Genomic DNA, 144,179 nt, shown 5'->3' on the forward strand with positions numbered 1-144,179 from the left:
TTTGTGGTTTGCATTATGTCTGGTTACAGTTCACATACCAGCAACATTTTTGGTTAAAGTAAAACACCGACAAGTATTGTTAAGTTTAGTTATTGTTTATTGGGTTAAGATAATTCAATCCTATTCTTTCTGTGTTACTTACCATACTCACCATGTGCTCCACAGACAAAAGGAGGAGGCACCCAACAATGGCCTGTATTTATACACTGGGTGACATCATTGGTGATGTCACTGGGTTGGATAATGTGGCGGGGGTGGTAGTTAATTATGTTAAGTGAGTTATTTACTGTGACTTTGATCAGTGTATGTATGGTTGGAAGTGTGTTGTGTGGTGAGCTATGATGTTTCACCATGGAGGTTGGTAAGAGTGAATAACTTTATCTCTGACCTGTTTTAGCAGAGACATGGGATGCACCTGCAGCAATGGTACAGCCCAGATTGACTCTGATGGACTGCTGATGGAAGGGTCTATTTAAGCAGTTGCTTTTTGGCTGTCGGGGGGTTAGTACATCAGTGTGTAGCTGTGTGCACATGATGATAAGTTAATATAAGTTCAGTTGATATGAGTTGAGTTTTGATCAGTTAGGCCAAGTTAACTATTTAGTTGTTTTTTTGTTTTGTACATAATTTTTTTGTTTTTTGTTGTTTTGTTACATGTGTAGCATGGTGCCACTTTTTCTTGTAAATAAACCACCTTGTGATACCTGGATAAGGTTTCCTGTGTCTGCCTCCTACCAAGTGACCAGCCACTCCGGTCAGGCTACACCACATTTGGTGGCAGTGGTGGGATCCAGGCCAGTAGGAGGCAGCGAAGAAAATGTCAACCAGACAAAAGAAACCTCAAGCAACTGAGTGTCTTCCAGAAGTGTCTCAAGATGTCTGTGACCAGCAGGGGGCAGCAGGTGGTCAAGCCCAGGAGAAAGAAAGTATGGCTGAACTGACAAGTCTTCTACGATGTCTGATGCAACAGCAGGCTGACAGCGATGTCAGGATAGATCAGGAGCGCAAGCGACAGGAGGAGAGGTGGAAGCGAATCCAGCACCAGTTTGCCCAGCTCCAACATGAGGTGCAACAGGACCGCCAGGATCGTCAGCAGCTGATGGGAGATTCAGCAACCCCATCCGCCCCCTCTGTAGAGCTTACAGCCGAGCCTCCTCACATCCCAGCAATCCAAGGCAGGCCTGAGGTTGATCTAACACAGTTGGCTAATGGAGGACAGCATTCCGGTCTGGTGAGGCTTCCTGGCTGGAAAAGCCCCAAAATGCAGCCATACAGTGAAGGTGAGGACATTGAACATTACTTAATCACCTTTGAAAGAATTGCTCATGCCTGTCAGTGGCCTCAGGGAGAGTGGGCTCTTCACCTGGCTCCACTGCTAACCGGTCGAGCCCGTTCTGCTTATGTAGCTATGGACATTGATGACACCATGGATTATGCAAAAGTAAAGTGTGCTGTTTTGAAGAAGTTTGAAATCAGTGCAGAGACCTATCGAGTGAGGTTCCGTTCCAGTGTGCCGGCAGAAGAGGAGACACCTAGAGAGCTGCAGGTCCGCCTTAAGGACTTGTATGACAAGTGGATGGCTCCCAAAGAAAAGACAAAGGAACAAATTGGAGATACCATTATCATGGAGCAGTTCCTCAAAGTCCTGAATCCTGAGCTTCGCACCTGGATTAAAGAACGGAACCCAAAGACCTCCAAAGAAGCAGCAGAATTGGCTGAAGCTTTCCTGGCTGCCCGCCGTCCATCAAAAGAGTACCTCCCAGCCAAATCCCGCCCACCCACACCCTTGGGTAAGCCTATTGGTGGGAGTGACCTTAGAGCCAGAAACACAAGACATAGTTCCTTCCCCTCAAATTCAGCTAAATTTGAGCCTAGAAACAAAGCCCTCTTAGTGTGTCACTCTTGTGGTCAGACAGGTCATTTTAAGGCAGAGTGTAATAAGGGCCATGTTAGTAAAAACTACATGTGTTTTGCTCCCAAGTTACTGGTCAGTGAGCCGGGGAGGGAGGAGGTCTCAGAAGGTCAATGTGAGGAGCTTACAATAGGTGTGTTAATTGAAGACAGACCCTGCGTAGCTCTTCTAGATTCAGGAAGTAATCGCACCCTAGTCAGACAGGATAGTCTCCATAGGGATGTTGTTTATTGTGGAGGGACAGTGGATGTTTTCTGTGTTCATGGTGACAAAGTAGGTTACCCCATAGCTAAGGTAGCTATCCAGGTTGAAGGCCAACTCTACTTGCTGTCAGTAGGGGTATTTGAGCAACTGCCCTATCAGGTTGTGTTAGGCTGTGATCCTCCCATCCTTGCTGAATTGATAGCTAAGCAGTCTCGTGAGGCTAGGGCTAGTTGCACCAGTGAAAGTTTGCTAGCGGTCACCAGGTCCAAAAGTAAGCAGGAACAGGCTAGTTCAACAGTGGCATGGGAGGAGTTACCGTTTGCAAAGGAGGAAGTGCCTGGGGTTGAGCACACCAAACAGCTTAAGGAGAGGAAGAGCAGGAGCCAGAGGAGACAGGACAGAGTGAGGGGGACAAAGGTAGCTGAGCATGTGTCTGAGCCTTTACAGTCTGACCTTTTTGCCATTTCTAGTGACATTGCTAAGTTGCAGAGACAAGACCCCACCCTTACAACTTTGTTTTCTAGATGTGTGCCCGAGTCAACCCAGGTGACAGGGAGAGAAAGGGAAGCATTTGTGGTCAAGGGAGACATGTTGTATCGTCGTAGTCAGATTGGTGATCAGCTAGTCATTCCCCAGAGTTTGAGGCCCACAGTCCTTAACCTGAGCCATTCAATCCCTTGGGCAGGACACTTAGGACAGGCAAAAACATTTTCTAGGATGGTTCCTCGTTTCTATCGGCCCCAGCAGTATGCTGACACAGTAAAATATTGTCAGTCTTGTCCACAGTGTCAGTTAACAGCTCCGGGCAGGAAAGGAGATAGGGCTCCCCTGATAAGCATGCCCATCATTGATACGCCCTTTTCCCGTATTGCCATGGACATTGTAGGCCCACTAGAAAGGAGTAGTGCAGGCCACAAGTACATATTGGTAGTCTGCGATTATGCTACAAGATATCCTGAAGCCTTTCCTTTGAAGAAGATTAAGGCCCGCCAGATTGTCAACTGCCTCATTCAGCTGTTCTCCAGAGTTGGAATCCCAAAGGAGATCATCACTGACCAAGGCACCAATTTCACTTCAAGCCTGTTGAAGGAGGTGTACAGGCTGCTGGGGATTCAGGGTGTGAAGACCAGTCCCTACCATCCCCAGACAGATGGCCTCGTTGAGCGCTTTAATAAGACTCTTAAGTCCATGCTGAGGAAATTTGTGAATGATTCAGGGTCAGACTGGAACCAGTGGCTTCCGTTCTTGTTGTTTGCGTATAGAGAAGTCCCACAATCATCAACTGGGTTTTCACCTTTTCAGCTGCTGTATGGACATTCAGTGAGGGGTCCAATGGATGTCTTGAAGGAGGCCTGGGAGGGCCCCATGCCACAACAGCAGTGCAGTGAGCTCTCATACGTCCTGAAGATGAGACAAACTGGACCAATTTCAAGAACTGGCCAATGGTAATCTGGGCCAAGCACAGGAGCGACAGAAGCAGAGGTATGACACGGCTTCTAGATGGAGAGTTTTCCAGGAGGGCCAGAAAGTTCTCCTACTGCTGCCAACGGCTGACAGTGGCCTCCTTGCCAAGTGGCAGGGGGGGGGGGGGGGATCACCTTATATGCTGAAAGACTCAGCTTTAGTTAGTCACCATTTACCTTTGATAAATCAAGTTTTTCTTTTCAAAACTATGAGTAATCAAAATAAAGAAACACATTTAACTTTATTTGACATTTTCAAGCACAGAGTATCATGTCCACCCCCCCCCCCCTCAGGTGTGCATGCTAATGCTAAATGCTAATGCAGGAATGTGGGCGGGACTGTCAGACATATAAGATGAGGCCACCAGATGTCCAGTCACTTTCTTCTGAGTCTCTCCACAGAAGCTCATCGGTCATTAAGAGATCCAGTCTTCTAGAGAAGCGTTCACATCTTCACTGAAGATTTCTCCTGCTTTTGTTCTTTTTACCAGATTTTTTCATTCCTGAAAAATGTCTCCCCAGGGGTAAGATAAGATCAATTTTATAGTTCACAATGTAGTTACTTAAAAAACTAACTTATTATAGAATTTTTTAAATTCAAAAGGTCACTTACCAGCTGAGATTTTAAGCATATTTGCCAATGGTTCCCAGACTAAGGGACCAAATTAAGAGGTTAGTTTGTATGTACAATAATGTTTATTGTTACTACCCTCTGAAAACAGCTCGCCCACAGAAGGCCCAATATGATTAAAAGACAGGATATTCCACAGTAATTAAACCAATTTATTAACAACAACAACCAAATAACAGAAGCTGGTGAGCCGGCCAACAAGAACAAAAAGAAGAGGAGACACCCAGACCAGCCCACAAAGGGCCATAGGATCTGAGCTCCCCCCTCTAACCTAAATCCACATAAGAACTAAACCTAACAGAAATAAAGCCGCAAAAAGAGGACTTCCAGACTCACCGACACAAACCAAGAAATAACAAAGGCAAAGCTAAAACATAGCAGAACCAACACAAGAACCAAACTGCTGCTGCTCAGGCTGGAAAATGGAAAAGAGAGAGTCTAAACCACCTTCCTTCCCTCTTTATAGGTCCTCCCCTCAATCATCCAATCAGGGCCACCTGGGAGAGCACAAACCAATGGTCAATAGAGTATCAGGTTATACATATCCCATCCAGTAGGGGGGAGTATGTAACACTTATGAAGTCCTTTTTTAACAGAATGTAGTAAAACATTATTTTCTTATCAAGTTAAAACAGAGTAAACAAGCCAGAGACAGAATAACAGTTTGTAAAAGTCATGATAATAGTTTCACATATTTTAAACATGGCTGGTCACATCTATTACATAATGACTGACTAATGACTCTATTCAGGTGAAAATGAAATCATTGGGTCATTTACCCAAGCTAAGATTTGAAGCATATCTGCTGAAAGCTCCTGAACTTCTCCCTGAGTAAGCTTTAAATGAAGTGAAGAATGTCTTTTTCTGTTTCCAGTAAACCCAACAGGCACTATCTGCTGTGTCCTGTGTGCATGAAAACCCAGGAAACCCTTTCAGTACATCTGCGCAGGGTCTGCATGAAGAACAGTACAGCAGAGGCCGTTGAAGCAGAGATGTTCATGAACTTCTGGCATCTGGCAGGGTGTTTAGTTACGTGCTCCTTCGCCAAATTATGGACGATGCTGATCCACTCAGCAGGTTGGTGGAAGTCTTTTTTCAAACATCACTTCTTCTTTACTCTCTGAAATGTATTTTAACATTGTCTAAATGATGTTTTCTTTTTTAATTGAAAGGCTGATTGAGGAGCTGCAGCGTCGTCACATGGCGGTGACCGATGTCCCTCCACCGCTGCCTAACGCCAACGTTACGGCGAGACCTTCCACCAGAACAACCACACAGCCACCTGAGAGTGCGGCTCCTGAGACTGGTGAAAGTGTGCAGACTAATGACGCCTCTGTCAGCAGCGGCGACACCTTTCAATGCTGCAGGCACTGATCACTGTTAGCAGCAGGAGTAGACCTAGGCCACCATGTCACATTTTACCACAATTAAGTAAAGTAATTAAAGTAATTACAGTAAGTAAACATTTGATTTCTTAAATAAAACTGTCTTCATTTGTAGAGTATAAAACCCCGAGTACAATGTTATATAATGTTGGTATGGAAATTATTTTAAAAAATTATACTTGTTATTTATGCTGTATGAGATCAGATTATGCAGTGTTTTTATAACCATATTTGTGAGGTTATGAGGTGGACAAAATATCAGAAACACCTTGTAAGGGACCGAGCTGGCAGACAAAGGAGACTCAGGTGGTTTCAAAAAAGAGGGTTTTTATTTTACCCAAAAAATGCAAACAAAAGGTACAAATAACAAACTATGTAAATAAAGTTCAGGGCCCATAAAAGAGGTCAAATAAACAGAAGTCAACTAAAGTGAACTTAACCCTACTAACAGACCTTCCTAAATGAACACAAAGGGGAACATATTTACTGGCCGATCAGACCATAACAGAAGAGGGGTAACTAACAAATGACAACCACTACCAACTAAGCAATAAACAACAGAATTCCCCCTCAACACAGGTTAACTCAACTAAATCAACTAAACCAAAAACATTCAATAAAGAGAAACAAACAATATGACTAAACTTGAAATAAACAGTTCCCCCCCTATGAGGTGGCAGGACTTGGTATGACCCAATTGGCCACTTCCTGTATTTAACCATTCCATGTCCTGGTGCACATCCTTTGCCCAGGCCTGGCCAGATGTCCTCCAGGAGCAGCACCCCAACACTGGTAACTCAAAAAAAAGGAAAATTAAAACTTAAACTAATGACTGTACAAAAGTTAACCAAATGTGTGCGCTACAAATAGAAACTAATGTACTGCCAAACTGTACAATAAAATGAGTATGATGTATGAAACAAAATCCAGTGTGTTGTTATTTATTTGTATGTAATGTGAAATGTAATTAAATTAGCTAACTGAGGAAAGAATTAACTACAAATGTAAAAGAAACCAAAGTGTGAGTGCCAGCCGGGATACAAACTTCAAAATGGCTGTGTGGCTGCAAGTGCGACCATCACACACCTCTTCATATAATACAGTCCACGGTAACACCACCACAAGAAAGTACAATCTGAAAAACTAAGATGTAACTCAGTCAACACATAAACAACTAAAGTTGTATCAACAAGAAACTGAACATTTATTATTAAGTAAAGTAACTTACTGCAGTTCTATTTGCATGGTGTAATATTGTGTTGACAAAGCACCAATAAAATTGATTTTAGTGGCTTATCTTACTTAATTAAAACCCTCTGTAACAAAGTTCTGAGTGAATCATAGAAATATACTTTGACTACTTTGGTTTGTTACCACATTAGAATATTAGAATTAGAGTTCAAATACATCATTGTGTTAACTAAACCTGGATTATATTGTCTTCTGGCTTCTGCTTCAGCTCAACTTTGTCCACTAGGATTTATATTTATACACGACACATAGCATTTTGGTTCATGTTATTGAAATATGATGATTTCTGTTATGTTGATAAACATGTAAGTTAGTAAGTAAAGTTTATTTAGTGTAGCACCTTTCACAGAGCAAGGTCACAAACTTCTTCACAAGAGTAAAACTGTCAAAAAATAAGACCCTAAAACAGTAAAACACAAACAATAAAACATAAACAACAAAAGACCTTAAAAACACAATTTTTCCATCTTCCTGTTTTCTTTCTCTCTTTGTTTTAACTCTTCTTCCACCTCCCTCTTTGCACAAACACACAAAACAAGCTGCTGTTGATCAGGCTGGGAAGATGAGAGAGGCCCTCCCCCCAATTATCCACTTAAGGCCACCTGGGAGAGAGAGCACAAACAAGAGGATCAGTAGCAGGACTATACATATCCCATCCAGCAGGGGGGGGGGGGGGTATGTAACAAACATCAACTCTTGATCATAAAGCCATGTTATGCCTCACTGTTGAGGTGTTTCATTGTGGTAGTGGTGTCATCTTGGCAGGTCCAGCGTTGTTGGTGCAGCATCACCAGCGGTGTTGCAGTGAAAGAGTCCGGATCAGGCTGTGGTCTGTGTGTATGTCTTCATAAGCACAAAGAATCGAGCCGTTTCAGGCCACTCTGAAAGAGTCTTTAGGCCGGCTTATCTTCCAGTTTACAGTATTGCTCTCAGAGGAACCTTGAGGATTCAGGCTGTGCTACCAAATAAAGTTTAGTCTGACTCTGCTCAAATCTTCAGTGGCGTCTACTTAAAAATAAAATACTGTATGTGTTTTCTTCAAAATCAAATTATTATACGTAGCAATACGAGACTTAATATTACTAATAAAACAAAAACAAATAAACTTGTTGCAATGAAAGATTAAATATGGATATATTTAGATGAAAAATTAAATTAAGGAGACGTTTTAAGAGTTTTCTCAAGTTCTTGGAGGCCAGCTCAAAGAGGAATCTGTTTGAGGCTTTATGTAAGTTAGGATAAAACAGGTTTGGGTTTGTACTAAAGGGTTTTGTGCCAAATTATTGATAGCTGTGCCTGATGGTTTGCAGCCTGCGTCTCCTGAATAGAGAAATTTTGGGGAAGTCTAATTCTGAGGTTTTACATACAAAAGCTCACACTTCAAGTCACTCTTGCCTATTATTTCACATTAAAGCTGTAAACATTATGTTCATAATGTTCAAGTCTTTCATGATATTTTCTGATTAATAACAGTCCTGCAGCTTGTATCATATTTGTAAAACCATTGGGAAACTTGATTCAATGAAGGATGTATGCTTAAACATCACAAAGCATTAATATGAAGGTTAATGTTTGTAATTAGAAGAATTGACTTATTATGAACCATACATAAACTTCTTGACTGTTTCTTTAAACTATTTACACATATCAAACCATCTACTGAAATAAAGTTTAATAGGATGAAAAGAAATAAAGTTAGGCAGGATGATTAGATTGATTGCTTTCAGAAACAAATGTAAATATGAGTTAAACATAACCCTTGCTTCATAACATAAATGCATTCAATGTAAATATTGTTTAACAATGAAAGAAACCCTTAAAATCAAATGCTTCAAAAATTATGTCTTTACATTCCCACTACTTCAGAAAATACATTCTTTCAACACAACTGCTTATCAAATGTAACTGTTAAAATATGGCCATGAGGTTAATAGATCACAAGTTCAACACTTGGGTGACTTTAAAATACAAATCCATGGTTACAAAGCATCCATTAACTCACTCTTGTCAATAGATGGCAGCATGGTTCCATATATATATGTGCATCAGCATATGTGCTGCAGCCTTCAGCATATGTGCTGCAAAGTAAGGCTCAACACACGTGTTGTTTTCAATCTTTTAGTGAAACTGAGTCAAAGTTTGTGCTGAATATGATCAGATGTTCAGATTTTGGGTTTAGACTGATCAACAAGGCATTTAAGAAGCTTGAAATGTTTGTTCCATGGTACAATCTCCACAACATTTTCCTCCACGGTTTTTGTAAAATACAGTGAAGTGTGGGGCAACCCGATCCGGAGCGGGTTGTATAACGGGGTACGCCTGCAATACATGCCCTAAAACTTTCTCCCCACAGAGGGGTCTCTCAGCCCATCAGGGGAGGAAGCACCTGGGTGTGTATGTCAACAAGGCGAGGGCGCAGACGGCAAGGGCAGCAAAGGACAGTGGGTGGACACAGGCTGAACTGGCAACCCTGGATCGTATACACGATGACCTCGGAGGGAATTCTGGGTTCCTCGAGGCCGCGGTTTCAGCCCTCTCCCAATATACGAAGGCCCAGATACAACAGAAGTGGAGGAACCTCAGGAGGCTGAGGGGAAAAGCTGTGGTTAAGTCCCCCACAGCCGTCGTCTTGGGTAAGTTGCCGGACCTCCGAAAGGAGCTGCCCCCCAGGGCCCCGGTGGCCCTGATCAAGGAGCATCTTACCAAGACCCTGCAGGCTCACAGTGTTGACGGCGTGTCACCGCTGACCTCCTCCTGCAGGGCAATTAATGGATATCTAAGGATGGTACTCGCGAAGTTGCAGAGGAGGTGCCACACTTGTGTCGTGAGTACGGGTAGGAAAACTTTGTCATATCACCAAAAGCGCCTCAAGACGAACAAGAGACTTCGATAGAAGAACTTGCAGACATTGTATCGGAGCAACGGAAGCTCCGCAGCGAGACTGGTGCTTGATGGCAGGGATCAAACGGTTTGCCGTATTGATCTCAAACTGGTAACTGAGACGTAGCGAGGGATCTGGGAAAGGGATGATTGTTTCGTGGGCCTCGGACAGTTCGCCTCTCTGCTGGAGGCGGACAACACATCCCTATTCCCTCCTATCTCACCTGCTGAGGCACTGCAGGCATTAAAGAAGATGGACCAGGTGAGTGCGCCTGCTCCTGATGGCGTTGGACGTAATGTCCTACTCATGTGGGACAAGAAGGGCGAGAAGCTGGCCAATCTGTTCAACGCCATAATGTACAGCGGGCGTTTGCTGAGGTGCCTCAAGCAGAGTCGTACGACCCTGATCCCTAAGTCTAGTGACCAGAGTAAAGCCGGTGATATCAACAACTGGCTCCTGATCGGCTCGGTAGTCTTGAGAGCGTTCTCAAGAGTCTTAACCATGAGACTAGCCGAGGCATGTGCCATCCACCCTCATCAGCAGGGCTTCACCGAAACGCCAGGCTGCTCTGAGAACCTGGCCGTTCTTGACAGACTTTTCAGGCTGAGTAAGTCCCAGAGAAAAACGCTAGCCATAGTGTTCATTGATCTGACCAAGGCCTTCGACACTGTCTCCCACAAGCATATTGCTGAGGTGCTTGAGAGATGTGGTGTGGATGAGTTGATCAGAGGTCTCATCAAGGACTCCTACAGGAATTACTACTTGACAGTAAAAACTGCTCAAGGAGACACCAGAAAGATCGGGATCAGGGTGGGTGTGAAACAGGGCGTTCCAATGTCTCCGCTGTGCTTCAACCTGGCAGTGGATCCACTTCTCCACACGTTGGATAGGCTGGGTGTGGGGTTCAGTGTTGAAGGCACTTCCATCACCTCACTGGCTTTCGCCGACGATCTGGTGCTTCTGAGTGACTTGTGGGATGGCATGTCCAGGAACTTGGAAATCCTGGATAGGTTCTCAGATCTCACAGGCCTGAGGACCAACCCCACCAAGTGTCATGGTTTCCTTATTGGGAGCAATGGCCCAAAACGGTACACGGTCAACGACTGTGATGCTCGGTCACTTGCGGGAATGCTTATCCACATGGTGGGGGAACAGGAATCGGCAAAATATCTGGGCATCCAGATAAATCCCTGGAAAGGGATCCTGGAACCCCCACTAAGAGATACAATAAAAGATATGATGGACAAGATATCCAAGGCCCCCCTGAAACCATCTCAGAAGGTCAAGCTTTTGAGAACGTATGCCTTTCCACGGCTCGGCCTCTCAAACGGCGCTGGACAAATGTGACAGGGACATTCATACACAGGTGAAGAAATTACTCCATCTGGAGCCTTTCACCACCGACGGCCTGCTGTACAGCAGATGTGTTGATGGGAGACTTTTCATCACGAAAATGGCTGCACACATCATCGTCACTCAGTGTGAGGTCTTAAAAGTACTACCACACTTACCGCAGATGAAAAGAATCACCCTTGGCTTGTGTTTTCCTTAGGTGAGTCTTGGTGGCCAACACCGAGCCCAGATTAGCGGCGCAGAACCTGCACGTTTGGACTAGCCATGGTACCCAGACACCCACCATGACTGTGGATGGAAGACCCTTGCTAGCCCACTTGGGCTTCCATCCCCTCTCCGTGCTGAGGAAGATCATTCCTGCTCACTTCCCAGTCAGGAAAAGAGCCCTTCTCGCTTCAGATGGTACCTTCTTTCTCTTTGGAGTCCCAGCCGGGCTCTCCTCCTTCCTCCGTCTGAGTAGTAGTCTGCTCCGGACTACTACTCCGCTCGCCATATCCGCACTGCCAGGAGCCGCCCCTACTCCAGCGTCACGTGCCGTCGGCCGACGGACACGTTCACGCCTCGGGGTTGACCACATCTTTCTTCCTATGACAGCAGGCGACCTGTCCTATCACAGTCAGTCAGAAGGGTCAGTTGGCTTATTGCTTGTCATAGCTCAGATCGCAGTCAAGAGTGGCGGGTCTTGCACCCTGGCCCACTCAGAACGCTTTCAGAAGCAAACGGACAGCAGCCAAAGTTATCAGAGCGAGCAAGATTAACTTAACTCGTTCATCCATTCATGCTTGGGCGGAGTCAGAACGACCCCACCTGGTACCCCTGCCATTACCAAAAATTCTTTTCCCTCATCACGTGCCAGCCCTCCTTCACTCTCCTTCTGGAGGAACACGCACACCTTGTTGTGGCTGGCCATGCGGTTCCTCTTGAGCTCCGCACAGTTCCCGATAATATGCTGCACGGTCTCCTTCTCTTGTTGACAAAGTCTGCACTGTTGCGACTCCTTGGGCCCCCTTCCTCTCAACAGCAGCGAAAGGGTAGGGAGTGTGTTAGTACGGAGTTGCAGTGCCATGATCAATTCCGATTGTGTAAGCCGGTGCTTTTTGGGATCCCAGGTCCAGCCGTTGGAGATCTTGTCGCTCTTGAACACGACCGTTCCCACGCACTGCTTGATCAACTTACACCACGCAGCTAATCTTATGATACCAAGTCCTCCATCCACACATCTGCTGTACAGCAACCCGTCGGTGGTGAACGGCTCCAGGTGGAGCCATTTCTTCACCTGTGTCCGAATGTCCCTGTCACACTCGTCCAACGCTGTCTGGGAGGCCGAGCCGTGGTCCGCGACGTACACCGTCCGTGGGATAGCGTACGTTCTCAAAAGCTCGACCTTCTGAGATGGTTTCAGGGGGGCCTTGGATATCTTGTCCGTCATGTCTTTTATTGTATCTCTAAGTGGGGGTTTCAGGATCCCTTTCCAGGGATTTATCTGGACGCCCAGACACTTCGCCGATTCCTGCTCCCCCACCATGTGGATGGGCATTCCCGAGAGTGACCAAGCGTCGCAGTCGTTGACTGTGTATCGCCTTGGGTCGTTGCTCCCAATAAGGAATCCATGACACTTGGTGGGATTGGTCCTCAGGCGCGTAAGGTCCGAGAACCTGTCCAGGATTTCCAAGTTCCTGGACATACCCTCCCACGAGTCACTCAGAATCACCAGGTCGTCCGCGAACGGTGATGGCGGTGCCCTCAACACTAAACCCCACCCCCAGCTTCTCCAACATGTGGAGAAGTGGGTCGAGGGCCAGGTTGAAGAGCAGAGGAGACATTGGATTGCCTTGTTTTACACCCACCTTGATCCCGATCTTCCTGGTGTCACCTTGAGCAGTTTTTATTGTCGAGAAACAATTCCTGTAGGAGTCTTAGATGAGACCTCTAATCAACTCATCCACTCCACGTCTCTCAAACACCTCGGCAATATGCTTGTGGGAGACAGTGTGGAATGCCTTGGTCAGATCCATGAACACGACAGCCAATGTTTTCCTCTGGGACTTACTCACCAGGATAAGTCCGTCGAGGATGGCCAGGTTCTCGGAGCAGCCTGGCGCTTCTGTGAAGCCCCGCTGACGAGGGTGGATGGCGCAGGCCTCGGTCAGTCTCATGGTCAAGACTCTTGAGAACGCTCTCAAGACTACCGGGCCGATCGTAATCGGGCGCCAGTTGTTAATGTCGCCGGCTCTACTCTGATCGCTAGACTTGGGGATCAGGGTGGTTCGGCTCTGTTTCAGGCACCTCGGCGACCGCCTGCTGTACAGTATGGCGTTGAACAGGTCCGCCAGCTTCTCGCCCTTTTTGTCCCACATAAGTAGGACGTTGTGTCCAACGCCATCAGGACCAAGCGCACTCGCCTGGTCCATCTTCCGAAGTGCCTGTAGCGCCTCAGCCGGTGAGATGGGAGGGCATAGGGACAAGTTGTCCGCCTCTGGCAAGGAGGCGAACTGACCAAGACTAACGAAGCTGTCGTCCCTCTCCCATATCCCCTTGTATGTCTCAGTGACCAGTCTGGGATCAATACGGCAGACCGTTTGTTCCCTGCCATCGAGCACCAACCTCGCAGCAGAGCTTCTGTTGCTCCGATACAGCGTCTGCAAGTTCTTGTATCGGAGCCTCTTGTTCATTTTGAGGCGTTTTTGACGATCCGACCAGGTCTTCCTTCCCGTACTCACGATTCGAGCGTGGCCCCGAATCCGCAGTCTCGCGAGTACTTTCCTCAGATAACGGTTGGTTGCCTTGCAGGAGGAGGTCAGTGGTGACACGCCATCAGCACTGTTCACCTGCAAGGTCTTTGCGAGGTGCTCCTTGACCAGGGCCACCGGGGCTGTGGGAGGCAGCTCCTCAGTGAGGTCCGGCAACTTCCCTAAGGCAACCGCTGTGGGGGACTTATCCACAGTTTTTCTCCTCAGCCTCCTGAGGCTCCTCCATTTTCGCTGTATCTGGGCCTTGGTGTAGTGGGGGAGGGCCGAAACCGCTGCCTCGAGGAACCCAGATTTTCCGCCGAGGTCGTTGTGTACGCGCTCTAGGGTTGCCAGTTCGGCCTGGGTCCACCCACTATCGGTTGCCTTAGCCTTCCGCGCGCTCGCCTTGCTGGCATACAATCCCAGGTGTTTCCTCCTCTGATGGGCCGAGAGGCTCCTCTGTGAGGAGAAAGATTTAGGGCATGTATTGCAGGCTAAACCCCGTGATGGTAGCCGCTCCGGATTGGGTTGCCCCACACTTCGCTGCGTGGCACGTCGCTCGGTGTGGGGTCTTGTGAGTACCGGCACACTTGCCGCAGATGAAAAGAATCACCCTTGGTTTGTGTGCTTTCCTCAACTGAGTCTGGGCGGCCCTCACCGAGCCCAGACTGGCAGTGCACAGCCTGCACAGTTGGACTAGCCATGGCACCCGGAGGCCCACCATGACTGTCGATGGAAGACCCTTGCTAGCCCGCTTGGGTTTCCATCCCTTCTCCGTGCTTAGGAAGATCATGCCTGCTCTTTTCCCAGCCGGGAAAAGAGCCCTTCTCGCTCCAGATGGTACCTTCTTTCTTTTAGGAGTCCCAGTCGGGCTGTCCTCCTTCTTCCTCTTGAGTAATTGCCTGCTCCTGGCAACTACTCCACTCGCCCTAGATGTGGACCACATCTTTCCTTCTATGACAGCAGGTGACCTGTCCTATCACAGTCGGTTAGAGGGGTCAGTTGGCTTGATCGCTTCTCGTCGCTTGGATCGCAGTTAAGAGTGGCGGATCCTTCTCCCTAGCCCACTCAGAGCTCTCAAAAGCAAACGGACAGCAGCCAAAGTTATCAGAACGAGCAACATTAACTTAACTGGTTCATCCATTCATACTTGGTGGGGTCAGAACGACCCTGCCTGGTACCCCTGCCATTAACCAAAATTCGAGCATCTTCACTATTTTAAATGTTCCACAAGGATACTCCTCCCTCCTCATCCACCCATCTCCTTAGCGACTTCTCTGGGGAACACCCCCAACTCCGGGAGTGATGTTCAAACAAGGAAATGTGCATCATGTAGCAGGTGGATGTGACTCCCCTCATTGAGACCTGCTGATAGATGTAACAGCGGAGCAGAAGAGAGAGACTGAGATAGTGATGTAACAGACATGCGTGCTGGTATTTGACATGTTTTTTGGGGGGGGGGTTTCTTCCCGAATACAAATGATTTTTAAAATATTTATATGAAACAAATATTAGTTTAAAAAAACACTATTCGTGCTTTGCTGACTAAATTATTTGCATTCGGGCACAACCCTAATCTCTACTCTCTTCTGGGCTCATTTCTTTAGGAGCTACTCCACAATCTTGTTAAGATGCTCCAGATGCTCACTGACACACAAACAGGATTATTCCTCCTGCTGCTTTAACTTCTTTATCACCTGGCTGCTATGAAATCTCTCTAAAGTTTGTTTTTCTTTTTGCATAAAGTTTGTAAGCCCATTTTTTTATCCAAGGCTTTTTATTATAACCACGTTTATGTTAACATGGTGTTGTTGGACAATGTTTATCATACAATGATAAGTCATATATTTATCATATATTTCATATTAATCATATATTGCAAACACAGTTAAATAGTCGCTTAATGTTGCACAAATGGAGGTTTTTCTACTGGGCTTGGTGATCAATAGGTATAGCCCTCTTCTATATAATGCATCCAGAAAATCTGATGTTTTATGTTTAGATACATTTAGGAGGTCAATATTAAATAAATCTCCACAGATTGCAGACGTTTTATTTTCATTAATTCTTTCAAACTATCTTAAAATGTTTCTACATGTGACCCCGATGTTCTGTATACACAAGTATATTCCTCATCCCTCTTGCTTCAGTTTCCATGGTTATCCATTAAATCATCAATTACAGTTGTCATATATTCAACTGGTTTGCATTTCAAGTCACTGTCCACATACTGGGCCACACCCCCTCCCCTGTTGTTGGTTCTATTGATATAAAGAAGCTCAAAACCGTCAATATGGAAATCAATACCTTTCTCTTGATCTAACCATGTCTCAGATAAGGCTATTGAATTGAATTTAAGTTTAAATATATTCAAATTTTCATTGATCTTAGGTAAATGGTAAATGTTGATTTGTTTTATCTTGAGTCACTATCAAGGTGTAGTCCAGGAAAAACTAGCAGATAGTACAAATAGGCAAGCCCCCCATGAGGTCCAGCTCAATCGGCACTAGATATGGTACAGCACGGAAAACTATAGCCTACATATAATATTGCTGATTTTCATGCTTTTATCACAAAGTCAGACCTGCCAACCCTGGACCAGTTTTTTGAGTACCACTTCCGCGACCTAGATGCGTCAGATGCAAATCACTGCTGTTCGAACAATGAATTATTGTACATAATTTGCAAACATACACATAACGTGTGAACATCATGTGCACACATGCAGCAAGGGGTGGGGGGCAATTTTATATGCCAATAAAACAATTTGCTTGAGTGGTGAAAAGGCTGCTTCTTTAAAGACATCTAGCATATACATAATGTCTCTAAACAAAGAAGAGCTTATTTTAGCCATGGAGTGGATCAAATGTGTCATTTTACCAACAAAGTGAAATTCAGATTTATAGTATTGTTCTTTTACGTCAACAGATTTATGTTCTCATCAAAAACAGACAACATATCACATGATTTACACGTGTTTCCTGTGTATTTTCTTAGTGTACAGAAATATATTAAGTAGCACAAAGCTTATAATGTGATACAGGTTCAGATCAGTGCTGAATACTAGAGAGACTGAACACTAAAAACATTCACAGATCTAAAAGTGTAGGTTCACATCAGAAAGTATTAATGCATGTATCAAATACATGACTTACACAATCTTATCTATGTGCACGACATACAAAATATAGTCTACAAAGCTGATATATTAACACTAGAGGTGTTAACATGAACACAAAACTCACGGTTTGGATCGTATCATGGATTTGAGTCTCGGATCAGATCATTATTAGGATCAGCGTTCTCCATTTATTCTGTAACACACTTACAGCCAGAAACAGCAAGGAACTTTTGCCCATGGTCTTAAATGAAAACAACATTTAAGATGTCCAATGTCTAAATAAAATAAAGTAAAATAAATATAAAATATTTAAAGCTTAGTTATTGCAATATGAGGCATGAAACCTTCCTCTTTTAAACAGTGAATGAAACAGCCTCTGTCCACATCATCAAAACTTGATGATAAACATTCACCGCTAACATCAGTTAGCAGCTAGATGCTAATTAGCTGCTCAGCTGCAGCACATTAAACAGCAGGTAAACATAACTCAAATGTCACATCGGACCTGTTACATGCTGGTTTGATTGTTGCTCTTCAAAATCTCTGTTAGCGTTAACGGCACACTGTCTGTCTATGACTTGTACTTACAGCAGTTTGTTTACTTTGTCTCTAAAATGTCTACTTTAACTGAGACATTAAATTTTGCAATTAATCCGCAGTTCAGATGCCTGCTGAACCGTGGGGGGCGATACGTACGGATCATGGATCAACTACGATCAGTTACAGCACTAGTAAACATTTGTTATTCTAGTTACTTTAAGCTTATTACTCAATATACGGCTCAGCTTAAAAACGAACTAAAGAAACTGTTGGAAGCAGCAGCCAGACCTCCTGCACTCATTCACTAATCACATCAACAGGTGACTGAACAACCACTCAATTAAAAACAATGAATGAGTGAGTCCAGACAGCTCACTGTAACATCAACAAGCAAACTAACATTACCCACAACACATTATATGATCTCTGCTGCATTCTTGTTAAGGAGATAAAAAACACAAAAAAAGCCACACAGAGACATTTAACCATCAGAGATGAAATTAGCGACCAAAGAGACAGAGAGAGAGAAGCTGTATCTGACTCACGTTATCTGATGTCTTCTTCTTTCTATCATGGAGATGAAGTATTCATGTCATAACGTCCATTTGTAGCTGTTGGTCATCTTGTTTGTTAGTTAACAGAACTTTGTGGCTGCTGCTTAACCAGTCTGATATCATTAGCAACAATGACAAACAAGCTAACTCTCCTGGTTGTTTCTCCGGTTGCTTTTCTCTCCAGCCTCCCGTCAGCGTCCTGCTGCTGCTGCACTGCACAGTCCAGATGATTTCTCCCGTTAGCTTAACGACAGTCCTTAACAGTCCTTCCATGGATGTATAAAGAGTCCTTCAGGCTGCTACAACAAGCTAACTGTTGTGTTGGCTAACGCAAGGAGCTATCTACTGCTGCTACTCTGCCTTACAGTGGAGAGAATTGAAGATGAATTCTGGAAACTATCATTGGACCAACTCGATGTCAATATTTCATTCTGGTTGTTGATTGGTTAGAGAGGACGTCGTCCCTTGGAGCGAAATTTTACGTGTCATGGCCAAACACAGATTAGCATGAAAAAAAATGAAATACATTAAGTCCAATATAAGAGATGCAGAGGACAGCAGGCACCCGTCCTCCTCTGTCCCCCACTCCACCTCCACCAAAATTCAGTAGTCTTACCCACATCTAAAGCAATCGAAGGGTAAGTTTGTGACCATTGCTGTCCCCGTTATCTGTTTTCAACACCACCAGTATAATATTTAGACTAGGTCCCTAAAATGAATGGAAGTGAATGAGGAGCCTGACACCTGGGAGAAATGGTGGTGTTGAGGGCAGACAACAAGGACAGCAGTGATCACTAGCTTACTTGTAGATGCACTTTGATAGAGGTAAGACTGCTGAATTTTGACAAGTTCTACGAAAGTGAAATATCCATTTAAGGACAATCCAGGTGGAAAGTTGATCAGTTCTTCCTCGGCCCATGTCCAACCTTTCTACAAGGTTTTGTGGTGTTACGTGAAATGCGTTCGGAAGTTACGCCTTTTAGTGATTGGTCAGGGTTACAGCGCCCCCATTTGGTGGATGATTGTGGAAATTTAATCAATTCTCAGTTGACCTACAATGAACCTTCTACAAAGCTTCGTGCAAATCCGGCCACAATGCTAACACACGGACAGACGGCTACACCCATTACTATATACAACAGAGATAAAACAGCGTAGTAGGCTGATCAGTCTCTAGATGAAGACCAACCGTGCAGTTGTATATGTGTTCTGTAGTCACTTTAACCTTGTTTTCCATTTTCATTACAGGCACATTGACTCCAATCATAAACTGATCGCCTGGAGATTTGTTTTCCATGGATGCATTGATGGCTACAGTCGTTTATTTGGAACGTTGCACAAACAAGCGTGCTTCAACTGTTCTCTCTTTTTTCTGCAATGGTGTATCTCAGTTTGGTTTGCCACTCAGAGTCAGAGGGGACAGAGTGGGAGAAAATGTAGATGTGGCAAGGTTTATGATTGAGAACAGGGGTGCGGACCGGGAGAGTTATATAGCTGCTAGAAGTGTTCATAATCAACAGATTGAGAGGCTGTGGGCGGATGGCAATAGAGTTGTCTCTGACTTCTACTGACAACTATTTCAGTACATGGAGAGTGTAGGAATTCTTGATTCAAATAATGAAGTGCAAGTCTGAGCATTACATTATGTTTATCTCGGAAGAATCCAGCAATCTTGCCTTGAGTTTGTCAGACAGTGGAATCACCAACGATTGAGAACTGAGCAACACATTGGCATGAGCAGTGGTGTTTTTAAAAAACTGGTGGGGCAACAACTACTTCAATAGATAGGCTACATACCAGGAAAACTACAGTACTTGCTCTTGCTACTGATGTGTTTTTAACATGTTATGGGTCCATGCATGGCTCCACAAAACACTTTTAACAACAAAGTGGCTTCTAGCAGGTCCTGTACACATAAACAGAGGAAGAGAGAGAGAGTGAATGAGAGAGAGAGAAATTACACAACATCACCACTGTCACAAGCCTAAATTACACAACACGTAGTTCCCACCGAGCAATCTGATTGGTCAACTAGACATTTAGAACAGCAACCCTAGCCGTGTTCAAATGAAAAAAGCCTTATCACTAAAAATATTATGTGTGGCTTTGCTAGTGTCTTTGATTTGTTTTGTTTTGTGGGGGATCTGCGGTGAAAACCCGGAGTGGAGTTTTGAGTTAATGTTTGTGAAAGTGGATTGAACTGAACTGATTAGGGGTTGTGGGGAAAACAAAACGGACCCTTTACTGGGTGGATTGAACTCTGAGACTGAGACGAGTTACACACACACACACACAGAAAAACCTGAACCCTTCTTCACTCTTCATCATTATCTGGCTCCCCCACACACAGCTAAACTTAACCATTTTCCCTTCAGTTGAGAGTTTATCTCAGCTTCCACTCCAGCATCCTCCATCAGCTGTGCCGGTGCTACTAGCTTACAAATATATGTGAAGTTTGCGGACGTAGTAGCTAAATCTGTCCATGGAAAAAATATTTTTCTCAACGAATATCTTAGTTACAACGAGATTGAGCTAGCAAAGCAGTTTTGTGTCTATATGTGTTGTATTTATTCAGTTTGGGAAAAGCCACGATCTCTAGAAAGCATTAGCTGAAGTTGGCTGGTTGACTCACGACAGTGATGCGTTCAGGAACGAGGCGCCTGAACGCATCACTGAAGCACAACCTCTCTGAAATATTGATTCATTAATAATGCGATATTATATCGTCATAAGCCGACACAGCCAAGCTCAGAACAAATCAGCCTACATGGCCATGAACGAACAGCAAAGAGCTCGACACTACAACGAAGTGCAAAGACAACTTTTTAAGGATACTAATCTATTCTGTGACAACAACTTTATGACAACAACCTCAGTAGATAAGCACGGACACACTGACACTCGTCACCATCTACATCAATCGATCCAGCACAACAATATGGCCAATGCACGGACCAGAACCACCAAAATATACTTTCACTTACCAGCTGACGGCTCAGAAAAGGGCAGCATGGCGGTTTTTCCTCCCGCGGTTAATTTAACCAGCAGTTTGAGTGATGACAGTACTCCGTGGCTGCTGGGCTCCGAGGCGCTTTAAATCCAGTTTCTCCTCCAAATAAAGGCTTTGTACCCTGTGCTTGGTTATGAAATCCACTTAATTCATTCAAGTTTGCTAGCGTTGGAGGAAAGTCTCCCCTCTTTTGCCGACTGTAAATTTCAAGCTCGCGCTGTAGCCGCACTGCAGCGTCATTTAAAATATTTCAAATGACGCTGCTGCGGGGTGGCGGGCTGTCTGCCCCACATGTCATCACATCTACATCTACATTGAACACATGAACACTCATATCTTCCCACGTACAACACACATTGCATTGTGAGCATAGATGTATTATAAGAGCTCTTATTATACATCCAGGATTGTGAGAGAGGGGCTAGTCCCACATTCACGCCGGCCACCGTAGGCCCGCTGCGGACGTGAATCAGGAAAACGCAGTCTGAAGCAGCAAGACAGGGAACAACTGAAAATGAACTAAAATCATAACACTAATTATAATGCAATTTAGGAAGATGCTATATTCATACATAATACATTATAGCAGATAAAACATTGAAAATTGATAATAAAATCATTTGTGTTACTTTTTAACCAGCTGTTAATGTTTATATATATTTTTTTCAATATCCCTAATTAGCTTTCCACAGAAACAGCCCAGTCATTTAGTAATGCCAATCTTTTCTCTACAATTGCCTTTTTAAATCCTGTTAAAAGCCACCAAACAAACAAACTATCAGGTTGTACACATCAGCAAAATATCTTCTGCCCAGTACCAAGCAGCTGTTCCCCCAGTAACACCAGCCGAGACACCAGTGACAATGAGTAGCATTGTTATCTATACATGTCTGCACATTATCTATAGTATAATTATATCTATATTATTATTAGTAGTAGTATTAGTATTATCTCTTTGTGTAAAGATATAAGCCTGCCATTTTAATTGTAACATTATATATAGTAATTATATTGTATATTATTAATAATATTAATTATATATTATACTGAGACTCCTCAGTGTTGTTTATGTTAGTATATATTTCTCCTTGTGTCTTCATTTCTTTTTTCACACAGCTTTGTAAATATTTCTATTTCATGTATTTATCTGTTGACGTATTGATGTTAATTGATTGAATTAAGTTATGTATTGTTGTTTGTATTTAATGTATATTGTTACACAGTTCTGCATTCATCTATTATTAGCAGCCATATGTTCTCTAGAGTTAACCTGGTCTTTCAGGTTCACATGATCCCACTCCAACATTGTTCATTTGAGACTTTCTGGTGTCTAGCAGCACGCTGCTGAATGACGTTTACATTTAGCTGTTTTCAAAAGACCCTCAGCCAACCTACATTTATAATTGTACCTATCCTCCTGTATTTCTGTTAAACCTGCTTTAAATCAAACATGTTCAGCATCAAATTAAAGCTTAAATGATCTTCTTTGCAACAAGTATTGACTTTCCAGCCTAGCACAGCCATAGCATCGGTAAACTTCTCCAAGTACAGAAACACACGCTCTGATATGAACACAGCAATAAAAAGTATTATCTCTCTGGAGGACTGAATTTAGATTTTAATTTGTCACAAATGTCACAAATCAAGCAGAAAACACAAATTAAAAAAATCAAGTAGTGAAAATGAATCAGTACTTACTCGTCCTGCTATTTTCCTCAAGAAAGTCTTCTTCACAAAAAGAAAAGAACAACAACCTCTGAACCACCGCTGACGAGACACTGAGACTTTAAAGACTCATTAACATGTCAGTGAGGAGAGCTAACTGGACACTTGGCTTTATAGACAGCCCTGTGCTTCAGTCTCATTCTGACAAACTGACATTCTTGCATAATCATATGTTCATGTTTGCTTGTTTTTTGTTCAGTCTTTTGGACCTTTAAAGTTGAAACAGATCATGTTTTATTGTAAGGAGCCGTGTTTTGAATAAAGGCTTTTAATTGAATCCTAGTGATTTTGTTCCTGCTCCATTCATCAGTGCCTGAAGTTTTTCCTTCCATTGATGATAATATCTCATGAAATAACCCACTAGTGTTCAGTCTGATGGTCAGCTGAGCTGTACGTATCACACACAGGTATCACATGACGTGACCACAAAGTCATGTTGTGGGATCTTTTCTAAGTTGATCTATTAGAGTAGATGGAGTTTACATGCCCTTTTTCTCTTGGTATTGTGTTTGATCTATCACTACGTTTAGTGCAGTAAAGGATCTGATTACTTCAGATCGGCTGTGGTTCAGGAGGTAGAGCGGGTCGTCCACTAATCGGAAGATCGGCGGTTCGATTCCCGGCTCCTCCAGTCCACATGTCGATGTGTCCTTGGGCAAGACACTTAACCCCAAATTGCTCCTGATGGCTGAACCATCAGTGTGTGAATGTGTGTGAATGGTTAGCTTCCTCTGATGGGCAGGTTGGGACCTTGCATGGTAGCCCCTGTACCCATTCAGCGTGTGAATGTGATTCGTAGTGTAAAAAGCACTTTGAGTAGTTGGAAGACTAGAAAGGTGCTATACAAGTACAGTCCATTTACCATTCTTCCACCTATGATTGTAGCTTATACAAACTTGATAAGATGTCAAGAGGCTGTACTTTTCTTTGTCTCTATACAACTCGACAGATGACTGCACCAGGACGATCTCCAGAGCCTCCATCCCAGTGTCCCGGATATGGCAGCTCTGGCGGCAGGTGCTGCGGGATGGGGGCAGGCCGGACAAGACCAGTAGGCCGGACCTGGACCAAATTGACGTCAGCAGGGCGAGCACGTCAGCGTGGAGATCGGTTGCGTTCGATAAGTGGTGTGAGTTGATCAAGCAGGGTTTGGGAACGGTCGTGTTCAAGAGCGACAAGATCTCCAACGGCTGGACCCGGGATCCCGAGAAGCACCGGCTTACCCAATCGGAATTGATCATGGCACTGCAACTCCGTACGAACACACTCCCTACCCTTTCGCTGCTGTCGAGAGGAAGGGGGCCCAAGGAGTCGCAACAGTGCCGATTTTGTCAACAAGAAAAGGAGACCGCGCAGCATATCATTGGGAACTGTGCGGAGCTCAAGAGGAACCGCATGGCCAGCCACAACAAGGTGTGCGTGTTCCTCCCGAAGGAGGGTGAAGACTTAGGCTGGCGTGTGAAGAGGGAAAAGAGACTTCAGTCTGGAGACGGTACACAGGGAGTGCCGGACCTCATCATGATCCGGGACCAGGTTGCCTTGATCCTTGATGTGACTATCTGTTTCGAAAAGTCACCTTGCACACTATCAGACGGGGAGAAACGGAAGGTGGACAAGTACATGAAGTTCAGGGGGGCGGTGACGCGTCTTTACCCAGGGGTAAAGACCGTCGAGGTGGCCGGGTTCCCTCTCGGGGCTAGAGGGAAATGGCACCAGGGTAACTTCAGGTTACTTGAGCTGATGGGCATGCGGAAGTCCTCAGCAAGAGGGCGCTCCTGCAGACGATAGACACGTGCAAGATGTTAAAGATCTTGGCCAGATAGTAGAACAGCCTCTGAATGCTTGAGGTAGTGCAAGGGACTTGGGCCGTTCCTCTTCGCGGGAGTCGTCGTAAACTATGGATGACGCGTGGATGGTTAGCGGGTCCACGTCGACGTAAGACGGTAAACGGTACGAAATAGAGATGGACTGGATAGCCATGTTCTATGGTGACGCCGGTCCCCTCACGGTCTAAGAGAAGTCTCCGGAGGGCCAGCCGTGAGGCGTCCATAGGGTCGGAACAACGGATACCCCAAACTCCTAACGGAGCTTGGGGGTGCAGTCCCGCCCAGCTATCAATGTCAATGTGAAGAAATTCTATAAAGCGTGGGTTAAACGGCGGGGGCCAATTACATCTCTCTTTAGTTAGCCAAATGCCTCGTCATCTAATTAGTGACGCGCATGAATGGATGTACGAGATTCCCACTGTCCCTTCCTACTATCTAGCGAAACCACAGCCAAGGGAACGGGCTTGGCAGAATCAGCGGGGAAAGAAGACCCTGTTTAGCTTCACATTTACACACAGCAACCTGTTTTGGGAGTAGAACAGCATCCAGCAGTTGTGACACAAGAGTGTGGTGTGCAATAGGTTTCCAAATTGTGCCAAAATCATGCACAATGCCAAAAGCATATCTACTGTCTGTATAGATATTCACTTTTTTGTCCTTTGTCAGTTTACATTCTTCGATGACAGATGTTAACTCTGCTGCCTGTGCAGACAGTGAAGCAGGAAGTGGTTTAGCAATGAGTGTCATGTGCAGTTACCACAGAGAAACCAACTTGATTGATTGATTGTGTCAGGATTGCGTGATGCTGATCCATCCATGAACAGTTCAACATCAGGATTTTGCAAAGGTGTTTCTTGCAAATCTGGACTGGGGGAAGACGAAGCAGAAGACGAAAGAAACTTTTGTCTATGGCCCAAGTAAAACAACAAGATGATGATGGAACTAATGCTGTGGCAAGCTCTGTTGTCTTGCACTCTGTTGTGGTTAAACAGGTACAGGACACCGCTCTGATCCCCGACCTCGCGTCATCCTCGCCTCCGACCACACAGCGCACCCCGCCACCGTACCAGGAAGGAGCCGCAGCTTGGGAACAGGTAAGTGGAATCACAGAGGGTATAAAGAGATTGAGCCTGAATAGCCCTGTATCTCAAAAAGCATCATCTCTCTATCCTGATCCGACCAAATTAAGTGGGGAGGAGAGGTCTGTAACAGACCCTCCGATATCAAGCAGAACCAGACAACATTGTGACCTGTCACAGAAAAAACTGTCCGATTTAGTAGCGCCACTGATTGAACTGCCGAATCCCAGACAAGGGGAAGGGCAACCTGATTCGGTTTGGGTCTTCTGTAATTGGACAAAGGAGGACGTGAGAAAGGCAGTAGATGGGATTCCTCATCCACGTAAAGATGTGCAAGCATACATCAATAAAATATATGGGCTGTATAATAGCTATAGGCTAAACGGGGAAGAAATGACTAACTGTCTCATGCAAAGTTTGACTACTGATTGGGCGACTGTAAATGTTGATTGGAGACCTATGGGGGAAAACGGTGAGCCGCTCCTGTGGGACCGAGATAGAACGCTCGGGCTCGGTCCACAGCTGAACCGAATGGCAGAGACTCTTCGGGAAACATTTGGCCGGAGAAATGATTGGGCTGAAATTGATACTGTGGTACAAGAGGAGAAAGAGACAGTAGCACAATATGCTGCCAGGCTCACGGAAGCATTTAATAGACACAGTGGGCTGGAGCCGCGAATCGGAGAGAATGTTAATCCACACTACGAGTCGCAGTTAACATCCTGCCTTCTGAGGGGTTTAAAACCACAGATTGCAAATTGGGTGAAAAAACATCTGGTCGGATGGGAAGGAGAGCAGAGAAGGGTTATTCTCGCACATGCTAAACACGCTGAAAAAGTTCTGGAAAAAAACAAGAAACATAAAAAAGTAGTGATGGTTGCTTTTTCTCTTCTGAGTCCCGCAGGAAGGAAAGTATTTGCTATCGCTGTGGGGAAAAGGGGCCACATCGCCAGAGAATGCAGAAGTCTCATGCCAGCTGCGGACACCAGGCGGGGCGGAGGTCAAGGCGGTGGACGGGGCAGGAGAGGACCTTAAAAGGTTGGGTGCAGAATGAGTCGGGGGGGACGGTGTGTTTTTCCACCAGAGACACGGTCTGTACAAGAAGGCGCTGAATTGGGTAACAGTGGGAGCAGCCACAACTCATTTGCAGCCCTCTTTGTGATCATTGCAGGACAAAGTGTGTTTGCTGACAGAGGAGCAGGAAAAAGAGTTAGAAGAGTTACCTTCTGAACTGTGGAGTACAGGGAAAGGTGGTGATATCGGGTTGTTGCGTACTGCCACACCTGTTACCATTAAACCTAAAAGCTCTTATAGACCGTTGGTCAAACAATATCCTTTGAAGCCGGAAGCTGAGGAAGGTATTTCAGAATTGATAGACAGTTTGATAAAACAAGGGGTTTTAGTTGATTGTCCTGACTCACCCTGCAACACACCAATTCTGCCTGTGAAAAAAGCTACTTCCAGGTGGCGGTTAGTGAATGATTTACAAGCTGTGAACCGAGCTGTGATTCCACGAGCTCCAAACGTGCCAGACCCCTACACTCTTCTGAACAACATAAAACCCACTAATGTCTGGTACTCAGTGATTGATTTGACGAACGCATTTGTTACCATTCCTTTGAGCCCTGAGTCACAGTTTTGGTTTGCGTTTACGTTTAAACACAGACGACTGACGTATTCAAGACTTCCTCAAGGGTTTCAAGATAGCCCTACTATCTTTTCACAAGAAATTAAAAATGTATTGACCTTTTTGAACCTCCTGAACAGGAGTCTCAGATTTTGACTTATGTTGATGATATTCTTGTGACTTCTAGCTCGCAGCAAAAGTGCAAAAACATGACTTTGGCCTTGTTGAGATATCTAGCTGCAGCTGGTGTTAAAGTCTCTAAGTCTAAACTCCAGCTGTGGAGTCAGGAGGTGAAATATTTAGGCTACACGCTAACTCCTGAAGGCCATGTGTTGGATGAGCAGAGAAAAACAACTATTCTGCAGTTACCACAGCCTACAACGAAGCGAGAGATGATGTCTTTTCTTGGTACTTGCAACTTCTGCAGGTTATGGATTGCTAATTATGCCGAAATTGCACAACCATTACAGAATATGATTTATGGTAAAGCAATGGCTGCTTCAGATAAGGTGGTGTGGACTGAGGAGGGCGAGCAGGCTTTCACAAAGTTAAAGCAGTTGATAGCTTCTTCATCTGTACTTGCCTTACCTAACATGAAAAAGGATTTCATACAAACAGTGGATTGCAAAAATGGTTTTATGACATCTGTCCTGTTACAGGAGTTTGGGGATAAATTAAGACCTGTTGCTTTCTACTCCTCCAGACGTGACCCAGTACTCACCCCGGTGAGTGAGTAGTGGGTCCGTACTGCCTTCTCAGCCACTCCTCAGGTGACCTGTAAGTCCGGCTCCACAGGGGGCGCCGTGCAGATAGAGGTGCAGTGTCGTCTCAAACCGGTGAAGATTTCAGTGTTTTTTCAAAGTGGGCCCTGAGGATTTAGGAGTTGAAAGGTTTTCGGGCTGCTGCTGCCACCTGGTGGACTTGAGGAATACTGAGGTCATGGCGTCCCAGAGGAACAGACAACCTCCATCACCAGCACAGGAGACTCCAACAACCATATCCTTCCTACAGTGGTGGTATTATTGGTTACTGTGTAAAAAAGTGATGATTGTTTTGCTCTGTGTGACTGTTTTGATGATACCAATCTGCATATGGTTCTTCCCTACTATTCATCCTTATCTATCATTGCTCAGAGGGGCCCGGTCTATGGAAGATGATGTCATCATCCACGCTCAAGATGTTTGGCTGGGAATGATCTCTGCAAGGAAATCACACTCCACCATGTACACACTTAACTTTTGGTATTCTTATGCCAAGTATGTTGCTGAATCCAAGAACCGCTCTAATTGCTATGTGTGCAGCCATATGCCGATTGCTACAAACAACCCCCATGTTGTCCCCAGACCTGTTAAAGACTTAAAGAGTTTGTTTCCTGATATCTTGGTTTCTAGTGTCGACTCAACGGTTTTAAATCAAACAGTTTTTAGGACAACTGGAAATGTGTTACCACCCCTGCGGCCTTACTCAGGTCCAAAGTTTTCTAGGTTTAAGATTCTCAGTGTCGGGAGTGAACCCTTGTTTGGGCCGGTCCATTTGAGACCCGAAATTAAATTTGATTGTTTTGCTCAAAATGAGTTCTGTCTGAGTCCTCCTCCATCAGAGTAGGAAAGATCCCAAAACTTTTCTGCTCTACTATTTCCAGTCCTTGTACCTCGAACATTGGCAAAGCATCCCTAAATTATTCACAGGTAGTGATGGGCAGTGCGTGTGCACCTTACTCCACCGTGCCAGACGTCCTTGGGACATATCCACAGACTGATGTAATGTTTCTCTGTGGGTACTACATGTATGCTCAACTTCCTCCTGGCTGGGTGGGTCGCTGTGCAGCTGTGGAGCCGACTGATCATTCCTTCATGGTTTCAGCTATGCCCCACCCTGGTGAACTTTCCGGGTGAGCAGCGTATGAGGAGAGATGTAAGTCAGCCGCATGATCCTGTCTGGTGCTCTAATGTTCCAGAAGACCATAAGTTGTGGTCCACTGGTGAAAAAGTCATGCTGTCACTCTTCCCGTCTCTTGGAGTGGGTAAAGTGATGCTGAGGATGGAAACTATGAACTACAGGTTCTCTGGGTTCGTAAACACTACGTTGGTTATGTGGCAGGCTGAACGGGAGGAGTTGAGAGGCCTCAGGGCCGTTGCCCTTCAGAACCGCATTGTGCTAGATCAACTCACTGCAGCCACTGGAGGTGTGTGTGCTCTCGTAGGTGCCTCATGCTGCACATACATCCCTGCTAATGATGATGAGGGAGGAGTCATTCAGCAGGCTATTGCTAATCTGACCTCATTGCGTGATGTTGTTGATCATGACTCAACATTTGACAGGTCCTGGTTCGTAACCGGTCCATGGTACGCTGTTTGTTTGAAATTATTGGCTCCAGTCGCTCCATTTTTGATTCTGATCTTTGTAAGTGTTTGTTGCATCATTCCCATTATCAAGGCACTGGTAAAGAAGTCTGTAGCTGTGGTCATGCACCAGGAAGCAAGATATCAAGAACAACTCCTACTTTTGGATCTGTGATGTAATGTTACAGAAGAAGGATTCTTTATGACGTTAATATTGAAAATCGTGAGAAGTGATATTGACTGATGATTCTGATGGAAACGTTGTAACTTACTGATGTGATGTATTTTGATCATTTTCATCAATTATGGTGGTATAATCGATATTGTCAAAATTATTAATCACTATTAATCATTAGCAATTAATTACTGACTTAGGCATAGTTGATGTTGATTGATTTATGATTGTAATCTTTTTATCATGTATCCATGTAATCATTTTAAAATCCACTTTTATATCTATGTTCATTCATGATGATTTGATGTTGATGTTGATTGTATCCTGTATTATTTTATCCTAATCAATTACACATTTAGTTCTCACTATACATTTTTTCTATGTTTTTGATTTTATTCATTTGTTTCACAAAGTATAAACAGGGAAAATGATCCATGTATTAGTTAAGTAGGTATGGTCATATGTATGTATATATTTGGCGGCAGGGCCTTGAGAGGAACACTATGATAGTTATATGGACATCATGTGGAAGTGAGAGCTCTGTAAAGCTTTGTCTAGGTCTGTTAGAAGGAATCTGTAAACAACTAAAGGTGCCTCCCCAGGGCATCAAGGCCGTCAATATATACCAGTGTCTTTCCTTTGTCTTGTCAGAATTCTCCACGGAGACTCTGGACTCTCCGTGTCTACAACATATGTTTGGTTTGGATTAAAGAGACGCTTGACTTCAACCAACCTCAGTCTATTTGGTCATTTTTACCTATCAATAATCCTTCAAAAACAGGATTATACTGAACATAACGATCAGATTTAACTCAATATTTCTGCATTTTCACATCGTCTCACCCATGGATCCAAATCCTGCCATTTTCCTTCCCTGTATTTGGAAAGTGACATGTGTGGGTATGAGTCAGGAACCTCAAACAGAGAATCCCACCCTGAATCACTGAAAGGGAACTATAGTGAAGATTCATCAATCTGCTTTGGCTTTGTTTGTTCAGGCAAAGTCACTGAAAGAGCACATCTGTGTTTATTCCCAAACATAGAACTTAACGTTAGCTTTTCTCTCAGGCAACCTTCTTTGAACCATCTTTTCTCAAACTCTGCATCTCTCCCTTCATGTATGTGTGCAGTGCAGTGTAGATCTTGTGGTTGCATGTAGTCTGTGTTGAATGTGAGCACGCGTTATCAACAAGAGCGGTGTTTACGGAAGTCACAGCTGATGTGCAGAGCTTCCATTCATACACATAAAGCAGCGTGTCAGGGCTGTATTTCACTAATATGTGAGTGTCACTTGTTCCAATAACAATAACCCCTTTTGATGTGGAAACAAGACAAATACCCAATAAACACATCACAACTCGTCCCATTAGATTGATTGGGCAACAGTTTGACAGCAACAATGAAAGCTTCAATTTGCCTGTAACATCGTCAGAGCATGATAATGGATTTTTCCAGAACGGTGTCACCTGACGCCCCTACAGACTTCACGTATCTTCCTCTCATCTTTAGAGGTGTTGAAAACGTGTCTAATAACAGAGTGTGTTGCACCAGATCAACAAGAAATGTTACATGCTTACCATGTACAAGGAGTGTGTGTGTCGGCATGTCTGCGTTAGCTTCAGTTGAGTATTTAGCATATGTGTCTACAGGCTGTGTGTTTCCTGCTTCTTCTCTAACTGAGCTTTGGCATCATCAATCAGTGTGTGTGTGTGTGTGGTGCAATCACCCATCTGATGTGTAGGTTGTCTCTCATCGTGCGTCAGTGTGGTCAAAGGTGCCGGTTCCTCCCCCTCCCGGGCCGCCGCCCCGAGTCCATCGGCCTTGTGCTTGTAAGTTGGATTTGTCTTCTCTCGCCACAGTGAGAACAAGCATCTGGATCAGTGGTGCGTGGTCCTCCACGGCCCCCTCTAAGTCCACCTCTGCTGCGGCCGTGTCCGCGCCCTCTGGCGTGTCCTTGGAACATAGTCGATGCAGCCATGTGGAGATCTTTCTCTTTCTTTTCTCCTTTCCTCTTCTGGCTTTCTTTGAGGATCTTCTCAGCGTGCACAGCATGTGCTTCCATGAGTCCCAGGTGATGCATATATGTTTCACCATGTTGGAAATATCAGGTTTCAGTCCATTTAGGAAGCTGTTTCTCAAATGTGCTTCCCATGCTGTAACAGCATTATTCTTCAGGTCAGCTGGAGGTGTCAGGCTGCTGTGTGTGTTGTGAACTTCTGTCAGACCAGTGAGATAGTTGCAAACACTTTCATCATCTTCTTGTTTACGTGAGGATGTTTTGCTCATGTCCAATCTCACAGGGAAAGCTGCTTGGATCTGTGATGTGAACTCTATAGGCTGTGCTGTCATTATGCGCCGTCGGGGTCAGCCAGTCTCACATCACTCTCTGGATATCCTGCTGAGATCTCGGCCCAGTTACTGCCCATCTTTACCACCAGGAGCCGTCTCACTTCAGATTCCTCCATCTGATGGTGATGAAAGGTGAGTCGTTGCCTGTTTCACGTCCTCCATAGTCCACGGTCTGTGGATTAACATGGCATGTCCATCTGCACCTGCTACCTCCATCATGGGGAGATTCAGGATCATGTTTCCCTCTGTGTCAGTTCTCACTGGAGATGGGAGGGTGATGAATGGATTCATAGAGACGACGGATGGATTTTGAGATCCTTCTCATACCAGACCAGACCTGGTATGAGAAGGAGAGGCAGCTTTGTCCTGGTAAGACAGATGTATCAGGGTAGATGAGGGGAACCGGAGACGGAGGACAGTCAGAGTTATGTGGCGGTGGTGCTCTTGGCCGTGGATAAGGCGTGTGACGAGCTCGGGCTGCTGTTCATCTTGTTGTTGCGGCGGGTCGATGCGTCTCCTGGGCGGCACCCGGTCGAGTTCAGAATCCTGCATTTTGACACACTGAGACACAGATGAGATCCTACCTGTCCCTGCCTGTGGTCTCCTGTCCCTGTTTTGTGCTTCTTTCATCCATAAACCAAAAGCTTTCCGATCTGTTATCAACTTACTTTTGTCTTTTTTATTCTCAGTCTCTTTTTCCTTCTCCTGCAGTCTTTCTCTCAGCTGATTCAGCTGTCTGATACTGAAACTTTCTGTGCTCGGAAAGCTAGATTCAGTCATCCAGATGTTGATTTGTTTCACAGATGAATCACTATAGTTCACTCTCATGTAGTTTATTTTTGGAGCAGACAGGTCCACATTATCATATCTATCCTTTGTTTGATGTCTACTGTTAACACTACCCATTCTGGCAGATTAAAAGACAGATTTAAGTTATGTCTTCAACTAATCTCCAAAGTACAGCCGTTAAGAATATCAGAAAACTAATCAATGTTAGTGAACCCAAAAAGGTGATCAGAACAGAGACATTATCTACGTTTTCTATTACTTCACACAATATTATAACCCAGTAATCATTCTTCCACACACTATTGTGATAACAGTGAACTCTCTTTAAGGTGGACTCATCAGTGCAGCTCCAGGTTTCTACTGAACCTGTCTGGACTCTTTCCTGATCAGCATACAGTCACAACAGACTGATGTGGGTTATTAAGTGCACATAGCTTTAATAGACAAGGAGTCTGGTAAACATATCAGAATGTGAGTGGGGTGCAGTGCTGGATGTCATCAAAGCTATCAGACTAATTATAAAAGAACTGTAGCATGTCCAGGATGATGCTACTCCCTACTCTGATCCAGTGTCAAACATAATGAGCACAGATGTTACATGTTCAAGGTTTTACATTATGAGTTTATAACTGTTAGTGTGATGCAGAGGATACAAAGTGTCTGTTTTCTTCTTCTTCTTTGAATTAGACTAGATGCTAACATAGCGTATCGCTGCCCTCTACTGTTTGCTATTGATGTTCCTTTAGACAGTGATATATGTGTTGTTAGGCTATATAGTCCAAAACTGTACAATATTCCATCAGTAAAGTCCACAGAGTAAAAACCGTTTCTCCAGCTGTGTCCATGTGTCTGAACAGCTTCATTATTTGAAGTCAGTAATTATTGCACTGGATGAAAGAATCCTTGTACCTTCGTCTCAAATCCATTTCCTTCTTCTGAAACTAAAGTCTAACAATGAAAAACGGAGCTTTTTAAAGTTATTGATGTATGTAACAACATTTTAAAAATACAAATACAGCCGTTCACCGTTTACTGTTCTCCCTAAACTATCATTCTGTGGTTTTTTCCCTATTATGGGTTTTTGAACCAGAAAAATCCAGTTTCCATGACAACAAAATGCAAAATTTAGGCAATTTTCATATTTTTGTTATGAAAGACTGAAGTGGAAGAATCTGTGTAGTTACCCTCGTCTCAACTGGTTAGAGGGACTAAGGGACTGGAAAAAGAAAGAAATCCCATACTCATGTCAATGGGAATTCCCAAATGATGTAATGGGGGGTTCGGGGGCGCTGAGGGATTCATGCCACATGCCAGTGTGTTTTATATTTATGGGAATTATTAAAAGTTTGTGGCCTCTGATGCCTTAGTGCAGCACCTGTTAAATACCTGAAGTTTTCTACATAGATCACTACATTCATGTACTTTATAGGACAGGAATGACATCATCCATGAACCAGACAGAATAGTGAAATGACATAAACTATAGTCTGTGTTCTGGTACAGTATAATGTTTGATAAATCTCAGCCAATATATCAGGTCTGAAGTTGGATTTGATTTCTCTTATTGTAGTTAAAGCTGCAGCTGAATCACTACATATGACTGAGTTGTCTGGTTTATTGTTCTTTATCCACCAAAGTGCACATTAATATTGTCAACATGTCTGCTGTGAATACTGACATCTGATATGTCTGTTTTGAATTCTTCATTACTCCAAATGCCACTTTCCCGCTCTCTGGATCCTTTGATCCATCTGTATTCTGTAAATATGAACTCCATCCTTGTTGCAGATGAGACTTCACTTCCTTGACTATATCTCCTGATTTCTATCTTTTGTTATTATTCAGTATGCATAGATTGACTTCAGGTTCTGGGATTATCCATGCTGGTACAACTGACCAACACATTCATATTAATGATACCAGTTTCCCGCCTTAGATCTTCACTTATTTCCAAAGTTTCTTCTTACTTCTGATTTCAGAGAGATGATTGAATTTGTCTAATCGGCACTATCAGCTGGGTAGCACGCGCTGTCCGATTGGTCATTGCACGCTATCAGCCGGGTCATTGGGACATACTGTCTCAACACACCTGACTCAAGGCTAGCAACAAGAAGGAAGGTCGGTCAGCAGTGTGTCAACTGTAGAAGTCTTTATGCAAACTTCACTAAGATCAATGAAAATTTAAATATATTTAAACTTAAATTCAATTCAATAGCCTTATCTGAGACATGGTTAGATCAAGAGAAAGGTATTGATTTCCATATTGATGGTTTCTTTATATCAATAGAACCAACAACAGGGGAGGGGGTGTGGCCCAGTATGTGGACAGTGACTTGATCACAAGATATTAAGACAACAAAACAAACCAATAACAACTTCCCCTGTCCTTCTATGCCAGTCTCTTTCTGATTGTCCATGTCATATTTGTTTAATATGCTATTTTTAAATGTTCATTTAAACTAAATGTTCTGCATGTTTTCAGTTCCTCACTGCAGCTGTTCCATAAATTAACTCCTTTGACTGTAATACAATGATATTTTACATTAGTCCTCACTTATCATTTATTGCACAAGTCATGTTGACGTTCTCTCATTTGAAACAACTTTTGGATACTTTTAGGTAACAATTGATTTTTAACTTTGTACATGATTTGAACCGTTTTAAATTCAACCTAATCTTTAAGTTTTAGAGCCTTTAAATTGAATAAAAAGTGGGTTTCTTGGTTCTCTATGTGGTTTTGTTTACACAAACTTGTGTGCTGTGCATGTAGCAGATGTCCATATAAAGAAATCCGTCACCAACTGACGTCAGCTTGGGCTGAAAGTAGAAAAAAACAAGTTAGAAACAGCGTTCAGAGCAGTCTGAAGCTGCTGCTTTCTGCTCACAGGGATGACTGTGACATACGTTTACCTCGTTATTTGACACGTTGGCCACTTTTAACATGAACATCCGACACACAAATACACGCATAATATATATAAATAAAAATATGGAAAAAGCATAATACGTCCCCTTTAATAAAACCAATATTTAAACCAATTAATAAAATAAAACTATTACACAAAACTTAAATGTATTTCCCTTTTGCTTTCCAACCTTTCTCAGAAGTTATGACCTCTCTTTATCTTATTTACCAATAACGGAGCTCCTAATTTAAGGGCACACACACACACACACACACACACACACACACACACACACACAAACAAAATAAAACAGTGTCCTTTAAAACCAGAACCAAACGTTGCAGGTCTGAGTCGTTGCTCGGAGCGTAGTGACCTGAAACAAATGGCCGCTGCACTAGCAAATGCAAGCTACAAAATAAAATAGCAGGTGCACTGGTTAATTGTTACTCACTAATCCCTGAGTTGAAGCATGGGCGATGCATGACGAGAGGAATGATGAGTGAGGTTACAGGCTGGCGGGCGACAAGTCCAGACGAAGTGAAAGCTGAGCGGGAGACATCAACTCGTCCATAGAGTCCAAGGACTGTTTCCTGGTCCTCCGTCTATTAGACGTACATGACAGTTGTTCTCAGTCACTTAACTCGTCCTAAAGCTCCTTTACTTCTCATGCCGAGTTCATTTTGAGCTTTTAACTAATTGACATTAACACATGCTAGCAACAAACAGTAACATTAGCTGCTACTACGGTGAAATATGTGCTAATATAACTAGCGCGCTAAAGCGCTAATCGCGATTAGCATCTACCTTTTACACGCACTACGTCGTGATGAAGCGATACAAAAAATACATACACAGAGGTTATTTACCTTCTGCATGTGGCTATTATGTCCGTTACCCGTCGGTAAAACTCTGCATCCATCAACACAACGAACATAAACAGTCTTCATCCATGGATGTACAAAGAGAATTGGATACAGCGTCGGCGGCGGGGCCTCGTTCATGCGGCCCATAGAGCATGCGCACTAGTAACGGTCGCCGGCCGAGTCGACTACTTCCGGTTTAGGCCTCCGGCTAACTTGAATGGGGATGAAACAATTCAATCGTGCGGCTCCTCTAGGCTTTTGAAATGTGATCGGACCAAATGGATCAAATTCTGATAGAGAGACAAGTCATTTCTTTCTACGTCCATGTCTTCAACAGCGTAAACAACCTTCACACAGCTCCTGTTCGTCGTCTGACCAGCCCGTGGCTTTACTCTGCGGGGTCTCCTCTACATCCCGCCCCTCCACCTTTACAATTGGCTGACAGGTTGGTAACAACCAATCAAATCAACAACATGTTAAGATGGACAACTTTATGTCCTCTGGGACTAGGTTGTGAGATAAACACGCTGCTCTCATGTGAACAGCAAACAAACTACTTGAACTGCATGAACTTCACCAACACAATGACAAAGATTTATTCATCTGCCTGTTTTTAATTCACTATGAACTGTATTAAACATTCAACTTAACTGGTTTGAATAGAATAATTTTTAAACATTTAAAAATGATTTATTGATCTTTATTTATTTACATATTTGTCTAAAATGAAAACTTTTTTTAGACTGAGCTACATTTGAGATATATACACACACAGTAAGTTATATGTGGGACTATGAAGGAACAGCATAAGGTGGATAACAAAACTTTATTTAGAGGATCTTTATATAGTATTGAAATTGACTTTTAGCTTTGATATAATTTATGTGGCTTCAATCATAATTTATTATCCAATATTACTCCAACAAATTTAATTTCACTCTTTCTATTCAACATCATTCATCATGGGTTTCCTGTATGAGTTAGTTGAACACTTCTCAAATATTATAAAGTTAAACTAGTCTTAGTTAGTTTAAGTGTTTAACTCTTTAGCATTTCCAGTTCTTTTTCCACTGTATCCAAAAGTTGTTCCAAATTATTACTGTGACAAAATAAATGTGTATCATCTGCAAATATAGTTTAATATTTTGGAAACCTTACATATATTATTTATGTACAAAATAAACAACAATGGTCCTAACACTGAGCCCAGGGGAACCCCACAAGTCACCTTCAGTATTTGTGAGTAACAGTTATCGTTGATTTCTTGGATAATAAGTCCTGGTCAACTGTATCAAATGCTTTTTGAGATCCATGAATACTCCCACTGCATATTCCTTATTTTCTATTGCAGGTGATATTTCCTCCACAAGCTCCAAGTTTCCCTATTAGATCTAAACCCATATTGCTGTTCATATAGTATATTTTTACAATATTATAGAGAAGCCTGTAATCGGAGAGTATATTCTCCTGCCATATATATATATATATATATATATATATAATCTGGACTTCTCCACAGTGCTGATACCTCCCCTTCAAATAGACGTACCCCTTTGGATGTGTGTCTCTGAGGAATGAGTTATATAACATTTTTCACAGGATTTCACTCAGCTACATGGTGTCACCCTGTATGTTGGAGAGTGTTTGTGCACTCACCAGGATAAGTCCGTCGAGGATGGCCAGGTTCTCGGAGCAGCCTGGCGCTTCCGTGAAGCCCCGCTGACGAGGGTGGATGGCGCAGGCCTCGGTCAGTCTCATGGTCAAGACTCTTGAGAACGCTCTCAAGACTACTGAGCCGATCGTAATCGGGCGCCAGTTGTTAATGTCGCCGGCTTTACTCTGATCGCTAGACTTGGGGATCAAGGTGGTTCGGCTCTGTTTCAGGCACCTCGGCAACCGCCCACTGTACAGTATGGCGTTGAACAGGTCCGCCAGCTTCTCGCCCTTCTTGTCCCACATAAGTAGGACGTTGTGTCCAACGCCATCAGGACCAGGCGCACTCACCTGGTCCATCTTCCGAAGTGCCTGTAGCGCCTCAGCCGGTGAGATGGGAGGGCATAGGGACGAGTTGTCCGCCTCTGGCAAGGAGGCGAACTGACCAAGGCCCACGAAACTGTCGTCTCTCTCCCATATCCCCTTGTATGTCTCAGTGACCAGTCTGGGATCAATACGGCAGACCGTTTGTTCCCTGCCATCGAGCACCAACCTCGCAGCAGAGCTTCTGTTGCTCCGATACAGCGTCTACAAGTTCTTGTATCGGAGCCTCTTGTTCATTTTGAGGCGTTTTTGACGATCCGACCAGGTCTTCCTTCCCGTACTCACGATTCGAGCGTGGCCCCGAATCCGCAGTCTCGCGAGTACTTTCCTCAGATAACGGTTGGTTGCCTTGCAGGAGGAGGTCAGTGGTGACACGCCATCAGCACTGTTCACCTGCAAGGTCTTTGCAAGGTGCTCCTTGACCAGGGCCACCGGGGCTGTGGGAGGCAGCTCCTCAGTGAGGTCCGGCAACTTCCCTAAGGCAACCGCTGTGGGGGACTTATCCACAGTTTTTCTCCTCAGCCTCCTGAGGCTCCTCCATTTTCGCTGTATCTGGGCCTTGGTGTAGTGGGGGAGGGCCGAAACCGCTGCCTCGAGGAACCCAGATTTTCCGCCGAGGTCGTTGTGTACGCGCTCTAGGGTTGCCAGTTGGGCCTGGGTCCACCCACTGTCGGTTGCCGCCCTAGCCTTCCGCTCTCTTGCCTTGCTGGCATACAAGCCCAGGTGTTTCCTCCTCTGATGGGCCGAGAGGCTCCTCTGTGAGGAGAAAGATTTAGGGCATGTATTGCAGGCAAACCCCGTGATGGTTCAGTTACACCACTAGTAAACACTTGTTATTCTAGTTACTTTAAGCTTATTACTCAATATACGGCTCAGCTTAAAAACGAACAGAACCTGCTGATAGATGTAACAGCGGAGCAGATGAGAGAGACTGAGATAGTGATGTAACAGACATGCGTGCTGGTATTTGACATGTTTTTTTTTTTGGGGGGGGGGGGGGGGTTTCTTCCCGAATACAAATAATTTTTAAAATATTTATATGAAACAAATATTAGTTAAAAAAACACTATTGGTGCTTTGCTGACTAAATTATTTGCATTCGGGCACAACCCTAATCTCTACTCTCTTCTGGGCTCATTTCTTTAGGAGCTACTCCACAATCTTGTTAAGATGCTCCAGATGCTCACTGACACACAAACAGGATTATTCCTCCTCCTGCTGTAACTTCTTTATCACCTGGCTGCTATGAAATCTCTCTAAAGTTTGTTTTTCTTTTTGCATAAAGTTTGTAAGCCCATTTTTTATCCAAGGCTTTTTATTATAACCACGTTTATGTTAACATGGTGTTGTTGGACAATGTTTATCATACAATGATAAGTCATATATTTATCATATATTTCATATTAATCATATATTGCAAACACAGATAAATAGTCGCTTAATGTTGCACAAATGGAGGTTTTTCTACTGGGCTTGGTGATCAATAGGTATAGCCCTCTTCTATATAATGCATCCAGAAAATCTGATGTTTTATGTTTAGATACATTTAGGAGGTCAATATTAAATAAATCTCCACAGATTGCAGACGTTTTATTTTCATTAATTCTTTCAAACTATCTTAAAATGTTTCTACATGTGACCCCGATGTTCTGTATACACAAGTATATTCCTCATCCCTCTTGCTTCAGTTTCCATGGTTATCCATTAAATCATCAATTACAGTTGTCATATATTCAACTGGTTTGCATTTCAAGTCACTGTCCACATACTGGGCCACACCCCCTCCCCTGTTGTTGGTTCTATTGATATAAAGAAGCTCAAAACCGTCAATATGGAAATCAATACCTTTCTCTTGATTTAACCATGTCTCAGATAAGGCTACTGAATTGAATTTAAGTTTAAATATATTCAAATTTTCATTGATCTTAGGTAAATGGTAAATGTTGATTTGTTTTATCTTGAGTCACTATCAAGGTGTAGTCCAGGAAAAACTAGCAGATAGTACAAATAGGCAAGCCCCCCATGAGGTCCAGCTCAATCGGCACTAGATATGGTACAGCACGGAAAACTATAGCCTACATATAATATTGCTGATTTTCATGCTTTTATCACAAAGTCAGACCTGCCAACCCTGGACCAGTTTTTTGAGTACCACTTCCGCGACCTAGATGCGTCAGATGCAAATCACTGCTGTTCGAACAATGAATTATTGTACATAATTTGCAAACATACACATAACGTGTCAACATCATGTGCACACATGCAGCAAGGGGTGGGGGGCAATTTTATATGCCAATAAAACAATTAGCTTGAGTGGTGAAAAGGCTGCTTCTTTAAAGACATTTAGCATATACATAATGTCTCTAAACAAAGAAGAGCTTATTTTAGCCATGGAGTGGATCAAATGTGTCATTTTACCAACAAAGTGAAATTCAGATTTATAGTATTGTTCTTTTACGTCAACAGATTTATGTTCTCATCAAAAACAGACAACATATCACATGATTTACACGTGTTTCCTGTGTATTTTCTTAGTGTACAGAAATATATTAAGTAGCACAAAGCTTATAATGTGATACAGGTTCAGATCAGTGCTGAATACTAGAGAGACTGAACACTAAAAACATTCACAGATCTAAAAGTGTAGGTTCACATCAGAAAGTATTAATGCATGTATCAAATACATGACTTACACAATCTTATCTATGTGCACGACATACAAAATATAGTCTACAAAGCTGATATATTAACACTAGGGGTGTTAACATGAACACAAAACTAACGGTTTGGATCGTATCATGGATTTGAGTCTCGGATCGGATCATTATTAGGATCAGCGTTCTCCATTTATTCTGTAACACACTTACAGCCAGAAACAGCAAGGAACTTTTGCCCATGGTCTTAAATGAAAACAACATTTAAGATGTCCAATGTCTAAATGAAATAAAGTAAAATAAAATATATAAAATATTTAAAGCTTAGTTATTGCAATATGAGGCATGAAACCTTCCTCTTTTAAACAGTGAATGAAACAGCCTCTGTCCACATCATCAAAACTTGATGATAATAAGGGTGCACTGTGTAGCCGATAAAAACATGGTCTGTGGACTGTGGATTAATAAGGGAGAGAGCCAAAGTTAGCGTCTTGCTCTAGCCGATGCTCATTTAATATTGACACAACAGTATAAAACTGTACATATTCCTCAGTTACGTCAGTTTCCTGAAACCTACAGCTACAAGGTTCATATTTCACATTCACACAAAACATGTTACAGAAATAAAATAAATGTTGAAACCAAATTCACAATAAACAATATAAAACATTTTGTCTAAAGAAAAATAACTTCACAGGAATTCAATAATAAGAATAAGAATAGGCTTAACTACAATATAATGTAATATATGGATAAAATATAATCTAAGATATATATATATATATATATATATATGTATAAAATATAAAATACAGCACAAAAATTATATTACCCAAAACACACATTTACTTTACTGACATTACTACAATCACTCCTATTTTAACACATAGACCACAGTTACACTCATCCTACACTGATATGACACACAAAACCTTTCTGCAACATTAGCGTAACACTCCTTTGCACTTGCACTTAACCTCTTAACAAAATGGCGCGACTCTGCCTTGTTAACGAGCGACCGGAAGTGAAACTGGTTTGAATATAGCATCTCTATTTACCGTTAACTCGTGACTGACTGGCTTATACTCTAAAACAATCTTTTAAGCACATTTTCATATGTTACCACATGCAAAGGTCTGTAACTTTCACTGACAAAATAGTAGAAAACCGAAATTCACGGAGGTAACTATTATCAATGGCGGCGCCCACGAAACATACAGCAACAAAAATACGTTTCAAATACATCTCTAAACCATGTCACAACTTCACAGAACGATTTCCAATGCATTTACATTAGTTATTAAACAAAGCTAATCATAGAAAAGCAAGTTTTAACATACCTGTGGATTAATAAGGGAGAGAGCCAAAGTTAGCGTCTTGCTCTAGCCGATGCTCATTTAATATTGAGCTGCGCATGAGCAGAGCAGATACGAGTGACCTCCTTCAGGTATCCACAGTGGCATTAGAGCCTGATGTCAAAACTGTATAAACAGAGTTAGATTAGTTCAAATAATTAACAAAAAATTAGGGGGTGTCTGTTTACATACAAAATTTAACATGTGGCATTTCCAACCCATTACATAAACATAACTCAAATGTCACAACGGACCTGTTACATGCTGGTTTGATCGTTGCTCTTCAAAATCCCTGTTAGCGTTAACGGCACACTGTCTGTCTATGACTTGTACTTACAGCAGTTTGTTTACTTTGTCTCTAAAATGTCTACTTTAACTGAGACATTAAATTTTGCAATTAATCCACAGTTCATATGCCTGCTGAACCGTGGGGGGCGATACGTACGCATCATGGATCAACTACGATCAGTTACACCACTAGTTAACACTTGTTATTCTAGTTACTTTAAGCTTATTACTCAATATACAGCTCAGCTTAAAAAGGAACTAAAGAAACTGTCAGAAGCAAGCAGCCAGACCTCCTGCACTCATTGACTAATCACATCAACAGGTGACTGAACAACCACTCAATTAAAAACAATGAATGAGTCCAGACAGCTCACTGTAACATCAACAAGCAAACTAACGTTACCCACAACACATTATATGATCTCTGCTGCATTCTTGTTAAGGAGATAAAAAACACAAAAAAGCCACACAGAGACATTTAACCATCAGAGATGAAATTAGCGACCAAAGAGACAGAGAGAGAGAAGCTGTATCTGACTCACGTTATCTGATGTCTTCTTTCTATCATGGAGATGAAGTATTCATGTCATAACGTCCATTTGTAGCTGTTGGTCATCTTTTTTGTTAGTTAACAGAACTTTGTGGCTGCTGGTTAACCAGTCTGATATCATTAGCAACAATGACAAACAAGCTAACTCTCCTGGTTGTTTCTCCGGTTGCTTCTCTCTCCAGCCTCCCGTCAGCGTCCTGCTGCTGCTGCGCTGCACAGTCCAGATAATTTCTCCTGTTAGCTTAACGACAGTCCTTCCATGGATGTATAAAGAGTCCTTCAGGCTGCTACAACAAGCTAACTGTTGCGTTGGCTAACGCAAGGAGCTATCTACTGCTGCTACTCTGCCTTACAGTGGAGAGAATTGAAGATGAAATCTGGAAACTATCATTGGACCAACTTGATGTCAATATTGCATTCTGGTTGTTGATTGGTTAGAGAGGACGTCGTCCCTTGGAGCGAAATTTTACGTGTCATGGCCAATCACAGATTAGCATGAAAAAAAATGAAATACATTAAGTCCAATGTAAGAGATGCAGAGGACAGCAGGCACCCGTCCTCCTCTGTCCCCCACTCCACCTCCACCAAAATTCAGTAGTCTTACCCACATCTAAAGCAATCGAAGGGTAAGTTTTTGACCATTGCTGTCCCCGTTATCTGTTTTCAACACCACCAGTATAATATTTAGACTAGGTCCCAAAAATGAATGGAAGTGAATGAGGAGCCTGACACCTGGGAGAAATGGTGGTGTTGAGGGCAGACAACAAGGACAGCAGTGATCACTAGCTTACTTGTAGATGCACTTTGATAGAGGTAAGACTGCTGAATTTTGACAAGTTTTACTAAAGTGAAATATCCATTTAAGGACAATCCAGGTGGAAAGTTAATCAGTTCTTCCTCGGCCCATGTCCAACCTTTCTACAAGGTTTTGTGGTGTTACGTGAAATGCGTTCGGAAGTTACGCCTTTTAGTGATTGGTCAGGGTTACAGCGCCCCCATTTGGTGGATGATTGTGGAAATTTAATCAATTCTCAGTTGATCTACAATGAACCTTCTACAAAGCTTTGTGCAAATCCGGCCACAATGCTAACACACGGACAGACGGCTACACCCATTACTATATACAACAGAGATAAAACAGCGTAGTAGGCTGATCAGTCTCTAGATGAAGACCAACCGTGCAGTTGTATATGTGTTCTGTAGTCACTTTAACCTTGTTCTCCATTTTCATTACAGGCACATTGACTCCAATCATAAACTGATCGCCTGGAGATTTGTTTTCCATGGATGCATTGATGGCTACAGTCGTTTATTTGGAACGTTGCACAAACAAGCGTGCTTCAACTGTTCTCTCTTTTTTCTGCAATGGTGTATCTCAGTTTGGTTTGCCACTCAGAGTCAGAGGGGACAGAGTGGGAGAAAATGTAGATGTGGCAAGGTTTATGATTGAGAACAGGGGTGCGGACCGGGGGAGTTATATAGCTGCTAGAAGTGTTCATAATCAACAGATTGAGAGGCTGTGGGCGGATGGCAATAGAGTTGTCTCTGACTTCTACTGACAACTATTTCAGTACATGGAGAGTGTAGGAATTCTTGATTCAAATAATGAAGTGCAAGTCTGAGCATTACATTATGTTTATCTCGGAAGAATCCAGCAATCTTGCCTTGAGTTTGTCAGACAGTGGAATCACCAACGATTGAGAACTGAGCAACACATTGGCATGAGCAGTGGTGTTTTTAAAAAATTGGTGGGGCAACAACTACTTCAATAGATAGGCTACATACCAGGAAAACTACAGTACTTGCTCTTGCTACTGATGTGTTTTTAACATGTTATGGGTCCATGCATGGCTCCACAAAACACTTTTAACAACAAAGTGGCTTCTAGCAGGTCCTGTACACATAAACAGAGGAAGAGAGAGAGAGAAATTACACAAGTTACATCACCACTGTCACAAGCCTGAATTACACAACACGTAGTTCCCACCGAGCAATCTGATTGGTCAACTAGACATTTAGAACAGCACACCTAGCCGTGTTCAAATGAAAAAAGCCTTATCACTAAAAATATTATGTGTGGCTTTGCTAGTGTCTTTGGTTTGTTTTGTTTTGTGGGGGATCTGCGGTGAAAACCCGGAGTGGAGTTTTGAGTTAATGTTTGTGAAAGTGGATTGAACTGAACTGATTAGGGGTTGTGGGGAAAACAAAACGGACCCTTTACTGGGTGGATTGAACTCTGAGACTGAGACGAGTTACACACACACACACAGAAAAACCTGAACCCTTCTTCACTCTTCATCATTATCTGGCTCCCCCACACACAGCTAAACTTAACCATTTTCCCTTCAGTTGAGAGTTTATCTCAGCTTCCACTCCAGCATCCTCCATCAGCTGTGCCGGTGCTGTGGCGCTACTAGCTTACAAATATATGTGAAGTTTGCGGACGTAGTAGCTAAATCTGTCCATGGAAAAAATATTTTTCTCAACGGATATCTTAGTTACAACGAGATTGAGCTAGCAAAGCAGTTTTGTGTCTATATGTGTTGTATTTATTCAGTTTGGGAAAAGCCACGATCTCTAGAAAGCATTAGCTGAAGTTGGCTGGTTGACTCACGACAGTGATGCGTTCAGGAACGAGGCGCCTGAACGCATCACTGAAGCACAACCTCTCTGAAATATTGATTCATTAATAATGCGATATTATATCGTCATAAGCCGACACAGCCAAGCTCAGAACAAATCAGCCTACATGGCCATGAACGAACAGCAAAGAGCTCGACACTACAACGAAGTGCAAAGACAACTTTTTAAGGATACTAATCTATTCTGTGACAACAACTTTATGACAACAACCTCAGTAGATAAGCACGGACACACTGACACTCGTCACCATCTACATCAATCGATCCAGCACAACAATATGGCCAATGCACGGACCAGAACCACCAAAATATACTTTCACTTACCAGCTGACGGCTCAGAAAAGGGCAGCATGGCGGTTTTTCCTCCCGCGGTTAATTTAACCAGCAGTTTGAGTGATGACAGTACTCCGTGGCTGCTGGGCTCCGAGGCGCTTTAAATCCAGTTTCTCCTCCAAATAAAGGCTTTGTACCCTGTGCTTGGTTATGAAATCCACTTAATTCATTCAAGTTTGCTAGCGTTGGAGGAAAGTCTCCCCTCTGTTGCCGACTGTAAATTTCAAGCTCGCGCTGTAGCCGCACTGCAGCGTCATTTAAAATATTTCAAATGACGCTGCTGCGGGGCGGCGGGCTGTCTGCCCCACATGTCATCACATCTACATCTACATTGAACACATGAACACTCATATCTTCCCACGTACAACACACATTGCATTGTGAGCATAGATGTATTATAAGAGCTCTTATTATACATCCATGATTGTGAGAGAGGGGCTAGTCCCACATTCACGCCGGCCACCGTAGGCCCGCTGCGGACGTGAATCAGGAAAACGCAGTCTGAAGCAGCAAGACAGGGAACAACTGAAAATGAACTAAAATCATAACACTAATTATAATGCAATTTAGGAAGATGCTATATTCATACATAATACATTATAGCAGATAAAACATTGAAAATTGATAATAAAATCATTTGTGTTACTTTTTAACCAGCTGTTAATGTTTATATATATTTTTTTCAATATCCCTAATTAGCTTTCCACAGAAACAGCCCAGTCATTTAGTAATGCCAATCTTTTCTCTACAATTGCCTTTTTAAATCCTGTTAAAAGCCACCAAACAAACACATGCTTGATAACTATGAAGTTTGGGGGATGTAAATGGGCAGCACCTTAAAGTGGCGTGCTTAGAACTTTAGATTCTTTTTTAACATAAATCTCCAATAAAAGTGATCTTGCTTCAATGTCTGCCTTTAATGAATACCCAACTTTCACACAACTTAATATCACTTTGACCCTTTTTTCTATGACGGCTAAATGCTGATTTACATCAACCTAAAACGGGGGACAAATCTGAGTTTGTCACGTCATACAGAACATCTGCCTTACGTTGAATCTGTGTTTGTTAATAGAACTAGAACTGTTCAAGACCGCCACATCACACAACTCATCAAAACTATTCAATTCTAATGCAGTTAACCAGCATTTCAAATGATTTGTCAAATCCCCGGCACAGTACGCGTTTGGCCATTTTTCTTTTCCTACTACTATTAAACATTTGGCACAGGAGTATAGAGTCATTCAATCCTTAACAGGCAACATACTGCCAAGTTGACATACTGGCTCGTTCATGTTAACGGACTCTTCTCTCTCATTCATTAAACCCAAAATGTTCCACACCAAAGTGTGGAGTGCGGCTTTGAAACCAAGTCCATTATTCTTCTAAACTTCCTGTCTGGAATCATGCAGTCATCAGGAAAAACACCCATCAGCCTCCAGTAACACGTTATCTTCACTTCACCTGGTTCCAGTGTTTCCACTATATTCATTCAGCAGCGGCGCTCCACCGCTGCTAAATGATGAGCGCCGCTGCTAAAATATCAGACGATCATTAATATCAACAGGCTACTAATGATTTCACTCACACTCTACGTTACTGTGGATTCTTTTTAGTCATCCTCCCTCTCTTCCTTCTTCAAAGGACGTCTACGTGAAAGGTACAAGAGTAGCGTCGCTCCGTTAGGGAATAAGGCAGCGTGTGTGTGTGTGTGTAACTGTGTGTGTGTGTGTGTAACTGTGTGTGTGTGTGTGTAACTGTGTGCGTGTGTGTGTAACTGTGTGTGTGTGTGTGTGTGTGTAACTGTGTGTGCGTGTGTGTGTAACTGTGTGTGCGTGTGTGTGTGTGTAACTGTGTGTGTGTGTGTGTAACTGTGTGTGTGTGTAACTGTGTGTGTGAGTGTGTGTGTGTAACTGTGTGTGTGAGTGTGTGTGTGTAACTGTGTGTGTGTGTGAGTGTGTGTAACTGTGTGTGTGTGTGAGTGTGTGTAACTGTGTGTGTGTGTGTGTGTAACTGTGTGTGCGTGTGTGTGTGTGTAACTGTGTGTGTGTGTGTGTAACTGTGTGTGTGTGTAACTGTGTGTGTGAGTGAGTGTGTGTAACTGTGTGTGTGTGTGAGTGTGTGTAACTGTGTGTGCGTGTGTGTGTGTGTAACTGTGTGTGTGTGTGAGTGTGTGTAACTGTGTGTGCGTGTGTGTGTAACTGTGTGTGTGTGTGAGTGTGTGTAACTGTGTGTGTGTGTGAGTGTGTGTAACTGTGTGTGCGTGTGTGTGTAACTGTGTGTGCGTGTGTGTGTGTGTAACTGTGTGTGTGTGTGTGTAACTGTGTGTGTGTGTAACTGTGTGTGTGAGTGTGTGTGTGTAACTGTGTGTGTGAGTGTGTGTGTGTAACTGTGTGTGTGAGTGTGTGTGTGTAACTGTGTGTGTGAGTGTGTGTGTGTAACTGTGTGTGTGTGTGAGTGTGTGTAACTGTGTGTGTGTGTGAGTGTGTGTAACTGTGTGTGTGTGTGAGTGTGTGTGTGTAACTGTGTGTGTGTGTGTGTGTGTGTGTGTGTAACTGTGTGTGTGTGTAACTGTGTGTGTGAGTGTGTGTGTGTAACTGTGTGTGTGTGTGTGTGTGTGTGTGTAACTGTGTGTGTGTGTGTGTGTAACTGTGTGTGTGTGTGTGTGTGTGTGTGTGTGTGTGTGTGTGTAACTGTGTGTGTGTGTGTGTGTAACTGTGTGTGTGTGTGTGTGTAACTGTGTGTGTGTGTGTGTGTGTGTGTGTGTGTGTGTGTGTGTATGTATGTGTGTAACTGTGTGTGTGTGTGTATGTATGTATGTGTGGTTGAGCGAGTGCAGAGAGCGAGCAGCAGAAACGTGACGTGAACACAAGTGGAGCAAAGAAGAAGGTTAGCAGTCAGTTGTCAATAAGGCAGTAAATGTAGAGTACAGACTGTGTGTCAGTTAATAAATGCTGCAGCTCCTCAACACAAAGAAAATACTCGTCTATCAAAAGGGCTGCCAGCAATTCTTATTTTAGTGTCAATCTCAGCCGCTCTTTAACAGAGAACGGAGAAATGTCTGGCTGATGAGTCTCTGTCTTGAGTTTTTCCCCCGTTGTGGATTATTCCATCTTCTGGTGAAGACATATCTTCCACCACTCTCAAAAATAGAATCAGTATTGTGTTTCTACATGAAGAGTCTTGCTGTACACTAAAATAATGATTTGTTGTAAGTATTGGAAACACAGTGCTCGGTGTAGACGTTGATTCCAGCCCTTCATTCTAACCAGTAACGCTCGTGTTACATCAGACGCCATCTTATGGTGAAGAAATAGATTACACTCTACAGTCGGTAGGCCTGTTGTGTTCATACATCAGGAGGGCTTGCTGTAAAACAATATGTCATGAGCATCTATGGCACAGGAGTCAGGCTGATTCAAGTCTTTTATTCTATAATGAGACACACAACCAGTCAGTTCAGGAGGACGGACAGACGGATCAGCACAGCTTGCTCCCACAACACCATGAAAATCCTTCTCTGCTGTAGGTGACTATGTTGGCTTGAAAGACTTTACATTGTGGTCGTATAGTGATACAATCATAATAAAATAAACTTACAAATGAAATAAATTAAAATGACTGTGTACCTTTTTACAATATCAATAACTCTCTATAACATCAATATCTACAGTATTATACCAAAACTAGAATGGATTCTTTACAGTAGAAAAGATGTCATTTAATCCCATGCAAGTTCTTTTATATTTATATATATATATATATATATATATATATATATATATATATATATATATATATATATATATATATATATATATTTATATTTATGTTCCTCTGCTGCCACCTTCAGGAATGTTACAGTAACAGCAGACAAGCTGGTTTATCCCTGTTGACAAGCATGAATGAATCTGTTACCTATTAAATGGCTGATTTAACTTCACTCTGCTTCACATATCTGAACATACTGTAACGGACTGTGTTCATGTCAGTGTTTAACTGTTATGAGTGTTACTGTAAGAAACATTAGGTCCCAGCGTAAGTCACTGTACACAATGTCCTCTTCCAACCTGAAAGACCAGGTTAACTCTAGAGAACATATTTGACCTTCAAAGGTCAGCAACACCATCACAGCCCAAACCTATGCAGTAGAAACATCTGGGGTCCGTTTTACAAAGCAGGTTTAGTGAAAACTCAGAGTCTGTTAACCCTGAAATGAGGGAAACTCTGAGTTTTCCGTTTCAAAAAGGGAGGTAACTCAAACCAGAGAAAGAGGGATAACTCTAGCCTGTTTCAGAGAGAGGGGTAACTTAAGCTCTCGGTCAGTTACCGTAGCAACAGACTCTATGAATCTAACGTGGTCGGGACCAGGTTTTTCTCAATGAACCTCGAGTTTCTCTCAGTCTCCGCCCTCTTTCAGAGCCACACACTCCATTTGATTTCCTCATTCATTCAGGCAGCAGGCGAGTTTTGGCGTAGCCTAGTTCTGCCGTCTGTCATTTAAAACAATCATTAAAACAATCAGAGTCAGTATATTATGAGTCCATTAGGCACAGTAGGTGGTGACTTTTTCACCATCATGGCATGTCCTTTTGACAATGATCCCGTGGATGAAGGTGCAGCATTACTGCGCAGAGAATTAAATAGGCCTATTCGTCGGGAGATGGTTATCAGACCGCGCATAGATGTTCTGGCATTTCCAGCCATTATCTTTTTGAGCGGTACCGTTTCACGTCACAGTCCATCATCTACATACACAACCTAATCCGTCCTTACATTTGCAACATTACCAATCGTAATCATGCTCTCACATCCCAGCAGATATTGTGCGTCGCGCTGCGTTTCTTTTCAAATGGAAGTTTATTGTATAATGTCGGAGATGCTGAGCACCTGTATGTACCAACTGTATGCAGGGCGGTCAGAAAAGTGGGCCTCGCCCTGAAACGGCTTTTACCCATCTTTGTCGTTTTCCCTGGACACAAACCTGTCAGAGCCATCAAGGAGGAGTTCCACAGGATTGCAGGTGAATGATGTAGAGATCTGTTAAATTCATTTTAAATTATACTCTGTTAATAACATTGTGCTGCAACCTCAGACTGGGATTAGTAATTTTAGTTTCTTTTAAGATTTCCCAGTGTGATTGGCTGCATAGATGGCACACACATTCCCATCACGGCTCCCTCACGTAATGAAGCCGATTATGTGAATAGGAAGTCCATTCACAGCATAAATGTGCAGGTACATTTAGATTGACTACTGTTTCAAAATGTTAAAGACTGCATCATAGTCCAACTAACATCTGTCATTCTCTGCAGTGTCAAGATCATATGTGATGCTGCATACATCATTTCCAATGTGGAGGCCAAGTGGCCTGGGTCTGTTCATGACTCGAGGATATATCGCAAGTCTAACCTGAGCAACAGACTGCAACGTGGTAAGCAGCCTAAAGATTTACACAATATAATTCACTTGTCTCCCTCCTTTAATACACTCTAATGTATCCACTATACATTACAGGAGAGTTTGATGGCCTTCTGCTGGGTGACAGGGATTAACTATGCCAACCTAGGCTGCTGACCCTTTACCCTGACCCTGAACCAGGCCCCCAACAGAACTTCAACCGGGCTCACTGCAGTACGACAGCCTGGGTGGAGATGACCAAAGGCCTGCTGAAAGCCCGTTTCCAGTGCCTACGTCACCTCAGGGTGACCCCTGAGAGGGCCTGTGATATTATTGTGGCATGTGTTGTTCTTCATAATATTGCCACTATTAGAGGAGAGCAACACCCTGCCCTACAAATTGAAGACCCTGATGATGATGACCCCATCCACCTGCCAGCTATCCAGGACAGCAGAGCAGTCAGAGACACCATATGCCAGAATCACTTTAGAGTTTAAGTCACCATCATCACCACCACCACAGCAGTCAAATAAAGACATAATACACATTTCATTTGGTCTTCTTTATTTCCTACAAATACAAAAGCTAGTTTAGTTTATGTTCCAATAGTTAACAGAATCAACATAATTCACCTGTGACCATGCACCCACCTCTAGCTTGTGCTCCAGTATTTCAATTTCCAGATCTGCCTTCCTAATCTGGCGGTCCATGTACTGCATTTCTTTGTCAGTTTTCTGTATTTTTTTCTGCAGGTGTATTCCGTAAACTTCTTTTACTGGTAACTGAGAATACATAAGGAGGACATTAAATTATACAGTTGCACATGAATTCCACAGAATGAACCTCTGGTGTTTACTGAACATCTATCTCACTGTGTCAATCTGTGCAGTGGAAGTTGAGAGACCCTCCTGCTGCTGCCCAGCCATGCTCTGTTAAAAAGGATGAGACTGTGTTAATACTTCAGTGTAGGCTAAATGTCACTCTATATTCCACCAGAATGGTAAGAAATGTGAATGGGAAGAGAACTATCAGTAACATATCATGATGTTACCTCTATAGGCCTTTCTGGATCCCCCTCTGTAAAGGCAGCAGACACAGTTTCCTCGTCCTCTTCATCCTAGATGAGTGATATGTTTCAGTATACTTAAACTACCATTTGGCTAAATCTTTGGAGTATTGCCTACTTACAGTTACAAGGTCTGTTGTGGCGTGAGGGGGATCCACCAGGCATACAGCACCATCAGAATCTGTTGGGACAAAAGAAAAAAGACATGAAAGGGAAATAAATATTTGTATGAATAGGCTAAATAAGATATATAGGCCTAGGCATATTACATTTTATAAAGACACTTGTGTCTTGGGGGGTGGGCTCAGAGGATGAGCTCCCTCCAGGGATTCCCTCAGCCACTGGCCTTCCTACATTCTGGCTTAGGGCCAGCTCCTCTGCCTCCGTTAGAGGTGGCGGTGCTGGACCACCACCCGTTTTACGGCCATCTGCCTTCTTTCTGTTGGCTGAGTAGAAGTCTGTGTTAGTTTAAATAGGATTAATTATTTAACAGCACAGTCACAGCAACAGCTACTTAATATTTACTTTACAATGTAAAACATGATCAAAATGAGGTTCCACCATGAAGTTATGCTGAGGTCTCACCTGTTTGAACAATGTTTTTATATTATATTATATATAAGTGTGCTTCTCCCTCGCAGGATTGGACCTAAATGAAATAAATTAATAGGCGACCAATCAAGCAGTTTTCCTCTGTAATATTATTGTGATTACAAAGGACCACATTTAAACTTACGCATTGACCCGAGCAGCGATGTTCTCCCACGCCGTCTCCCTCTCTTTTGCAGCTGCAGCGGTGTTGCACTTCTTTTTGAAAACATGTTCAAACGCAGCCTTCCTCTTCCCCGTTGCCATGGTGACTCGTTGAATCAGGGCTCCATTGATGCTGGCTTTTTATAGTTGTGGTGCATGTGCTTAACTCCAGGTGAAACTACTCCGAGTTGATTAAACTGACTCAAATCAGCTGTTCTGGAACCGGAAACTCAGAGTTTCTTATCTCAGAGTAGATCAACTCAGAGTTCAGGATTAGACTCAGAGTTTGTTGAACCTGCTTTGTGAAACGGACCCCTGTTCCATGACCCAGAAACTGATACATCACCACTTTCACCAGTGTGAATAGCATGAAAAACACTAAAGCTGCAGCTCAGAGAAACCAGCCTGAAACACATTCTCACAACAATCTGGTGATAAAAAACAAATATTCCCAGTATTAACCAGGTGATGACAAACATATTTCAGATGACACTTCAGTTCTGTTTGCTCTTCCAATCCAGCACATGTATTATGAACCAGGCAGTAAAATGTCTGGAGGGACTTTGGCACTAAAAGGACTGTAACATTGACAGATATCTACTTGATTTGCACACTTTCTGCACAGGAGGACTGTGGATTTTGTCCTCCATCACTTCCATTGTAAGGTCATTATGAAGGATCTTCTAATGGTCAGTATGAACAGGAGGAATGATTACAGCAACAAGAAGAACAGGTTTCACTGTTCATTTGGGCTCCTGACTGTTGTTTTAAGACACACTTTAAAAATTGTGAACCCGTCCTTTAATCACTAGACTGGCAGTCAGTTCCACCTTATCTTTGTTTTTTTTTTCTATCTTACATCTCATTTCTGCTCATGACAAAATGTTCCTGCCATATTGATTTTATTGGAATAATAAATGTGTCTATTATTTATAAAACACTTTCATATCACATCTGATCTTTCTGAGGACATTGCTCAACACGGTTACACAATCTATCCAAGTACTGCAGAGACATTTCAACATTTCATTTTTCAAAGCGACAGTTAGCTAACACACACATTTGAAATTGCAAAGAAGAAACTCTCCTTAATAAGTGAATATAAAAAAACATTTATGTCTGAAATCCAGGATCTGGTTTGAGCAGCTCTGCCTCCAAGAAATGTTTGAATAACTTCAACTTGTTGGGGAGTTGACTTGTGAATATGATGGTGTTGAATTGTCGTACTCAGTGCAGGTCAGTCTGGATGTGGGCATCAGTAAAGTGTGAATGTAAAAGCTGCAGCATCACCACTTAAGAGGATGCACAACAAAGCTGAACATATATGGACATAAGCAACGAACTGCAGGGCGTTTGTGAGTCTGTCCGTTTCCCTCCACAAGAACTGTTCCTCTTTTTTTGTGAATCGGCAGAATATAAGATCACACCTCTCTGGTTCACTCATCATTAGACTTTAGTGAGTTGTTAGTAACTGAACACAGGAGGCGTTTACAGCAAAGATCCAGTGTTAACAAGCGTCTGAAGATGAGGAAGACTCTCTGCATTTGTCTGCTCACCCTGGCTATCATGATGCTGTTGTGTGCATCAGGAGGTACAGCTCTTCATCTACACTGCACTGTTTTACATACAGAGTAATGAAGTTATACTAGTCAACAGACTATTGATCTGTAATGTCATTATGACTTTGTGCTTAATGCAACTGCATCTCATGTTTTTACAAATAATAATAATGATTTGTACAGTAATGTAGTACCGTACATGAAAGGTTTTCCTCTGACTGCTTCAGACAATAGCATTTAGTGTATAGTTTGTAAAAATAATGATTATTAATGATTATTATTATTATTGTTTATTTATGTATTCATCTATTTAGCACATTTTCAAACATAGTTGCATAGTGCTTGTTCTACTGTTTACATTTGTTTACAATGTGAGATCTGTGAAACACTTTGTATCACACTGACCTGTATGAAAGGTGCTATACAAATACATTGATTAAAAGTAAAAACCAACAGAGGAAACAGTAAAAATACTAAAATAATTAGATTACAAGAAGTCAACTCTAAAACAATGAGGAGCATAGACCACAACAAGATAAAAAAAAACCAGTAGTTACAATTTAAAGGTCTATATTTATATTCTTGGACTCTACTGGAATATCTTTGTATGATTTACAGCTAAAAGCTCCTTATTGATCTTATATTGGCCCTTTATGCAGCCTCTTGCAGCTGTAGAGTCTTGCTTCAATAAAAACTACACACTAGGAAAGACCTACGTTTCTAAGTTTTTAACCCCTTTAGAAATGAATCACAGCCTGATGTCTATATGAATAAAGAAGTATTAGTGTTGAATCTTGGACGGATCATGTTGTCTGGGTACCTCCCAGTGTGTAACAGTGTGTCATGCTTGTTGTATTGATGAGTAAAAAACTAATTCACAGTGACTCTCTCTGTGTGAAGGTCTGGCAGGTTATTCCATATTTCTCTGCTGCATTAAAGCCAGTGCTCTAAGGAAGACTTCTATTGGGCCAATCAAGGCGTGTTATGAACAGAGACCACGAGGCGGTTGCGAGAAAGTCTCAAATGAACAATGTTGGAGTCGGATCATGTGAACCTGAAAGACCAGGTTAACTCTAGAGAACATATGGCTGCTAATAATAGATGAATGCAGAACTGTGTAACAATATACATTAAATACAAACAACAATACATAACTTAATTCAATCAATTAACATCAATACGTCAACAGTGAACAAATAAATACATGAAATAGAAATATTTACAAAGCTGTGTGAAAAAAGAAATGAAGACACAAGGAGAAATATATACTAACATAAACAACACTGAGGAGTCTCAGTATAATATATAATTAATATTATTAATAATATACAATATAATTACTATATATAATGTTACAATTAAAATGGCAGGCTTATATCTTTACACAAAGAGATAATACTAATACTACTACTAATAATAATATAGATATAATTATACTATAGATAATGTGCAGATATGTATAGATAACAATGCTACTCATTGTCACTGGTGTCTCGGCTGGTGTTACTGGGGGAACAGCTGCTTGGTACTGGGCAGAAGATATTTTGCTGATGTGTACAACCTGATAGTTTGTTTGTTTGGTGGCTTTTAACAGGATTTAAAAAGGCAATTGTAGAGAAAAGATTGGCATTACTAAATGACTGGGCTGTTTCTGTGGAAAGCTAATTAGGGATATTGAAAAAAATATATATAAACATTAACAGCTGGTTAAAAAGTAACACAAATGATTTTATTATCAATTTTCAATGTTTTATCTGCTATAATGTATTATGTATGAATATAGCATCTTCCTAAATTGCATTATAATTAGTGTTATGATTTTAGTTCATTTTCAGTTGTTCCCTGTCTTGCTGCTTCAGACTGCGTTTTCCTGATTCACGTCCGCAGCGGGCCTACGGTGGCCGGCGTGAATGTGGGACTAGCCCCTCTCTCACAATCATGGATGTATAATAAGAGCTCTTATAATACATCTATGCTCACAATGCAATGTGTGTTGTACGTGGGAAGATATGAGTGTTCATGTGTTCAATGTAGATGTAGATGTGATGACATGTGGGGCAGACAGCCCGCCGCCCCGCAGCAGCGTCATTTGAAATATTTTAAATGACGCTGCAGTGCGGCTACAGCGCGAGCTTGAAATTTACAGTCGGCAACAGAGGGGAGACTTTCCTCCAACGCTAGCAAACTTGAATGAATTAAGTGGATTTCATAACCAAGCACAGGGTACAAAGCCTTTATTTGGAGGAGAAACTGGATTTAAAGCGCCTCGGAGCCCAGCAGCCACGGAGTACTGTCATCACTCAAACTGCTGGTTAAATTAACCGCGGGAGGAAAAACCGCCATGCTGCCCTTTTCTGAGCCGTCAGCTGGTAAGTGAAAGTATATTTTGGTGGTTCTGGTCCGTGCATTGGCCATATTGTTGTGCTGGATCGATTGATGTAGATGGTGACGAGTGTCAGTGTGTCCGTGCTTATCTACTGAGGTTGTTGTCATAAAGTTGTTGTCACAGAATAGATTAGTATCCTTAAAAAGTTGTCTTTGCACTTCGTTGTAGTGTCGAGCTCTTTGCTGTTCGTTCATGGCCATGTAGGCTGATTTGTTCTGAGCTTGGCTGTGTCGGCTTATGACGATATAATATCGCATTATTAATGAATCAATATTTCAGAGAGGTTGTGCTTCAGTGATGCGTTCAGGCGCCTCGTTCCTGAACGCATCACTGTCGTGAGTCAACCAGCCAACTTCAGCTAATGCTTTCTAGAGATCGTGGCTTTTCCCAAACTGAATAAATACAACACATATAGACACAAAACTGCTTTGCTAGCTCAATCTCGTTGTAACTAAGATATCCGTTGAGAAAAATATTTTTTCCATGGACAGATTTAGCTACTACGTCCGCAAACTTCACATATATTTGTAAGCTAGTAGCGCCACAGCACCGGCACAGCTGATGGAGGAAGCTGGAGTGGAAGCTGAGATAAACTCTCAACTGAAGGGAAAATGGTTAAGTTTAGCTGTGTGTGGGGGAGCCAGATAATGATGAAGAGTGAAGAAGGGTTCAGGTTTTTCTGTGTGTGTGTGTGTATAACTCGTCTCAGTCTCAGAGTTCAATCCACTCGGTAAAGGGTCCGTTTTGTTTTCCCCACAACCCCTAATCAGTTCAGTTCAATCCACTTTCACAAACATTAACTCAAAACTCCACTCCGGGTTTTCACCGCAGATCCCCCACAAAACAAAACAAACCAAAGACACTAGCAAAGCCACACATAATATTTTTAGTGATAAGGCTTTTTTCATTTGAACACGGCTAGGTGTGCTGTTCTAAATGTCTAGTTGACCAATCAGATTGCTCGGTGGGAACTACGTGTTGTGTAATTCAGGCTTGTGACAGTGGTGATGTAACTTGTGTAATTTCTCTCTCTCTCTTCCTCTGTTTATGTGTACAGGACCTGCTAGAAGCCACTTTGTTGTTAAAAGTGTTTTGTGGAGCCATGCATGGACCCATAACATGTTAAAAACACATCAGTAGCAAGAGCAAGTACTGTAGTTTTCCTGGTATGTAGCCTATCTATTGAAGTAGTTGTTGCCCCACCAATCTTTTAAAAACACCACTGCTCATGCCAATGTGTTGCTCAGTTCTCAATCGGTGGTGATTCCACTGTCTGACAAACTCAAGGCAAGATTGCTGGATTCTTCCGAGATAAACATAATGTAATGCTCAGACTTGCACTTCATTATTTGAATCAAGAATTCCTACACTCTCCATGTATTGAAATAGTTGTCAGTAGAAGTCAGAGACAACTCTATTGCCATCCGCCCACAGCCTCTCAATCTGTTGATTATGAACACTTCTAGCAGCTATATAACTCCCCCGGTCCGCACCCCTGTTCTCAATCATAAACCTTGCCACATCTACATTTTCTCCCACTCTGTCCCCTCTGACTCTGAGTGGCAAACCAAACTGAGATACACCATTGCAGAAAAAAGAGAGAACAGTTGAAGCACGCTTGTTTGTGCAACGTTCCAAATAAACGACTGTAGCCATCAATGCATCCATGGAAAACAAATCTCCAGGTGATCAGTTTATGATTGGAGTCAATGTGCCTGTAATGAAAATGGAAAACAAGGTTAAAGTGACTACAGAACACATATACAACTGCACGGTTGGTCTTCATCTAGAGACTGATCAGCCTACTACGCTGTTTTATCTCTGTTGTATATAGTAATGGGTGTAGCCGTCTGTCCGTGTGTTAGCATTGTGGCCGGATTTGCACAAAGCTTTGTAGAAGGTTCATTGTAGGTCAACTGAGAATTGATTAAATTTCCACAATCATCCACCAAATGGGGGCGCTGTAACCCTGACCAATCACTAAAAGGCGTAACTTCCGAATGCATTTCACATAACACCACAAAACTTTGTAGAAAGGTTGGACATGGGCCGAGGAAGAACTGATTAACTTTCCACGTGGATTGTCCTTAAATGGATATTTCACTTTAGTAAAACTTGTCAAAATTCAGCAGTCTTACCTCTATCAAAGTGCATCTACAAGTAAGCTAGTGATCACTGCTGTCCTTGTTGTCTGCCCTCAACACCACCATTTCTCCCAGGTGTCAGGCTCCTCATTCACTTCCATTCATTTTAGGGACCTAGTCTAAATATTATACTGGTGGTGTTGAAAACAGATAACGGGGACAGCAATGGTCACAAACTTACTTGTAGATTGCTTTAGATGTGGGTAAGACTACTGAATTTTGGTGGAGGTGGAGTGGGGGACAGAGGAGGACGGGTGCCTGCTGTCCTCTGCATCTCTTACATTGGACTTAATGTATTTCATTTTTTTTCATGCTAATCTGTGATTGGCCATGACACGTAAAATTTCGCTCCAAGGGACGACGTCCTCTCTAACCAATCAACAACCAGAATGCAATATTGACATCAAGTTGGTCTAATTACAGTTTCCAGATTTCATCTTCAATTCTCTCCATTGTAAGGCAGAGTAGCAGCAGTAGATAGCTCCTTGCGTTAGCCAACGCAACAGTTAGCTTGTTGTAGCAGCCTGAAGGACTTTATACATCCATGGAAGGACTGTTAAGGACTGTCGTTAAGCTAACGGGAGAAATTATCTTGACTGTGCAGTGCAGCAGCAGCAGGACGCTGACGGGAGGCTGGAGAGAGAAGCAACCGGAGAAACAACCAGGAGAGTTAGCTTGTTTGTCATTGTTGCTAATGATATCAGACTGGTTAACCAGCAGCCACAAAGTTCTGTTAACTAACAAAAAAGATGACCAACAGCTACAAATGGATGTTATGACATGAATACTTCATCTCCATGATAGAAAGAAGACATCAGATAACGTGAGTCAGATACAGCTTCTCTCTCTCTGTCTCTTTGGTCGCTAATTTCATCTCTGATGGTTAAATGTCTCTGAGTGGCTTTTTTGTGTTTTTATCTCCTTAACAAGAATGCAGCAGAGATCATATAATGTGTTGTGGGTAACGTTAGTTTGCTTGTTGATGTTACAGTGAGCTGTCTGGACTCATTCATTGTTTTTAATTGAGTGGTTGTTCAGTCACCTGTTGATGTGATTAGTGAATGAGTGCAGGAGGTCTGGCTGCTGCTTCCAACAGTTTCTTTAGTTCGTTTTTAAGCTGAGCCGTATATTGAGTAATAAGCTTAAAGTAACAAGTGTTTACTAGTGGTGTAACTGATCGTAGTTGATCCATGATCCGTACGTATCACCCCCCACGGTTCAGCAGGCATCTGAACTGCGGATTAATTGCAAAATTTAATGTCTCAGTTAAAGTAGACATTTTAGAGACAAAGTAAACAAACTGCTGTAAGTACAAGTCATAGACAGACAGCGTGTCGTTAACGCTAACAGGGATTTTGAAGAGCAACGATCAAACCAGCATGTAACAGGTCCGATGTGACATTTGAGTTATGTTTACCTGCTGTTTAATGTGCTGCAGCTGAGCAGCTAATTAGCATCTAGCTGCTAACTGACGTTAGCGGTGAATGTTTATTATCATCAAGTTTTGATGATGTGGACAGAGGCTGTTTCATTCACTGTTTAAAAGAGGAAGGTTTCATGCCTCATATTGCAATAACTAAGCTTTAAATATTTTATATTTATTTTACTTTATTTCATTTAGACATTGGACATCTTAAATGTTGTTTTCATTTAAGACCATGGGCAAAAGTTCCTTGCTGTTTCTGGCTGTCAGTGTGTTACAGAATAAATGGAGAACGCTGATCCTAATAATGATCCGATCCGAGACTCAAATCCATGATACGATCCAAACCGTGAGTTTTGTGTTCATGTTAACACCCCTAGTGTTAATATATCAGCTTTGTAGACTATATTTTGTATGTCGTGCACATAGATAAGATTGTGTAAGTCATGTATTTGATACATGCATTAATACTTTCTGATGTGAACCTACACTTTTAGATCTGTGAATGTTTTTAGTGTTCAGTCTTTCTAGTATTCAGCACTGATCTGAACCTGTATCACATTATAAGCTTTGTGCTACTTAATATATTTCTGTACACTAAGAAAATACACAGGAAACACGTGTAAATCATGTGATATGTTGTCTGTTTTTGATGAGAACATAAATCTGTTGACACAAAAGAACAATACTATAAATCTGAATTTCACTTTGTTGGTAAAATGACACATTTGATCCACTCCATGGCTAAAATAAGCTCTTCTTTGTTTAGAGACATTATGTATATGCTAGATGTCTTTAAAGAAGCAGCCTTTTCACCACTCAAGCTAATTGTTTTATTGGCATATGAAATTGCCCCCCACCCCCCCCCCCCTTGCTGCATGTGTGCACATGATGTTGACACGTTATGTGTATGTTTGCAAATTATGTACAATAATTCATTGTTCGAACAGCAGTGATTTGCATCTGACGCATCTAGGTCGCGGAAGTGGTACTCAAAAAACTGGTCCAGGGTTGGCAGGTCTGACTTTGTGATAAAAGCATGAAAATCAGCAATATTATATGTAGGCTATAGTTTTCCGTGCTGTACCATATCTAGTGCCGATTGAGCTGGACCTCATGGGGGGCTTGCCTATTTGTACTATCTGCTAGTTTTTCCTGGACTACACCTTGATAGTGACTCAAGATAAAACAAATCAACATTTACCATTTACCTAAGATCAATGAAAATTTGAATATATTTAAACTTAAATTCAATTCAGTAGCCTTATCTGAGACATGGTTAAATCAAGAGAAAGGTATTGATTTCCATATTGACGGTTTTGAGCTTCTTTATATCAATAGAACCAACAACAGGGGAGGGGGTGTGGCCCAGTATGTGGACAGTGACTTGAAATGCAAACCAGTTGAATATATGACAACTGTAATTGATGATTTAATGGATAACCATGGAAACTGAAGCAAGAGGGATGAGGAATATACTTGTGTATACAGAACATCGGGGTCACATGTAGAAACATTTTAAGATAGTTTGAAAGAATTAATGAAAATAAAACGTCTGCAATCTGTGGAGATTTATTTAATATTGACCTCCTAAATGTATCTAAACATAAAACATCAGATTTTCTGGATGCATTATATAGAAGAGGGCTATACCTATTGATCACCAAGCCCAGTAGAAAAACCTCCATTTGTGCAACATTAAGCGACTATTTATCTGTGTTTGCAATATATGATTAAAATGAAACATATGATAAATATATGACTTATCATTGTATGATAAACATTGTCCAACAACACCATGTTAACATAAACGTGGTTATAATAAAAAGCCTTGGATAAAAAATGGGCTTACAAACTTTATGCAAAAAGAAAAACAAACTTTAGAGAGATTTCATAGCAGCCAGGTGATAAAGAAGTTACAGCAGGAGGAGGAATAATCCTGTTTGTGTGTCAGTGAGCATCTGGAGCATCTTAACAAGATTGTGGAGTAGCTCCTAAAGAAATGAGCCCAGAAGAGAGTAGAGATTAGGGTTGTGCCCGAATGCAAATAATTTAGTCAGCAAAGCACCAATAGTGTTTTTTTTAAACTAATATTTGTTTCATATAAATATTTTAAAAATCATTTGTATTCGGGAAGAACCCCCCCCCCAAAAAACATGTCAAATACCAGCACGCATGTCTGTTACATCACTATCTCAGTCTCTTTCTTCTGCTCGCTGTTACATCTATCAGCAGGTCTCAATGAGGGGAGTCACATCCACCTGCTACATGATGCACATTTCCTTGTTTGGACATCACTCCCGGAGTTGGGGGTGTTCCCCAGAGAAGTCGCTAAGGAGATGGGTGGATGAGGAGGGAGGAGTATCCGTGTGGAACATTTAAAATGGTGAAGATGCTCGAATTTTGGTTAATGGCAGGGGTACCAGGCAGGGTCGTTCTGACCCCACCAAGTATGAATGGATGAACCAGTTAAGTTAATGTTGCTCGTTCTGATAACTTTGGCTGCTGTCCGTTTGCTTTTGAGAGCTCTGAGTGGGCTAGGGAGAAGTATCCGCCACTCTTAACTGCGATCCAAGCGACGAGAAGCGATTAAGCCAACTGACCCCTCTAATCGACTGTGATAGGACAGGTCACCTGCTGTCATAGAAGAAAAGATGTGGTCCACATCCAGGGCGAGTGGAGTAGTTGCCAGGAGCAGGCAATTACTCAAGAGGAAGAAGGAGGAGAACCCGGCGGTTTCGGCCCTCCCCCACTACACGAAGGCCCAGATACAGCGAAAATGGAGGAGCCTCAGGAGGCTGAGGAGAAAAACTGTGGATAAGTCCCCCACAGCGGTTGCCTTAGGGAAGTTGCCGGACCTCACTGAGGAGCTGCCTCCCACAGCCCCGGTGGCCCTGGTCAAGGAGCACCTCGCAAAGACCTTGCAGGTGAACAGTGCTGATGGCGTGTCACCACTGACCTCCTCCTGCAAGGCAACCAACCGTTATCTGAGGAAAGTACTCGCGAGACTGCGGATTCGGGGCCACGCTCGAATCGTGAGTACGGGAAGGAAGACCTGGTCGGATCGTCAAAAACGCCTCAAAATGAACAAGAGGCTCCGATACAAGAACTTGCAGACGCTGTATCGGAGCAACAGAAGCTCTGCTGCGAGGTTGGTGCTCGATGGCAGGGAACAAACGGTCTGCCGTATTGATCCCAGACTGGTCACTGAGACATACAAGGGGATATGGGAGAGGGACGACAGCTTCGTTAGTCTTGGTCAGTTCGCCTCCTTGCCAGAGGCGGACAACTTGTCCCTATGCCCTCCCATCTCACCGGCTGAGGCGCTACAGGCACTTCGGAAGATGGACCAGGCGAGTGCGCCTGGTCCTGATGGCGTTGGACACAACGTCCTACTTATGTGGGACAAGAAGGGCGAGAAGCTGGCGGACCTGTTCAACGCCATACTGTACAGTGGGCGGTTGCCGAGGTGCCTCAAACAGAGCCGAACCACCTTGATCCCCAAGTCTAGTGATCAGAGTAAAGCCGGCGACATTAACAATTGGCGCCCGATTACGATCGGCTCAAGAGTCTTAACCATGAGACTGACCGAGGCCTGCGCCATCCACCCTCGTCAGCGGGGCTTCACAGAAGCGCCAGGCTGCTCCGAGAACCTGGCCATCCTTGACGGACTTATCCTGGTGAGTAAGTCCCAGAGGAAAACATTGGCTGTCGTGTTCATGGATCTGACCAAGGCATTCCACACTGTCTCCCACAAGCATATTGCCGAGGTGCTTGAGAGACGTGGAGTGGATGAGTTGATTAGAGGTCTCATCCAAGACTCCTACAGGAATTGCTTCTCGACAATAAAAACTGCTCAAGGTGACACCAGGAAGATCGGGATCAAGGTGGGTGTAAAACAAGGCAATCCAATGTCTCCTCTGCTCTTCAACCTGGCCCTCGACCCACTTCTCCACATGTTGGAGAAGCTGGGGGTGGGGTTTAGTGTTGAGGGCACCGCCATCACCGTTCGCGGACGACCTGGTGATTCTGAGTGACTCGTGGGAGGGTATGTCCAGGAACTTGGAAATCCTGGACAGGTTCTCGGACCTTACGCGCCTGAGGACCAATCCCACCAAGTGTCATGGATTCCTTATTGGGAGCAACGACCCAAGGCGATACACAGTCAACGACTGCGACGCTTGGTCACTCTCGGGAATGCCCATCCACATGGTGGGGGAGCAGGAATCGGCGAAGTGTCTGGGCGTCCAGATAAATCCCTGGAAAGGGATCCTGAAACCCCCACTTAGAGATACAATAAAAGACATGACGGACAAGATATCCAAGGCCCCCCTGAAACCATCTCAGAAGGTCGAGATGGCAAGGGTCTTCCATCCACAGTCATGGTGGGTGTCTGGGTACCATGGCTAGTCCAAACGTGCAGGTTCTGCGCCGCTAATCTGGGCTCGGTGTTGGCCACCAAGACTCACCTAAGGAAAACACAAGCCAAGGGTGATTCTTTTCATCTGCGGTAAGTGTGGTAGTACTTTTAAGACCTCACACTGAGTGACGATGATGTGTGCAGCCATTTTCGTGATGAAAAGTCCCCCATCAACACATCTGCTGTACAGCAGGCCGTCGGTGGTGAAAGGCTCCAGATGGAGTCATTTCTTCACCTGTGTATGAATGTCCCTGTCACATTTGTCCAGCGCCGTTTGAGAGGCCGAGCCGTGGAAAGGCATACGTTCTCAAAAGCTTGACCTTCTGAGATGGTTTCAGGGGGGCCTTGGATATCTTGTCCATCATATCTTTTATTGTATCTCTTAGTGGGGGTTCCAGGATCCCTTTCCAGGGATTTATCTGGATGCCCAGATATTTTGCCGATTCCTGTTCCCCCACCATGTGGATAAGCATTCCCGCAAGTGACCGAGCATCACAGTCGTTGACCGTGTACCGTTTTGGGCCATTGCTCCCAATAAGGAAACCATGACACTTGGTGGGGTTGGTCCTCAGGCCTGTGAGATCTGAGAACCTATCCAGGATTTCCAAGTTCCTGGACATGCCATCCCACAAGTCACTCAGAAGCACCAGATCGTCGGCGAAAGCCAGTGAGGTGATGGAAGTGCCTTCAACACTGAACCCCACACCCAGCCTATCCAACGTGTGGAGAAGTGGATCCACTGCCAGGTTGAAGCGCAGCGGAGACATTGGAACGCCCTGTTTCACACCCACCCTGATCCCGATCTTTCTGGTGTCTCCTTGAGCAGTTTTTACTGTCAAGTAGTAATTCCTGTAGGAGTCCTTGATGAGACCTCTGATCAACTCATCCACACCACATCTCTCAAGCACCTCAGCAATATGCTTGTGGGAGACAGTGTCGAAGGCCTTGGTCAGATCAATGAACACTATGGCTAGCGTTTTTCTCTGGGACTTACTCAGCCTGAAAAGTCTGTCAAGAACAGCCAGGTTCTCAGAGCAGCCTGGCGTTTCGGTGAAGCCCTGCTGATGAGGGTGGATGGCACATGCCTCGGCTAGTCTCATGGTTAAGACTCTTGAGAACGCTCTCAAGACTACCGAGCCGATCAGGAGCCAGTTGTTGATATCACCGGCTTTACTCTGGTCACTAGACTTAGGGATCAGGGTCGTACGACTCTGCTTGAGGCACCTCAGCAAACGCCCGCTGTACATTATGGCGTTGAACAGATTGGCCAGCTTCTCGCCCTTCTTGTCCCACATGAGTAGGACATTACGTCCAACGCCATCAGGAGCAGGCGCACTCACCTGGTCCATCTTCTTTAATGCCTGCAGTGCCTCAGCAGGTGAGATAGGAGGGAATAGGGATGTGTTGTCCGCCTCCAGCAGAGAGGCGAACTGTCCGAGGCCCACGAAACAATCATCCCTTTCCCAGATCCCTCGCTACGTCTCAGTTACCAGTTTGAGATCAATACGGCAAACCGTTTGATCCCTGCCATCAAGCACCAGTCTCGCTGCGGAGCTTCCGTTGCTCCGATACAATGTCTGCAAGTTCTTCTATCGAAGTCTCTTGTTCGTCTTGAGGCGCTTTTGGTGATATGACAAAGTTTTCCTACCCGTACTCACGACACAAGTGTGGCACCTCCTCTGCAACTTCGCGAGTACCATCCTTAGATATCCATTAATTGCCCTGCAGGAGGAGGTCAGCGGTGACACGCCGTCAACACTGTGAGCCTGCAGGGTCTTGGTAAGATGCTCCTTGACCAGGGCCACTGGGGCCCTGGGGGGCAGCTCCTTTCGGAGGTCCGGCAACTTACCCAAGACGACGGCTGTGGGGGACTTAACCACAGCTTTTCCCCTCAGCCTCCTGAGGTTCCTCCACTTCTGTTGTATCTGGGCCTTCGTATATTGGGAGAGGGCTGAAACCGCGGCCTCGAGGAACCCAGAAATCCCTCCGAGGTCATCGTGTATACGATCCAGGGTTGCCAGTTCAGCCTGTGTCCACCCACTGTCCTTTGCTGCCCTTGCCGTCTGCGCCCTCGCCTTGTTGACATACACACCCAGGTGCTTCCTCCCCTGATGGGCTGAGAGACCCCTCTGTGGGGAGAAAGTTTTAGGGCATGTATTGCAGGCGTACCCCGTTATACAACCCGCTCCGGATCGGGTTGCCCCACACTTCACTGTATTTTACAAAAACCGTGGAGGAAAATGTTGTGGAGATTGTACCATGGAACAAACATTTCAAGCTTCTTAAATGCCTTGTTGATCAGTCTAAACCCAAAATCTGAACATCTGATCATATTCAGCACAAACTTTGACTCAGTTTCACTAAAAGATTGAAAACAACACGTGTGTTGAGCCTTACTTTGCAGCACATATGCTGAAGGCTGCAGCACATATGCTGAAGGCTGCAGCACATATGCTGATGCACATATATATATGGAACCATGCTGCCATCTATTGACAAGAGTGAGTTACTGAATGCTTTGTAACCATGGATTTGTATTTTAAAATCACCCAAGTGTTGAACTTGTGATCTATTAACCTCATGGTCATATTTTAACAGTTACATTTGATAAGCAGTTGTGTTGAAAGAATGTATTTTCTGAAGTAGTGGGAATGTAAAGACATAATTTTTGAAGCATTTGATTTTAAGGTTTTCTTTCATTGTTAAACAATATTTACATTGAAAGCATTTATGTTATGAAGCAAGGGTTATGTTTAACTCATATTTACATTTGTTTCTGAAAGCAATCAATCTAATCATCCTGCCTAACTTTATTTCTTTTCATCCTATTAAACTTTATTTCAGTAGATGGTTTGATATGTGTAAATAGTTTAAAGAAACAGTCAAGAAGTTTATGTTTGGTTCATAATAAGTCAATTCTTCTAATTACAAACATTAACCTTCATATTAATGCTTTGTGATGTTTAAGCATACATCCTTCATTGAATCAAGTTTCCCAATGGTTTTACAAATATGATACAAGCTGCAAGACTGTTATTAATCAGAAAATATCATGAAAGACTTGAACATTATGAACATAGTGTTTACAGCTTTAATGTGAAATAATAGGCAAGAGTGACTTGAAGTGTGAGCTTTTGCATGTAAAACCTCAGAATTAGACTTCCCCAAAATTTCTCTATTCAGGAGACGCAGGCTGCAAACCATCAGGCACAGCTATCAATAATTTGGCACAAAACCCTTTAGTACAAACCCAAACCTGTTTTATCCTAACTTACATAAAGTCTCAAACAGATTCCTCTTTGAGCTGGCCTCCAAGAACTTGAGAAAACTCTTAAAACATCTCCTTAATTTATTTTTCATCTAAATATATCCATATTTAATCTTTCATTGCAACAAGTTTATTTGTTTTTGTTTTATTAGTAATATTAAGTCTCGTATTGCTACGTATAATAATTTGATTTTGAAGAAAACACATACAGTATTTTATTTTTAAGTAGACGCCACTGAAGATTTGAGCAGAGTCAGACTAAACTTTATTTGGTACCACAGTCTGAATCCTCAAGGTTCCTCTGAGAGCAATACTGTAAACTGGAAGATAAGCCGGCCTAAAGACTCTTTCAGAGTGGCCTGAAACGGCTCGATTCTTTGTGCTTATGAAGACATACACACAGACCACAGCCTGATCCGGACTCTTTCACTGCAACACTGCTGGTGATGCTGCACCAACAACGCTGGACCTGCCAAGATGACACTACTACCACGATGAAACACCTCAACAGTGAGGCATAACATGGCTTTATGATCAAGGGTTGATGTTTGTTACATACCCCCCCCCCCTGCTGGATGGGATATGTATAGTCCTGCTACAGATCCTCTTGTTTGTGCTCTCTCTCCCAGGTGGCCTTAAGTGGATAATTGGGGGGAGAGCCTCTCTCATCTTCCCAGCCTGATCAACAGCAGCTTGTTTTGTGTGTTTGTGCAAAGAGGGAGGTGGAAGAAGAGTTAAAACAAAGAGAGAAAGAAAACAGGAAGATGGAAAAAGTGTGTTTTTAAGGTCTTTTGTCGTTTATGTTTTGTTTGTTTGTGTTTTACTGTTTTAGGGTCTTATTTTTTGACAGTTTTACTCTTGTGAAGAAGTTTGTGACCTTGCTCTGTGAAAGGTGCTACACTAAATAAACTTTACTTACTAACTTACATGTTTATCAACATAACAGAAATCATCATATTTCAATAACATGAACCAAAATGCTATGAGTCGTGTATAAATATAAATCCTAGCGGACAAAGTTGAGCTGAAGCAGAAGCCAGAAGACAATATAATCCAGGTTTAGTTAACACAATGATGTATTTGAACTCTAATTCTAATATTCTAATGTGTTAACAAACCAAAGTAGTCAAAGTATATTTCTATGATTCACTCAGAACTTTGTTACAGAGGGTTTTAATTAAGATAAGCCACTAAAATCAATTTTATTGGTGCTTTGTCTACACAATATTACACCATGCAAATAGAACTGCAGTAAGTTACTTTACTTAATAATATATGTTCAGTTTCTTGTTGATACAACTTTAGTTGTTTATGTGTCGACTGAGTTACATCTTAGTTTTTTCAGATTGTACTTTCTTGTGGTGGTGTTAACGTGGACTGTATTATATAAAGAGGTGTTTCTGATATTTTGTCCACCTCATAACTTCACAAATATGGTTATAAAAACACTGCATAATCTGATCTCATACAGCATAAATAACAAGTATAATTTTTTAAAATAATTTCCATACCAACATTATATAACATTCTACGCAGGTTCTATACTCTATAAATGAAGACAGTTTTATTTAAGAAATCAAATGTTTACTTACTGTAATTACTTTAATAACTTTACTTAATTGTGGTAAAATGTGACATGGTGGCCCAGGTCTACTCCTGCTGCTAACAGTGATCAGTGCCTGCAGCATTGAAAGGTGTCGCCGCTGCTGACAGAGGCGTCATTAGTCTGCACACTTTCACCAGTCTCAGGAGCCGCACTCTCAGGTGGCTGTGTGGTTGTTCTGGTGGAAGGTCTCGCCGTAACGTTGGCGTTAGGCAGCGGTGGAGGGACATCGGTCACCGCCATGTGACGACGCTGCAGCTCCTCAATCAGCCTTTCAATTAAAAAAAAGAAAACATCATTTAGACAATGTTAAAATACATTTCAGAGAGTAAAGAAGAAGTGATGTTTGAAAAAAGACTTCCACCAACCTGCTGAGTGGATCAGCATCGTCCATAATTTGGCGAAGGAGCACGTAACTAAACACCCTGCCAGATGCCAGAAGTTCATGAACATCCCTCTTTGCCTTCTCCACCTCTGCTTCAATGGCCTCTGCTGTACTGTTCTTCATGCAGACCCTGCGCACATGTACTGAAAGGGTTTCCTGGGTTTTCATGCACACAGGACACAGCAGATAGTGCCTGTTGGGTTTACTGGAAACAGAAAAAGACATTCTTCACTTCATTTAAAGCTTACTCAGGGAGAAGTTCAGGAGCTTTCAGCAGATATGCTTAAAATCTTAGCTTGGGTAAATGACCCAATGATTTCATTTTCACCTGAATAGAGTCATTAGTCAGTCATTATGCAAAAGATGTGACCAGCCATGTTTAAAATATGTGAAACTATTATCATGACTTTTACAAACTGTTATTCTGTCTCTGGCTTGTTTTCTCTGTTTTAACTTGATAAGAAAACAATGTTTTACTACATTCTGTTAAAAAAGGACTTCATAAGTGTTACATACTCCCCCCTACTGGATGGGATATGTATAACCTGATACTCTATTGACCATTGGTTTGTGCTCTCCCAGGTGGCCCTGATTGGATGATTGAGGGGAGGACCTATAAAGAGGGAAGGAAGGTGGCTTGGACTCTCTCTCTTTTCCATTTTCCAGCCTGAGCAGCAGCAGTTTGGTTCTTGTGTTTGTTCTGCTATGTTTTAGCTTTGCCTTTGTTATTTCTTGGTTTGTGTCGGTGAGTCTGGAAGTCCTCTTTTTGAGGCTTTATTTCTGTTAGGTTTAGTTCTTATGTGGATTTAGGTTAGAGGGGGGAGCTCAGATCCTACGGCCCTTTGTGGGCTGGTCTGGGTGTCTCCTCTTCTTTTTGTTCTTGTTGGCCGGCTCACCAGCTTCTGTTATTTGGTTGTTGTTGTTAATAAATTGGTTTAATTACTGTGGAATATCCTGTCTTTTAATCATATTGGGCCTTCTGTGGGCGAGCTGTTTTCAGATGATACTCTGTGCTTGAAAATGTCAAATAAAGTTAAATGTGTTTCTTTGTTTTTATTTTGATTACTCATAGTTTTGAAAAGAAAAACTTGATTTATCAAAGGTAAATGGTGACTAACTAAAGCTGAGTCTTTCAGCATATAAGGTGATCCCCCCCCCCCCCCCCCCCCAGGAGAACTTTCTGGCCCTCCTGGAAAACTCTCCATATAGAAGCCGTGTCATACCTCTGCTTCTGTCGCTCCTGTGCTTGGCCCAGATTACCATTGGCCAGTTCTTGAAATTGGTCCAGTTTGTCTCTCATCTTCAGGACGTATGAGAGCTCACTGCACTGCTGTTGTGGCATGGGGCCCTCCCAGGCCTCCTTCAAGACATCCATTGGACCCCTCACTGAATGTCCATACAGCAGCTGAAAAGGTGAAAACCCAGTTGATGATTGTGGGACTTCTCTATACGCAAACAACAAGAACGGAAGCCACTGGTTCCAGTCTGACCCTGAATCATTCACAAATTTCCTCAGCATGGACTTAAGAGTCTTATTAAAGCGCTCAACGAGGCCATCTGTCTGGGGATGGTAGGGACTGGTCTTCACACCCTGAATCCCCAGCAGCCTGTACACCTCCTTCAACAGGCTTGAAGTGAAATTGGTGCCTTGGTCAGTGATGATCTCCTTTGGGATTCCAACTCTGGAGAACAGCTGAATGAGGCAGTTGACAATCTGGCGGGCCTTAATCTTCTTCAAAGGAAAGGCTTCAGGATATCTTGTAGCATAATCGCAGACTACCAATATGTACTTGTGGCCTGCACTACTCCTTTCTAGTGGGCCTACAATGTCCATGGCAATACGGGAAAAGGGCGTATCAATGATGGGCATGCTTATCAGGGGAGCCCTATCTCCTTTCCTGCCCGGAGCTGTTAACTGACACTGTGGACAAGACTGACAATATTTTACTGTGTCAGCATACTGCTGGGGCCGATAGAAACGAGGAACCATCCTAGAAAATGTTTTTGCCTGTACTAAGTGTCCTGCCCAAGGGATTGAATGGCTCAGGTTAAGGACTGTGGGCCTCAAACTCTGGGGAATGACTAGCTGATCACCAGTCTGACTACGACGATACAACATGTCTCCCTTGACCACAAATGCTTCCCTTTCTCTCCCCGTCACCTGGGTTGACTCGGGCACACATCTAGAAAACAAAGTTGTAAGGGTGGGGTCTTGTCTCTGCAACTTAGCAATGTCACTAGAAATGGCAAAAAGGTCAGACTGTAAAGGCTCAGACACATGCTCAGCTACCTTTGTCCCCCTCACTCTGTCCTGTCTCCTCTGGCTCCTGCTCTTCCTCTCCTTAAGCTGTTTGGTGTGCTCAACCCCAGGCACTTCCTCCTTTGCAAACGGTAACTCCTCCCATGCCACTGTTGAACTAGCCTGTTCCTGCTTACTTTTGGACCTGGTGACCGCTAGCAAACTTTCACTGGTGCAACTAGCCCTAGCCTCACGAGACTGCTTAGCTATCAATTCAGCAAGGATGGGAAGATCACAGCCTAACACAACCTGATAGGGCAGTTGCTCAAATACCCCTACTGACAGCAAGTAGAGTTGGCCTTCAACCTGGATAGCTACCTTAGCTATGGGGTAACCTACTTTGTCACCATGAACACAGAAAACATCCACTGTCCCTCCACAATAAACAACATCCCTAGGGAGACTATCCTGTCTGACTAGGGTGCGATTACTTCCTGAATCTAGAAGAGCTACGCAGGGTCTGTCTTCAATTAACACACCTATTGTAAGCTCCTCACATTGACCTTCTGAGACCTCCTCCCTCCCCGGCTCACTGACCAGTAACTTGGGAGCAAAACACATGTAGTTTTTACTAACATGGCCCTTAGGACACTCTGCCTTAAAATGACCTGTCTGACCACAAGAGTGACACACTAAGAGGGCTTTGTTTCTAGGCTCAAATTTAGCTGAATTTGAGGGGAAGGAACTATGTCTTGTGTTTCTGGCTCTATGGTCACTCCCACCAATAGGCTTACCCAAGGGTGTGGGTGGGCGGGATTTGGCTGGGAGGTACTCTTTTGATGGACGGCGGGCAGCCAGGAAAGCTTCAGCCAATTCTGCTGCTTCTTTGGAGGTCTTTGGGTTCCGTTCTTTAATCCAGGTGCGAAGCTCAGGATTCAGGACTTTGAGGAACTGCTCCATGATAATGGTATCTCCAATTTGTTCCTTTGTCTTTTCTTTGGGAGCCATCCACTTGTCATACAAGTCCTTAAGGCGGACCTGCAGCTCTCTAGGTGTCTCCTCTTCTGCCGGCACACTGGAACGGAACCTCACTCGATAGGTCTCTGCACTGATTTCAAACTTCTTCAAAACAGCACACTTTACTTTTGCATAATCCATGGTGTCATCAATGTCCATAGCTACATAAGCAGAACGAGCTCGACCGGTTAGCAGTGGAGCCAGGTGAAGAGCCCACTCTCCCTGAGGCCACTGACAGGCATGAGCAATTCTTTCAAAGGTGATTAAGTAATGTTCAATGTCCTCACCTTCACTGTATGGCTGCATTTTGGGGCTTTTCCAGCCAGGAAGCCTCACCAGACCGGAATACTGTCCTCCATTAGCCAACTGTGTTAGATCAACCTCAGGCCTGCCTTGGATTGCTGGGATGTGAGGAGGCTCGGCTGTAAGCTCTACAGAGGGGGCGGATGGGGTTGCTGAATCTCCCATCAGCTGCTGACGATCCTGGCGGTCCTGTTGCACCTCATGTTGGAGCTGGGCAAACTGGTGCTGGATTCGCTTCCTCCTCTCCTCCTGTCGCTTGCGCTCCTGATCTATCCTGACATCGCTGTCAGCCTGCTGTTGCATCAGACATCGTAGAAGACTTGTCAGTTCAGCCATACTTTCTTTCTCCTGGGCTTGACCACCTGCTGCCCCCTGCTGGTCACAGACATCTTGAGACACTTCTGGAAGACACTCAGTTGCTTGAGGTTTCTTTTGTCTGGTTGACATTTTCTTCGCTGCCTCCTACTGGCCTGGATCCCACCACTGCCACCAAATGTGGTGTAGCCTGACCGGAGTGGCTGGTCACTTGGTAGGAGGCAGACACAGGAAACCTTATCCAGGTATCACAAGGTGGTTTATTTACAAGAAAAAGTGGCACCATGCTACACATGTAACAAAACAACAAAAAACAAAAAAATTATGTACAAAACAAAAAAACAACTAAATAGTTAACTTGGCCTAACTGATCAAAACTCAACTCATATCAACTGAACTTATATTAACTTATCATCATGTGAACACAGCTACACACTGATGTACTAACCCCCCGACAGCCAAAAAGCAACTGCTTAAATAGACCCTTCCATCAGCAGTCCATCAGAGTCAATCTGGGCTGTACCATTGCTGCAGGTGCATCCCATGTCTCTGCTAAAACAGGTCAGAGATAAAGTTATTCACTCTTACCAACCTCCATGGTGAAACATCATAGCTCACCACACAACACACTTCCAACCATACATACACTGATCAAAGTCACAGTAAATAACTCACTTAACATAATTAACTACCACCCCCGCCACATTATCCAACCCAGTGACATCACCAATGATGTCACCCAGTGTATAAATACAGGCCATTGTTGGGTGCCTCCTCCTTTTGTCTGTGGAGCACATGGTGAGTATGGTAAGTAACACAGAAAGAATAGGATTGAATTATCTTAACCCAATAAACAATAACTAAACTTAACAATACTTGTCGGTGTTTTACTTGAACCAAAAATGTTGCTGGTATGTGAACTGTAACCAGACATAATGCAAACCACAAACAAACCCGGGATAGTATGTGTCTGCAAGTTACAGATTGATCATAAACATGTGGCTAAACAAACAATTACCAAGCATGGTTAAATTTGTGAGCTATGTGGCATTGATGGTGAAAGTAGGGACAAATGGTGTATTCTCACCCACTTTGTCACATACAGTTATATGGGTACACTTTGTAAATATTTGTGCATTATATGATAACCTAAAGACTTTTCTTATTGTTAAAGTAGAAGCTCTGTACAGGAAACAATGAAGTGGAGGTGCTTTAACTGTCTCTGTGTGTATGAAACACAGTTATGACTGAAGTCAATTTTTGAATGAAAGACATAACATGGGGCTGTCTGAAACCTACCTCACAATCTGTGGGCCTCTGTTCAGCTGTCTGTGTGCTTCTAACACACATGTAAACTTCCACCATTCCCCCACAGGCTGGTGCAGCGGAGCAGGAGCCATGTCAGATGTTTAGGACCACCCGATGGTCACTGCCTAGATGACACACAGGCAACAATTTAGAAAGAAAAGTACAGCCTCTTGACATCTTATCAAGTTTGTATAAGCTACAATCATAGGTGGAAGAATGGTAAATGGACTGTACTTGTATAGCACCTTTCTAGTCTTCCAACCACTCAAAGTGCTTTTTACACTACGAATCACATTCACACACATTCACACGCTGAATGGGTACAGGGGCGACCATGCAAGGTCCCAACCTGCCCATCAGAGGAAGCTAACCATTCACACACATTCATACACTGATGGTTCAGCCATCAGGACCAATTTGGGGTTAAGTGTCTTGCCCAAGGACACATTGACATGTGGACTGGAGGAGCCGGGAATCGAACCGCCGATCTTCCGATTAGTGGACGACCCGCTCTACCTCCTGAACCACAGCCGATCTGAAGTAATCAGATCCTTTACTGCACTAAACGTAGTGATAGATCAAACACAATACCAACAGAAAAAGGGCATGTAAACTCCATCTACTCTAATAGATCAACTTAGAAAAGATCCCACAACATGACTTTGTGGTCACGTCATGTGATACCTGTGTGTGATACGTACAGCTCAGCTGACCATCAGACTGAACACTAGTGGGTTATTTCATGAGATATTATCATCAATGGAAGGAAAAACTTCAGGCACTGATGAATGGAGCAGGAACAAAAACACTAGGATTCAATTAAAAGCCTTTATTCAAAACACGGCTCCTTACAATAAAACATGATCTGTTTCAACTTTAAAGGTCCAAAAGACTGAACAAAAAACAAGCAAACATGAACATATGATTATGCAAGAATGTCAGTTTGTCAGAATGAGACTGAAGCACAGGGCTGTCTATAAAGCCAAGTGTCCAGTTAGCTCTCCTCACTGACATGTAAATGAGTCTTTAAAGTCTCAGTGTCTCGTCAGCGGTGGTTCAGAGGTTGTTGTTCTTTTCTTTTTGTGAAGAAGACTTTCTTGAGGAAAATAGCAGGACGAGTAAGTACTGATTCATTTTCACTACTTGATCTTTTAATTTGTGTTTTCTGCTTGATTTGTGACATTTGTGACAAATTAAAATCTAAATTCAGTCCTCCAGAGAGATAATACTTTTTATTGCTGTGTTCATATCAGAGCGTGTGTTTCTGTATTTGGAGAAGTTTACCGATGCTATGGCTGTGCTAGGCTGGAAAGTCAATACTTGTTGCAAAGAAGATCATTTAAGCTTTAATTTGATGCTGAACATGTTTGATTTAAAGCAGGTTTAACAGAAATACAGGAGGATAGGTACAATTATAAATGTAGGTTGGCTGAGGGTCTTTTGAAAACAGCTAAATGTAAACGTCATTCAGCAGCGTGCTGCTAGACACCAGAAAGTCTCAAATGAACAATGTTGGAGTCGGATCATGTGAACCTGAAAGACCAGGTTAACTCTAGAGAACATATGGCTGCTAATAATAGATGAATGCAGAACTGTGTAACAATATACATTAAATACAAACAACAATACATAACTTAATTCAATCAATTAACATCAATACGTCAACAGTGAACAAATAAATACATGAAATAGAAATATTTACAAAGCTGTGTGAAAAAAGAAATGAAGACACAAGGAGAAATATATACTAACATAAACAACACTGAGGAGTCTCAGTATAATATATAATTAATATTATTAATAATATACAATATAATTACTATATATAATGTTACAATTAAAATGGCGGGCTTATATCTTTACACAAAGAGATAATACTAATACTACTACTAATAATAATATAGATATAATTATACTATAGATAATGTGCAGATATGTATAGATAACAATGCTACTCATTGTCACTGGTGCCTCGGCTGGTGTTACTGGGGGAACAGCTGCTTGGTACTGGGCAGAAGATATTTTGCTGATGTGTACAACCTGATAGTTTGTTTGTTTGGTGGCTTTTAACAGGATTTAAAAAGGCAATTGTAGAGAAAAGATTGGCATTACTAAATGACTGGGCTGTTTCTGTGGAAAGCTAATTAGGGATATTGAAAAAAATATATATAAACATTAACAGCTGGTTAAAAAGTAACACAAATGATTTTATTATCAATTTTCAATGTTTTATCTGCTATAATGTATTATGTATGAATATAGCATCTTCCTAAATTGCATTATAATTAGTGTTATGATTTTAGTTCATTTTCAGTTGTTCCCTGTCTTGCTGCTTCAGACTGCGTTTTCCTGATTCACGTCCGCAGCGGGCCTACGGTGGCCGGCGTGAATGTGGGACTAGCCCCTCTCTCACAATCATGGATGTATAATAAGAGCTCTTATAATACATCTATGCTCACAATGCAATGTGTGTTGTACGTGGGAAGATATGAGTGTTCATGTGTTCAATGTAGATGTAGATGTGATGACATGTGGGGCAGACAGCCCGCCGCCCCGCAGCAGCGTCATTTGAAATATTTTAAATGACGCTGCAGTGCGGCTACAGCGCGAGCTTGAAATTTACAGTCGGCAACAGAGGGGAGACTTTCCTCCAACGCTAGCAAACTTGAATGAATTAAGTGGATTTCATAACCAAGCACAGGGTACAAAGCCTTTATTTGGAGGAGAAACTGGATTTAAAGCGCCTCGGAGCCCAGCAGCCACGGAGTACTGTCATCACTCAAACTGCTGGTTAAATTAACCGCGGGAGGAAAAACCGCCATGCTGCCCTTTTCTGAGCCGTCAGCTGGTAAGTGAAAGTATATTTTGGTGGTTCTGGTCCGTGCATTGGCCATATTGTTGTGCTGGATCGATTGATGTAGATGGTGACGAGTGTCAGTGTGTCCGTGCTTATCTACTGAGGTTGTTGTCATAAAGTTGTTGTCACAGAATAGATTAGTATCCTTAAAAAGTTGTCTTTGCACTTCGTTGTAGTGTCGAGCTCTTTGCTGTTCGTTCATGGCCATGTAGGCTGATTTGTTCTGAGCTTGGCTGTGTCGGCTTATGACGATATAATATCGCATTATTAATGAATCAATATTTCAGAGAGGTTGTGCTTCAGTGATGCGTTCAGGCGCCTCGTTCCTGAACGCATCACTGTCGTGAGTCAACCAGCCAACTTCAGCTAATGCTTTCTAGAGATCGTGGCTTTTCCCAAACTGAATAAATACAACACATATAGACACAAAACTGCTTTGCTAGCTCAATCTCGTTGTAACTAAGATATTCGTTGAGAAAAATATTTTTTCCATGGACAGATTTAGCTACTACGTCCGCAAACTTCACATATATTTGTAAGCTAGTAGCGCCACAGCACCGGCACAGCTGATGGAGGAAGCTGGAGTGGAAGCTGAGATAAACTCTCAACTGAAGGGAAAATGGTTAAGTTTAGCTGTGTGTGGGGGAGCCAGATAATGATGAAGAGTGAAGAAGGGTTCAGGTTTTTCTGTGTGTGTGTGTGTAACTCGTCTCAGTCTCAGAGTTCAATCCACCCAGTAAAGGGTCCGTTTTGTTTTCCCCACAACCCCTAATCAGTTCAGTTCAATCCACTTTCACAAACATTAACTCAAAACTCCACTCCGGGTTTTCACCGCAGATCCCCCACAAAACAAAACAAACCAAAGACACTAGCAAAGCCACACATAATATTTTTAGTGATAAGGCTTTTTTCATTTGAACACGGCTAGGTGTGCTGTTCTAAATGTCTAGTTGACCAATCAGATTGCTCGGTGGGAACTACGTGTTGTGTAATTCAGGCTTGTGACAGTGGTGATGTAACTTGTGTAATTTCTCTCTCTCTCTTCCTCTGTTTATGTGTACAGGACCTGCTAGAAGCCACTTTGTTGTTAAAAGTGTTTTGTGGAGCCATGCATGGACCCATAACATGTTAAAAACACATCAGTAGCAAGAGCAAGTACTGTAGTTTTCCTGGTATGTAGCCTATCTATTGAAGTAGTTGTTGCCCCACCAATTTTTTAAAAACACCACTGCTCATGCCAATGTGTTGCTCAGTTCTCAATCGTTGGTGATTCCACTGTCTGACAAACTCAAGGCAAGATTGCTGGATTCTTCCGAGATAAACATAATGTAATGCTCAGACTTGCACTTCATTATTTGAATCAAGAATTCCTACACTCTCCATGTACTGAAATAGTTGTCAGTAGAAGTCAGAGACAACTCTATTGCCATCCGCCCACAGCCTCTCAATCTGTTGATTATGAACACTTCTAGCAGCTATATAACTCCCCCGGTCCGCACCCCTGTTCTCAATCATAAACCTTGCCACATCTACATTTTCTCCCACTCTGTCCCCTCTGACTCTGAGTGGCAAACCAAACTGAGATACACCATTGCAGAAAAAAGAGAGAACAGTTGAAGCACGCTTGTTTGTGCAACGTTCCAAATAAACGACTGTAGCCATCAATGCATCCATGGAAAACAAATCTCCAGGCGATCAGTTTATGATTGGAGTCAATGTGCCTGTAATGAAAATGGAGAACAAGGTTAAAGTGACTACAGAACACATATACAACTGCACGGTTGGTCTTCATCTAGAGACTGATCAGCCTACTACGCTGTTTTATCTCTGTTGTATATAGTAATGGGTGTAGCCGTCTGTCCGTGTGTTAGCATTGTGGCCGGATTTGCACAAAGCTTTGTAGAAGGTTCATTGTAGATCAACTGAGAATTGATTAAATTTCCACAATCATCCACCAAATGGGGGCGCTGTAACCCTGACCAATCACTAAAAGGCGTAACTTCCGAACGCATTTCACGTAACACCACAAAACCTTGTAGAAAGGTTGGACATGGGCCGAGGAAGAACTGATTAACTTTCCACCTGGATTGTCCTTAAATGGATATTTCACTTTAGTAAAACTTGTCAAAATTCAGCAGTCTTACCTCTATCAAAGTGCATCTACAAGTAAGCTAGTGATCACTGCTGTCCTTGTTGTCTGCCCTCAACACCACCATTTCTCCCAGGTGTCAGGCTCCTCATTCACTTCCATTCATTTTAGGGACCTAGTCTAAATATTATACTGGTGGTGTTGAAAACAGATAACGGGGACAGCAATGGTCACAAACTTACTTGTAGATTGCTTTAGATGTGGGTAAGACTACTGAATTTTGGTGGAGGTGGAGTGGGGGACAGAGGAGGACGGGTGCCTGCTGTCCTCTGCATCTCTTACATTGGACTTAATGTATTTCATTTTTTTTCATGCTAATCTGTGATTGGCCATGACACGTAAAATTTCGCTCCAAGGGACGACGTCCTCTCTAACCAATCAACAACCAGAATGCAATATTGACATTGAGTTGGTCCAATGATAGTTTCCAGATTTCATCTTCAATTCTCTCCATTGTAAGGCAGAGTAGCAGCAGTAGATAGCGCCTTGCGTTAGCCAACGCAACAGTTAGCTTGTTGTAGCAGCCTGAAGGACTCTTTATACATCCATGGAAGGACTGTTAAGGACTGTCGTTAAGCTAACAGGAGAAATTATCTGGACTGTGCAGCGCAGCAGCAGCAGGACGCTGACGGGAGGCTGGAGAGAGAAGCAACCGGAGAAACAACCAGCAGAGTTAGCTTGTTTGTCATTGTTGCTAATGATATCAGACTGGTTAAGCAGCAGCCACAAAGTTCTGTTAACTAACAAAAAAGATGACCAACAGTCACAAATGGATGTTATGACATGAATACTTCATCTCCATGATAGAAAGAAGACATCAGATAACGTGAGTCAGATACAGCTTCTCTCTCTCTGTCTCTTTGGTCGCTAATTTCATCTCTGATGGTTAAATGTCTGTGTGGCTTTTTTGTGTTTTTTATCTCCTTAACAAGAATGCAGCAGAGATCATATAATGTGTTGTGGGTAATGTTAGTTTGCTTGTTGATGTTACAGTGAGCTGTCTGGACTCATTCATTGTTTTTAATTGAGTGGTTGTTCAGTCACCTGTTGATGTTGTGTGATTAGTGAATGAGTGCAGGAGGTCTGGCTGCTGCTTCTGACAGTTTCTTTAGTTCCTTTTTAAGCTGAGCCGTATATTGAGTAATAAGCTTAAAGTAATTAGAATAACAAGTGTTATCTAGTGGTGTAACAGATTGTAGTTGATCCGTGATGCGTACGTATTGCCCCCCACGGTTTGGCAGGCATATGAACTGCGGATTAATTGCAAAATTTAACGTCTCAGTTAAAGTAGACAATGGTACAAAAAGTACAATAATTCATTGTTCGAACAGCAGTGATTTGCATCTGATGCATCTTGGTCGCGGAAGTGGTACTCAAAAAACTCGTCCAGGGTTGGCAGGTCTGACTGTGTGATAAAAGCATGAAAATCAGCAATATTATATGTAGGCTATAGTTTGTTTGTTTTTTCGCTGCAATACCGCGAGTGGCCACTGTGACAAATTGGCTGCAAGGCTGAGTGGCAGTGCCTTAACCAGCTCTTATTATATCACTACAGCTTTTATTATACATCCAGGAATACTACCTTCTTCTACCACAGATGTGAAAATGCGTGGATGTGATTTTTACCTACGTCTTGTGATGGAAATCTGAAAATAAAAAGCCGACAAAGACCAAGTTGTCTTTTTGTCCTTTAATGAAAAACCTTGCAAGGGATCAGCATAAAGTCACAACAGAGCGTAATTGCAGACTGATGTCGGTTACAAAGTGCACATACCTTTAATAGACAAGGAGTCTGGTAAACATATCAGAATGTGAGTGGGGTGCAGTGCTGGATGTCATCAAAGCTATCAAACTAATTATAAAAGAACTGTAGCATGTCCAGGATGATGCTACTCCCTACTCTGATCCAGTGTCAAAAATAATGAGCACAGATGTTACATGTTCAAGGTTATACAATATGAGTGTGTTTGTGTGATGCAGAGGATACAAAGTGTGGTTTTTCCATTACATTTACATCTTTTCATCACATTTTATCACTCATTAAGGAAAAATTACACAAGATTTTACCTTCATAGTAAACAATCATCCTTACATAACATAACGGAGTGATAAAAAAAAAAAAAAAAAATCTAATGTTACCTCAATCAAGATTTTAAACATTACGTCATAAAATATCACTGTAGGAAAGTAAGATACTGTTTTTGTGGATGTAAGCATCCCAAAATAATCTATCAGTGTAGACGTTGATTCCAGCCCTTCATTCTAACCAGTAACGCTCGTGTTACATCAGACGCCATCTTATGGTGAAGAAATAGATTACACTCTACAGTCGGTAGGCCTGTTGTGTTCATACATCAGGAGGGCTTGCTGTAAAACAATATGTCATGAGCATCTATGGCACAGGAGTCAGGGTGATTCAAGTCTTTTATTCTATAATGAGACACACAACCAGTCAGTTCAGGAGGACGGACAGACGGATCAGCACAGCTTGCTCCCACAACACCATGAAAATCCTTCTCTGCTGTAGGTGACTATGTTGGCTTGAAAGACTTTACATTGTGGTCGTATAGTGATACAATCATAATAAAATAAACTTACAAATGAAATAAAATACATTAAAATGACTGTGTACCTTTTTACAATATCAATAACTCTCTATAACATCAATATCTACAGTATTATACCAAAACTAGAATGGATTCTTTACAGTAGAAAAGATGTCATTTAATCCCCTGCAAGTTCTTTTATATTTATATATATATATATATAATTACATTTATGTTCCTCTGCTGCCACCTTCAGGAATGTTACAGTAACAGCAGACAAGCTGGTTTATCCCTGTTGACAAGCATGAATGAATCTGTTACCTATTAAATGGCTGATTTAACTTCACTCTGCTTCACATATCTGAACATACTGTAACGGACTGTGTTCATGTCAGTGTTTAACTGTTATGAGTGTTACTGTAAGAAACATTAGGTCCCAGCCTAAGTCACTGTACACAATGTCCTCTTCCAACCTGAAAGACCAGGTTAACTCTAGAGAACATATTTGACCTTCAAAGGTCAGCAACACAATCACAGCCCAAACCTATGCAGTAGAAACATCTGGTCAACGTGAAGTGGAAACAATAACAATACAGGACTCTTACAGATAAAGTATTATCAGCCAGCTGCAAAAGAAGCTTTCAGCAAGGACAAGGCCAACCAAGACAAAGCTAACCGCTACTCCTCGCCAAATCAAGGTGAAGCTGTATTTTACAAAAACCGTGGAAGAAAATGTGGAGATTGTACCATGGAACAAACATTTCAAGCATCTTAAATGCCTTGTTGATCAGTCTAAACCCAGAATCTGAACATCTAAGCCACTAAAATCAATTTTATTGGTGCTTTGTCTACACAATATTACACCATGCAAATAGAACTGCAGTAAGTTACTTTACTTAATAATATATGTTCAGTTTCTTGTTGATACAACTTTAGTTGTTTATGTGTCGACTGAGTTACATCTTAGTTTTTCAGATTGTACTTTCTTGTGGTGGTGTTACTGTGGACTGTATTATATGAAGAGGTGTTTCTGATATTTTGTCCACCTCATAAGCATCCCATAATAAATGCAAGCAACTTTTATTATTGTAACTTAACAGTCAGAGACTTCATCAAGATCAGAAACATCATGGTGTGGTGGAATCCAATCAGGAATAGTTCGCTGAGTCATTTGATGAGAGACAGATTTGTCAACCGTGTGGACAATCAAACCTCTGATACACGGGATCAAACAACAGCCACAAAATACAAACACATTGAACCAAGCAAACCACACCGTCCAGGACGTCTGAATGGATTCCACGGTCATCGTTCGGGTTCCATCGTAGATCCCACGATGGTGACACTAAGATTCACTCAGCACGTCACTTAGTTGGAGCTCGGCCTGCTCTTGTCGGACAGTATGCCGATACTGTCACTTCTACTTCTCTTCCTGGTCTGTGAGTGGATGTCTTTGTGTCGGTCACCTGAGAGCAGCGATCCGCCTACACTCTCGTAGAGTCCTCAATCGCGCTGTGGTGACTTACTCTGTTGTTGATGTCTCTGGTGGAGGTGGAACTGTTTTGCAGTGGTTGGCATGGATCCAGGTGACTCTTTCAGCGACCTTTACTGCCGTCTGTGTGGTCAACAGCACCTGGAATGGGCCCGTCCACCGCTTAGAGCGCCAAGCCTTTCATCACTATCCAGTCAAAAGGCTGCCGGCCATGAAGGGGTCCTTTGGCTGGAGTTGGTACTGCTTCTTTCACTTGATTTGCTGAAGGAAAAAACTTCAATCCATTTGGAAAACATGTCAACAATTACCAGACAATATTTCTTTCCTTCACTTGGTGTTAGTTCAATGAAATCCATCTGTAAGTGATCAAATGGTTTATCTGGTGAAGGGTGTGCACCTTGTGGTGTTTGAATACTTCTGCCAATATTGTTGGTGGCACAGATAACACATGATTGACTAAATTTTGGGGCATAGTTAGTAAAAGTCTTTGTGAACCAGTGTTGTGAAATAGTATCCATCATCCCTCCTCTTGAGGCATGGTCCAACCCACGACTCAACTTTGCATAGTGAGGAATCAAATACAAATACATGGTTTGTCATTGGGGCCGTACAGTACCCGTCTTTGAAAACACAGCCAGTTTGTCCACTAAGTCTTCTCTGTCTGATCAGCTCTCTGCTGGAGTTCTCGCCCCCCTCTCGCCCGCTGGAAGCGCGGTGTGCGGCGCGCATCACCGGGCGGGGGTTTTCGGGGGGCGGTGTCCGCCACCGTGAGGAAGGCGGGTCGGCCGGGGGGGATGGGGTACGGCGGTTGGTGGCAGCGACGCTGGACACACGCCGGGCCCTTTGGGCCCCGTTCACGTGGGGTCCTGGCGGGTCGCCTCGGCTGGCGCCTAGCAGCTGACTTAGAACTGGTGCGGACCAGGGGAATCCGACTGTTTAATTAAAACAAAGCATCACGAAGGCCCACATAGGGTGTTGACGCGATGTGATTTCTGACCAGTGCTCTGAATGTCAAAGTGAAGAAATTCAATGCAGCGCGGGTAAACGGTGGGAGTAACTATGACTCTCTTAAAGGCCAAGTGGTAAATGATTACCGCTTTCGCTGGTCTCCTGGGATGTGTGACGGCCTGGGGGCCACCCGCAGCCCTGGAGACGAAGAGAACCATGACCCGGCAAGGAGTATCTCCTTGGGTAAGAGCTGCTCTGGCCATGGTAGCATCATAGTGAGCCCTCACCTCCTCGTGGTCCCGCCGGCAACGTACTCGTGGAGAGTACGGCGAAGACGGTAACCCAGGAAGCACGGATGGGCGCACCAACGGGCATCCACTGTGGGATCAGCCTAGTCTGTCCCCAATGATCTTATGGATGAACAACTTACATTTGGGAACAAAAATAAAGATCGTAACGTGCAGCAATGATGTCGGTAATAAGGAAAGAAGGAACAGTGGTCAGGATCGAATGGTGGGAACAACTAACGTCGGGAAGACACTAGGGTGTCTGCACCGATGTGGCCCCTGCCCATAAAATTGAGTGTCTAGGTGCTGACGCTCGAATTTTTGGCAATGGCAGGGGTACCAGGCGGGGTCTGACCCCGCCCAAGCATGAATGGATGAACGAGTTAAGTTAATCTTGCTCGTTCTGATAACTTTGGCTGCTGTCCGTTTGCTTTTGAAAGAGTTCTGAGTGGGCCAGGGTGTAAGACCCGCCACTCTTGACTGCGATCAAAGCTAAGACAAGCGACAAGCCAACTGACACATCTGACTGACTGTGATAGGACAGGTCGCCTGCTGTCATAGGAAGAAAGATGTGGTCAACCCCGAGGCGTGACCGTGAACGTGTCCGTCGGCCGACGGCACGTGAGACTGGAGAAGGGGCGGCTCCTGGTAGCGCAGACAGGGCGAGCGGAGTAGTAGTCCGGAGTAGGCTACTACTCAGACGGAAGAAGGAGGAGGACCCGGCTGGGACTCCTACAAGGAAGGTACCATCGGTTGCGAGAAGGGCTCTTTTCCCGGCTGGGAAGAGAGCGGGAATGATCTTCCTGAGCACGGAGAAGGGATGGAAACCCAAGCTGGCTAGCAAGGGTCTTCCATCGACAGTCATGGTGGGCCTCCGGGTGCCATGGCTAGTCCAACCGTGCAGGCTGTGCGCCGCCAGTCTGGGCTCGGTGAGGGCCGCCCAGACCCACTTGAGGAAAGCGCACAAGCCAAGGGTGATTCTCTTCATCTGCGGTAAGTGTGCCGGTACTCATAAGACCCCACACCGAGCGACGTGCCACGCAGCGAAGTGTGGGGCAACCTGATCCGGAGCGGGTACCATTACGGGGTTTGCCTGCGATACATGCCCTAAATCTTTCTCCTCACAGAGGAGTCTCTCGGCCCATCAGAGAAGGAAACACCTGGGCTTGTATGTCAGCAAGGCGAGAGCGCAGGAGGCTAAGGCAACCAATAGTGGGTGGACCCAGGCCCAACTGGCAACCCTAGAGCGCGTACACGGCGACCTCTGCGAAAAATCTGGGTTCCTCGAGGCAGCGGTTTCGGCCCTCCCCCACTACACCAAGGCCCAGATACAGCGAAAATGGAGGAGCCTCAGGAGGCTGAGGAGAAAAACTTTGTCCCCCACAGCGGTTGTGTTAGGGAAGTTGCCGGACCTCAGTGAGGAGCTGCCTCCCAGAGCCCCGGTGGCCCTGGTCAAGGAGCACCTCGCAAAGACCTTGCAGGTGAACAGTGCTGATGGCGTGTCACCACTGACCTCCTCCTGCAAGGCGATCAATAGCTATCTGAGGAAAGTACTCGCGAGACTGCGGACTCGGGGCCGCGCTCGGATCGTGAGTACGGGAAGGAAGACCTGGTCGGTTCATCAAAAACGCCTCAAAAAGGACAAGAGGCTCCGATACAAGAACATGCAGACGCTGTATCGGAGCAACAGAAGCTCTGCTGCGAGGTTGGTGCTCGATGGCAGGGAACAAACGGTCTGCCGTATTGATCCCAGACTGGTCACTGAGACATACAAGGCGATATGGGAGAGGGACGACAGCTTCGTTAGTCTTGGTCAGTTCGCCTCCTTGCCGGAGGCGAACAACTCGTCCCTATGCCCTCCCATCTCACCGGCTGAGGCTCTACAGGCGCTTCGGAAGATGGACCAGGCAAGTGCGCTTGGTCCCGATGGCGTTGGACGTAACGTCGTACTCATGTGGGACAAGAAGGGTGAGAAGCTGGCGGACCTGTTCAACGCCATACTGTACAGCAGGCGGTTGCCGAGGTGCCTGAAACAGAGCCGAACCACCCTGATCCCCAAGTCTAGCGATCAGAGTAGAGCCGGCGACATTAACAACTGGCGCCCGATTACGATCGGCTCGGTAGTCTTGAGAGCGTTCTCAAGAGTCTTAACCATGAGACTGACCGAGGCCTGCGCCATCCACCCTCGTCAGCGGGGCTTCACGGAAGCGCCAGTCTGCTCCGAGAACCTGGCCATCCTCGACGGACTTATTCGGGTGAGTAAGTCCCAGAGGAAAACGTTGGCTGTCGTGTTCATGGATCTGACCAAGGCATTCCACACTGTCTCCCACAAGCATATTGCCGAGGTGCTTGAGAGACGTGGAGTGGATGAGTTGATTAGAGGTCTCATCCAAGACTTCTACAGGAATTGCTTCTCGACAATAAAAACTGCTCAAGGCGACACCAGGAAGATCGGGATCAAGGTGGGTGTGAAGCAAGGCGATCCGATGTCTCCTCTGCTCTTCAACCTGGCCCTTGACCCACTTCTCCACATGTTGGAGAAGCTGGGGGTGGGGTTTAGCGTTGAGGGCACCGCCATCACCTCACTGGCGTTCGCGGACGACCTGGTGATTCTGAGTGACTCCTGGGAGGGTATGTCCAGGAACTTGGAAATCCTGGACAGATTCTCGGACCTTAAGGGCCTGAGGACCAATCCCACCACGTGTCATGGATTCCTTATTGGGAGTGACGGCCCAAAACGATACACAGTCAACGACTGCGACGCTTGGTCACTCTCGGGAATGCCCATCCACATGGTGGGGGAGCAGGAATCGGCGAAGTATCTGGGCGTCCAGATAAATCCCTGCTGTGTTGCCACAATAACTGAAGTGAGTGCAGAAGACGAAAGAAACTTTAGTCTATGGCCCAAGTAAAACAACAAGATGATGATGGAACTAATGCTGTGGCAAGCTCTGTTGTCTTGCACTCTGTTGTGGTTAAACACGTACAGGACACCGCTCTGATCCCCGACCTCGCGTCATCCTCGCCTCCGACCACACAGCGCACCCCGCCACCGTACCAGGAAGGAGCCGCAGCTTGGGAACAGGTAAGTGGAATCACAGAGGGTATAAACAGATTGAGCCTGAATAGCCCTGTATCTCAAAAAGCATCATCTCTCTATCCTGATCTGACCAAATTAAGTGGGGAGGAGAGGTCTGTAACAGACCCTCCAATATCAAGCAGAACCAGACAACATTGTGACCTGTCACAGAAAAAACTGTCCGATTTAGTAGCGCCACTGATTGAACTGCCGAATCCCAGACAAGGGGAAGGGCAACCTGATTCGGTTTGGGTCTTCTGTAATTGGACAAAGGAGGACGTGAGAAAGGCAGTAGATGGGATTCCTCATCCACGTAAAGATGTGCAAGCATACATCAATAAAATATATGGGCTGTATAATAGCTATAGGCTAAACGGGGAAGAAATGACTAACTGTCTCATGCAAAGTTTGACTACTGATTGGGCGACTGTAAATGTTGATTGGAGACCTATGGGGGAAAACGGTGAGCCGCTCCTGTGGGACCGAGATAGAACGCTCGGGCTCGGTCCACAGCTGAACCTAATGGCAGAGACTCTTCGGGAAACATTTGGCCGGAGAAATGATTAGGCTGAAATTGATGCTGTGGTACAAGAGGAGAAAGAGACAGTAGCACAATATGCTGCCAGGCTCACGGAAGCATTTAATAGACACCGTGGGCTGGAGCCGCGAATCGGAGAGAATGTTAATCCACACTACGAGTCGCAGTTAACATCCTGCCTTCTGAGGGGTTTAAAACCACAGATTGCAAATTGGGTGAAAAAACATCTGGTCGGATGGGAAGGAGAGCAGAGAAGGGTTATTCTCGCACATGCTAAACACGCTGAAAAAGTTCTGGAAAAAAACAAGAAACATAAAAAAGTAGTGATGCTTGCTTTTTCTCTTCTGAGTCCCGCAGGAAGGAAAGTATTTGCTATCGCTGTGGGGAAAAGGGGCCACATCGCCAGAGAATGCAGAAGTCTCATGCCAGCTGCGGACACCAGGCGGGGCGGAGGTCAAGGCGGTGGACGGGGCAGGAGAGGACCTTAAAAGGTTGGGTGCAGAATGAGTCGGGGGGGACGGTGTGTTTTTCCACCAGAGACACGGTCTGTACAAGAAGGCGCTGAATTGGGTAACAGTGGGAGCAGCCACCACTCATTTGCAGCCCTCTTTGTGATCATTGCAGGACAAAGTGTGTTTGCTGACAGAGGAGCAGGAAAAAGAGTTAGAAGAGTTACCTTCTGAACTGTGGAGTACAGGGAAAGATGGTGATATCGGGTTGTTATGTACTGCCACACCTGTTACCATTAAACCTAAAAGCTCTTATAGACCGTTGGTCAAACAATATCCTTTGAAGCCGGAAGCTGAGGAAGGTATTTCAGAAGTGATAGACAGTTTGATAAAACAAGGGGTTTTAGTTGATTGTCCTGACTCACCCTGCAACACACCAATTCTGCCTGTGAAAAAAGCTACTTCCAGGTGGCGGTTAGTGAATGATTTACAAGCTGTGAACCGAGCTGTGATTCCACAAGCTCCAAACGTGCCAGACCCCTACACTCTTCTGAACAACATAAAACCCACTAATGTCTGGTACTCAGTGATTGATTTGACCAACGCATTTGTTACCATTCCTTTGAGCCCTGAGTCACAGTTTTGGTTTGCGTTTACGTTTAAACACAGACGACTGACGTATTCAAGACTTCCTCAAGGGTTTCAAGATAGCCCTACTATCTTTTCACAAGAAATTAAAAAAATGTATTGACCTTTTTGAACCTCCTGAAGAGGAGTCTCAGATTTTGACTTATGTTGATGATATTCTTGTGACTTCTAGCTCGCAGCAAAAGTGCAAAAACATGACTTTGGCCTTGTTGAGATATCTAGCTGCAGCTGGTGTTAAAGTCTCTAAGTCTAAACTCCAGCTGTGGAGTCAGGAGGTGAAATATTTAGGCTACACGCTAACTCCTGAAGGCCGTGTGTTGGATGAACAGAGAAAAACAACTATTCTGCAGTTACCACAGCCTACAACAAAGCGAGAGATGATGTCTTTTCTTGGTACTTGCAACTTCTGCAGGTTATGGATTGCTAATTATGCCGAAATTGCACAACCATTACAGAATATGATTTATGGTAAAGCAATGGCTGCTTCAGATAAGGTGGTGTGGACTGAGGAGGGCGAGCAGGCTTTCACAAAGTTAAAGCAGTTGATAGCTTCTTCGTCTGTACTTGAAAAAGGATTTCATACAAACAGTGGATTGCAAAAATGGTTTTATGACATCTGTCCTGTTACAGGAGTCTGGGGATAAATTAAGACCTGTTGCTTTCTACTCCTCCAGACGTGACCCAGTACTCACCCCGGTGAGTGAGTAGTGGGTCCGTACTGCCTTCTCAGCCACTCCTCAGGTGACCTGTAAGTCCGGCTCCACAGGGGGCGCCGTGCAGATAGAGGTGCAGTGTCGTCTCAAACCGGTGAAGATTTCAGTGTTTTTTCAAAGTGGGCCCTGAGGATATAGGAGTTGAAAGGTTTTCGGGCTGCTGCTGCCACCTGGTGGACTTGAGGAATACTGAGGTCATGGCGTCCCAGAGGAACAGACAACCTCCATCACCAGCACAGGAGACTCCAACAACCATATACAGTTCCTACAGTGGTGGTATTATTGGTTACTGTGTAAAAAAGTGATGATTGTTTTGCTCTGTGTGACTGTTTTGATGATACCAATCTGCATATGGTTCTTCCCTACTATTCATCCTTATCTATCATTGCTCAGAGGGGCCCGGTCTATGGAAGATGATGTCATCATCCACGCTCAAGATGTTTGGCTGGGAATGATCTCTGCAAGGAAATCACACTCCACCATGTACACACTTAACTTTTGGTATTCTTATGCCAAGTATGTTGCTGAATCCAAGAACTGCTCTAATTGCTATGTGTGCAGCCATATGCCGATTGCTACAAACAACCCCCATGTTGTCCCCAGACCTGTTAAAGACTTAAAGAGTTTGTTTCCTGATATCTTGGTTTCTAGTGTCGACTCAACGGTTTTAAATCAAACAGTTTTTAGGACAACTGGAAATGTGTTACCACCCCTGCGGCCTTACTCAGGTCCAAAGTTTTCTAGGTTTAAGATTCTCAGTGCCGGGAGTGAACCCTTGTTTGGGCCGGTCCATTTGAGACCCGAAATTAAATTTGATTGTTTTGCTCAAAATTAGTTCTGTCTGAGTCCTCCTCCATCAGAGTAGGAAAGATCCCAAAACTTTTCTGCCCTACTATTTCGAGTCCTTGTACCTCGAACATTGGCAAAGCATCCCTAAATTATTCTCAGGTAGTGATGGGCAGTGCGTGTGCACCTTACTCCACCGTGCCAGACGTCCTTGGGACATATCCACAGACTGATGTAATGTTTCTCTGTGGGTACTACATGTATGCTCAACTTCCTCCTGGCTGGGTCGCTGTGCGGCTGTGGAGCCGACTGATCATTCCTTCATTGTTTCAGCTATGCCCCACCCTGGTGAACTTCCGGGTGAGCAGCGTATGAGGAGAGATGTAAGTCAGCCGCATGATCCTGTCTGGTGCTCTAATGTTCCAGAAGACCATAAGTTGTGGTCCACTGGTGAAAAAGTCATGCTGTCACTCTTCCCGTCTCTTGGAGTGGGTAAAGTGATGCTGAGGATGGAAACTATGAACTACAGGTTCTCTGGGTTCGTAAACACTACGTTGGTTATGTGGCAGGCTGAACGGGAGGAGTTGAGAGGCCTCAGGGCCGTTGCCCTTCAGAACCGCATTGTGCTAGATCAACTCACTGCAGCCACTGGAGGTGTGTGTGCTCTCGTAGGTGCCTCATGCTGCACATACATCCCTGCTAATGATGATGAGGGAGGAGTCATTCAGCAGGCTATTGCTAATCTGACCTCATTGCGTGATGTTGTTGATCATGACTCAACATTTGACAGGTCCTGGTTCGTAACCGGTCCATGGTACGCTGTTTGTTTGAAATTATTGGCTCCAGTCGCTCCATTTTTGATTCTGATCTTTGTAAGTGTTTGTTGCATCATTCCCATTATCAAGGCACTGGTAAAGAAGTCTGTAGCTGTGGTCATGCACCAGGAAGCAAGATATCAAGAACAACTCCTACTTTTGGATCTGTGATGTAATGTTACAAAAGAAGGATTCTTTATGACGTTAATATTGAAAATCGTGAGAAGTGATATTGACTGATGATTCTGATGGAAACGTTGTAACTTACTGATGTGATGTATTTTGATCATTTTCATCAATTATGATGGTATAATCGATATTGTCAAAATTATTAATCACTATTAATCATTAGTAATTAATTACTGACTTAGGCATAGTTGATGTTGATTGATTTATGATTGTAATCTTTTTATCATGTATCCATGTAATCATTTTAAAATCCACTTTTATATCTATGTTCATTCATGATGATTTGATGTTGATGTTGATTGTATCCTGTATTATTTTATCCTAATCAATTACACATTTAGTTCTCACTATACATTTTTTCTATGTTTTTGATTTTATTCATTTGTTTCACAAAGTATAAACAGGGAAAATGATCCATGTATTAGTTAAGTAGGTATGGTCATATGTATGTATATATTTGGCGGCAGGGCCTTGAGAGGAACACTATGATAGTTATATGGTCATCATGTGGAAGGGAGAGCTCTGTAAAGCTTTGTCTAGGTCTGTTAGAAGGAATCTGTAAACAACTAAAGGTGCCTCCCCAGGGCATCAAGGCCGTCAATATATACCAGTGTCTTTCCTTTGTCTTGTCAGAATTCTCCACGGAGACTCTGTGGACTCTCCGTGTCTACAACATATGTTTGGTTTGGATTAAAGAGACGCTTGACTTCAACCAACCTCAGTCTATTTGGTCATTTTTACCTATCAATAATCCTTCAAAAACAGGATTATACTGAACATAACGATCAGATTTAACTCAATATTTCTGCATTTTCACATCGTCTCACCCATGGATCCAAATCCTGCCATTTTCCTTCCCTGTATTTGGAAAGTGACATGTGTGGGTATGAGTCAGGAACCTCAAACAGAGAATCCCACCCTGAATCACTGAAAGGGAACTATAGTGAAGATTCATCAATCTGCTTTGGCTTTGTTTGTTCAGGCAAAGTCACTGAAAGAGCACATCTGTGTTTATTCCCAAACATAGAACTTAACGTTAGCTTTTCTCTCAGGCAACCTTCTTTGAACCATCTTTTCTCAAACTCTGCATCTCTCCCTTCATGTATGTGTGCAGTGCAGTGTAGATCTTGTGGTTGCATGTAGTCTGTGTTGAATGTGAGCACGCGTTATCAACAAGAGCGGTGTTTACGGAAGTCACAGCTGATGTGCAGAGCTTCCATTCATACACATAAAGCAGCGTGTCAGGGCTGTATTTCACTAATATGTGAGTGTCACTTGTTCCAATAACAATAACCCCTTTTGATGTGGAAACAAGACAAATACCCAATAAACACATCACAACTCGTCCCATTAGATTGATTGGGCAACAGTTTGACAGCAACAATGAAAGCTTCAATTTGCCTGTAACATCGTCAGAGCATGATAATGGATTTTTCCAGAACGGTGTCACCTGACGCCCCTACAGACTTCACGTATGTTCCTCTCATCTTTAGAGGTGTTGAAAACGTGTCTAATAACAGAGTGTGTTGCACCAGATCAACAAGAAATGTTACATGCTTACCATGTACAAGGAGTGTGTGTGTCGGCATGTCTGCGTTAGCTTCAGTTGAGTATTTAGCATATGTGTCTACAGGCTGTGTGTTTCCTGCTTCTTCTCTAACTGAGCTTTGGCATCATCAATCAGTGTGTGTGTGTGTGTGGTGCAATCACCCATCTGATGTGTAGGTTGTCTCTCATCGTGCGTCAGTGTGGTCAAAGGTGCCGGTTCCTCCCCCTCCCGGGCCGCCGCCCCGAGTCCATCGGCCTTGTGCTTGTAAGTTGGATTTTTCTTCTCTCGCCACAGTGAGAACAAGCATCTGGATCAGTGGTGCGTGGTCCTCCACGGCCCCCTCTAAGTCCACCTCTGCTGCGGCCGTGTCCGCGCCCTCTGGCGTGTCCTTGGAACATAGTCGATGCAGCCATGTGGAGATCTTTCTCTTTCTTTTCTCCTTTCCTCTTCTGGCTTTCTTTGAGGATCTTCTCAGCGTGCACAGCATGTGCTTCCATGAGTCCCAGGTGATGCATATATGTTTCACCATGTTGGAAATATCAGGTTTCAGTCCATTTAGGAAGCTGTTTCTCAAATGTGCTTCCCATGCTGTAACAGCATTATTCTTCAGGTCAGCTGGAGGTGTCAGGCTGCTGTGTGTGTTGTGAACTTCTGTCAGACCAGTGAGATAGTTGCAAACACTTTCATCATCTTCTTGTTTACGTGAGGATGTTTTGCTCATGTCCAATCTCACAGGGAAAGCTGCTTGGATCTGTGATGTGAACTCTATAGGCTGTGCTGTCATTATGTGCCGTCGGGGTCAGCCAGTCTCACATCACTCTCTGGATATCCTGCTGAGATCTCGGCCCAGTTACTGCCCATCTTTACCACCAGGAGCCGTCTCACTTCAGATTCCTCCATCTGATGGTGATGAAAGGTGAGTCGTTGCCTGTTTCACGTCCTCCATAGTCCACGGTCTGTGGATTAACATGGCATGTCCATCTGCACCTGCTACCTCCATCATGGGGAGATTCAGGATCATGTTTCCCTCTGTGTCAGTTCTCACTGGAGATGGGAGGGTGATGAATGGATTCATAGAGACGACGGATGGATTTTGAGATCCTTCTCATACCAGACCAGACCTGGTATGAGAAGGAGAGGCAGCTTTGTCCTGGTAAGACAGATGTATCAGGGTAGATGAGGGGAACCGGAGACGGAGGACAGTCAGAGTTATGTGGCGGTGGTGCTCTTGGCCGTGGATAAGGCGTCTGACGAGCTCGGGCTGCTGTTCATCTTGTTGTTGCGGCGGGTCGATGCGTCTCCTGGGCGGCACCCGGTCGAGTTCAGAATCCTGCATTTTGACACACTGAGACACAGATGAGATCCTACCTGTCCCTGCCTGTGGTCTCCTGTCCCTGTTTTGTGCTTCTTTCATCCATAAACCAAAAGCTTTCCGATCTGTTATCAACTTACTTTTGTCTTTTTTATTCTCAGTCTCTTGTTCCTTCTCCTGCAGTCTTTCTCTCAGCTGATTCAGCTGTCTGATACTGAAACTTTCTGTGCTCGGAAAGCTAGATTCAGTCATCCAGATGTTGATTTGTTTCACAGATGAATCACTATAGTTCACTCTCATGTAGTTTATTTTTGGAGCAGACAGGTCCACATTATCATATCTATCCTTTGTTTGATGTCTACTGTTAACACTACCCATTCTGGCAGATTAAAAGACAGATTTAAGTTATGTCTTCAACTAATCTCCAAAGTACAGCCGTTAAGAATATCAGAAAACTAATCAATGTTAGTGAACCCAAAAAGGTGATCAGAACAGAGACATTATCTACGTTTTCTATTACTTCACACAATATTATAACCCAGTAATCATTCTTCCACACACTATTGTGATAACAGTGAACTCTCTTTAAGGTGGACTCATCAGTGCAGCTCCAGGTTTCTACTGAACCTGTCTGGACTCTTTCCTGATCAGCATACAGTCACAACAGACTGATGTGGGTTATTAAGTGCACATAGCTTTAATAGACAAGGAGTCTGGTAAACATATCAGAATGTGAGTGGGGTGCAGTGCTGGATGTCATCAAAGCTATCAGACTAATTATAAAGAACTGTAGCATGTCCAGGATGATGCTACTCCCTACTCTGATCCAGTGTCAAACATAATGAGCACAGATGTTACATGTTCAAGGTTTTACATTATGAGTTTATAACTGTTAGTGTGATGCAGAGGATACAAAGTGTCTGTTTTCTTCTTCTTCTTTGAATTAGACTAGATGCTAACATAGCGTATCGCTGCCCTCTACTGTTTGCTATTGATGTTCCTTTAGACAGTGATATATGTGTTGTTAGGCTATATAGTCCAAAACTGTACAATATTCCATCAGTAAAGTCCACAGAGTAAAAACTGTTTCTCCAGCTGTGTCCATGTGTCTGAACAGCTTCATTATTTGAAGTCAGTAATTATTGCACTGGATGAAAGAATCCTTGTACCTTCGTCTCAAATCGATTTCCTTCTTCTGAAACTAAAGTCTAACAATGAAAAACGGAGCTTTTTAAAGTTATTGATGTATGTAACAACATTTTAAAAATACAAATACAGCCGTTCACCGTTTACTGTTGTCCCTAAACTATCATTCTGTGGTTTTTTCCCTATTATGGGTTTTTGAACCAGAAAAATCCAGTTTCCATGACTACAAAATGCAAAATTTAGGCAATTTTCATATTTTTGTTATGAAAGACTGAAGCGGAAGAATCTGTGTAGTTACCCTCGTCTCAACTGGTTAGAGGGACTAAGGGACTGGAAAAAGAAAGAAATCCCATACTCATGTCAATGGGAATTCCCAAATGACGTAATGGGGGGTTCGGGGGCGCTGAGGGATTCATGCCACATGCCAGTGTGTTTTATATTTATGGGAATTATTAAAAGTTTGTGGCCTCTGATGCCTTAGTGCAGCACCTGTTAAATACCTGAAGTTTTCTACATAGATCACTACATTCATGTACTTTATAGGACAGGAATGACATCATCCATGAACCAGACAGAATAGTGAAATGACATAAACTATAGTCTGTGTTCTGGTACAGTATAATGTTTGATAAATCTCAGCCAATATATCAGGTCTGAAGTTGGATTTGATTTCTCTTATTGTAGTTAAAGCTGCAGCTGAATCACTACATATGACTGAGTTGTCTGGTTTATTGTTCTTTATCCACCAAAGTGCACATTAATATTGTCAACATGTCTGCTGTGAATACTGACATCTGATATGTCTGTTTTGAATTCTTCATTACTCCAAATGCCACTTTCCCGCTCTCTGGATCCTTTGATCCATCTGTATTCTGTAAATATGAACTCCATCCTTGTTGCAGATGAGACTTCACTTCCTTGACTATATCTCCTGATTTCTATCTTTTGTTATTATTCAGTATGCATAGATTGACTTCAGGTTCTGGGATTATCCATGCTGGTACAACTGACCAACACATTCATATTAATGATACCAGTTTCCCGCCTTAGATCTTCACTTATTTCCAAAGTTTCTTCTTACTTCTGATTTCAGAGAGATGATTGAATTTGTCTAATCGGCACTATCAGCTGGGTAGCACGCGCTGTCCGATTGGTCATTGCACGCTATCAGCCGGGTCATTGGGACATACTGTCTCAATACACCTGACTCAAGGCTAGCAACAAGAAGGAAGGTCGGTCAGCAGTGTGTCAACTGTAGAAGTCTTTATGCAAACTTCACTAAGATCAATGAAAATTTAAATATATTTAAACTTAAATTCAATTCAATAGCCTTATCTGAGACATGGTTAGATCAAGAGAAAGGTATTGATTTCCATATTGATGGTTTCTTTATATCAATAGAACCAACAACAGGGGAGGGGGTGTGGCCCAGTATGTGGACAGTGACTTGATCACAAGATATTAAGACAACAAAACAAACCAATAACAACTTCCCCTGTCCTTCTATGCCAGTCTCTTTCTGATTGTCCATGTCATATTTGTTTAATATGCTATTTTTAAATGTTCATTTAAACTAAATGTTCTGCATGTTTTCAGTTCCTCACTGCAGCTGTTCCATAAATTAACTCCTTTGACTGTAATACAATGATATTTTACATTAGTCCTCACTTATCATTTATTGCACAAGTCATGTTGACGTTCTCTCATTTGAAACAACTTTTGGATACTTTTAGGTAACAATTGATTTTTAACTTTGTACATGATTTGAACCGTTTTAAATTCAACCTAATCTTTAAGTTTTAGAGCCTTTAAATTGAATAAAAAGTGGGTTTCTTGGTTCTCTATGTGGTTTTGTTTACACAAACTTGTGTGCTGTGCATGTAGCAGATGTCCATATAAAGAAATCCGTCACCAACTGACGTCAGCTTGGGCTGAAAGTAGAAAAAAACAAGTTAGAAACAGCGTTCAGAGCAGTCTGAAGCTGCTGCTTTCTGCTCACAGGGATGACTGTGACATACGTTTACCTCGTTATTTGACACGTTGGCCACTTTTAACATGAACATCCGACACACAAATACACGCATAATATATATAAATAAAAATATGGAAAAAGCATAATACGCCCCCTTTAATAAAACCAATATTTAAACCAATTAATAAAATAAAACTATTACACAAAACTTAAATGTATTTCCCTTTTGCTTTCCAACCTTTCTCAGAAGTTATGACCTCTCTTTATCTTATTTACCAATAACAGAGCTCCTAATTTAAGGGCACACACACACACACACACACACACACACACACACACACACACACACACACACACACAAACAAAATAAAACAGTGTCCTTTAAAACCAGAACCAAACGTTGCAGGTCTGAGTCGTTGCTCGGAGCGTAGTGACCTGAAACAAATGGCCGCTGCACTAGCAAATGCAAGCTACAAAATAAAATAGCAGGTGCACTGGTTAATTGTTACTCACTAATCCCTGAGTTGAAGCATGGGCGATGCATGACGAGAGGAATGATGAGTGAGGTTACAGGCTGGCGGGCGACAAGTCCAGACGAAGTGAAAGCTGAGCGGGAGACATCAACTCGTCCATAGAGTCCAAGGACTGTTTCCTGGTCCTCCGTCTATTAGACGTACATGACAGTTGTTCTCAGTCACTTAACTCGTCCTAAAGCTCCTTTACTTCTCATGCCGAGTGCATTTTGAGCTTTTAACTAATTGACATTAACACATGCTAGCAACAAACAGTAACATTAGCTGCTACTACGGTGAAATATGTGCTAATATAACTAGCGCGCTAAAGCGCTAATCGCGATTAGCATCTACCTTTTACACGCACTACGTCGTGATGAAGCGATACAAAAAATACATACACAGAGGTTATTTACCTTCTGCATGTGGCTATTATGTCCGTTACCCGTCGGTAAAACTCTGCATCCATCAACACAACGAACATAAACAGTCTTCATCCATGGATGTACAAAGAGAATTGGATACAGCGTCGGCGGCGGGGCCTCGTTCATGCGGCCCATAGAGCATGCGCACTAGTAACGGTCGCCGGCCGAGTCGACTACTTCCGGTTTAGGCCTCCGGCTAACTTGAATGGGGATGAAACAATTCAATCGTGCGGCTCCTCTAGGCTTTTGAAATGTGATCGGACCAAATGGATCAAATTCTGATAGAGAGACAAGTCATTTCTTTATACGTCCATGTCTTCAACAGCATAAACAACCTTCACACAGCTCCTGTTCGTCTGACCAGCCCGTGGCTTTACTCTGCGGGGTCTCCTCTACATCCCGCCCCTCCACCTTTACAATTGGCTGACAGGTTGGTAACAACCAATCAAATCAACAACATGTTAAGATGGACAACTTTATGTCCTCTGGGACTAGGTTGTGAGATAAACACGCTGCTCTCATGTGAACAGCAAACAAACTACTTGAACTGCATGAACTTCACCAACACAATGACAAAGATTTATTCATCTGCCTGTTTTTAATTCACTATGAACTGTATTAAACATTCAACTTAACTGGTTTGAATAGAATAATTTTTAAACATTTAAAAATGATTTATTGATCTTTATTTATTTACATATTTGTCTAAAATGAAAACTTTTTTTAGACTGAGCTACATTTGAGATATATACACACACAGTAAGTTATATGTGGGACTATGAAGGAACAGCATAAGGTGGATAACAAAACTTTATTTAGAGGATCTTTATATAGTATTGAAATTGACTTTTAGCTTTGATATAATTTATGTGGCTTCAATCATAATTTATTATCCAATATTACTCCAACAAATTTAATTTCACTCTTTCTATTCAACATCATTCATCATGGGTTTCCTGTATGAGTTAGTTGAACACTTCTCAAATATTATAAAGTTAAATTAGTCTTAGTTAGTTTAAGTGTTTCACTCTTTAGCATTTCCAGTTCTTTTTCCACTGTATCCAAAAGTTGTTCCAAATTATTACTGTGACAAAATAAATGTGTATCATCTGCAAATATAGTTTAATATTTTGGAAACCTTACATATATTATTTATGTACAAAATAAACAACAATGGTCCTAACACTGAGCCCAGGGGAACCCCACAAGTCACCTTCAGTATTTGTTGATTTCTTGGATAATAAGTCCTGGTCAACTGTATCAAATGCTTTTTGAGATCCATGAATACTCCCACTGCATATTCCTTATTTTCTATTGCAGGTGATATTTCCTCCACAAGCTCCAAGTTTCCCTATTAGATCTAAACCCATATTGCTGTTCATATAGTATATTTTTACAATATTATAGAGAAGCCTGTAATCGGAGAGTATATTCTCCTGCCATATATATATATATATATATAATCTGGACTTCTCCACAGTGCTGATACCTCCCCTTCAAATAGACGTACCCCTTTGGATGTGTGTCTCTGAGGAATGAGTTATATAACATTTTTCACAGGATTTCACTCAGCTACATGGTGTCACCCTGTATGTTGGAGAGTGTTTGTGCACTCACCAGGATAAGTCCGTCGAGGATGGACAGGTTCTCGGAGCAGCCTGGCGCTTCCGTGAAGCCCCGCTGACGAGGGTGGATGGCGCAGGCCTCGGTCAGTCTCATGGTCAAGACTCTTGAGAACGCTCTCAAGACTACTGAGCCGATCGTAATCGGGCGCCAGTTGTTAATGTCGCCGGCTTTACTCTGATCGCTAGACTTGGGGATCAAGGTGGTTCGGCTCTGTTTCAGGCACCTCGGCAACCGCCCACTGTACAGTATGGCGTTGAACAGGTCCGCCAGCTTCTCGCCCTTCTTGTCCCACATAAGTAGGACGTTGTGTCCAACGCCATCAGGACCAGGCGCACTCGCCTTGTCCATCTTCTGAAGTGCCTGTAGCGCCTCAGCCGGTGAGATGGGAGGGCATAGGGACAAGTTGTCCGCCTCTGGCAAGGAGGCGAACTGACCAAGGCCCACGAAACTGTCGTCTCTCTCCCATATCCCCTTGTATGTCTCAGTGACCAGTCTGGGATCAATACGGCAGACCGTTTGTTCCCTGCCATCGAGCACCAACCTCGCAGCAGAGCTTCTGTTGCTCCGATACAGCGTCTGCAAGTTCTTGTATCGGAGCCTCTTGTTCATTTTGAGGCGTTTTTGACGATCCGACCAGGTCTTCCTTCCCGTACTCACGATTCGAGCGTGGCCCCGAATCCGCAGTCTCGCGAGTACTTTCCTCATATAACGGTTGGTTGCCTTGCAGGAGGAGGTCAGTGGTGACACGCCATCAGCACTGTTCACCTGCAAGGTCTTTGCAAGGTGCTCCTTGACCAGGGCCACCGGGGCTGTGGGAGGCAGCTCCTCAGTGATGTCCGGCAACTTCCCTAAGGCAACCGCTGTGGGGGACTTATCCACAGTTTTTCTCCTCAGCCTCCTGAGGCTCCTCCATTTTCGCTGTATCTGGGCCTTGGTGTAGTGGGGGAGGGCCGAAACCGCTGCCTCGAGGAACCCAGATTTTCCGCCGAGGTCGTTGTGTACGCGCTCTAGGGTTGCCAGTTGGGCCTGGGTCCACCCACTGACGGTTGCCGCCTTAGCCTTCCGCTCTCTTGCCTTGCTGGCATACAAGCCCAGGTGTTTCCTCCTCTGATGGGCCGAGAGGCTCCTCTGTGAGGAGCAAGATTTAGGGCATGTATTGCAGGCTAAACCCCGTGATGGTTCAGTTACACCACTAGTAAACACTTGTTATTCTAGTTACTTTAAGCTTATTACTCAATATACGGCTCAGCTTAAAAAGGAACTAAAGAAACTGTCAGAAGCAGCAGCCAGACCTCCTGCACTCATTCACTAATCACACATCAACAGTTGACTGAACAACCACTCAATTAAAAACAATGAATGAGTCCAGACAGCTCACTGTAACATCAACAAGCAAACTAACATTACCCACAACACATTATATGATCTCTGCTGCATTCTTGTTAAGGAGATAAAAAACACAAAAAAGCCACACAGACATTTAACCATCAGAGATGAAATTAGTGACCAAAGAGACAGAGAGAGAGAAGCTGTATCTGACTCACGTTATCGGATGTCTTCTTCTTTCTATCATGGAGATGAAATATTCATGTCATAACGTCCATTTGTAGCTGTTGGTCATCTTGTTTGTTAGTTAACAGAACTTTGTGGCTGCTGCTGAACCAGTCTGATATCATTAGCAACAAAGGCTGCTACAACAAGCTAACTGTTGCGTTGGCTAACGCAAGGAGCTATCTACTGCTGCTACTCTGCCTTACAGTGGAGAGAATTGAAGATGAAATCTGGAAACTATCATTGGACCAACTTGATGTCAATATTGCATTCTGGTTGTTGATTGGTTAGAGAGGACGTCGTCCCTTGGAGCGAAATTTTACGTGTCATGGCCAATCACAGATTAGCATGAAAAAAAATGAAATACATTAAGTCCAATGTAAGAGATGCAGAGGACAGCAGGCACCCGTCCTCCTCTGTCCCCCACTCCACCTCCACCAAAATTCAGTAGTCTTACCCACATCTAAAGCAATCGAAGGGTAAGTTTGTGACCATTGCTGTCCCCGTTATCTGTTTTCAACACCACCAGTATAATATTTAGACTAGGTCCCTAAAATGAATGGAAGTGAATGAGGAGCCTGACACCTGGGAGAAATGGTGGTGTTGAGGGCAGACAACAAGGACAGCAGTGATCACTAGCTTACTTGTAGATGCACTTTGATAGAGGTAAGACTGCTGAATTTTGACAAGTTCTACGAAAGTGAAATATCCATTTAAGGACAATCCAGGTGGAAAGTTGATCAGTTCTTCCTCGGCCCATGTCCAACCTTTCTACAAAGTTTTGTGGTGTTACGTGAAATGCGTTCGGAAGTTACGCCTTTTAGTGATTGGTCAGGGTTACAGCGCCCCCATTTGGTGGATGATTGTGGAAATTTAATCAATTCTCAGTTGACCTACAATGAACCTTCTACAAAGCTTTGTGCAAATCCGGCCACAATGCTAACACACGGACAGACGGCTACACCCATTACTATATACAACAGAGATAAAACAGCGTAGTAGGCTGATCAGTCTCTAGATGAAGACCAACCGTGCAGTTGTATATGTGTTCTGTAGTCACTTTAACCTTGTTCTCCATTTTCATTACAGGCACATTGACTCCAATCACAAACTGATCGCCTGGAGATTTGTTTTCCATGGATGCATTGATGGCTACAGTCGTTTATTTGGAACGTTGCACAAACAAGCGTGCTTCAACTGTTCTCTCTTTTTTCTGCAATGGTGTATCTCAGTTTGGTTTGCCACTCAGAGTCAGAGGGGACAGAGTGGGAGAAAATGTAGATGTGGCAAGGTTTATGATTGAGAACAGGGGTGCGGACCGGGAGAGTTATATAGCTGCTAGAAGTGTTCATAATCAACAGATTGAGAGGCTGTGGGCGGATGGCAATAGAGTTGTCTCTGACTTCTACTGACAACTATTTCAATACATGGAGAGTGTAGGAATTCTTGATTCAAATAATGAAGTGCAAGTCTGAGCATTACATTATGTTTATCTCAGAAGAATCCAGCAATCTTGCCTTGAGTTTGTCAGACAGTGGAATCACCAACGATTGAGAACTGAGCAACACATTGGCATGAGCAGTGGTGTTTTTAAAAAATTGGTGGGGCAACAACTACTTCAATAGATAGGCTACATACCAGGAAAACTACAGTACTTGCTCTTGCTACTGATGTGTTTTTAACATGTTATGGGTCCATGCATGGCTCCACAAAACACTTTTAACAACAAAGTGGCTTCTAGCAGGTCCTGTACACATAAACAGAGGAAGAGAGAGAGAGAAATTACACAAGTTACATCACCACTGTCACAAGCCTGAATTACACAACACGTAGTTCCCACCGAGCAATCTGATTGGTCAACTAGACATTTAGAACAGCACACCTTGCCGTGTTCAAATGAAAAAAGCCTTATCACTAAAAATATTATGTGTGGCTTTGCTAGTGTCTTTGATTTGTTTTGTTTTGTGGGGGATCTGCGGTGAAAACCCGGAGTGGAGTTTTGAGTTAATGTTTGTGAAAGTGGATTGAACTGAACTGATTAGGGGTTGTGGGGAAAACAAAACGGACCCTTTACTGGGTGGATTGAACTCTGAGACTGAGACGAGTTACACACACACACACAGAAAAACCTGAACCCTTCTTCACTCTTCATCATTATCTGGCTCCCCCACACACAGCTAAACTTAACCATTTTCCCTTCAGTTGAGAGTTTATCTCAGCTTCCACTCCAGCATCCTCCATCAGCTGTGCCGGTGCTGTGGCGCTACTAGCTTACAAATATATGTGAAGTTTGCGGACGTAGTAGCTAAATCTGTCCATGGAAAAAATATTTTTCTCAACGAATATCTTAGTTACAACGAGATTGAGCTAGCAAAGCAGTTTTGTGTCTATATGTGTTGTATTTATTCAGTTTGGGAAAAGCCACGATCTCTAGAAAGCATTAGCTGAAGTTGGCTGGTTGACTCACGACAGTGATGCGTTCAGGAACGAGGCGCCTGAACGCATCACTGAAGCACAACCTCTCTGAAATATTGATTCATTAATAATGCGATATTATATCGTCATAAGCCGACACAGCCAAGCTCAGAACAAATCAGCCTACATGGCCATGAACGAACAGCAAAGAGCTCGACACTACAACGAAGTGCAAAGACAACTTTTTAAGGATACTAATCTATTCTGTGACAACAATTTTATGACAACAACCTCAGTAGATAAGCACGGACACACTGACACTCGTCACCATCTACATCAATCGATCCAGCACAACAATATGGCCAATGCACGGACCAGAACCACCAAAATATACTTTCACTTACCAGCTGACGGCTCAGAAAAGGGCAGCATGGCGGTTTTTCCTCCCGCGGTTAATTTAACCAGCAGTTTGAGTGATGACAGTACTCCGTGGCTGCTGGGCTCCGAGGCGCTTTAAATCCAGTTTCTCCTCCAAATAAAGGCTTTGTACCCTGTGCTTGGTTATGAAATCCACTTAATTCATTCAAGTTTGCTAGCGTTGGAGGAAAGTCTCCCCTCTGTTGCCGACTGTAAATTTCAAGCTCGCGCTGTAGCCGCACTGCAGCGTCATTTAAAATATTTCAAATGACGCTGCTGCGGGGCGGCGGGCTGTCTGCCCCACATGTCATCACATCTACATCTACATTGAACACATGAACACTCATATCTTCCCACGTACAACACACATTGCATTGTGAGCATAGATGTATTATAAGAGCTCTTATTATACATCCATGATTGTGAGAGAGGGGCTAGTCCCACATTCACGCCGGCCACCGTAGGCCCGCTGCGGACGTGAATCAGGAAAACGCAGTCTGAAGCAGCAAGACAGGGAACAACTGAAAATGAACTAAAATCATAACACTAATTATAATGCAATTTAGGAAGATGCTATATTCATACATAATAAATTATAGCAGATAAAACATTGAAAATTGATAATAAAATCATTTGTGTTACTTTTTAACCAGCTGTTAATGTTTATATATATTTTTTTCAATATCCCTAATTAGCTTTCCACAGAAACAGCCCAGTCATTTAGTAATGCCAATCTTTTCTCTACAATTGCCTTTTTAAATCCTGTTAAAAGCCACCAAACAAACAAACTATCAGGTTGTACACATCAGCAAAATATCTTCTGCCCAGTACCAAGCAGCTGTTCCCCCAGTAACACCAGCCGAGGCACCAGTGACAATGAGTAGCATTGTTATCTATACATGTCTGTACATTATCTATAGTATAATTATATCTATATTATTATTAGTAGTAGTATTAGTATTATCTCTTTGTGTAAAGATATAAGCCTGCCATTTTAATTGTAACATTATATATAGTAATTATATTGTATATTATTAATAATATTAATTATATATTATACTGAGACTCCTCAGTGTTGTTTGTTTATGTTAGTATATATTTCTCCTTGTGTCTTCATTTCTTTTTTCACACAGCTTTGTAAATATTTCTATTTCATGTATTTATTTGTTCACTGTTGACGTATTGATGTTAATTGATTGAATTAAGTTATGTATTGTTGTTTGTATTTAATGTATATTGTTACACAGTTCTGCATTCATCTATTATTAGCAGCCATATGTTCTCTAGAGTTAACCTGGTCTTTCAGGTTCACATGATCCGACTCCAACATTGTTCATTTGAGACTTTCTGGTGTCTAGCAGCACGCTGCTGAATGACGTTTACATTTAGCTGTTTTCAAAAGACCCTCAGCCAACCTACATTTATAATTGTACCTATCCTCCTGTATTTCTGTTAAACCTGCTTTAAATCAAACATGTTCAGCATCAAATTAAAGCTTAAATTATCTTCTTTGCAACAAGTATTGACTTTCCAGCCTAGCACAGCCATAGCATCGGTAAACTTCTCCAAATACAGAAACACACGCTCTGATATGAACACAGCAATAAAAAGTATTATCTCTCTGGAGGACTGAATTTAGATTTTAATTTGTCACAAATGTCACAAATCAAGCAGAAAACACAAATTAAAAAATCAAGTAGTGAAAATGAATCAGTACTTACTCGTCCTGCTATTTTCCTCAAGAAAGTCTTCTTCACAAAAAGAAAAGAACAACAACCTCTGAACCACCGCTGACGAGACACTGAGACTTTAAAGACTCATTAACATGTCAGTGAGGAGAGCTAACTGGACACTTGGCTTTATAGACAGCCCTGTGCTTCAGTCTCATTCTGACAAACTGACATTCTTGCATAATCATATGTTCATGTTTGCTTGTTTTTTGTTCAGTCTTTTGGACCTTTAAAGTTGAAACAGATCATGTTTTATTGTAAGGAGCCGTGTTTTGAATAAAGGCTTTTAATTGAATCCTAGTGTTTTTGTTCCTGCTCCATTCATCAGTGCCTGAAGTTTTTCCTTCCATTGATGATAATATCTCATGAAATAACCCACTAGTGTTCAGTCTGATGGTCAGCTGAGCTGTACGTATCACACACAGGTATCACATGACGTGACCACAAAATCATGTTGTGGGATCTTTTCTAAGTTGATCTATTAGAGTAGATGGAGTTTACATGCCCTTTTTCTGTTGGTATTGTGTTTGATCTATCACTACGTTTAGTGCAGTAAAGGATCTGATTACTTCAGATCGGCTGTGGTTCAGGAGGTAGAGCGGGTCGTCCACTAATCGGAAGATCGGCGGTTCGATTCCCGGCTCCTCCAGTCCACATGTCGATGTGTCCTTGGGCAAGACACTTAACCCCAAATTGGTCCTGATGGCTGAACCATCAGTGTATGAATGTGTGTGAATGGTTAGCTTCCTCTGATGGGCAGGTGGGGACCTTGCATGGTCGCCCCTGTACCCATTCAGCGTGTGAATGTGTGTGAATGTGATTCATAGTGTAAAAAGCACTTTGAGTGGTTGGAAGACTAGAAAGGAGCTATACAAGTACAGTCCATTTACCATTCTTCCACCTATGATTGTAGCTTATACAAACTTGATAAGATGTCAAGAGGCTGTACTTTTCTTTCTAAATTGTTGCCTGTGTGTCATCTAGGCAGTGACCATCGGGTGGTGCTAAACATCTGACATGGCTCCTGCTCCGCTGCACCAGCCTGTGGGGGAATGGTGGAAGTTTACATGTGTGTTAGAGGCACACAGACAGCTGAACAGAGGCCCACAGATTGTGAGGTAGGTTTCAGACAGCCCCATGTTATGTCTTTCATTCAAAAATTGACTTCAGTCATAACTGTGTTTCATACACACAGAGACAGTTAAAGCACCTCCACTTCATTGTTTTCTGTACAGAGCTTCTACTTTAACAATAAGAAAAGTCTTTAGGTTATCATATAATGCACAAATATTTACAAAGTGTACCCATATAACTGTATGTGACAAAGTGGGTGAGAATACACCATTTGTCCCTACTTTCACCATCAATGCCACATAGCTCACACATTTAACCATGCTTGGTAATTGTTTGTTTAGCCACATGTTTATGATCAATCTGTAACTTGCAGACACATACTATCCCGGGTTTGTTTGTGGTTTGCATTATGTCTGGTTACAGTTCACATACCAGCAACATTTTTGGTTCAAGTAAAACACCGACAAGTATTGTTAAGTTTAGTTATTGTTTATTGGGTTAAGATAATTCAATCCTATTCTTTCTGTGTTACTTACCATACTCACCATGTGCTCCACAGACAAAAGGAGGAGGCACCCAACAATGGCCTGTATTTATACACTGGGTGACATCATTGGTGATGTCACTGGGTTGGATAATGTGGCGGGGGTGGTAGTTAATTATGTTAAGTGAGTTATTTACTGTGACTTTGATCAGTGTATGTATGGTTGGAAGTGTGTTGTGTGGTGAGCTATGATGAAGTGTTTCACCATGGAGGTTGGTAAGAGTGAATAACTTTATCTCTGACCTGTTTTAGCAGAGACATGGGATGCACCTGCAGCAATGGTACAGCCCAGATTGACTCTGATGGACTGCTGATGGAAGGGTCTATTTAAGCAGTTGCTTTTTGGCTGTCGGGGGGTTAGTACATCAGTGTGTAGCTGTGTGCACATGATGATAAGTTAATATAAGTTCAGTTGATATGAGTTGAGTTTTGATCAGTTAGGCCAAGTTAACTATTTAGTTGTTTTTTTGTTTTTTGTTGTTTTGTTACATGTGTAGCATGGTGCCACTTTTTCTTGTAAATAAACCACCTTGTGATACCTGGATAAGGTTTCCTGTGTCTGCCTCCTACCAAGTGACCAGCCACTCCGGTCAGGCTACACCACATTTGGTGGCAGTGGTGGGATCCAGGCCAGTAGGAGGCAGCGAAGAAAATGTCAACCAGACAAAAGAAACCTCAAGCAACTGAGTGTCTTCCAGAAGTGTCTCAAGATGTCTGTGACCAGCAGGGGGCAGCAGGTGGTCAAGCCCAGGAGAAAGAAAGTATGGCTGAACTGACAAGTCTTCTACGATGTCTGATGCAACAGCAGGCTGACAGCGATGTCAGGATAGATCAGGAGCGCAAGCGACAGGAGGAGAGGTGGAAGCGAATCCAGCACCAGTTTGCCCAGCTCCAACATGAGGTGCAACAGGACCGCCAGGATCGTCAGCAGCTGATGGGAGATTCAGCAACCCCATCCGCCCCCTCTGTAGAGCTTACAGCCGAGCCTCCTCACATCCCAGCAATCCAAGGCAGGCCTGAGGTTGATCTAACACAGTTGGCTAATGGAGGACAGCATTCCGGTCTGGTGAGGCTTCCTGGCTGGAAAAGCCCCAAAATGCAGCCACACAGTGAAGGTGAGGACATTGAACATTACTTAATCACCTTTGAAAGAATTGCTCATGCCTGTCAGTGGCCTCAGGGAGAGTGGGCTCTTCACCTGGCTCCACTGCTAACCGGTCGAGCTCGTTCTGCTTATGTAGCTATGGACATTGATGACACCATGGATTATGCAAAAGTAAAGTGTGCTGTTTTGAAGAAGTTTGAAATCAGTGCAGAGACCTATCGAGTGAGGTTCCGTTCCAGTGTGCCGGCAGAAGAGGAGACACCTAGAGAGCTGCAGGTCCGCCTTAAGGACTTGTATGACAAGTGGATGGCTCCCAAAGAAAAGACAAAGGAACAAATTGGAGATACCATTATCATGGAGCAGTTCCTCAAAGTCCTGAATCCTGAGCTTCGCACCTGGATTAAAGAACGGAACCCAAAGACCTCCAAAGAAGCAGCAGAATTGGCTGAAGCTTTCCTGGCTGCCCGCCGTCCATCAAAAGAGTACCTCTCAGCCAAGTCCCACCCACCCACACCCTTGGGTAAGCCTATTGGTGGGAGTGACCTTAGAGCCAGAAACACAAGACATAGTTCCTTCCCCTCAAATTCAGCTAAATTTGAGCCTAGAAACAAAGCCCTCTTAGTGTGTCACTCTTGTGGTCAGACAGGTCATTTTAAGGCAGAGTGTCCTAAGGGCCATGTTAGTAAAAACTACATGTGTTTTGCTCCCAAGTTACTGGTCAGTGAGCCGGGGAGGGAGGAGGTCTCAGAAGGTCAATGTGAGGAGCTTACAATAGGTGTGTTAATTGAAGACAGACCCTGCGTAGCTCTTCTAGATTCAGGAAGTAATCGCACCCTAGTCAGACAGGATAGTCTCCCTAGGGATGTTGTTTATTGTGGAGGGACAGTGGATGTTTTCTGTGTTCATGGTGACAAAGTAGGTTACCCCATAGCTAAGGTAGCTATCCAGGTTGAAGGCCAACTCTACTTGCTGTCAGTAGGGGTATTTGAGCAACTGCCCTATCAGGTTGTGTTAGGCTGTGATCTTCCCATCCTTGCTGAATTGATAGCTAAGCAGTCTCGTGAGGCTAGGGCTAGTTGCACCAGTGAAAGTTTGCTAGCGGTCACCAGGTCCAAAAGTAAGCAGGAACAGGCTAGTTCAACAGTGGCATGGGAGGAGTTACCGTTTGCAAAGGAGGAAGTGCCTGGGGTTGAGCACACCAAACAGCTTAAGGAGAGGAAGAGCAGGAGCCAGAGGAGACAGGACAGAGTGAGGGGGACAAAGGTAGCTGAGCATGTGTCTGAGCCTTTACAGTCGGACCTTTTTGCCATTTCTAGTGACATTGCTAAGTTGCAGAGACAAGACCCCACCCTTACAACTTTGTTTTCTAGATGTGTGCCCGAGTCAACCCAGGTGACGGGGAGAGAAAGGGAAGCATTTGTGGTCAAGGGAGACATGTTGTATCGTCGTAGTCAGACTGGTGATCAGCTAGTCATTCCCCAGAGTTTGAGGCCCACAGTCCTTAACCTGAGCCATTCAATCCCTTGGGCAGGACACTTAGGACAGGCAAAAACATTTTCTAGGATGGTTCCTCGTTTCTATCGGCCCCAGCAGTATGCTGACACAGTAAAATATTGTCAGTCTTGTCCACAGTGTCAGTTAACAGCTCCGGGCAGGAAAGGAGATAGGGCTCCCCTGATAAGCATGCCCATCATTGATACGCCCTTTTCCCGTATTGCCATGGACATTGTAGGCCCACTAGAAAGGAGTAGTGCAGGCCACAAGTACATATTGGTAGTCTGCGATTATGCTACAAGATATCCTGAAGCCTTTCCTTTGAAGAAGATTAAGGCCCGCCAGATTGTCAACTGCCTCATTCAGCTGTTCTCCAGAGTTGGAATCCCAAAGGAGATCATCACTGACCAAGGCACCAATTTCACTTCAAGCCTGTTGAAGGAGGTGTACAGGCTGCTGGGGATTCAGGGTGTGAAGACCAGTCCCTACCATCCCCAGACAGATGGCCTCGTTGAGCGCTTTAATAAGACTCTTAAGTCCATGCTGAGGAAATTTGTGAATGATTCAGGGTCAGACTGGAACCAGTGGCTTCCGTTCTTGTTGTTTGCGTATAGAGAAGTCCCACAATCATCAACTGGGTTTTCACCTTTTCAGCTGCTGTATGGACATTCAGTGAGGGGTCCAATGGATGTCTTGAAGGAGGCCTGGGAGGGCCCCATGCCACAACAGCAGTGCAGTGAGCTCTCATACGTCCTGAAGATGAGAGACAAACTGGACCAATTTCAAGAACTGGCCAATGGTAATCTGGGCCAAGCACAGGAGCGACAGAAGCAGAGGTATGACACGGCTTCTAGATGGAGAGTTTTCCAGGAGGGCCAGAAAGTTCTCCTACTGCTGCCAACGGCTGACAGTGGCCTCCTTGCCAAGTGGCAGGGGGGGGGGGGGATCACCTTATATGCTGAAAGACTCAGCTTTAGTTAGTCACCATTTACCTTTGATAAATCAAGTTTTTCTTTTCAAAACTATGAGTAATCAAAATAAAAACAAAGAAACACATTTAACTTTATTTGACATTTTCAAGCACAGAGTATTATGTCCACCCCCCCCCCCCCCCCTCAGGTGTGCATGCTAATGCTAAATGCTAATGCAGGAATGTGGGCGGGACTGTCAGACATATAAGATGAGGCCACCAGATGTCCAGTCACTTGAGTCACTTGACACACGACATCTCGACTTTCAACTTGTTTACGCGCGATATCGACTCGCCCTCCACCTGCACGGAGTTCCCCCACGTCACCTTACAGCTTTACAGCTGCATCGTCACGTCACCTACACGGCATTATACCTGGATTTCAGCGACAAATCGAGCGATCCGACACAGGAATCACGCGCCACACACAGCGCTTGTGACTCCTGTCCGTACGGGAGCCTTGTGAAGCCGATCCCGGACACGGCTTAAGAGCCTCCCTGGCCTCCTCCATGGACAAAGCAGACAAATCAGAGGTATAAACGAATGTGGTGGCCAAGGCACTTTTTGTGTTAAGTTTCACAGGTTCACAAAGCACTTTTTTTTTTTTTTTTCTCCCCCCCCTCTCTTCACCGCACTTAAAGCAGCAGCTTCCCCCTACACCCACTCACTCCATTTCATTCCTGAAGCAATATGGCTACTGCACAACCAACCAATGCCATGGAAAGGAAACAAATATGGACTGCAGCTTTTGGATCAAATGAAAGACCACAAAGAAAGAAACAAGTGCCAGATCCCAAAACACAGAAATCCACACAAGTGAGAAAGAGCCCCAACTCCCCAGCAGTACGCAGCTTCATCACCAAAACACTCCAAAACTTGGAAAGAATGGATCCCATCACACCTCTAGAACCCAATCCAACCACCAAAGAAAAAGCACTGCCACCTATGAAATTATCCAAACCCCCCAAAACTGACCAACAGGCAGTCATTGCATCCAATCCAAATTCAAAACCATCCACTTCTGCTGAGACATCAGTCCCTCCGACCACTGATAAAATTGACAACCTCATCATCAAGAATATTTTTGACCAAATCAACCACTTGTTCTCTGAACTCAGCAAATACACCCAATCCACCCCCCTCAACAATGTCACTACACAGATGCAATCCACTCTAACCACCATGGAGCAGATCCTATTGAATGGACAAGACCCACACACTCCTCTCCCACCACTCTCTGCCAGCTACTCGGACATTGTAAGCACAAACATGCACAAATATCAAGCATTTAATACAGGCCCCAGGAAAAGAGCAAGACGGGAGTCGACAGAGAACCAACACCTTACACCTGTTGTAATAGAAAACTACAAAACTCCTAACAACTCTCTCTCAACCAACCAATCCATCCTCAAGGAAATACAAAGACTCAAGCCACAAGCCCAACTTCAAAAACTGGTCCACATGAGAAATGGCAATATTCTCATCTTCCCCAAGGACATTCCCTCCCTGAACTCTCTGCTCTCACCATGGCCCGAGGGAGCATTTAATGGAGCACACTTCACTTGCAGGCTAGCACGCAAACACAGCTCTATGCCCCCATCTGAAACCCCTACAAAACTGCTGGTCATCAAAGGTATTCACACAAACATCACAGAGACACAAGTCAAAGAAGAACTGGACAAACAAGGCATCTACATCTCCAGAATACACAGAATAACAAGCAAATCCACCCAACAGCCAACCACTTTCATCAAGATCCAGCTCACCAACCCAGACCAAGCTGCTAGCCTTCTCCATGAGGGCTTTTACATGGACCTTTTTCAGTATAGAGTAGAGAAGGCACGACCTCCACCCACCATCAAACAGTGCTATAAATGCCAACAATTCAACCATATCTCAATCAACTGCACCAACCCAGTCGTATGCCTGAGATGTGGAGAAAACCACCACCACAAAACCTGCACAAAAGACAAGCGAGAAGCCAAGTGTGCCAACTGTGCAGGCGAACACTCCGCTGCCTCCAAGACCTGTCCAGTCTACCTTTCATACATGACCCCATCAACCAAAAAGACACCAACTGCCAAACCCTCAGCCGGAAAACCCACTACCACTAACCCCCCAAGCCTGCACCCTAATGATGGCACCCACCTCACTCATCTGCGTGATGACTTAAAAAAACTCACTATGGACGACAAGAAAATAGAGGAAGTACTCCAAACCATCAGGAAACACACACACTTCAATATATGAAGTGTGTGTCATTCTCTGTAAGACAACAGATGTCTATTTCCAGTCATTTTCTTTGTTCCTTCTAACACTCTTCATAATGGCCCTCACCACCTTTCTACACATAAATATTAGAGGAATAAGGGGAAGCAAAGAGGAGCTAATCCAACTGCTGAACGAGAAGAATGTCTCTGTGGCTTCCATAAATGAAACACTGTTATCAACCAAATCACGAATTCAGATCCCTGGCTACAACATCATAAGAAAAGAACGGCAGACAGGACATGGAGGAGGAGTAGCAATCTTGATCAGAAATAACATTGAATACAGTGAAATGGATTTCGGCCTCTCACCAGAAGAACTACAAGGAAATGAATACATTGCAACCAAAATGAAAATCCACTCACATCACCCTATTACAGTCACCAGCATTTACTGTCCCCCTGGAATAAAACCTTCAGCTGCACTGTTTAACGCTATCTCCAACCCCAGCCACTCCCTCATAATGGGAGATCTCAATGCAAAGCATGTAGACTTCCACTGCAGGAAAACAAATCAAAGTGGCATAGCACTCAAACAGATCCTGAATAGCACAAATCTGTCAATCATCAACACAAACGAACCCACCTATACATCCCCCCAAACAGGCAGCACAGACATTCTGGACTTGATCATATGCTCCCCTGATCTGGCTTCAAAACTGCATAAGTTCTCCACCACAAATCATCTCTCCAGCGACCACCTACCTGTCCTCACAACATTCTCCTTTCATCTGCAAGCAACTCCAAGGAAGAAGTACAACTACAAAACAGCAGAGTGGGAAATATACAGAACACACATAGAAGGAAAACTACAGAACACCACCCTCATAACCACCCCCCAAGGTCTGGATCAACAAGCAGTGCTGTCAAGTCAACTTCTCACCCGAGCCAGAGAGGAAACAATATCCCAAAACCCTGCTAAAACACTGACACAGACATTACCCCTTCACCTGCTCCAACTCATAAGACATAAGAGCAAGCTGAGAAGAGAATTCATAAGGTTCAGATCACCCCAAACCAAAACAGAAATAAACAGACTCCAAAACACTATTAAAATACAACTTACCCTTCACAAGCAGAAAACCTGGAACACATTCTACAGAAAACTCAATCAGGACACAAATCCCTGGACCTTCTGGCAAAAAATAAAGAGCCTAAATGGAGATTCAGAAAACAATAACACACCACCAATCAAATGCTCAGGCACAATCATCAGTGACAACAAAGAAAAAGCCACACTCTTCCGTAATCATCTTGAAAACATCCACTCATGCCCAAATGACCCACACTTTGACAATACATGGAAAGACCTGGTTGATAAAGAAATGACAAAACACAACACAAAAGAGACAAATACAGCCAATCCCATCACAGAACACCATCCCCTCACAAAGCCAGTCACCATCCAAGAAATACAACTGCACTTGAAAAAGATGAAAAATAAAGCACCGGGGGAGGACAATGTTGACACCATACTGATCAAACAAGCACCAACCGCTTATCTCCAGCACCTTGGACAGCTCTTCTCCACCTGCCTCATAACCGGTCATTTCCCCTCACCTTGGAAGGTTGCTGTTGTCACTATGATCCATAAACCAGGAAAAGACCCGCACAATGCCACTAGTTACCGCCCCATAAGCCTTCTCAGCCACATTGGAAAACTGTTTGAAAGAATACTCACCTCACGCCTCACAAACCACATAAACTCTATGGGCCTCCTAGGAATTCATCAAGCCGGCTTCAGAAAAGGGAGAGCCACCACAGACAACATCATCCGATTATCAGAAGACATCCACAGAAACTTCAACAAAAAAGAAATAACCATGGCAACATTCTTTGATATAGAAAAAGCCTTCGACAAGGTATGGCACAACGGACTCAAATACAGACTACTGGATACAAATCTCAAACTCCCAAAACCCACCCAATCCACCATCTTCAGCTTTCTTAACAACCGCCAAATCAAAGTCAAAGTTGCCTCTGCCATATCAACACCTTTCACCCCCCAAGCAGGAGTTCCACAGGGTGCAGTTCTGAGTCCACTTCTCTTTCTACTATACATATCTGATATATACTACCCCCCAGCCACCATAGCCAAAGTCTCACAGTTTGCAGACGACCTCTGCTACTGGTCCAGTTCCAAATGCCCAAACCTAGCAGCCAAAAAACTCCACACATGCATAACTGAAATAGAAAACTGGTCTAACATGTGGAGAATCAAACTAAACCCTGCCAAAACACAGTCCTCTTCACTAAAAACCCACACCTGCAGCCCAACAACAGTGCCAATCTAACACTATACAACCAGAAAATCAATATCAGTAAAGAAGCAACATTCCTCGGAGTCACATTCCAAAACAACATGACCTGGACAAAGCACGTCAATAACCTGGAACAAAAAGCAAACAATAGACTCAACCATCTCAAAGCCCTCTGTGGAAAACATGGCGCATCACCCTCTACAGTCATCAAAGTCTACCTATCATACATCCGACCACTCTTCGAATACTCTGTCCCTGCCTGGATCACCATCTCTGACAACCAGTTACAAGGCCTACAAACAATCCAAAACAAAGCACTCAAATTAGCACACAGACTCCCATCATACATCAGCAACCACTATATACACACCATAACAGGAATCCAAACCCTAAGACAGAGACACCAAACAATAGCACTGAAATACCTGAGGACAGCGACAAACAACCCTTCACTCCAACGAACCATAAAGGAAGCAAGATTAACAGTTAACACCCCCCTCTCATTCATTCTACAGCTAACCAAAGACCCTCCAGCCACCAACCCCCCATGACTGACTAACCAAACCTGGATACACAGAATATTTTCCCACCCCTGCTGCTTAATATCACCCACATGCACACACATACATAAATGTAGATAAAACACACCAAACACAAGGTTTTTTTTTTTTTTTTCTTGTTTTGTTTTGTTTTGTTTTGCTTTGTTTGTGCCTTTGTCCACATGTGTCCTGAAACCTCTTGAGTCCCCCCCACATCCTTCTGCCTCTCCTCCGCCGACCAAGACCAAAAGGATACAAAATCCACCTACTATGGATAGAAAAGGGCAGAAGCCCTGAGCTATCCCTCCAGGCCCATGAACTTCTACTTCTACTTCTCTCCTCACTGACATGTTAATGAGTCTTTAAAGTCTCAGTGTCTCGTCAGCGGTGGTTCAGAGGTTGTTGTTCTTTTCTTTTTGTGAAGAAGACTTTCTTGAGGAAAATAGCAGGACGAGTAAGTACTGATTCATTTTCACTAGTTGATCTTTTAATTTGTGTTTTCTGCTTGATTTGTGACATTTGTGACAAATTAAAATCTAAATTCAGTCCTCCAGAGAGATAATACTTTTTATTGCTGTGTTCATATCAGAGCGTGTGTTTCTGTATTTGGAGAAGTTTACTGATGCTATGGCTGTGCTAGGCTGGAAAGTCAATACTTGTTGCAAAGAAGATAATTTAAGCTTTAATTTGATGCTGAACATGTTTGATTTAAAGCAGGTTTAACAGAAATACAGGAGGATAGGTACAATTATAAATGTAGGTTGGCTGAGGGTCTTTTGAAAACAGCTAAATGTAAACGTCATTCAGCAGCGTGCTGCTAGACACCAGAAAGTCTCAAATGAACAATGTTGGAGTGGGATCATGTGAACCTGAAAGACCAGGTTAACTCTAGAGAACATATTTGACCTTCAAAGGTCAGCAACACCATCACAGCCCAAACCTATGCAGTAGAAACATCTGGTCAACGTGAAGTGGAAACAATAACAATACAGGACTCTTACAGATAAAGTATTATCATGAATTTCACCCATATCAGTTCTTCTCTGTCTTGTTTCATACAACCAGAGTTGCCTGGTGCCGGGGACAGGAAGGAGCAGCAGAGGAAAGAGGAAGACGCCAGCTGCAAAAGAAGCTTTCAGCAAGGACAAGGCCAACTAAGACAAAGCTAACCGCTACTTCTCCCCAAATCAAGGTGAAGCTGTATTTTACAAAAACCCTGGAAGAAAATGTTGTGGAGATTGTACCATGGAACAAACATTTCAAGCTTCTTAAATGTCTTGTTGATCAGTCTAAACCCAGAATCTGAACATCTGATCATATTCAGCACAAACATGATGAAACATTGTTTACTCCACTGTTACCTGTGTACAGTGGACTAGTGACACACAAACACATTCGTCAGTGTCACTGTATTTTTACACTTCAACAATACACAAGTCAAATACAACAGACACTTAAACATGTTTTTTATTGGTAATTGAGTTAAAACAGAAGACATGAAGCCAGTTTAGATGATTTAAAGAATAAATCCAGTTCCATGAGTTGCTCAGCAGGAATGACATCAATAGCTTGTTGTTGGATAGCCTCATTCCAATAGTGGAAGTCAAGTGGACACTTAGCACTCTCAGCCTACTGTTTAACATCATTATGAGCTCTTCACCTGTGAATAGATTCACTAGCACTCATTCACAGTTTGGCTGCATTGTGGGGGAAGCCCCATTGACCCTGTCCTGTTGTCAGAAAAGATGTGAGAACACACTGCATGTGAAAAACAATATCAGCTGAGGGGTTTTATTCTGACTTTACAAGGTTTAAACTTGAAAGTGAACATAGTTAACATGGGTCAGAGGTCAACTTTGGTCTGTATATTTAAGCTGGTATTTCAGGTCAGCGTGATCTGATTTACTGGTGTCTTACCTCATTTTAAAGCTCAGATTCAGACCTTCTCATAGAGATAAACACTGTTAATGTGAAACCTTCTGCTGACCAGCAGCACGTTGTTGAATTCTGGTTACATTCAGCTGGTTTGAAAAGGCCAGCAGGAAACCTGTATTCATGTTTTTACCTTTCCTCCTGTATTTCTGTCAAACCTTCAAAATAAAACATGTTGGACACCAAATTAAAGCTCAGACTCTCTTCTTTCCAACAAGTATCGGCTTTCCATCCTAGTACAAACTGGCTGCTAATAATAGATGAATGCAGAACTGTGTAACAATATACATTAAATACAAACAACAATACATAACTTAATTCAATCAATTAACATCAATACGTCAACAGTGAACAAATAAATACATGAAATAGAAATATTTACAAAGCTGTGTGAAAAAAGAAATGAAGACACAAGGAGAAATATATACTAACATAAACAAACAACACTGAGGAGTCTCAGTATAATATATAATTAATATTATTAATAATATACAATATAATTACTATATATAATGTTACAATTAAAATGGCAGGCTTATATCTTTACACAAAGAGATAATACTAATACTACTACTAATAATAATATAGATATAATTATACTATAGATAATGTACAGACATGTATAGATAACAATGCTACTCATTGTCACTGGTGTCTCGGCTGGTGTTACTGGGGGAACAGCTGCTTGGTACTGGGCAGAAGATATTTTGCTGATGTGTACAACCTGATAGTTTGTTTGTTTGGTGGCTTTTAACAGGATTTAAAAAGGCAATTGTAGAGAAAAGATTGGCATTACTAAATGACTGGGCTGTTTCTGTGGAAAGCTAATTAGGGATATTGAAAAAAAAAAAAATAAACATTAACAGCTGGTTAAAAAGTAACACAAATGATTTTATTATCAATTTTCAATGTTTTATCTGCTATAATGTATTATGTATGAATATAGCATCTTCCTAAATTGCATTATAATTAGTGTTATGATTTTAGTTCATTTTCAGTTGTTCCCTGTCTTGCTGCTTCAGACTGCGTTTTCCTGATTCACGTCCGCAGCGGGCCTACGGTGGCCGGCGTGAATGTGGGACTAGCCCCTCTCTCACAATCATGGATGTATAATAAGAGCTCTTATAATACATCTATGCTCACAATGCAATGTGTGTTGTACGTGGGAAGATATGAGTGTTCATGTGTTCAATGTAGATGTAGATGTGATGACATGTGGGGCAGACAGCCCGCCGCCCCGCAGCAGCGTCATTTGAAATATTTTAAATGACGCTGCAGTGCGGCTACAGCGCGAGCTTGAAATTTACAGTCGGCAACAGAGGGGAGACTTTCCTCCAACGCTAGCAAACTTGAATGAATTAAGTGGATTTCATAACCAAGCACAGGGTACAAAGCCTTTATTTGGAGGAGAAACTGGATTTAAAGCGCCTCGGAGCCCAGCAGCCACGGAGTACTGTCATCACTCAAACTGCTGGTTAAATTAACCGCGGGAGGAAAAACCGCCATGCTGCCCTTTTCTGAGCCGTCAGCTGGTAAGTGAAAGTATATTTTGGTGGTTCTGGTCCGTGCATTGGCCATATTGTTGTGCTGGATCGATTGATGTAGATGGTGACGAGTGTCAGTGTGTCCGTGCTTATCTACTGAGGTTGTTGTCATAAAGTTGTTGTCACAGAATAGATTAGTATCCTTAAAAAGTTGTCTTTGCACTTCGTTGTAGTGTCGAGCTCTTTGCTGTTCGTTCATGGCCATGTAGGCTGATTTGTTCTGAGCTTGGCTGTGTCGGCTTATGACGATATAATATCGCATTATTAATGAATCAATATTTCAGAGAGGTTGTGCTTCAGTGATGCGTTCAGGCGCCTCGTTCCTGAACGCATCACTGTCGTGAGTCAACCAGCCAACTTCAGCTAATGCTTTCTAGAGATCGTGGCTTTTCCCAAACTGAATAAATACAACACATATAGACACAAAACTGCTTTGCTAGCTCAATCTCGTTGTAACTAAGATATTCGTTGAGAAAAATATTTTTTCCATGGACAGATTTAGCTACTACGTCCGCAAACTTCACATATATTTGTAAGCTAGTAGCGCCACAGCACCGGCACAGCTGATGGAGGATGCTGGAGTGGAAGCTGAGATAAACTCTCAACTGAAGGGAAAATGGTTAAGTTTAGCTGTGTGTGGGGGAGCCAGATAATGATGAAGAGTGAGGAAGGGTTCAGGTTTTTCTGTGTGTGTGTGTGTGTGTGTGTGTGTGTGTATAACTCGTCTCAGTCTCAGAGTTCAATCCACCCAGTAAAGGGTCCGTTTTGTTTTCCCCACAACCCCTAATCACTTCAGTTCAATCCACTTTCACAAACATTAACTCAAAACTCCACTCCGGGTTTTCACCGCAGATCCCCCACAAAACAAAACAAATCAAAGACACTAGCAAAGCCACACATAATATTTTTAGTGATAAGGCTTTTTTCATTTGAACACGGCTAGGTGTGCTGTTCTAAATGTCTAGTTGACCAATCAGATTGCTCGGTGGGAACTACGTGTTGTGTAATTCAGGCTTGTGACAGTGGTGATGTAACTTGTGTAATTTCTCTCTCTCTCTTCCTCTGTTTATGTGTACAGGACCTGCTAGAAGCCACTTTGTTGTTAAAAGTGTTTTGTGGAGCCATGCATGGACCCATAACATGTTAAAAACACATCAGTAGCAAGAGCAAGTACTGTAGTTTTCCTGGTATGTAGCCTATCTATTGAAGTAGTTGTTGCCCCACCAATCTTTTAAAAACACCACTGCTCATGCCAATGTGTTGCTCAGTTCTCAATCGGTGGTGATTCCACTGTCTGACAAACTCAAGGCAAGATTGCTGGATTCTTCCGAGATAAACATAATGTAATGCTCAGACTTGCACTTCATTATTTGAATCAAGAATTCCTACACTCTCCATGTACTGAAATAGTTGTCAGTAGAAGTCAGAGACAACTCTATTGCCATCCGCCCACAGCCTCTCAATCTGTTGATTATGAACACTTCTAGCAGCTATATAACTCCCCCGGTCCGCACCCCTGTTCTCAATCATAAACCTTGCCACATCTACATTTTCTCCCACTCTGTCCCCTCTGACTCTGAGTGGCAAACCAAACTGAGATACACCATTGCAGAAAAAAGAGAGAACAGTTGTAGCACGCTTGTTTGTGCAACGTTCCAAATAAACGACTGTAGCCATCAATGCATCCATGGAAAACAAATCTCCAGGCGATCAGTTTATGATTGGAGTCAATGTGCCTGTAATGAAAATGGAGAACAAGGTTAAAGTGACTACAGAACACATATACAACTGCACGGTTGGTCTTCATCTAGAGACTGATCAGCCTACTACGCTGTTTTATCTCTGTTGTATATAGTAATGGGTGTAGCCGTCTGTCCGTGTGTTAGCATTGTGGCCGGATTTGCACAAAGCTTTGTAGAAGGTTCATTGTAGGTCAACTGAGAATTGATTAAATTTCTACAATCATCCACCAAATGGGGGCGCTGTAACCCTGACCAATCACTAAAAGGCGTAACTTCCGAACGCATTTCACGTAACACCACAAAACTTTGTAGAAAGGTTGGACATGGGCCGAGGAAGAACTTCCCACCTGGATTGTCCTTAAATGGATATTTCACTTTCGTAGAACTTGTCAAAATTCAGCAGTCTTACCTCTATCAAAGTGCATCTACAAGTAAGCTAGTGATCACTGCTGTCCTTGTTGTCTGCCCTCAACACCACCATTTCTCCCAGGTGTCAGGCTCCTCATTCACTTCCATTCATTTTAGGGACCTAGTCTAAATATTATACTGGTGGTGTTGAAAACAGATAACGGGGACAGCAATGGTCACAAACTTACCCTTCGATTGCTTTAGATGTGGGTAAGACTACTGAATTTTGGTGGAGGTGGAGTGGGGGACAGAGGAGGACGGGTGCCTGCTGTCCTCTGCATCTCTTACATTGGACTTAATGTATTTCATTTTTTTTCATGCTAATCTGTGATTGGCCATGACACGTAAAATTTCGCTCCAAGGGACGACGTCCTCTCTAACCAATCAACAACCAGAATGCAATATTGACATTGAGTTGGTCCAATGATAGTTTCCAGATTTCATCTTCAATTCTCTCCACTGTAAGGCAGAGTAGCAGCAGTAGATAGCGCCTTGCGTTAGCCAACGCAACAGTTAGCTTGTTGTAGCAGCCTGAAGGACTCTTTATACATCCATGGAAGGACTGTTAAGGACTGTCGTTAAGCTAACGGGAGAAATTATCTGGACTGGGCAGCGCAGCAGCAGCAGGACGCTGACGGGAGGCTGGAGAGAGAAGCAACCGGAGAAACAACCAGGAGAGTTAGCTTGTTTGTCATTGTTGCTAATGATATCAGACTGGTTAACCAGCAGCCACAAAGTTCTGTTAACTAACAAACAAGATGACCAACAGTCACAAATGGACGCTATGACATGAATACTTCATCTCCATGATAGAAAGAAGACATCAGATAACATGAGTCAGATACAGCTTCTCTCTCTCTGTCTCTTTGGTCGCTAATTTCATCTCTGATGGTTAAAGGTCTTTCTGTGTGGCTTTTTTGTGTTTTTTATCTCCTTAACAAGAATGCAGCAGAGATCATATAATGTGTTGTGGGTAATGTTAGTTTGCTTGTTGATGTTACAATGAGCTGTCTGGACTCATTCATTGTTTTTAATTGAGTGGTTGTTCAGTCACCTGTTGATGTTGTGTGATTAGTGAATGAATGCAGGAGGTCTGGCTGCTTGCTTCTTACAGTTTCTTTAGTTCCTTTTTAAGCTGAGCCGTATATTGAGTAATAAGCTTAAAGTAATTAGAATAACAAGTGTTATCTAGTGGTGTAACAGATTGTAGTTGATCCGTGATGCGTACGTATTGCCCCCCACGGTTTGGCAGGCATATGAACTGCGGATTAATTGCAAAATTTAACGTCTCAGTTAAAGTAGACAATGGTACAAAAAGTACAATAATTCATTGTTCGAACAGCAGTGATTTGCATCTGATGCATCTTGGTCGCGGAAGTGGTACTCAAAAAACTCGTCCAGGGTTGGCAGGTCTGACTGTGTGATAAAAGCATGAAAATCAGCAATATTATATGTAGGCTATAGTTTGTTTGTTTTTTCGCTGCAATACCGCGAGTGGCCACTGTGACAAATTGGCTGCAAGGCTGAGTGGCAGTGCCTTAACCAGCTCTTATTATATCACTACAGCTTTTATTATACATCCAGGAATACTACCTTCTTCTACCACAGATGTGAAAATGCGTGGATGTGACTTTTACCTACGTCTTGTGATGGAAATCTGAAAATAAAAAGCCGACAAAGACCAAGTTGTCTTTTTGTGAAAAACCTTGCAAGGGATCAGCATACAGTCACAACAGAGTGTAATTGCAGACTGATGTCGGTTACAAAGTGCACATACCTTTAATAGACAAGGAGTCTGGTAAACATATCAGAATGTGAGTGGGGTGCAGTGCTGGATGTCATCAAAGCTATCAAACTAATTATAAAAGAACTGTAGCATGTCCAGGATGATGCTACTCCCTACTCTGATCCAGTGTCAAAAATAATGAGCACAGATGTTACATGTTCAAGGTTATACATTATGAGTGTGTTTGTGTGATGCAGAGGATACAAAGTGTGGTTTTTCCATTACATTTACATCTTTTCATCACATTTTATCACTCATTAAGGAAAAATTACACAAGATTTTACCTTCATAGTAAACAATCATCCTTACATAACATAACGGAGTGATAAAAAAAAAAAAAAAAAAAATCTAATGTTACCTCAATCAAGATTTTAAACATTACGTCATAAAATATCACTGTAGGAAAGTAAGATACTGTTTTTGTGGATGTAAGCATCCCAAAATAATCTATCAGTGTAGACGTTGATTCCAGCCCTTCATTCTAACCAGTAACGCTCGTGTTACATCAGACGCCATCTTATGGTGAAGAAATAGATTACACTCTACAGTCGGTAGGCCTGTTGTGTTCATACATCAGGAGGGCTTGCTGTAAAACAATATGTCATGAGCATCTATGGCACAGGAGTCAGGGTGATTCAAGTCTTTTATTCTATAATGAGATACACAACCAGTCAGTTCAGGAGGACGGACAGACGGATCAGCACAGCTTGCTCCCACAACACCATGAAAATCCTTCTCTGCTGTAGGTGACTATGTTGGCTTGAAAGACTTTACATTGTGGTCGTATAGTGATACAATCATAATAAAATAAACTTACAAATGAAATAAATTAAAATGACTGTGTACCTTTTTACAATATCAATAACTCTCTATAACATCAATATCTACAGTATTATACCAAAACTAGAATGGATTCTTTACAGTAGAAAAGATGTCATTTAATCCCCTGCAAGTTCTTTTATATTTATATATATTTATATTTATATATATATATATATATATATATATATATATATATATATATATATATATATATATATATATATATATATATATATTTATTTATGTTCCTCTGCTGCCACCTTCAGGAATGTTACAGTAATAGCAGACAAGCTGGTTTATCCCTGTTAACAAGCATGAATGAATCTGTTACCTATTAAATGGCTGATTTAACTTCACTCTGCTTCACATATCTGAACATACTGTAACGGACTGTGTTCATGTCAGTGTTTAACTGTTATGAGTGTTACTGTAAGAAACATTAGGTCCCAGCGTAAGTCACTGTACACAATGTCCTCTTCCAACCTGAAAGACCAGGTTAACTCTAGAGAACATATTTGACCTTCAAAGGTCAGCAACACAATCACAGCCCAAACCTATGCAGTAGAAACATCTGGTCAACGTGAAGTGGAAACAATAACAATACAGGACTCTTACAGATAAAGTATTATCAGCCAGCTGCAAAAGAAGCTTTCAGCAAGGACAAGGCCAACCAAGACAAAGCTAACCGCTACTCCTCGCCAAATCAAGGTGAAGCTGTATTTTACAAAAACCGTGGAAGAAAATGTTGTGGAGATTGTACCATGGAACAAACATTTCAAGCATCTTAAATGCCTTGTTGATCAGTCTAAACCCAGAATCTGAACATCTAAGCCACTAAAATCAATTTTATTGGTGCTTTGTCTACACAATATTACACCATGCAAATAGAACTGCAGTAAGTTACTTTACTTAATAATATATGTTCAGTTTCTTGTTGATACAACTTTAGTTGTTTATGTGTCGACTGAGTTACATCTTAGTTTTTCAGATTGTACTTTCTTGTGGTGGTGTTACCGTGGACTGTATTATATGAAGAGGTGTTTCTGATATTTTGTCCACCTCATAAGCATCCCATAATAAATGCAAGCAACTTTTATTATTGTAACTTAACAGTCAGAGACTTCATCAAGATCAGAAACATCATGGTGTGGTGGAATCCAATCAGGAATAGTTCGCTGAGTCATTTGATGAGAGACAGATTTGTCAACCGTGTGGACAATCAAACCTCTGATACACGGGATCAAACAACAGCCACAAAATACAAACACATTGAACCAAGCAAACCACACCGTCCAGGACGTCTGAATGGATTCCACGGTCATCGTTCGGGTTCCATCGTAGATCCCACGATGGTGACACTAAGATTCACTCAGCACGTCACTTAGTTGGAGCTTGGCCTGCTCTTGTCGGACAGTATGCCGATACTGTCACTTCTACTTCTCTTCCTGGTCTGTGAGTGGATGTCTTTGTGTCGGTCACCTGAGAGCAGCGATCCGCCTACACTCTCGTAGAGTCCTCAATCGCGCTGTGGTGACTTACTCTGTTGTTGATGTCTCTGGTGGAGGTGGAACTGTTTTGCAGTGGTTGGCATGGATCCAGGTGACTCTTTCAGCGACCTTTACTGCCGTCTGTGTGGTCAACAGCACCTGGAATGGGCCCGTCCACCGCTTAGAGCGCCAAGCCTTTCATCTCTATCCAGTCAAAAGGCTGCCGGCCATGAAGGGGTCCTTTGGCTGGAGTTGGTACTGCTTCTTTCACTTGATTTGCTGAAGGAAAAAACTTCAATCCATTTGGAAAACATGTCAACAATTACCAGACAATATTTCTTTCCTTCACTTGGTGTTAGTTCAATGAAATCCATCTGTAAGTGATCAAATGGTTTATCTGGTGAAGGGTGTGCACCTTGTGGTGTTTGAATACTTCTACCAATATTGTTTGTGGCACAGATAACACATGATTGACTAAATTTTGGGGCATAGTTAGTAAAAGTCTTTGTGAACCAGTGTTGTGAAATAGTATCCATCATCCCTCCTCTTGAGGCATGGTCCAACCCACGACTCAACTTTGCATAGTGAGGAATCGAATACAAATACATGGTTTGTCATTGGGGCCGTACAGTACCCGTCTTTGAAAACACAGCCAGTTTGTCCACTGAGTCTTCTCTGTCTGATCAGCTCTCTGCTGGAGTTCTCGCCCCCCTCTCGCCAGCTGGAAGCACGGTGTGCAGCGCGCGTCACCGGCGGGGGTTTTCGGGGGGCGGTGTCCACCACCGTGAGGAAGGCGGGTCGGCCGGGGGGGATCGGGTACGGCGGTCGGCGGTGACTCTGGACGCACGTCGGGCCCTTCTCGTGGATCTCCCCAGCTACGGCGCCCATTGGGCCCCGTTCACGCGGGTCCTGGCGGGTCGCCTCGGCTGGCGCCTAGCAGCTGACTTAGAACTGGTGCAGACCAGGGGAATCCGACTGTTTAATTAAAACAAAGCATCACGAAGGCCCACATAGGGTGTTGACGCGATGTGATTTCTGACCAGTGCTCTGAATGTCAAAGTGAAGAAATTCAATGAAACGCGGGTAAACGGCGGGAGTAACTATGACTCTCTTAAAGGCCAAGTGGTAAATGACTACCGCTTTTGCTGGTCTCCTGGGATGTGTGACGGCCTGGGGGCCACCCGCAGCCCTGGAGACGAAGAGAACCATGACCCGGCAAGGAGTATCTCCTTGGGTAAGAGCTGCTCTGGCCATGGTAGCATCATAGTGAGCCCTCACCTCCTCGTGGTCCCGCCAGCAACGTACTCGTGGAGAGTACGGCGAAGACGGTAACCCAGGAAGCACGGATGGGCGCACCAACGGGCATCCACTGTGGGATCAGCCTAGTCTGTCCCCAATGATCTTATGGATGAACAACTTAAATTTGGGAACAAAAATAAAGATCGTAACATGCAGCAACGATGTCGGTAATAAGGAAAGAAGGAACAGTGGTCAGGATCGAATGGTGGGAACAACTAACGTCGGGAAGACACTAGGGTGTCTGCACCGATGTGGCCCCTGCCCATAAAATTGAGTGTCTAGGTGCTGACGCTCGAATTTTTGGCAATGGCAGGGGTACCAGGCGGGGTCGTTCTGACCCCGCCCAAGCATGAATGGATGAACGAGTTAAGTTAATCTTGCTCGTTCTGATAACTTTGGCTGCTGTCCGTTTGCTTTTGAAAGAGTTCTGAGTGGGCCAGGGTGCAAGACCCGCCACTCTTGACTGCGATCAAAGCTAAGACAAGCGACAAGCCAACTGACACATCTGACTGACTGTGATAGGACAGGTCGCCTGCTGTCATAGGAAGAAAGATGTGGTCAACCCCGAGGCGTGACCGTGAACGTGTCCGTCGGCCGACGGCACGTGAGGCTGGAGAAGGGGCGGCTCCTGGCAGCGCAGACAGGGCGAGCGGAGTAGTAGTCCGGAGTAGGCTACTACTCAGACAGAAGAAGGAGGAGGACCCGGCTGGGACTCCTACAAGGAAGGTACCATCGGTTGCGAGAAGGGCTCTTTTCCCAGCTGGGAAGAGAGCGGGAATGATCTTCCTGAGCACGGAGAAGGGATGGAAACCCAAGCTGGCTAGCAAGGGTCTTCCATCGACAGTCATGGTGGGCCTCCGGGTGCCATGGCTAGTCCAACCGTGCAGGCTGTGCGCCGCCAGTCTGGGCTCGGTGAGGGCCGCCCAGACCCGCTTGAGGAAAGCGCACAAGCCAAGGGTGATTCTCTTCATCTGCGGTAAGTGTGCCGGTACTCATAAGACCCCACACCGAGCGACGTGCCACGCAGCGCAGTGTGGGGCAACCCGATCCGGAGCGGGTACCATTACGGGGTTTGCCTGCGATACATGCCCTAAATCTTTCTCCTCACAGAGGGGTCTCTCGGCCCATCAGAGGAGGAAACACCTGGGCTTGTATGTCAGCAAGGGGAGAGCGCAGGAGGCTAAGGCAACCGATAGTGGGTGGACCCAGGCGCAACTGGCAACCCTAGAGCGCGTACACGGCGACCTCTGCGAAAAATCTGGGTTCCTCGAGGCAGCGGTTTCGGCCCTCCCCCACTACACCAAGGCCCAGATACAGCGAAAATGGAGGAGCCTCAGGAGGCTGAGGAGAAAAACTTTGGGTAAGTCCCCCACAGCGGTTGTGTTAGGGAAGTTGCCGGACCTCAGTGAGGAGCTGCCTCCCAGAGCCCCGGTGGCCCTGGTCAAGGAGCACCTCGCAAAGACCTTGCAGGTGAACAGTGCTGATGGCGTGTCACCACTGACCTCCTCCTGCAAGGCGATCGATAGCTATCTGAGGAAAGTACTCGCGAGACTGCGGACTCGGGGCCGCGCTCGGATCGTGAGTACGGGAAGGAAGACCTGGTCGGATCATCAAAAACGCCTCAAAAAGGACAAGAGGCTCCGATACAAGAACATGCAGACCCTGTATCGGAGCAACAGAAGCTCTGCTGCGAGGTTGGTGCTCGATGGCAGGGAACAAACGGTCTGCCGTATTGATCCCAGACTGGTCACTGAGACATACAAGGGGATATGGGAGAGGGACGACAGCTTCGTTAGTCTTGGTCAGTTCGCCTCCTTGCCGGAGGCGAACAACTCGTCCCTATGCCCTCCCATCTCACCGGCTGAGGCTCTACAGGCGCTTCGGAAGATGGACCAGGCGAGTGCGCTTGGTCCCGATGGCGTTGGACGTAACGTCCTACTCATGTGGGATAAGAAGGGTGAGAAGCTGGCGGACCTGTTCAACGCCACACTGTACAGCGGGCGGTTGCCGAGGTGCCTGAAACAGAGCCGAACCACCCTGATCCCCAAGTCTAGCGATCAGAGTAGAGCCGGCGACATTAACAACTGGCGCCCGATTACGATCGGCTCGGTAGTCTTGAGAGCGTTCTCAAGAGTCTTAACCATGAGACTGACCGAGGCCTGCGCCATCCACCCTCGTCAGCGGGGCTTCACAGAAGCGCCAGGCTGCTCCGAGAACCTGGCCATCCTCGACGGACTTATTCGGGTGAGTAAGTCCCAGAGGAAAACGTTGGCTGTCGTGTTCATGGATCTGACCAAGGCATTCCACACTGTCTCCCACAAGCATATCGCCGAGGTGCTTGAGAGGCGTGGAGTGGACGAGTTGATTAGAGGTCTCATCCAAGACTCCTACAGGAATTGCTTCTCGACAATAAAAACTGCTCAAGGCGACACCAGGAAGATCGGGATCAAGGTGGGTGTGAAGCAAGGCGATCCGATGTCTCCTCTGCTCTTCAACCTGGCCCTTGACCCACTTCTCCACATGTTGGAGAAGCTGGGGGTGGGGTTTAGCGTTGAGGGCACCGCCATCACCTCACTGGCGTTAGCGGACGACCTGGTGATTCTGAGTGACTCGTGGGAGGGTATGTCCAGGAACTTGGAAATCCTGGACAGATTCTCAGACCTTAAGGGCCTGAGGACCAATCCCACCAAGTGTCATGGATTCCTTATTGGGAGTGACGGCCCAAAACGATACACAGTCAACGACTGCGACGCTTGGTCACTCTCGGGAATGCCCATCCACATGGTGGGGGAGCAGGAATCGGCTAAGTATCTGGGCGTCCAGATAAATCCCTGGAAAGGGATCCTGAAACCCCCACTGAGAGAAACAATAAAAGACATGACGGACAAGATATCCAAGGCCCCCCTGAAACCATGTCAGAAGGTCGAGCTTTTGAGAACGTACGCTATCCCACGGATGGTGTACGTCACGGACCACGGCTCGGCCTCCCAAACAGCATTGGACGAGTGTGACAGGGACATTCAGACACAGGTGAAGAAGTGGCTCCACCTGGAGCCATTCACCACCGACAGGTTGCTGTACAGCAGATGTGTGGACGGAGGACTTGGTATCGTAAGATTAGCTGCCCAGATCCCGGCAATCCAGCTGAGGAGGCTGTTGTCTCTGTATAACTCGACCGATGACTGCACCAGGACGATCTCCAGAGCCTCCATCCCAGTGTCCCGGATATGGCAGCTCTGGCGGCAGGTGCTGCGGGATGGGGGCAGGCCGGACAAGACCAGTAGGCCGGACCTGGACCAAATCGACGTCAGCAGGGCGAGCACGTCAGCGTGGAGATCGGTTGCGTTCGACAAGTGGTGTGAGTTGATCAAGCAGGGCTTGGGAACGGTCGTGTTCAAGAGCGACAAGATTTCCAACGGCTGGACCCGGGATCCCGAGAAGCACCGGCTTACCCAATCGGAATTGATCATGGCACTGCAACTCCGTACGAACACACTCCCTACCCTTTCGCTGCTGTCGAGAGGAAGGGGGCCCAAGGAGTCGCAACAGTGCCGACTTTGTCAACAAGAAAAGGAGACCGTGCAGCATATCATTGGGAACTGTGCGGAGCTCAAGAGGAACCGTATGACCAGCCACAACAAGGTGTGCGTGTTCCTCCAGAAGGAGGGTGAAGACTTAGGCTGGCGCGTGATGAGGGAAAAGAGACTTCAGTCTGGAGACGGTACACAGGGAGTGCCGGACCTCATCATGATCCGGGACCAGGTTGCCTTGATCCTTGATGTGACTATCTGTTTCGAAAAGTCACCTTGCACACTATCAGACGCGGAGAAACGGAAGGTGGACAAGTACATGAAGTTCAGGGGGGCGGTGACGCGTCTTTACCCAGGGGTAAAGACCGTCGAGGTGGCCGGGTTCCCTCTCGGGGCTAGAGGGAAGTGGCACCAGGGGAACTTCAGGGTACTTGAGCTGATGGGCATGCGGAAATCAAGGGCCACCAAAGTCGCTGCCATCCTCAGCAAAAGGGCGCTCCTGCAGACGATAGATACGTGCAAGATATTCAAGATCTTGGCCAGATAGTAGAACAGCCTCTGAATGCTTGAGGTAGTGCAAGGGACTTGGGCCGTTCCTCTTCGCGGGAGCCGTCGAAAACTATGGATGACGTGTGGATGGTTAGCGGGTCCACGTCGACGTAAGACGGTAAACGGTACGAAATAGAGATGGACTGGATAGCCATGTTCTATGGTGACGCCGGTCCCCTCACGGTCTAAGAGAAGTCTCCGGAGGGCCAGCCGTGAGGCGTCCATAGGGTCGGAACAACGGATACCCCAAACTCCTAACGGAGCTTGGGGGTGCAGTCCCGCCCAGCTATCAATGTCAATGTGAAGAAATTCTATAAAGCGTGGGTTAAACGGCGGGGGCCAATTACATCTCTCTTTAGTTAGCCAAATGCCTCGTCATCTAATTAGTGACGCGCATGAATGGATGAACGAGATTCCCACTGTCCCTTCCTACTATCTAGCGAAACCACAGCCAAGGGAACGGGCTTGGCAGAATCAGCGGGGAAAGAAGACCCTGTTGAGCTTCACATTTACACACAGCAACCTGTTTTGGGAGTAGAACAGCATCCAGCAGTTGTGACACAAGAGTGTGGTGTGCAATAGGTTTCCAAATTGTGCCAAAATCATGCACAATGCCAAAAGCATATCTACTGTCTGTATAGATATTCACTTTTTTGTCCTTTGTCAGTTTACATTCTTCGATGACAGATGTTAACTCTGCTGCCTGTGCAGACAGTGAAGCAGGAAGTGGTTTAGCAATGAGTGTCATGTGCAGTTACCACAGAGAAACCAACTTGATTGATTGATTGTGTCAGGATTGCGTGATGCTGATCCATCCATGAACAGTTCAACATCAGGATTTTGCAAAGGTGTTTCTTGCAAATCTGGACTGGGGGAGCAAACTTCAGTTATTGTGGCAACACAGTTGCCACAATAACTGAAGTGAGTGCAGAAGACGAAAGAAACTTTAGTCTATGGCCCAAGTAAAACAACAAGATGATGATGGAACTAATGCTGTGGCAAGCTCTGTTGTCTTGCACTCTGTTGTGGTTAAACAGGTACAGGACACCGCTCTGATCCCCGACCTCGCGTCATCCTCGCCTCCGACCACACAGCGCACCCCGCCACCGTACCAGGAAGGAGCCGCAGCTTGGGAACAGGTAAGTGGAATCACAGAGGGTATAAACAGATTGAGCCTGAATAGCCCTGTATCTCAAAAAGCATCATCTCTCTATCCTGATCTGACCAAATTAAGTGGAGAGGAGAGGTCTGTAACAGACCCTCCGATATCAAGCAGAACCAGACAACATTGTGACCTGTCACAGAAAAAACTGTCCGATTTAGTAGCGCCACTGATTGAACTGCCGAATCCCAGACAAGGGGAAGGGCAACCTGATTCGGTTTGGGTCTTCTGTAATTGGACAAAGGAGGACGTGAGAAAGGCAGTAGATGGGATTCCTCATCCACGTAAAGATGTGCAAGCATACATCAATAAAATATATGGGCTGTATAATAGCTATAGGCTAAACGGGGAAGAAATGACTAACTGTCTCATGCAAAGTTTGACTACTGATTGGGCGACTGTAAATGTTGATTGGAGACCTATGGGGGAAAACGGTGAGCCGCTCCTGTGGGACCGAGATAGAACGCTCGGGCTCGGTCCACAGCTGAACCAAATGGCAGAGACTCTTCGAGAAACATTTGGCCGGAGAAATGATTGGGCTGAAATTGATACTGTGGTACAAGAGGAGAAAGAGACAGTAGCACAATATGCTGCCAGGCTCACGGAAGCATTTAATAGACACCGTGGGCTGGAGCCGCGAATCGGAGAGAATGTTAATCCACACTACGAGTCGCAGTTAACATCCTGCCTTCTGAGGGGTTTAAAACCACAGATTGCAAATTGGGTGAAAAAACATCTGGTCGGATGGGAAGGAGAGCAGAGAAGGGTTATTCTCGCACATGCTAAACACGCTGAAAAAGTTCTGGAAAAAAACAAGAAACATAAAAAAGTAGTGATGGTTGCTTTTTCTCTTCTGAGTCCCGCAGGAAGGAAAGTATTTGCTATCGCTGTGGGGAAAAGGGGCCACATCGCCAGAGAATGCAGAAGTCTCATACCAGCTGCGGACACCAGGCGGGGCGGAGGTCAAGGCGGTGGACGGGGCAGGAGAGGACCTTAAAAGGTTGGGTGCAGAATGAGTCGGGGGGGACGGTGTGTTTTTCCACCAGAGACACGGTCTGTACAAGAAGGCGCTGAATTGGGTAACAGTGGGAGCAGCCACAACTCATTTGCAGCCCTCTTTGTGATCATTGCAGGACAAAGTGTGTTTGCTGACAGAGGAGCAGGAAAAAGAGTTAGAAGAGTTACCTTCTGAACTGTGGAGTACAGGGAAAGATGGTGATATCGGGTTGTTATGTACTGCCACACCTGTTACCATTAAACCTAAAAGCTCTTATAGACCGTTGGTCAAACAATATCCTTTGAAGCCGGAAGCTGAGGAAGGTATTTCAGAAGTGATAGACAGTTTGATAAAACAAGGGGTTTTAGTTGATTGTCCTGACTCACCCTGCAACACACCAATTCTGCCTGTGAAAAAAGCTACTTCCAGGTGGCGGTTAGTGAATGATTTACAAGCTGTGAACCGAGCTGTGATTCCACGAGCTCCAAACGTGCCAGACCCCTACACTCTTCTGAACAACATAAAACCCACTAATGTCTGGTACTCAGTGATTGATTTGACCAACGCATTTGTTACCATTCCTTTGAGCCCTGAGTCACAGTTTTGGTTTGCGTTTACGTTTAAACACAGACGACTGACGTATTCAAGACTTCCTCAAGGGTTTCAAGATAGCCCTACTATCTTTCCACAAGAAATTAAAAATGTATTGACCTTTTTGAACCTCCTGAAGAGGAGTCTCAGATTTTGACTTATGTTGATGATATTCTTGTGACTTCTAGCTCGCAGCAAAAGTGCAAAAACATGACTTTGGCCTTGTTGAGATATCTAGCTGCAGCTGGTGTATAAGTCTCTAAGTCTAAACTCCAGCTGTGGAGTCAGGAGGTGAAATATTTAGGCTACACGCTAACTCCTGAAGGCCATGTGTTGGATGAACAGAGAAAAACAACTATTCTGCAGTTACCACAGCCTACAACAAAGCGAGAGATGATGTCTTTTCTTGGTACTTGCAACTTCTGCAGGTTATGGATTGCTAATTATGCCGAAATTGCACAACCATTACAGAATATGATTTATGGTAAAGCAATGGCTGCTTCAGATAAGGTGGTGTGGACTGAGGAGGGCGAGCAGGCTTTCACAAAGTTAAAGCAGTTGATAGCTTCTTCGTCTGTACTTGAAAAAGGATTTCATACAAACAGTGGATTGCAAAAATGGTTTTATGACATCTGTCCTGTTACAGGAGTTTGGGGATAAATTAAGACCTGTTGCTTTCTACTCCTCCAGACGTGACCCAGTACTCACCCCGGTGAGTGAGTAGTGGGTCCGTACTGCCTTCTCAGCCACTCCTCAGGTGACCTGTAAGTCCGGCTCCACAGGGGGCGCCGTGCAGATAGAGGTGCAGTGTCGTCTCAAACCGGTGAAGATTTCTGTGTTTTTTCAAAGTGGGCCCTGAGGATTTAGGAGTTGAAAGGTTTTCGGGCTGCTGCTGCCACCTGGTGGACTTGAGGAATACTGAGGTCATGGCGTCCCAGAGGAACAGACAACCTCCATCACCAGCACAGGAGACTCCAACAACCATATACAGTTCCTACAGTGGTGGTATTATTGGTTACTGTGTAAAAAAGTGATGATTGTTTTGCTCTGTGTGACTGTTTTGATGATACCAATCTGCATATGGTTCTTCCCTACTATTCATCCTTATCTATCATTGCTCAGAGGGGCCCGGTCTATGGAAGATGATGTCATCATCCACGCTCAGGATGTCTGGCTGGGAATGATCTCTGCAAGGAAATCACACTCCACCATGTACACACTTAACTTTTGGTATTCTTATGCCAAGTATGTTGCTGAATCCAAGAACCGCTCTAATTGCTATGTGTGCAGCCATATGCCGATTGCTACAAACAACCCCCATGTTGTCCCCAGACCTGTTAAAGACTTAAAGAGTTTGTTTCCTGATATCTTGGTTTCTAGTGTCGACTCAACGGTTTTAAATCAAACAGTTTTTAGGACAACTGGAAATGTGTTACCACCCCTGCGGCCTTACTCAGGTCCAAAGTTTTCTAGGTTTAAGATTCTCAGTGCCGGGAGTGAACCCTTGTTTGGGCCGGTCCATTTGAGACCCGAAATTAAATTTGATTGTTTTGCTCAAAATGAGTTCTGTCTGAGTCCTCCTCCATCAGAGTAGGAAAGATCCCAAAACTTTTCTGCTCTACTATTTCCAGTCCTTGTACCTCGAACATTGGCAAAGCATCCCTAAATTATTCTCAGGTAGTGATGGGCAGTGCGTGTGCACCTTACTTCACTGTGCCAGACGTCCTTGGGACATATCCACAGACTGATGTAATGTTTCTCTGTGGGTACTACATGTATGCTCAACTTCCTCCTGGCTGGCTGGGTCGCTGTGCGGCTGTGGAGCCGACTGATCATTCCTTCATTGTTTCAGCTATGCCCCACCCTGGTGAACTTCCGGGTGAGCAGCGTATGAGGAGAGATGTAAGTCAGCCGCATGATCCTGTCTGGTGCTCTAATGTTCCAGAAGACCATAAGTTGTGGTCCACTGGTGAAAAAGTCATGCTGTCACTCTTCCCGTCTCTTGGAGTGGGTAAAGTGATGCTGAGGATGGAAACTATGAACTACAGGTTCTCTGGGTTCGTAAACACTACGTTGGTTATGTGGCAGGCTGAACGGGAGGAGTTGAGAGGCCTCAGGGCCGTGGCCCTTCAGAACCGCATTGTGCTAGATCAACTCACTGCAGCCACTGGAGGTGTGTGTGCTCTCGTAGGTGCCTCATGCTGCACATACATCCCTGCTAATGATGATGAGGGAGGAGTCATTCAGCAGGCTATTGCTAATCTGACCTCATTGCGTGATGTTGTTGATCATGACTCAACATTTGACAGGTCCTGGTTCGTAACCGGTCCATGGTACGCTGTTTGTTTGAAATTATTGGCTCCAGTCGCTCCATTTTTGATTCTGATCTTTGTAAGTGTTTGTTGCATCATTCCCATTATCAAGGCACTGGTAAAGAAGTCTGTAGCTGTGGTCATGCACCAGGAAGCAAGATATCAAGAACAACTCCTACTTTTGGATCTGTGATGTAATGTTACAGAAGAAGGATTCTTTATGACGTTAATATTGAAAATCGTGAGAAGTGATATTGACTGATGATTCTGATGGAAACGTTGTAACTTACTGATGTGATGTATTTTGATCATTTTCATCAATTATGATGGTATAATCGATATTGTCAAAATTATTAATCACTATTAATCATTAGTAATTAATTACTGACTTAGGCATAGTTGATGTTGATTGATTTATGATTGTAATCTTTTTATCATGTATCCATGTAATCATTTTAAAATCCACTTTTATATCTATGTTCATTCATGATGATTTGATGTTGATGTTGATTGTATCCTGTATTATTTTATCCTAATCAATTACACATTTAGTTCTCACTATACATTTTTTCTATGTTTTTGATTTTATTCATTTGTTTCACAAAGTATAAACAGGGAAAATGATCCATGTATTAGTTAAGTAGGTATGGTCATATGTATGTATATATTTGGCGGCAGGGCCTTGAGGGGAACACTATGATAGTTATATGGACATCATGTGGAAGGGAGAGCTCTGTAAAGCTTTGTCTAGGTCTGTTAGAAGGAATCTGTAAACAACTAAAGGTGCCTCCCCAGGGCATCAAGGCCGTCAATATATACTAGTGTCTTTCCTTTGTCTTGTCAGAATTCTCCACGGAGACTCTGTGGACTCTCCGTGTCTACAACATATGTTTGGTTTGGATTAAAGAGACGCTTGACTTCAACCAACCTCAGTCTATTTGGTCATTTTTACCTATCAATAATCCCTCAAAAACAGGATTATACTGAACATAACGATCAGATTTAACTCAATATTTCTGCATTTTCACATCGTCTCACCCATGGATCCAAATCCTGCCATTTTCCTTCCCTGTATTTGGAAAGTGACATGTGTGGGTATGAGTCAGGAACCTCAAACAGAGAATCCCACCCTGAATCACTGAAAGGGAACTATAGTGAAGATTCATCAATCTGCTTTGGCTTTGTTTGTTCAGGCAAAGTCACTGAAAGAGCACATCTGTGTTTATTCCCAAACATAGAACTTAACGTTAGCTTTTCTCTCAGGCAACCTTCTTTGAACCATCTTTTCTCAAACTCTGCATCTCTCCCTTCATGTATGTGTGCAGTGCAGTGTAGATCTTGTGGTTGCATGTAGTCTGTGTTGAATGTGAGCACGCGTTATCAACAAGAGCGGTGTTTACGGAAGTCACAGCTGATGTGCAGAGCTTCCATTCATACACATAAAGCAGCGTGTCAGGGCTGTATTTCACTAATATGTGAGTGTCACTTGTTCCAATAACAATAACCCCTTTTGATGTGGAAACAAGACAAATACCCAATAAACACATCACAACTCGTCCCATTAGATTGATTGGGCAACAGTTTGACAGCAACAATGAAAGCTTCAATTTGCCTGTAACATCGTCAGAGCATGATAATGGATTTTTCCAGAACGGTGTCACCTGACGCCCCTACAGACTTCACGTATCTTCCTCTCATCTTTAGAGGTGTTGAAAACGTGTCTAATAACAGAGTGTGTTGCACCAGATCAACAAGAAATGTTACATGCTTACCATGTACAAGGAGTGTGTGTGTCGGCATGTCTGCGTTAGCTTCAGTTGAGTATTTAGCATATGTGCCTACAGGCTGTGTGTTTCCTGCTTCTTCTCTAACTGAGCTTTGGCATCATCAATCAGTGTGTGTGTGTGTGTGGTGCAATCACCCATCTGATGTGTAGGTTGTCTCTCATCGTGCGTCAGTGTGGTCAAAGGTGCCGGTTCCTCCCCCTCCCGGGCCGCCGCCCCGAGTCCATCGGCCTTGTGCTTGTAAGTTGGATTTTTCTTCTCTCGCCACAGTGACAACAAGCATCTGGATCAGTGGTGCGTCGTCCTCCACGGCCCCCTCTAAGTCCACCTCTGCTGCGGCCGTGTCCGCGCCCTCTGGCGTGTCCTTGGAACATAGTCGATGCAGCCATGTGGAGATCTTTCTCTTTCTTTTCTCCTTTCCTCTTCTGGCTTTCTTTGAGGATCTTCTCAGCGTGCACAGCATGTGCTTCCATGAGTCCCAGGTGATGCATATATGTTTCACCATGTTGGAAATATCAGGTTTCAGTCCATTTAGGAAGCTGTTTCTCAAATGTGCTTCCCATGCTGTAACAGCATTATTCTTCAGGTCAGCTGGAGGTGTCAGGCTGCTGTGTGTGTTGTGAACTTCTGTCAGACCAGTGAGATAGTTGCAAACACTTTCATCATCTTCTTGTTTACGTGAGGATGTTTTGCTCATGTCCAATCTCACAGGGAAAGCTGCTTGGATCTGTGATGTGAACTCTATAGGCTGTGCTGTCATTATGCGCCGTCGGGGTCAGCCAGTCTCACATCACTCTCTGGATATCCTGCTGAGATCTCGGCCCAGTTACTGCCCATCTTTACCACCAGGAGCCGTCTCACTTCAGATTCCTCCATCTGATGGTGATGAAAGGTGAGTCGTTGCCTGTTTCACGTCCTCCATAGTCCACGGTCTGTGGATTAACATGGCATGTCCATCTGCACCTGCTACCTCCATCATGGGGAGATTCAGGATCATGTTTCCCTCTGTGTCAGTTCTCACTGGAGATGGGAGGGTGATGAATGGATTCATAGAGACGACGGATGGATTTTGAGATCCTTCTCATACCAGACCAGACCTGGTATGAGAAGGAGAGGCAGCTTTGTCCTGGTAAGACAGATGTATCAGGGTAGATGAGGGGAACCGGAGACGGAGGACAGTCAGAGTTATGTGGCGGTGGTGCTCTTGGCCGTGGATAAGGCGTCTGACGAGCTCGGGCTGCTGTTCATCTTGTTGTTGCGGCGGGTCGATGCGTCTCCTGGGCGGCACCCGGTCGAGTTCAGAATCCTGCATTTTGACACACTGAGACACAGATGAGATCCTACCTGTCCCTGCCTGTGGTCTCCTGTCCCTGTTTTGTGCTTCTTTCATCCATAAACTAAAAGCTTTCCGATCTGTTATCAACTTACTTTTGTCTTTTTTATTCTCAGTCTCTTTTTCCTTCTCCTGCAGTCTTTCTCTCAGCTGATTCAGCTGTCTGATACTGAAACTTTCTGTGCTCGGAAAGCTAGATTCAGTCATCCAGATGTTGATTTGTTTCACAGATGAATCACTATAGTTCACTCTCATGTAGTTTATTTTTGGAGCGGACAGGTCCACATTATCATATCTATCCTTTGTTTGATGTCTACTGTTAACACTACCCATTCTGGCAGATTAAAAGACAGATTTAAGTTATGTCCTCAACTAATCTCCAAAGTACAGCCGTTAAGAATATCAGAAAACTAATCAATGTTAGTGAACCCAAAAAGGTGATCAGAACAGAGACATTATCTACGTTTTCTATTACTTCACACAATATTATAACCCAGTAATCATTCTTCCACACACTATTGTGATAACAGTGAACTCTCTTTAAGGTGGACTCATCAGTGCAGCTCCAGGTTTCTACTGAACCTGTCTGGACTCTTTCCTGATCAGCATACAGTCACAACAGACTGATGTGGGTTATTAAGTGCACATAGCTTTTATAGACAAGGAGTCTGGTAAACATATCAGAATGTGAGTGGGGTGCAGTGCTGGATGTCATCAAAGCTATCAGACTAATTATAAAGAACTGTAGCATGTCCAGGATGATGCTACTCCCTACTCTGATCCAGTGTCAAACATAATGAGCACAGATGTTACATGTTCAAGGTTTTACATTATGAGTTTATAACTGTTAGTGTGATGCAGAGGATACAAAGTGTCTGTTTTCTTCTTCTTCTTTGAATTAGACTAGATGCTAACATAGCGTATCGCTGCCCTCTACTGTTTGCTATTGATGTTCCTTTAGACAGTGATATATGTGTTGTTAGGCTATATAGTCCAAAACTGGACAATATTCCATCAGTAAAGTCCACAGAGTAAAAACTGTTTGTCCAGCTGTGTCCATGTGTCTGAACAGCTTCATTATTTGAAGTCAGTAATTATTGCACTGGATGAAAGAATCCTTGTACCTTCGTCTCAAATCGATTTCCTTCTTCTGAAACTAAAGTCTAACAATGAAAAACGGAGCTTTTTAAAGTTATTGATGTATGTAACAACATTTTAAAAATACAAATACAGCCGTTCACCGTTTACTGTTGTCCCTAAACTATCATTCTGTGGTTTTTTCCCTATTATGGGTTTTTGAACCAGAAAAATCCAGTTTCCATGACTACAAAATGCAAAATTTAGGCAATTTTCATATTTTTGTTATGAAAGACTGAAGCGGAAGAATCTGTGTAGTTACCCTCGTCTCAACTGGTTAGAGGGACTAAGGGACTGGAAAAAGAAAGAAATCCCATACTCATGTCAATGGGAATTCCCAAATGATGTAATGGGGGGTTCGGGGGCGCTGAGGGATTCATGCCACATGCCAGTGTGTTTTATATTTATGGGAATTATTAAAAGTTTGTGGCCTCTGATGCCTTAGTGCAGCACCTGTTAAATACCTGAAGTTTTCTACATAGATCACTACATTCATGTACTTTATAGGACAGGAATGACATCATCCATGAACCAGACAGAATAGTGAAATGACATAAACTATAGTCTGTGTTCTGGTACAGTATAATGTTTGATAAATCTCAGCCAATATATCAGGTCTGAAGTTGGATTTGATTTCTCTTATTGTAGTTAAAGCTGCAGCTGAATCACTACATATGACTGAGTTGTCTGGTTTATTGTTCTTTATCCACCAAAGTGCACATTAATATTGTCAACATGTCTGCTGTGAATACTGACATCTGATATGTCTGTTTTGAATTCTTCATTACTCCAAATGCCACTTTCCCGCTCTCTGGATCCTTTGATCCATCTGTATTCTGTAAATATGAACTCCATCCTTGTTGCAGATGAGACTTCACTTCCTTGACTATATCTCCTGATTTCTATCTTTTGTTATTATTCAGTATGCATAGATTGACTTCAGGTTCTGGGATTATCCATGCTGGTACAACTGACCAACACATTCATATTAATGATACCAGTTTCCCGCCTTAGATCTTCACTTATTTCCAAAGTTTCTTCTTACTTCTGATTTCAGAGAGATGATTGAATTTGTCTAATCGGCACTATCAGCTGGGTAGCACGCGCTGTCCGATTGGTCATTGCACGCTATCAGCCGGGTCATTGGGACATACTGTCTCAACACACCTGACTCAAGGCTAGCAACAAGAAGGAAG

The 144,179-nt window shown here is 43.6% G+C and overlaps 6 long non-coding RNA genes and 1 pseudogene across 6 annotated transcripts; 3 read left to right on the forward strand and 4 right to left on the reverse strand.

Moving 5' to 3' along the window:
* Positions 1–35,962: 35,962 nt before the first annotated feature.
* LOC122983169 lies at positions 35,963–37,025 on the reverse strand. Its single transcript, XR_006403595.1, has 2 exons — positions 36,719–37,025; positions 35,963–36,454 (listed from the first exon to the last, which is right to left on the reverse strand). It is a non-coding gene; the product is annotated as an uncharacterized LOC122983169 (long non-coding RNA).
* Positions 37,026–45,427: 8,402 nt separating this feature from the next.
* On the reverse strand, positions 45,428–47,157 carry LOC122983188. Its single transcript, XR_006403616.1, has 2 exons — positions 46,566–47,157; positions 45,428–45,493 (listed from the first exon to the last, which is right to left on the reverse strand). It is a non-coding gene; the product is annotated as an uncharacterized LOC122983188 (long non-coding RNA).
* Positions 47,158–51,153: 3,996 nt separating this feature from the next.
* On the forward strand, positions 51,154–52,471 carry LOC122981919 (annotated as a pseudogene).
* Positions 52,472–55,170: 2,699 nt separating this feature from the next.
* LOC122983186 lies at positions 55,171–56,345 on the forward strand. The gene is made up of 2 exons (XR_006403614.1): positions 55,171–55,384; positions 56,262–56,345. It is a non-coding gene; the product is annotated as an uncharacterized LOC122983186 (long non-coding RNA).
* Positions 56,346–82,955: 26,610 nt separating this feature from the next.
* LOC122983179 lies at positions 82,956–85,466 on the forward strand. The gene is made up of 2 exons (XR_006403606.1): positions 82,956–85,232; positions 85,302–85,466. It is a non-coding gene; the product is annotated as an uncharacterized LOC122983179 (long non-coding RNA).
* A 14,330-nt stretch (positions 85,467–99,796) lies between these two features.
* LOC122983170 lies at positions 99,797–100,895 on the reverse strand. The gene is made up of 2 exons (XR_006403596.1): positions 100,567–100,895; positions 99,797–100,302 (listed from the first exon to the last, which is right to left on the reverse strand). It is a non-coding gene; the product is annotated as an uncharacterized LOC122983170 (long non-coding RNA).
* A 4,538-nt stretch (positions 100,896–105,433) lies between these two features.
* Positions 105,434–107,217, reverse strand: LOC122983187. The gene is made up of 2 exons (XR_006403615.1): positions 106,572–107,217; positions 105,434–105,499 (listed from the first exon to the last, which is right to left on the reverse strand). It is a non-coding gene; the product is annotated as an uncharacterized LOC122983187 (long non-coding RNA).
* Between the last annotated feature and the right edge of the window lie 36,962 nt (positions 107,218–144,179).

This window comes from Thunnus albacares, chromosome 5, assembly GCF_914725855.1.
Source record: "Thunnus albacares chromosome 5, fThuAlb1.1, whole genome shotgun sequence".
Classification (NCBI taxonomy): domain Eukaryota; kingdom Metazoa; phylum Chordata; class Actinopteri; order Scombriformes; family Scombridae; genus Thunnus; species Thunnus albacares.